The 144,179-nt window shown below is 37.9% G+C and overlaps 1 long non-coding RNA gene across 2 annotated transcripts; it reads right to left on the bottom strand.

Moving 5' to 3' along the window:
* Positions 1-44,580: 44,580 nt before the first annotated feature.
* Positions 44,581-103,204, bottom strand: LOC115341380. Of its 2 annotated transcripts, XR_003923378.1 has the most exons (6): positions 103,119-103,204; positions 67,551-67,665; positions 66,741-66,810; positions 56,704-56,813; positions 47,571-47,715; positions 44,581-46,551 (listed from the first exon to the last, which is right to left on the bottom strand). It is a non-coding gene; the product is annotated as an uncharacterized LOC115341380 (long non-coding RNA). The 2 variants fall into 2 exon arrangements; XR_003923377.1 differs by lacking the exons at positions 44,581-46,551; positions 47,571-47,715 and having other exon boundaries at positions 56,597-56,813.
* Positions 103,205-144,179: the final 40,975 nt, after the last annotated feature.

Raw genomic sequence — 144,179 nt, 5'->3', positions numbered from 1 at the left:
ATGCAGAGTCACATTTCCAAAAATTACCTGCGTTGTTCGTAACTGAGTGGTGCACTCATGAAGTAACTGATTTCCATGAAGGAACTAATTTCTTGAGTTTGATTGCAAGATTGCAAGGTCTTCCCTACTCAAGTAATTCTGGAAATCAGGTGTGGATCTTCAAAAAATAGGGTCTTAATGAAGTAACAGACTTAGCAGAACAAGCCAGATTAGTGTCATCAGCCTAAACTGCTCAAGCACAATCAGTCACCAATTTCAGTAGTATGGGTTAGTTTTATTTCAATTACTTTGCTTTTAAAGCAGAACAGTTAAAAGTCACAGAAAAGACTAACTGTGGAGTTCTCCACAACCTGAAATTCAACTTCCTTGTTCTTACAGGGAAGCAATTAAGATCCAATCATTTTTAATGCATCATAAATAATCTTCACACTTGCTGTTAAGTTAATTAATATAATCAGTAATGCCAAACGCATCAAAATGAAACTTATTTTGCAAACATGCAAAATGTTCTGCCTCATTGCCTCTCTATCAAAATTAAATGTCATTTTGCTAACAACTTTTGCAAAGTTTTAATTTCAATCCCTTTTGATCACAAATCTTACTAAAAAAAATGATACAACTAATGCAAAGTATAGTTGTTTTTTTCTGTCAGAGTCCAAGTGTCATGGGAACGCTACTTGAGCACTTACAGCCTGATTCTGCAAAAAGTTCTGGGGTCAAGTTACTTATGTCCATAAGTGTTTCATATCAAAGTATTGGGTATTATTCACTGACCTTCACTGAATTGCCAGAAATTGCTTTTATGTGAAATGAAAGTAGAGTAGACAGCTAAATTGTTCATTACTATCAATGCAAGTAAAAAAGAAAATAATTATCTATAAGAATTACAAGGAAAAAAACCCTATAACACACAAGAAGTGAAATCTCACTTTTGGAATAGAAAGTTCATAACTATTTTGATGACCATGGACCTGCACTCAGCTTTCTCATTCTGTGCACAGAGTTCACACATTCATATGATAATTGCTCAAAACCAAAAGATACAGAGAATAATTGTAGGGTTTATTTTGTGGTCCTGTGCACCCTGGGAAATCCAAGTGTGGAGAGGTTCACAGGCTGAGAGGCGCCACTGGGATGCTGTCAACTAAACACAGGGGTACAGTGAACTCTGTGTGCCTGATATGTTGCCCACATTTTGGGGTCTGGTCCAGCCTCTTCCAGACTCTCCACAAAAAGGGGTTACATTCTCTCCTCCTGTAAAGCTGTCTGGAAGTTTCTCTGCAGAGTTTTATGCCTACCAGCAGAGAGCCGAGTTCCTACAAATCTACATTATTCACTGGCTGTTTTCCTGCATTGCATCAATATCTAACACACATATGAAATTTCATTAAATGATATTCACGATCCTGCCAAAGTGATAAAATAAGAAGAATCACCTAACATTTCAGTGTTAGGATATTCTATGTGCGGTTACAACAATTGGGCTTGTAGGAAACTTCCACAGCCAGACCCTCATTTTATCCATAGAAGATAACTAGGAAATCAGGTATGGTAAGTGAAGAAAGTAAGAAAGTTGCAAGAGAGTGGCAACCCATGCTCCTCCACAGGCTAACAGCTGACACATTTTGGGTACTTCAAGACATTAAAGTAATTAGTAAAACTGTTATAAAGAACATATTGAGCACTGTTTCAGTTTCCCTTTTTGTGGAATATCTATGTATGTATCACAGGTTTTAACAATTTACTCTAATTACAGATCTTCAAATAAATTTGCTAGCTGATACACTACATTAGTTGTTCCTCATAGTGTCCACGGCAGGTAGTGAGCAATAAACAGTTCATAGCTGAACTGTGATATTTACTGTTAAGTCACAAGTCTTTGTTTCTCTGAATAGAAAACAAAATCTCCCTCCTTCAATTCAAATAAAGCTTTCTTTCAGAGTTTTTATACCGCTGTCTGCCACCAGTGCATCTAATATAAAACCAGCAACAAAATTTCTAGTGGCCTTCATGATTTCAAGCTTCTTCCGTGTTTCAAAAGGAAAAAAAAAAAAAAAACCCACAACAAAAAAACAAATCAAACCAACACCAAATTGCTCCTTTTACAATATTTTAAAATATATTAATTTACTCTTGCCCACAAATAAAAATCCAGGGTGAAACACAAAGGCAGAGCCCCAAGTGATTTTAATAGTTCTAAAGTTCTACATCATAAATTTATTCATCATCAATGAATTCTGCATCTTTCAAAAAGGCTTAAAAAAAAAAAAAAAAAAAAATTACTGCTCATGGCCATTTCTTTGAACTCCACTTATGCAAATGTTCAGGATCCAGGACCAAAGGGAAATGAACAGATCTAATCAAAACCTCAATTGCTTCTAATTTACAAGCGAGTTTTCCTCTATTTAGGCAAGACCCATGTCTCAATTCTTCAGTGACCTCCCCAGAACGACAAGGAAGAGATTCATCCAGGTTTGAGCTTGTAGGGAGATCAAGACCAACTCAATGCTGAAGCGAACAGTATTGTTGGGCTTGAATTAATTTGGGGGTTTTTATTAAACACCACAAAATCCCAGTTATCTGAGCAAAAACCAGCCAATTAAAATAAACCCAAATCATAATACTTTCTGGAAATAAATCATGTTTTTAAATTAAAGTTGCTTGCCCATTAGCTGCAAATCCTACAGCAGATGATCCTAATAGCAAGTTAACTCAAATAGCAGGCAGCAGACAGTACATCACATTGCTAGCACATCAGAGTTGTTTCCAGCAGCCTTTTCGTTATTGGGTGGGGTTTTGAGTTGGGTTTTGTTTTTTTGTTGGTTTTTTTTTTTTTCCTAAAGTCACTTCTTTCACATCAGAAACAATTTACCTCTAGCCAGATTTTAAATCAGTGATTTTCTGTCCGTGCACGTTTGCTTTCAAATAATTATTCTATTTTAAATACATGCAATTCAATATAAGTAAGTTGAAGGATATGAACTGAAGCTGAAGTTTTTAAGAGCAAACACAATCCATAGAACATATCTTCAGAGCACGCCAGCATGCTATGCACCTTTGCTGAAACCTTTTGTTTTTAATACAAAAAAAAAAAAGACTGAACTCACCCATTGTTCCAGAATCCAATACAAAGTCCTCCAATAATACCCTCCCTCCAGGAAGACCTGATTTCCACTTCTGTAACTAGGAAAGTACAGGCAGACCTGAACCTCATAATGCTATCCCACCTCTCTTTACAGGGAGGAAGTGTACTTTCCCCTTACTGCAGTTAATGCCAAGATGAGCACAGGTGTAGGCTGATCATCCTGGGCATTGCAAACACCTGCTAAAACCTGAGGTGAAGAGAGAGAAGGTGCAGAGCAAGTGCACTTAATGGTTAGTCTCTGCCACTTCATTCCGAGGTGCATCTATACTACCCATAACATGGGGAATGGACAGCCTTGTCGGATAAGCAGGGCTGGCGTAACAGGAAGAAAGGCCAAGAAAATTAGTTCGGGGAAACTACATCAGATGGTATGCCTTCCTTTATCTTTCCTCAGAAAGTCAATCTCCTGACATGAGCACAGATCCAGCAGGAGAGGTGACCCTGGCATTACTTCTCCTCTTGAGACTGCAACAGTCAGAACCAGTGTCAAGCCCACTATCTTGGCTTAACGAAAGGTAGATGTAGCCCATCTGCTTATGCCTTCTCAGAGAGGTATGTAGGCCTGACTGCAGGTTGGAATAAGAGCTATTTTGTAACATTGAATTTACTTTTCTGTCAGGGAATTAATTCATCCCAATAGGATAAACCCTGGATACCCAATCACTCAGACCGGAGACAAGGCTCATGAATTTCAGCCCTGGCAAATACAGACTCTCTCATGCTTCTTCAGTGAGTGCAAAAAAAGTTAACACTGCTTTAAATTCCAAATACACAGAGGCCAAGACACTCATTGACTTCTTGCAGGAGCAGAATCTGGCCCAGATACATGAAATGTTTCAAAAGAAGCCTTGACTTGCAACAAGGATCAGTCGAGACAAAAGTATTTGAGTCAGGGCATTGCTAGACAATCTTGCTGGTTGTCAGATCTGCAGTGTAATGACATGTCAATTTGATTCCTTTTGTGCGTGAGGTTGGAGCCTATCTTTGGGCCTGAATTCTTCTGTACTTTAGTTTTTCTTTTGTTCCAGTGGCACTTCTCCCAACATTACTTGACAATGAGTGATGCTCCACAACCCTGATCTTTCACACCCTGTTGGTGACCTATAACTTTTCATGCATAACCTTTGACCTGGGTCCTGACAGTTTGATTTATTGTCCAATGTTATGATTTATGAGTATCTTCTCAGAATAATTAACGGACAACAGGTGGCAGCATAATAATTTTGATTACCCAGCGGTTCATGAAACCACTACAAAGGTGACTTCATTTACTGAATAAGAAAAGGACAACAATTAAAAATTACACAAAGCAATCCTTTTATGCCTTTTTGTTTTTCACCCTTTGTCTGTCGAACAGAAGACTTTATTTAGGCTCACTGCCTCTCTTAAATACCCGGAACTCAAATTCTGTGCAGAAGACAATGCTTCCCAAATCATGGTGCTGGTAGAATTATTTTGCTGTTAGAAAACACTTCAATTTCATGTTGTCAGTTTCTATAAAACCAATGAGTATTTTAAAATCTGTTTGTGAAGCTGTACAGTGTGGGCCAAAGTTCATTCCAAAGTGTAGGTTTTTAACTTACTTAGATCCCCAGTCAAACAGAAAGTATTTCCACAATTCACCTCTTACGTGTGCAGAGCTTCTCTCTATAGGTTTTTCCCCCATCTCTAGTGATCATAGAATGAAAGGAAATTTTGCTCCTAAGTGTCTTAAATAATTGCTTAAATTTAGGTTAAAGGGCACGTGCTCATTACCCTGACTTCGGGCCTCATGCTTAGACCAATCTAGTTTAGCTAAACTGCAATACCTTCCAAATACCCAACTTCACCCTTTCATCGCAAACAGCTCTCCTGTAGTCATTTGGGCTACATACCGGAGCTGCAGTTAGAGTAAAGAATGCATTCTCCAGACTCTGCAGACTAATAGTAATGATGATGCATACCTACAATGCCACCAAAAAGCTATACAGTGGCACAGAGTTGTCTATTTCCAAAAAATAAGCTTAAGAAAATCTCTATTTAGAACATGTTCAAGTTTCCATATATTCTGTGTAATTCATGAAGTCCCAAGTAACTTTTTCTCCCAGAAACTTCTTACCACTATGATGTATTCTTTCTCATCACTATTCTACATGCTGCCCTCCCCCTTATTTCAGTTGATCACAATTCCTTAGCACTTCTGATAGACATATGTTGATATGGAAGAGGACATATTGATATCATCCATATGGACAGTGGGATCTACAGCCAGATTTTCAGAGCTAATCAATAAGACTTTCAGTGAAGTCAGTTGGAGTTGCAAGTGTTTAGAACTTCCAAAAAATGAACTGATGGTGAATAAAGAACAGAGCTGCTGCGTGTTTGCTCACAGGACATACATTACATTGCAGAACAGAGGCATACTTTAAGTGACATTACACATTCAGTTATTCCTAGATATGCTTTTAAATATTGATTAAAATAAGTGGGATAATGTGTGGTTTCTTAATCTTTATTAAAAGATAAAGAGTCTAATATCTAGCAGAATTCAGTGCACTAATGCCAACAGATCACTGCCAGCATGCACCAGCTTGGACACTGGAACAGAGCACTTCCTTCTCATCCGCCCTAAAAATAAACTAAATGCATTCTAGTGAGTTTCAACAGCAAAAATTGTTTGTCACAATTTGTCTGCATGCCCAAGACAGCATATGCAAAATGAATTTTTGTACTATCACAATGACAACATTATAGGCTTATCATTTTTAATTGACTTTGACTTCTAAAAATATTCCTACAATCCTGCTTTACATCAGTTTTGCAACAGTTTAACACACAGCTATGAAATACTCATTCCTGTTACATTCAAATTTTAAAATATCTGATGGAGACCCTGGCTAATAAATAAAGCAGAGTTCCCAGAATATTCAAAGCACTCAAGCTTCTGCAAGGATCCTTAGTGGAAAAATAAATAAATTACTGCTTTTGAGATCAGACTTGTTTTATTCCCCCTCCCTTCCCTTGAGAACTCAAAGACACCCCTACAACCAAACACTATTATAATGAAGCCAATTCTGTCCTTAGTAGTTTTATCAAACCTTTAATACCACATTAGCTGCTTAATATACAGTGAAAGTAGCAACAGAAAAGCACTAGCACCCAACTGCATTCTCAGTAGAGATGAAGGAAAAACTTGCAACAAATCATTTATCAGATTAATGCAGCTGCTTTTGCTACTCATGAAATAGCCACAAGCTTTCTACAAATGGAATAATAATAATAGTCACAAAAAATAGAGCGTGTATGCCACAGTTTATTCTAATTAACGTTTTAATTTGGGACAGTGTCTCGGTGGCGATGTGCCTGGTATATCACATGACACCATTTTTCTCTTTGATTGGGTGTTGCAAAGGTATTCGTGGTGCAAGGTTTACATGCAAATCTTAAAGGGACAATTGCAAATATAAACAAACACAACTGGGCTTTCCCACTAGAACTCAGTTATGTAAATGCTGACACACATTTAACTAGAGCAATTCATTTCAACATCAGAGTGTTTGAATATTTTCTAATTGTTTCCAACTTTTATTCCATATCAGCTATAAAGTAAAAATAATAAAATTTTAAGGAAATAAAAGCTCCTACAATGAAATTTCACCAGATTTACATAGATAAATCAAGGCACAAATATTCTGCATGTTCCATGTCATTGACTCCAGCTTTTCTGGTTTGATTCTCACATGGAAAGTGGCAAGCTTTAAAATGGTATATGCACTCAAATCATGATGTGATTTTTAGTACTTTGTTTCCCATCAATTTTTAAATTAATTATCTGGAAGCAAGCAGCGGTTCATTTTTGGTCATAGACTTTTTGATTAGAAGCTGTGACCCTTTATGCCTTTTTGGCATGCTCTATACAACACCAATGACATGCAGCATGACCTCTGACACCTGATTCAACAAAAAGTAACTCCCGGACAGACCTTTCATATTCAGCAATCTCTTTGTTACACCAGGACACTTACCCAATTCCATCCTTTAAAATCCACTATGTCTCCCCATTTTCTCCCCTACCCCCTCCTACTCAGAAACTTATTTGGTAGCAACATTTCTGTCCTTCCATTTGTCTCTCTCCTTCTGTTTTTACAAACTTTACACTATACCATCGTCCCATATGTTTGTGCTGCACACAAGGAGGTTTCTTTAGAAAGCGCTGATGCTAATTATAAATTTAATTTGCATTTTAATTAGAATGGTAGCAAATTAAAAGCGTGGCAGCTGGAGAATTTTGAACGCTTTGCAGAGATTTGGTGTCAGTATCTCCCTGCTTCTGACTTCGCTCTCTTTTCATTTTTCCCCTCACTATCTTTCATTCACACAAACATATTGGCAATTTTTCTCCTCTCTTGTTTCTTTTTTTGTCTATTTTTTATTTCTCCATTTTCCCCCCAAGGATCAAGTTATAAATTATTTCTCTTTTGTACTGATAAACAGTATACTCTTGTCTTGTGCCAGTACACCGTGTACTGTAGTGATAGTGCAGCTTTTAAGTGAGCTTTTGTGAGGCTCTGTCAGTGCTGCCCTATTTTGCTATTTATATCTGCAGTTTATTTACAGGTAGGAATCTGTTCTATACCCCCTCGACTATTTTCAAATTCCAGACCATAGCAGCAAACTCTAGTTTAGCCCTAGACATTTCATTTTTTACATGTTACAGTTTTGCAGGAAGTCTGTAGAACCTTAACAAAAGCCATTCAGAATGCATTGGGGACTGCTCAACTTTATTCTTTACTTAGCAAATGCAGCACTCAATGTGCTTTGGGACAAAAGGCTGAAGTAATCTGTCAGTCTTTCGGTCCATATAATGGCATATATTCCGGCCCTAGTGTCTCCCGGTGCTGTCTTTCATTTGCTATGGGAGCATGTCTGGTTTTAGTACTCACGTGAGCACATTTAGTCAGTTCTGTCATTTTCCCTATGTTGCATCTCCATGGTCATTTTCATTCCTTCTGTTCGCTTCCCCCACGGTGTCCTTGCTCAATAATTTTCATTAATTGATTGACAGCTCTGATAGACCCAACTAACCTCTATCTCACTCTCATGTCGGTTTTTAAATAAGTACTTGTACGTCCAATGACCTTGTCGCCTCATCAGATATAAGAAAATGAGCATGCAGATATGGAGGAAGCTGATTAGCAAAATAAGGAAGATCTCAGTTCTGGCGTAAGTCCATAATAAGCTCTGACAACTAACTTTAGAGTTAGGTATTTAAAACAAAAGGGACCTACAAATGTGGAATAAATAGACCTTAACCAGTTTCCTAAGCGCTGGCTATAATAAAAAGAAGATTTAGAACATCAGTAACATAACAGCCTTTCTAGAAAGCTGGAAAACAAGCTATATTTCCAACATGGGAAATATATGTTGGAAATACTCAGACTTATTTTACTGTTTATAATTCTATTTTCAATTGCTTGTACAGCATTGTTTAACTCCCAAAATCCATCCACGGAAAGGGAAGTGAATGTATAAATAAAATTACATTATATTTAATTTTATTTAGCATACAGCTAAATTATTTACAGCATACCAGTTATCCTTCCCTTTGTAAAATTAACTGAAACTCAAAAAATTCTGGGTTTGTTTTATACACGTGCATCTAAATCACCAGATTAACATATACTGGGTATTCCAAGTATTTTCATTAGAAATTGTCCCTGTAGAAAATATCAGGCTTTAAACTGACAAAACCACAAAAATTTTTATTTTTATTTTAAAAATGGGAAGCTGAGGCACAGTGACACACACAGAAAGATCTCTTGCAGATCAGATATTAATCCAGCTCAACTGAGTCCCAGTCTATTGCGTTTTGCCACAATGCCACCCTCTTTATCTATTTCAGATCACTGCAGCATTGTAAGTTTTCAATTTTTTTAATATAGATAGAGCTTTAGCTAGTGGTATTTCAGGTTTTTGGTATAACGCAATGATGCCAAATAACATTCTTGCTCAATGTGCTTAAATGAGCTAGATTAACAGAACAAGTTATTGTAAAACACCGTTCAGCAAATTGTAAGGTCTAACCAAAGTTTGGAGCAGCTATTTGAGCTGCAAATCCGTTACGACCACATGATATGATAGAATATTTTACTCCTTGAGAAGCTGGCATCTCGTGGTTTGGACAAGTGTACTCTTCGCTGGGTGAAAAACTGGCCAGACGGATGAGCCCAGAGGGTTGTGGTGAATGGGGTTAAATCCAGTTGGCGGCAGGTCACAAGTGGTGTTCCCCAGGGCTCAGTGTTGGAGCCGGTTCTGTTTAATATCTTTATCAATGATCTGGACAAGGGGATTGAGTGCGCCCTCAGCAAGTTTGCAGACGACACCAAGTTGGGGGGAAGGGTCGATGTGCTTGAGGGTAGGAAGGCTCTACAAAAGGATCTGGACAGGCTGGATCGATGGGCTGAGGCTAACTGTATGAAGTTCAACAAGACCAAGTGCCAGGTCCTGCACTTTGGTCACAGCAACCCCGTGCAGCGCTACAGGCTTGGGGAAGAGTGGCTGGAAAGCTGCCCAGCAGAGAAAGACCTGGGGGTGCTGGTTGACAGTCAGCTGAATATGAGCCAGCAGTGTGCCCAGGTGGCCAAGAAGGCCAACAGCATCCCGGCCTGTATCAGAAACAGTGTGGCCAGCAGGAGCAGGGAGGTGATTGTTCCCCTGTATTCGGCACTGGTGAGGCCACACCTCGAGTACTGTGTTCAGTTTTGGGCCCCTCACTACAAGAAAGACATTGAGTTGCTGGAGCGTGTCCAGAGAAGGGCAACCAAGTTGGTGAGGGGCCTGGAGCACAAGTCTTATAAGGAGCGGCTGAGGGAGCTGGGGCTGTTTAGTCTGGAGAAGAGGAGGCTGAGGGGAGACCTTATCGCCCTCTACAACTACCTGAAGGGGGCTTGTAGTGAGGTGGGTGCTGGTCTCTTCTGTCAGGTGGCTGGTGATAGGATGAGAGGAAATGGTCTCAAGTTGCGGCAAGGGAGATTTAGGTTGGATATTAGGAAAAAATTCTTTACTGAGAGGGTTGTCAGACATTGGAACAGGCTGCCCAGGGAAGTGGTTGAGTCACCATCCCTGGAGGTATTCAAAAAGCATGTAGACAAGGTACTCCAGAACATGGGTTTAGTGGGCATGGATGATGGTTTGACTCGATGATCTTGAAGGTCTTTTCCAACCTAAATGATTCTATGATTCTATAATATACTCCATTGGCAAAGGAGGAAGGAGTCCATTGGAATTTCATCTCTACTTTTTTTCCACACAGTCATCATTGATTTTGGATGAAATTCACCTGATTCTGGTGGCTACAAAAGCTACTGAACACCCAACTCTTCAGATCATAGGCCTTCCTATAGCATTCAAACCACAAGCACCAATGCACCATGTTCTAGGCTATATTCTGTAGCAACTCCTAAACTAATACAGCAACCATAGTATGGCATAGACGAGCTTGAACGCTGTTTCCATGGTTTTATAGAACTACTTACTCCAATCCTCTGGAAAAACTAGTCTTTGAGATTTGAAGGTTTTATTCATAACTATGGAAGTTGCATGATGCCATGTCGTTGGGGTATTTTATTTACTTCCTAATCTTACTCGAAAGCGTAAATGAAATTCTCTTTTAAGAACCAAAACTGGCAGACTCGAGGCATTTAGAATACAAGAGTTTGACCATGCTTAGCTCAAAGCCTAACTGGAGTTTCAGAATATAAGTAGAGACTTATTCTGATCATATGCCCCTTTTTCACATCAGCACAGCTCCAATTGTTTTTGTGGAGTTGTCCCTTATTCAGCTAGTAGGAGAAACAACAGTATGAGGCCTTGAAATAGAAATGGACTGAAATTGAGCCTAACATTATCCTCAAATACAGGAGCACCTTATTTCTCTCACTACTTTGGCTCTTGCATAGGTGAAAGACAACTGCTTTTCTGTATAACATGAAGTTATTCTGTTGGCTCCCAATGGACTGAAGGGCAAGGCAGGAAGATGGAAAGGTAAATAATTCAAAAAGTTCCCTAAAAAGGCCTAGCTGGAGGTCAAGAACTAAGGACAATGAGGAAAATAAGACCATTTCTAGTATTAGCATAAATAGTGTAGGCATGTTCTAGTATTTCTACTCCAGTATTTTATGGAATGATATTTAATGGCTTACTAAAATTACCACGCTTTTTGATGTGGCAATATATCCTGATTTTCAGAAAGCATGATGCCTGGGGTGGGTTAAGTCTGGATTTACATATAGCCAGACTGATAGAAAACAAGCTTACATTTTCATGTAAGCGCTCTACCTTGGCACATCACTAATAAGAACATCAAGAGCTAAAAGTGATAAATTACCTTCAAAAAACCATAAAAAGTATGTGACAGAAAATGCTAAAAATTATCTATAACTTGTAAGAGTTTAAAGCATAACAAAATCTTGCAATGAAGGTCAAGTGTCTTTCATGAAATGCTATGTTTTTACAGATGCAGTTTAAAAAAAAAAAAAAATCTTCCCTCCAATTTGCAATTTCCATCTGTACAGGAATCAAATCTCAATGCCTGGTTGAAAGTAGAAGCCTATTTCTGAAAGTTCCCTTACATGAAAAATTTTGCTTGGGTAAGCACTTCCATTAATTTCAAAGCCTTCTGGGCTACCAACAAAAATTCAGTGACCTCAGTGAAAGTAATCACATGGGTTTAGACTGACTATTTATACAAGTAAAGCTTTGCAGAATCTAAATCAACTAAATTATCTTCAAGATCTAACTTCTGTAAGTGGCAAGTAATATTAGGCAAAACATTGATATTTGGTTACCCTAATTAACCTTCTATTTTAATCATATTATTGCATAGTAAAGTTCTAATTTCTATTCCACTATTATATGCCCTGGAATACCCTTCTCCTCTGCAACATAAGCAAATCAAAACAAGCTCAACTCTTGGATAAGCTCTGGTCAACTGAGTTACTTTTAATAACTTTTTATTACAAAATTGTCCATAGAATAATTTGGAGAATGCTGTGTACAAGTCTTCCACCTTAGTACTTTGGAAAGGCTTGGATTTTATTCCATGTAAGTTTTTGCAGCTGTACAAAATACTTTCATTAACCCAAGAATGGATTATTTGGAGTGCTAATTAATTGATTCTTCAAAATGCCAATTGACATACTCCTAGGGAAAACCTGATCTAAGCAACTATGTTAATCAAGCTATTGTACTTATGGTTCTGTCTGAATATCAGACCATCTAAAATGAGAAGAACTTTGCCATTACTATCCTGGACCTCTTGTGGGCAGCTAATTAATATGAGTAGACTATGACAGTTGCACTTGTACATTCACTGTACTGCCTGACAATAACTCTATAAAATTACATTTCAGCTAAAGAATGGAAACAGTGTTAAATACCATTATTTGCCTTCCTTTGATGTCTGAGAGTCATTATGAAAGCAATTACAGCAGTTTCTCTGTCTGTATGTCTACAGGGTATTTATCTGTATCTGTCTGAGTCCTTTGCCAGGTGGAGAATATATGGCATATTGAAGACAAGGGAATTCAGCCTCAGTTATCAGACTATGAACAGAAGAAGAAACAAAATCAGAGTTTTGCAGATGATCCTGCCAGAAAAGAGTAATTTAATATTAAAGGCAGGTAATCTGGGGAAAACTTGCCCAGTGCAGAGTCTTTTTATTTTAATATTATTGAATTCTCCCCTCCTTCCATTGTCCTATTTTGTTTTCTATTCTTTTAGCTTCCATGTTTTCTAATACCTCTGCTCACTTTAAATAAGCTTATGCTAGGTTTGAGAGTCTCATGAACTTAAGACTTTTTTTCTGTAAACCCTACTTTTTGTTTCTTAATTACATGCAGATATTCTGCCATCTAAGAACCTCTCAGAGGAAACAACAGATTCTGAATGGAGTAAGGCCATATGAGGCAACATGCTGACAGTAAAGTTAGGAGCTTTGTACTACCTACAGAATACTACCGACTTCATTCTGCCTGTGCCTAATTATTATTTTACTGACCCCCCATGGTAGTATGACTAGGTCCGTAGGTTGGCAGATGGGTGAAGAGAGTACTCACTTTACACACAGAAGGGCCAATGCCAAATTTATCCTTTGTATTCCTTCAGCTGTCCTCCCACAGCAGACTACTAGAGAAATGAAGACAATCCTCCAACTGGCTTTTCTATGCCACTGAGTTTAGATCTGGCAAAATGATCTGCCAAAAACCTTTGAAAAATACTAATTTTTCAACCAAACATGTATACAGAAAGCATGAGCACCTTGCTTTTTCACCTGAAAAATGCATTAGTTCTAATTCTCTGTTTTCTGTATATTGAAGGTACATCCATTCATGAAGAGCTTCACAGTTCCTTCATAACTTGCAACATGGATATTTTACCATCTTGTCCTTCTAGTGTTCTATAATAACCCTAGTTCTGTACTAATGAACCTCACCACAAATCTCAAAACATCAGTTCCATCAAGAATTAGGACTTTTTGGTACTATCAGTAAACTCTTCTGATGAGATTTAGTAACTGTTGTCTGCACCTGAAAACATCATAGACTGCTATAATTTGGGCACATGAAAGACATGCCTTGGTAACTCCAAATGGATTACCCAGTTGTACCATACACACACAGGGAAGTAATATGGACCTGGATGAAAGCTAGTTTGCCCTGCTATTCAGGGCTGACAGGATGCTAATTTATCTTAGTTGCCTGCTATCCATCATCATTTCACAGTCTAGTGAATGTATCTATAAAAGCCAAAGATTCTCTTCTCTTGGTAACCTAAGTTTTCTGATGCTTTATGCTGTCTTTTGTTTTAAATAGAAAGGCAAGAACATTACCAAAATGTCACGCTGCTCATCAAGCATGATGCCTATTCTGAAACTTGGGTAGTATTTCTAGGAACAGCCTTTAGCATGTTATTAAAAAAGTCTCTTGATACTACCCCCAGATTTCCCGGGGGGGGGGGGGGGGGGGGGAGTAGTATTTTAAAAGATTCTAGAGGCAATTTAGAGAAAAGGTATAGTAGTGTTTGACTATGTAAGTTAGCATCAGATGAAGGCTGGCCTAGTCTTGGAGAAATATCTGGGACTGCATATCTCATTGCTGTGCCACTAGTATAGTCACCCATCTTGGGGAAAGGGTGTGCAAAGGGGGGATAAGATGCAACAGATACAAATATGCCACCTTTTTTTTTATTTTAGCATAATCACATGGAGGTCCTGGACAAAAGAAACCTAGGGCACTAGTTTGCCATAGGCATGTTAAACTCCGAAGTCCCTCCACCGACATTCTGTTCTATTGAATTAGCACCGTCACTCTCAAGCGCCTAATACAACACTTACCCATGCAAAACACAACTGTGCTTCATTTGCTTTAAGGCTTATGCTACCAAGGCCACAGAGATGATACACCAAGATGTCATCAGTAATGAGTCCAAATTATCCATTATACGCCAACGCTTATACTAGAGCTTTTAATGCATTTTGAGTATTAGATATCATGTGCATCTTCCTCAAAAATCCCTAGAATCTTTTCCAGCTGCACATTCTTTTTGTTTAACTTCTAAGGAAAGCAGTTATTAGACTACAGACATTTCCTCATACCCTTCTCAGACATTTAACTCGTGTTACAATACTGTTTCCATCCAATAAGGGCATATTCTGATATTGGTCATTGGAAATCTTGCCATTTAAGTCTTGCAAAATTAGAAAGTTTAGAAGAACTGTGTTTGTGTCTGTAAATACGCATATATATAAGCTACAAGAATTTTATTTAAAAAGATTAATGAATGACGTAAGTCTCATTAAGACATGAAGACCTTAATACCTACTCAGCGGAGATACTGTGTGGCAGAGAAGAAGGAAAGGATTTAATGATATATTACACATTTTACAGTATAAATATATTCTTGATTAATTAAATGTGTAGTCTATTACCTTACCCTGAGGAAACTATGATATTCAACAATGCTTTTTTTTTTATAAGAAAAAAAACCCAAACAACTTGCTTTTGATATTTAACCTAAGAGAAAAGACGTAGCGAAAAATATTTTATGAACTTGTATAAACCTAGTAATTTAATTCTTTCATTGAATTAAAAGGAAACAATACAACTTGCAAGAAACACACTTATTTTCTTCAAAAAGGAAGATTAATACAGGTTAAAAAGCCTTTCTAGTTTTACAAAATTAATACTGTGTTTAATTATATGAGATTAAAATTTCATTATACATTATACTTTAATTGGTATAGAAGGGGCCAGAGGTTAAAACCTTTGCATGAGTTACCTTTTGTGCTGTTCCAATATCTAATAACATAGCAGTTTTAAATTATAAACCCTGACAACATTTAACAAGTTTCTTACATGTTTTAATTTTACCCTAGTAATCTTTTATGTGGAGCAGTAGTGTTCCTGAGGTCATAATCCTGGATGATGAAACAAGCAGAGACAGAAATCATTACAAAACCAAAGTGGCTGGGCATTATTGGATTATGGTAAAGGTGCTACCTGGACTCCAACTATCAACTATAGGTTTAGACATAGCTACTTCACAACAGTTACATGCTGTGATTGTTAAAACACACTGTGTGGGGCAGCTTTCTGCTTCCTAATACCTTCAAAAACACTGCGAACTTCTCAGGAAAAGATCAAAAGAAATCTGGAGGGTCCTTCTAACAAATGAGTAAAGTGGCCTTGAACTGTTTAAACCATTGATGCTGTGTCCTACAAGTGGGATTTTCAGAGGACTCCAAGGGGTTTAGGCATACAAAGCCTATTGACCTTTAATGGAATTAGGACACCTATTCCAGAGGTGTTTGGAAAACCCAACACTACTTCGAACAATGTTTCTCAAATATAAACAAGAAGGGGCAACTGTTTCAAGGACAAATATGCCTCCATCTTAGAAAGGAAGCAAGCCATTTTATATGTATGAGTAACAGTTTGCTGGCAAGCTAATGCCATTCCCACCCTACCTTCCCCCTATAATGAACCTCTGATGAACAGGGTTGGTGAATCTAGGTGAGTCTGGAGAGTTGGGTCTTGGTCTAAAAATGCTGATGTGCAAGCACATGAATAGATAAGACTCTTAAAGTGATCACAAACAAGTAATTTATTCTTGCTACAACTGATCATTTGAACAGCCCTCATTCCTGAACAATTCAAGGGGGGGGGGGGGGGGGGGGGGGAATCTCCGTGGTATGAATCTGAGAAATTCTTGTCTGGCTCACTAACTTCTCTTCCCCAGCAAGAACAGAGAAGATAAAAAAGCTTCTTTTAGGGAGTCAGTATTAACTTCTGCCACTATGGGGACTCAAAAGGCTATCTATTACTATTGAATTCAGTGATTATTGATTACTCTTTAGTATTGACAAAGTCTGTGTGTATATGGATTACCTGCCATATAAATGCCAATCATGTGAATTTAATATTTGGACCAACAAGAAACTGCAAAACCAACTTTCTAAAACATATTTTGTTCTTTGTTCCCATCCTATACATCTGGCATGTGCCTTCTGAAAATTAAAAAAAACCTGCTGCTTTGTACAGCAAATCCAGGCAGCACAGTGTCAACATCATGCAAACTGCATACGCAAATAACAGTGTGGTGTTTAGCACTATCCCAAAGTGACCTGTAGAAAAGGGGTGTTTGCTCATGTTGTTGAGCTGAGGTGAGAACAGAGTTCTAATTACCCAATTTTTTCCTGCAGTAGTTTACAGTTGAATCTCTTTATTGGATAACTGTTTAATCAACTCTAAAAAATACAATATAATTGGCACTGCAGCAATATAGATACACCATGAGGCAAGCAGTTCGAAGAATGGCAGAAGTCTGTTCAATATTTTGTGAATATCTTATCTGAACCAAAATTCAGACACTGAAAAATACATGTTTATATGTTTTTAAAATACTTAAAAATCTTACACTACATCTTTAGACATTAAAATAGTTGTTCAGAGTCCCCTTTGATGTAAATTAACATAACTTCATTTAAATCAACAGAGATGTACTGATTTGCCCAGTATGAGACTTTGACCAACACTCTTTTTCAGTAGCATACCAACTCTGGGCCTGATAATGTTTTCAGTGAAAAAGAACACTTCAAAGGGATTCTTGTGTGCTTAATGAAATTCAGGATGAGGCCTTCTGCAAGTCACTATAGGGAGTAATTTTAAAATATCTTCTTCATTAAAAGGACAAACTTTCAGAGGCAGCAAATGAAATTCTGTAATTAAAACATGTTTGTTTAAAAAAAAAATCTGGAGAGGTCTCGGACAGTGAAATAATAATATCCTTTAGATTAGTGTTTAATTGAAAACAGTATTTACTACTCTAGTGCATTTGATAGAGCTCTTTACTGTGTTTCTTTATGTGTAATTGTATTTTGCAACCAATTTAAAATAACTAGATGAGTGCAGTCCTTATAGAAGGTGAAGATGAGTCCTTGCAAGGATATCAACGTCTACAGGGGTTTCTTTCTCACAGATATGAAAAAGTAATTTCCATTCTGCTACTTTTGTGTGATCCTTTCTGCATATAAAACACCTTTCACATACATACACACACACACGTAAGTCTCCTCACCCGAGAAGAGTATTTCCTAAAAACCAACATACCCTCCTCTTAATATTCTCTGCATCTCTGATTTAAGGAAAAGTTAGGTCATAATATTAGCAACTCTTTTTCCTTTGAAAACATAATTTGTTGCTTTTATACAATGTGAATGCTAAAATTATAACAAAGAAAAAATAAATAGGTACAATTCCAACTTTACTATGGTATGTGTAAATAGACTAAAAGATTTCCAAATTGCAAAGGGGAAGTTTAGGGTTAGTGACACTTCTCCCAAAGCTATTACCCACCTTAGAAGTATTACTGGTTTTACTAGATTTTAAATTGCAAAGCTGTTTGACCTGCTCTTGCAAAAAGCCTGAGAACTCAAAATTTGGCCATATCACTAGAAGTATTAATGAGCTCTGTTTTGGATGATTATCCAGCCTACTTCCTCATCCCACTGACAATTTGTCTTGTTGCATCTTTGACCAAGTTTAGTTTAGACATACTCAGATCAATGACCCTGTCTTTCTTCATGCTCATAAAAGATACGAGTTTAATATGCTGCTATTGAAACAGTAATAATAATGCCCTGCCACACTGGGACAAATTCTGCTACAAATGGGAGCATTTCTTGGTAAAGATACTACATTTTTAAAGGTGTTTTAAAGTGGGAAGAGGACCTCAGTACAACTTATTTGCATGTGAGTGACTCAAGCTCTTTGCATACACCCATAGCCTGACTGCATTTAGTGTGTTGGCCTATTGTTATAGACAAGAGAATGTCCAACTCTCTCAAGGTTAATTGACTGCTGTTGTTTGAAATATACATGAGAAACTTTATTGACTATCTCACATCCGACCTCACCTGTCATGCAGGAGAACAGTAACAGGGGAAAGGACTCCACAAAAGGATGAGAAGGACAAAGGTAAAGTGCAGGGGGCTACACTACATATTGCAAAAATCCCTTCTCTGTTGTTGTCCTGTGTATTTTCCAATCGAACTTTTTGTGATTAGAAAGAGTCTGTAATTTTAAGAAGAGATTTCTCCTAAAAATACACCAAATTAACTAGTTCCCCTAGTGCTACAGGGTCTCAAGGTAACTAAAACCAACGAACAGGAATATGCAGATGGCCCAGATTCATATGCAAAATTAACATTTGTAGATTTTAAGCCTAAGAACGGTAATTTCGTCACATACGGAAATACTTCCATAACATTTGAAAGTCTACACTGATACTGACTTTCATAAATAATTACTTTATCTCATACTACAATAGCAGGACCTGAATTACCTGAATCATGTAAGGATAAAATGACAAACCTATCATGTTGGCATGGATGCATGTCTGACAGAGTCCCATAAGAGAGTAAATTAGACCATCTCATCATCCCTGAAGTGATACGCATAACTTCCCTAACTCTTTTATATCAAATTTTGGCCTTGCAATATTAAACCAGAATATGCAACTGTATCTGCAAAAAACTGTATAAATTATCTGCAAAAGTTCTGTGAGGAAAATAGTGCTTCCTCTGTGACTATTACATGCAGTCTGCATACATGGATCTCAGAAGCGTAGCATCTCCTGTAGATATCTCATAGAAGAAATAATATCACATAGGAACTGTCACTCTAAATTGCAGTCTTTCCAGGCTCAAATATTCAAGGGATAGAATTAAATTTGCTTAAATATCATACAACTTCCTGTGTTTTGAATGTTCTGACATGAGGAGAACAGCTGTAATTATTAAACCTCAACCCACCTTGAAAATAATTCCATGTAAAACTGGAACAAAAGTTCTTTTCAGATAAAAGCAAGCATAATTTTGTACAACACACTTATATGCCACTTCACACAACAGCAATTATTGTTATGCTCAAATTGGAAAAAGGGTTTATGTTAGATTGCTGACACAGCCCTACCCACACAGCACATCCCCCTGAAGAGCGTATATAAGCCAAACACACGTCTAATTTTTAGCACATTCCATGACTTATATCTCCACAGTGACAAGCCTGCACAAGACACATTTTTGATGACAACAAGATAACCCCTTGTAATGCCTCCACCATGATAACTGGATTTTTGCTAAGCTTTCCATGACCAAATTACAGCCATAATGATGACACTCTGCACACCACTGCCAAGCAGCATAAAGTGACACCTGCTTACAACAGCTTGAAATGGAACTTGTCAATATGACCAGAAACATTACCAATAACTAAGGGACTGTTTTTTCTAAACCTTACTCATATTGGATAGTACCTGCTCAGCTTGGCAGCCTTACAGAACCAGAACCTAGCTTTACACCACCCAGAAACTCTGAGACCAAAGAAGCAATTTTTATGTTGTTGATGGAACAAAAAAATACTGTCCATATCATACGAAGGAGTACCAGTAAGACAGAGCCAATTAAATCCCTTTGGACTGCATTCAACCTCCATCTAGACTCCATACTACAGAAAATCCACACGCTCAATCTGTGCAAAAACCAGAGGTAGAATATTTTCATTACTCAGTTCAGCACTAGGAGGTTAAAAATGCCAACGTTCTATTCCCTTTAAAAATCTCTCATCTCCTACCCCCTACCTGCCAGCTGTATAGAGTATCTCCCTTGTCACTAATTCTGATAGCATGCCCTAATTAACTCATTTTATCTTTTGGTATAAATCAATTACAATTAAAATATAGTTTATCAAACCTCAGTGGAGTATTGTTTCATGTTAAAAACATTTTTACTCATGAGAGAAAGTGTGATTAACTTCAATAGAAAGCTTAAAGTTCAACTTACTATGAGCAGAGGGAATCAAGCACGATTCTTCCTTTGCAGAACACTTCAAGCTTCATCTCGGCGCAAGGAAATTAAACAAGTGGAGGGTTTTACACTGGTCATTCAGATCATTAGCATGTAGCAGGATCTAGGAAAAAAAAAAACAAAAAAGTTGTTTTGTTTTGAGTTTGTTTGCTTGCTTTTAAAAACATGTGGTGAATAAGATCACGAATGTCCAACACCTGAAAGGACAAAATAAAGCTTTTTAGGCATCATACTTTTTGAAACACATTTGAAATGTGAAGTACTGTATTTTAATTTCAGATTGTAGACAAAAATGCAACAAGTCCAACGTTTCCCTACAGATAGGGGATTCAGTTCCTTTGGCCATGAGTTAGTAGTAGCAGAAAAGTCTGTCAGAGCTACCTTGTTTTAACAGAACCAGAGGTCCATTGAAGGTGTCCTGTCCCAACTCTTAATCACCACAGAAACCATTTTAAACATTAAATATACAATAGAAGAACCTTCCACACACTATAACATTATATATAGAAAACATACTATATTCCAAATAAACACGATAGAGAGGGTTGAAACATAAAAATGTCCATACCTAGATAAATGCGACTAAGAGATTTCCACCACCCCACCCCCGGGCATTTTTGGTAACACATCCCCACTGTCACAGACTACAAAAGCACAAATCCTGGTCTAACGGAGTTCTGTGGCTGTGTTGGGTATAAACAGTGGGGTTTTGGTCACAGGCGCTGCAGGGTGTTGTGTGGGAGGACGCCACACACCACCCCGTGCCGGTCCCGGCCGGTTCTGACAGGGAGGACAGCCACCCGCCGCGCCGGCGCTGCGGCCAATCAGGGGAGCGCATGGTGCAGCTGCTGGGGCGCCGCCAAGTGGAGGGCGGGGGGGCAAAGGGACACACGGACTGAGGAGACGCATGAGGAGATAGAGGAGGAAGCACGTTTTGAAGAAAACAACGGAGAATCGGGGAAGGGGACACGGTTGGGGACACAGACAGAGGTACGCCATGCCCGATGGGGGACCTCTGAGAGGATGACCGCCCGTGGAGGACCCCACGCTGTAGCACACAGCCCTGAGGGACTGCAGCCCATGCTGGTGCGGAGACACCCCTGAGGAACAACACCATGGAATGTCAGCAGCCCACCCCACACTACTAATTTTCAAGGAAAATGACAACAAACATGTTTTATAAAGATTCTTCCACCTGGTTCAGACTACAAATAGATGCCACTATTATTGGCAGCCTGTGCATAATCTGTGAGACTGCACAATCTAGACTTACCTGTGTTGGAATAGTATTCTGAGGACAAAAATCCGTAACTGTACTAGAAAATACTTTTTATGGTTTAAAAGCTCATAGCAGGTATGATATAGAATACAAGAACGTAATGCATTTTTCTAAGAGCCTGAAGAAAACATCCTTACTGTTTCTGATTTATGCCAAGATCCCATGCTTTGTGCTTTACTGTACGGGTCTAATTCTATACAACACACAACTTTCTAAAACATCTACTACACACACACACACACACACAGAGTTACTCTCTTATACTTAACTGCTGCGTGCCTCTATGCAGCTGTGGCAGAACATTGCAGAGTTAGTTGAAAACACTGCCACTCCTGCGATGCAAAGTACTGAACTAGTACAAATCCCACCTGTCCATTAAAGTGTGTTCAAAAAACCCTCAAGTGCAGCTTTGTCTCAGCAGACTTTACACTAAATACAGTATTGTCTGTTCATACCTTTTCACTTTACGTTAGATCAAGTATCTACCTTTCTACAGGTGGTATAAATCTTCTTTTTACACTTAAAAAAACTGTTCTTTGCTATGCAGAACAGTGAAAATAAAGGATATGTATGCCATGTACATGTATGGGTACACAGATACAAACACATTCATACAACATTTTCCCCTGGTACGTGACACACTACCTCCCTCTTACTCCATGTAGCTATGATTTCACCCAGTAATTCTAGCACTGCTTAACAGTCCTCTTCAACACAATAATCTGCTGATTTTAAAATTCTTAGTCATCATAAAACTCAGGTGTTCAAAATGTAAGGTGACTTGGGGCATTGTCAGATATATTGTACGTGAGCACACAGTCTGCCCAGCCCACTCTGCCCCGAGTTTTCTGTTAGGTACAATGATACTCAGCATCCTCAAAAGCAGCACCTGAAATCCAGGTGGCTGTACTAAAAGTCAAAATTTTATTCCCACCAGTGAAACTGCAATGCAATAAAAGAGGGGCATCATTTGACAAATGGATTTCTGATGCACACTTGCATTGTAATGAATAAGATCACTGTATTTACCATTAGCTGGGAGGTTGTGATGATTGCTGCTATCAGAAGCTTGAAGTATTTCCTTTATATTTTTATCCTTTAAGATTCCATGGGTTTTTTACTGCACATTTGTAACGAGTACAGCTCTAGATTAGCAAACCACAGTTTTGTTTGACCCCAGCTACCATGTAAGCTTCTAGTTTTCTCTAGACTAAAGTACACTGAAGTATTTTTCTGCTTTCCTGCAGTTTTTAAGTAGATAATAAGTCCCAAACTTCACCAGCCTTTAGCTGAAAGAAGCTTGTCACGGTGGTTGGTAGCTAATGAAGATCCTTTTAGTTTATCTTCATCAATTGTCAAATATTTGAGTCCATGAAGTGGTGTGATGAGGTACAAAGACAGATATTTGAAGGGATTTTAACTCATTTGAGCAATTACATGCTTAACTGCCCTGCGATAATCTGTCAGTCTGAGTCTTTTCTACACAGCAGAAGTGGGGAGTATTAGAATAGCTGGATTTAGAACATAAAGGCCTGGCCTGAATGGAAGAAAGGCACCAGAGAAATTAATTGCCAGTAACAAACAGCAGGACTGCTTGCAAGTTATATATCACATAGTTACCTACCAGCAGTGGTAGAAGCCAGCTGTAAAATAACATACTGAATTGTGACAAAATAGTCACTGCTATGAAATCAGTGAATACCATGAAGAATTTAAACTACTGTTGGCTAATCAAGCACATTGTATTACATAAATTATATAGATACTGAGATAAAAATCTTGTATTATATAAAGATTTGCTGAATGTAAATTTCAATAAAACAAACATGGTTTTAATTACAGCTCTAGGAGTTTTAAGAGGTGATCTTATAATTTATATGCTCATGTTTATTTATGCACGTGTTTCTGCCATACTCAGAATATAACACTTGTGTAGACTCAGTAATGGAACAATGAGTAAAACAAAAAAGGGAAAAAAGATGATTCCTTGACATGTTATTCTTCAATTCTGAAATATTAAATTAGAGTCAGATTATTAGGAAGATCTAACTGATAATGTATATCACTTATAATGGTATAGTTAGGAGTTCCTTGGGTCCCATAAGTTCTAAGGGGAGCCAAGAGAAAGCTATTATAGAGGAGCTTACTTCAGTCCAGGCTCAGTGCTGCTGTGGGCCACTGTTTCCAGAAACCTGACTTACTGTCTTTTTTCTTTTCCTTCCTCTCCCTGTCAGGTCCCTGATGCCATCTCCTTGCTCCATCGGTTGTCTCGCTCCTTATACAGCCTCCCTATTCACCGCCGTATCGCATAGGAAGACCTCTTCAGGTAGGAGTCAGTGATCTTGACTGCCAGCAAGTATAGCCATTGCACAGCGATACTATCACCAGGAATCCTACTCCACAGCACCTTTTTCCTACACTCATAGAAACCTGTCTAACTCAGTAACACTCTGGGATTTCCTGCAGCAGGGAAATAACAGTCCCAGTTATAGTCTTTTTACACCACAAATTAAGCAGACCTCAACTTTTGCACGTTTGGGGTTTTGGGTCGTGTCCCCCCCCCCTTTGGAATTACACCATGAAACCAGCATGAGGAATATGGACTTGAGACTACAACCAATGCAAGAAATGTCAAAACACACATACTGAAGTCTCTCATTACCTCCCTGGTAACGCTGACCATAAATGGCAAAGTGTGTTTCTCTATGGAGAGGGCCATTTCATTCACATTACTCATGTTAGTTATGATGTTTATTTTAGATTTGCTGTCTCCCTAAGGTGCCAGCTCTGAGGGAGCTAGTTAGCATGGTAGTGTTAGGTACAAAGCAAAAGCCCTTCACCTCAGGGACTGTGCTTCAGTTCTGACCTAAGGTCAGAAAGGAAATAAGATAGGTAATCTCAGCTCTGTCCCTAATGACCAGTATTCCACATCACAATGCTACACAGGGCTGTCAGCTTCTGCTCAGGAGAGGCCCAGGACACAGCCAGCATGGAGAACTAATTACCCTCCATCCCAGGGAACAAACGGGCAGCCCAGCTCAGCAGGCTGAGATCACTGGTGAGGTACGGCAGCAGGCTAATAAAGTGGAGGAGTGTCACATGCATGGCTATGGCATACAGTTCATGAGGCACTTTATTTTTCCTTCATTAATGAGGATTTTATTTTAGACTCACTGTATCACATTAACATATTTGGGAAAAAAAAAAAAAGAATAGAGCTGATTTATTCAGTCAGCCTGGTATTGCAAACATCACCTGCCTTTTGTTTTTACAGGCCTAATTCACATGGGCCAAATTAAGTCCAGACTTTTATGAGTGGGGCATAAAGGGCACAAAGAGCTGCTTCCCCCATCAGTGGAAGAAGGAACCATAAATTGGCTGCTTACACTGGAGAATCCAGAGGTAGAAATTCATGCAGTGCCAGCAGCATTAGTTGGGTCAGACAGGCCATGTCTGAGCTGGATGGAGTAGGATGTGTTCTCATTCCCTCCCAACAATAGGGCCAGGGAACCAGTAAGGAAGCAAAGTCTTCAAAGAGCTGATGCTTAGCACTCCTCTTGCACCCCTGGAGCCACCACCACTCCTGAGAATCACTGTTCACAATGCACAGAAGGGTCTCTCCCTCCATGAGGCATCTGAGACTAATTAGCTCACAACCTAATATTTATTGGGATGCAACAGCTTACTGTAATTGCAGCATTCACTAACTGCCTAGACCAAGGGATAGAAATACCTGGCACCAGAAACACAGGTCACTGCCAGTACATACACACACAGGTGCTCACAACTCCATTACAACGAGCATCAACACTAGGAGAGCCAGCAGGACATTTCTTTTGTCTTACTATAGCACAAAACATACACAAAGCTTACAGCAAAACATGGAGCAGTGAGCACAAAGGAAAGAGATATCTTAAAAAGCTTATGCTTTTATGGCTGTTATAACAGCAAAAGCCTTAATTAAAAGAAAAGTAGATACTGAAGGAAGCAATTAGACAGTGGGAAAAACACACATAATGAGTGCCAGAAAGTTACCTTCACACAGAAGCACTTGAGCCACACATCTGCCTATGCACCAAAAAAACTCCAACACACTCCAACACCCCTCCCCTCAGGCACCCATGGTGTGAGCATTTATACCTGGCAGTAGGTTGTGCCCTCTGCTTCCGCCTATGTGGCATCCTGGGAAATGTAGTCGGTCAGGTGGCCCTTCTTTTGCATGGATTACTTTGACTACATTAAATAACATTAAATAACATAAATAACATTAAAGGATTTTAAGTATTTATATGAGTACGTGGGGTGCTGGGCTCTTTCTCAATTAAAAAGCAAATCTGAACCTTTTCAGGTGATAGGAATTATAACCACATCTTTAAAAAATATGCTGGTCTAAGCAGGGAGGAAGCAAAGCCACGTTTATCTTGGCCTGACTCAGACTCAGCAGTGTAAGCTTGAGATGTTTGTCTTTTTATTAGAGCACTGAATTTCAGAGTGCCAGTGTAGCACAAGTGAATGCCACAGGAGCCACATGCCTTTGTTCTCAAAAACAAATTTAGGAGTGAAGGAAGGGGACATTAAAACAACACCCATCCACTGGGAATATATCAATTTATTGTATATTCACCTCCTTCCACAAGAAAGGGGTTACTATATACATTGCAGGTGGATGTTCTTCTCCCCTATATGGACCAAGAACCTAATTTTTAAGAAACACAGGCTGAGATAACTCCCTATACTCTCAGTGAGAAAGGATGCACTGGGTCAAAATATGGCTTCCTAATGGCGTTTTCCCTTGTGTTGCTATGACACATGGAAGGAACACAGTATAGGAAACAAACCACTTCATGATAAGAGTAGGCTACCAACTTTGTCTCTGGATTTCATGTCTATCATATCCTAGCAGCAGCAGCATGAGAAAAACACCTGTAAGCTTCAGTGATAATCAAGGAAAATGAATCATACTGTTCCCACCCTTTCTGAAGAAGACAAACTATTTGCAACTTGTGCAGATTTTTCTTTCAAACTATATGTCACATAAAAATGTCAAATCAACTGGGGATTAGATCTAAAATCAGGTTGGAGTCTGTTTTACTGGAAAACAATCATCAGCAGCCTTTTTATAACTGTGAGCAAATCTGTACATACAGACTACTAGACCAAAGAAGACAGGCAATGCACTCTCATGGGGTTTTTTTGTGTTTTGGTAAGAGCATGTGCCTCTACCAGAACTATTCATCTAGTTCTTAGGTCTTGAATTAAGCTTAAACATTAATTTTACTTGCAGCAATGTCATTAAGCCACAAATAAATGCAGTAAGTTCCAAAACTGAATCACTCCTTGTTGAACCCTGTCCCGGCAGATGCTCATGTTTTTCTGGATGAGAAACAAAGCTGGCAGAATGAGGCACAGGCTGGACTTCGTGTCTCTACACCCAGTAGCAGAACTGAACTGGCATATTTAGAAATAAACAGTGATGAGACACAGATCCAACACAAGGATGCCCTGGTTCATAGTATCCCTGTCTGGACCATAACACAGAGCAATGATCCTTATGCAGGACAAATCTTAATTACATGGATTACCACATCGTGATCATAATTTGATAGGGAAATGGGATGCTGGAAGGTATGGCAGTAAAAACAGGTTTTAGGATTTAGTTTAGGGTTTTAGGATGTTTAAAAACAGTTCAGTTAGGATTTCACCCCATATCTTTTTAGTTTAACAGTCCTGTAAGCTAAATTTACTGACATGCTACAGAAAATAGAACTGACGTAGCAGGTGTACGCTCATCGCTTTAATTCATCTAGTGAGTCCTGGTGTAATAGAGATTTTATATTACAGCAAAGCCTTTCTGACAGAGGCAAAACAATCTTCCAGTAACACTAAAAATTATCACTTTCATTGTCATAGCACATGGGAGCCTTAGCTGATGACTAGAACCTATCACAGACAAATACGAAAGAGCAAGAAAGGAGTTTTCAGAATACAGCATCTTCTATTTCAAAAGTGACAAAGCTAGACCTCTAAAAATTAAAACTGCAAGAAACGTGAGAGACAGAAGTTTTGCCTGAGATCTGTTTCGTATTCTTATTAGCATCATTCCCCAGGGGCAAGTAATTTTGAGTGCAATACAAAGTTGGTAATACGCTGAGTATAATTATAATGAGGATTGATTAAGTTGGTAGCCAAAGTACAGTAGCTTTATATCTGAGAGAGCATCATAAAAGAAAATCACATGAAGAGTTTTGGAAAAAACTGTACACAGGGATTGACAACTAGCTCCCTAGTGAAATAACATCAAAGCCGATATATAGTATGCAAAATAACCCACAAACAGAGAAATTATTCTAATTCTTTTAAGGTTTCCGTGTCAAAAACCTAAAATCTGAATACATTAGATGCTGCAAAAGAGAATAAAGTATTGACAGCTGTAGCTATTCCATGTAATTAAGCTCAACGTGCCCCCTTTTTCAGTGGCTGTTGAACAACTAGTTTGCCTTTGGAATTTTCTTCTCAGTTTCACAGGAACATTTGGCAACAGAAACAATTTTTGAAGAAACCATTTCAGGAACTGATTCATCCCTGATTCTAGGGGAATTCCAAGAGCTAACTGGTATAAGGACTCATTAAGCCAGTCCACTGTTCTGAAGTATTTCCTCCTTTTGTCTTCTGTTTTTATTTCACATTTACCTGCAGTCCTGCTCTGGGTCTGACATTTGAATGTGTTTTGAATTTGTAACAGTGAATCAAGGTGGCTGAAGTCAGACAAAATCTGAACATTTCACATGCCTGAGTCCTGCTTCTCTGACAGGTAGAACTCATGGATACAACTTTTAATTATTATTTCTAGGTCATGCTCACTTAAACTACCAAAGAAACAAAAGATCATCTGTACCCAATGTTGTAAAGTGGAATAATCATAAAGACTTTTGAGCCTGATTCTCTGATGGGCTGAAATACTGGCCCCAAAACAGCAGTGAACTTTTTAAGTGCCTCCTTTGTAGGGAGTCATTCCAGTAAGTGGAATTGTGGATGCCAAAATTAATGGAAAGATTCAAATGCTGAATTTAAAGCATCTGCTTTGAACGAACAGCATTATCAGACCAGCATGCTCCAGGGCCAGTATCATTCTAGTCTAAAGTATGAAATATATTTGTTTTCTTTCCGTTTTAACTGTAGAGCAGGTATGGTACATGACTATGAATATATAGCACTTTTTAGGAATCTAGGACCTTCTAGTTCAGCAAAGTCATGTCCCAGTTACTGAAAGTAACTACATCATAAAAAACAATTTAAAAGTAGTCCACATCCCATCTTAACACTACCAAAGCATTTTACCCCTATTGCTTCATTACTCCACTACGGCGTTTGCTCTTCTGATTTTCAGCCTCAGTATATTTGTAGCTTATCATATCCACTCATCCAACTGTTCTTTCTCTGATCTAATAATATCCTGAGTTATGAATACCTGGGATAGTGTCTAAATTTTTTAAGAAATATGAAAGAATATATCTTCATGGGTTACCCAAAAATGCAGAGCCTTTAATGAACAGGATATAGCCATCTGAAAAAAATCCATGGGGCAGAAGGGGTGCTAAGTATCTCTGAACTGGATATTACAGTGTTGATGTATAAATGCAGCATTAAAAAGGGTAATACTGGCTCGTGCAGCAAAATGATATTGACACAATTAGTTCGATGCTGTTTTTAGAGTTTACGGAATATGACCTCTGGATTTTTCATCTTCAAAGGTTACTTCTAATTAGCATCCAGTGATAACATGTTAGAGATGCTTCTTTAAAAGATATCACAGCTCTAGCAATGAGTACTGACATGGTATCTATCAAAGTCTCATGGTGCCTGCAATTCTGACAAAAGGCACTCCAAAGGACTGGCACGTATCACCTTATTTGCATTTTTGCATTTCATTATGCTCATAATTGCATACCAACACAGCAATTCTTCCCCACTATCTCAGAAAACATTATCAGCAACGTCTGAAACAAATGCTTAAATGTCAACAATTGATGAGCAAGAAGAGCTGACCTTTGCAGGATCTCATTCTTTTGAGAATTGCCCTGGTATGACTCAGTCCTCAACTTACTGTTTGTGTTTGATAACACCAAAAGAACAGAGTTTCTGTATGGATTGTTTTTGTGTATTGGAAAGAGAGAGGAAGTCAAAGAGCTGTAAAAATACAATACATTTATACTAGCAGTCAGCTGGGATTGACGGAACATTTGCAATGACAATTCTTAAAGTCACCGAAACATTAAACTAAGTGGACATTAACATTAAGCTACAATGGAATTTCTATGGAATTATATGTTACATCCACATTAGAATTAAAGTGAATTTATCCATGATTAATGTTATGACAATGAACAAAACCTTTCTTCCACAAACATGCTATCTGTTTTACACATTGTGAGAGGTGTTTGACAATTGTAAATCGCTAATCTAAAACCAAGGAAAACTATTCACAGTCATCTTATATATACTGCAATATTGACTGGCACTAGACTGAGCTAACATTTTACTATAGTTTGTGTTTCTACCATCATTTCATGGCTCCATTTACCTTGATTTGCATAGCAATTTTGGTACACATTTTTCAAAAAAACACTAATCAATTTTAGCTTAAATAAATTACACCACCACAGAAATTGCTGCCACTGTCCAAAAATGCTAATCAATTTTGAAAATCTACATCATGGCTTGCATCCCAGATTTTTTCCATCCAATCCACATCAAAAAGAAATGATAGAAAATTATGTTAACATGTTCGACTGCTTGTTTGCTTGTTTTAGTTGAGGCATTGGTTATGCTTCAATGGCAAACTAATCGCCTGTTTGGAATCTCATCCAGTTTGTGTTACTTTTTTTAATGGCAATATGGAGATGCTGCAGAAGATTTCAACATGGTCCATAGCGAAAGTTTTAGATTCTCTAACAGGAGCATTTTTGTCACATCACTTTCAGAGGTATTAATAAAAAGAAAATTAAACTGTTTGTTTTGACTAGTATTACATTCTTCTGTGGAAGGATTTCCATTTCCCTGTATTAGAGTTTGTTCTAATAAGGCAAAGAATACAACAGATCAATCTGAAAAAAAACCCCTCTGAGGACTGTCATTTTTTCCAAGGCCTATAAAAGATCATTACCGGGGTTTTTTAATGTTTCAAATGAAACAATGATTTTAAGCTGGTATTTTCATCCACTTCAGCTCTTTGGTTCACTCATAGCTTTCAGTACAGAGTGGGTTCCTTTCCACACAGCTTTCACACAGGTTCACGCTTATTCCTAATTACAATCTGTTATGGTAACAAGGCTACCTGCACCTCAGTCCTCAGATTGTTTCTGTCTTGTGGCTACACCTTTTGTGAATATATAGGGACCTTTTTTTCCTTACAATGTAACTATATAGTTCAGTATCCTGTGGAAACAGCTGAGCTACTTCAAGATTAATTAACCTTAGTGAATATATGCTAACAGAGCTATTGCGCTTCGGGTACTGCAGCTAATCTCCATTTCATGGGTGCATTGCTTCTAAGTGAAACAGCGTACAGATAAAGTAAGGAGCGAAGGAAAGATGAGCTCAACAGTATCCATAAATCTAGAAAGAAAAAAATTCACCTCTTGTTCTCTGCAATTAAAAGCATCTTACAGAGATTCATTTTCACAGCCAGTACTATGGTTCAGTCTATTAACTGGTCAATCCCTGTTTTGAGAAGCATTAAACAACGTTAGCATGGTAGTGTTCATACATAGGTGTATGCTGACTTGACTTTAAGGGACCAGTATATCATCCAAGGTGACTAAGGACCTGAAAGGATTAGACTTGCAGGTAGATTACTTTCTGAGGTTTTCCTGCACATTACCTTGCAGACAAAAAGGCTTTTAGAAATAACTAGTAAAAGGCACATAGGAGAAAATCCAAGATAGCTAACAAAACTATGCATTAAAATTTCATTTAAAAGTCCTGTTTTGCACATTCTACAACACATGAAAGAGAATTATTCTTCCAAAACAAACCATTGTGTTGCATCAAGTCCTGAGGAGTTTCCTAATTCATTGATTCACCTTGTTTGAACCACACAACTTTGCTATTGTTGTAATAAATTACATAATGTCCAGATCTCTTTTAAGATGGCTTATGTGAAATAAGGATGCACAAGCACTATATATTGCATCGCCCTTTTCTTGTTTAAATAGGAAAAAAAAAATATTGGGAGGAAAATAGCAATAGATTTGGATCTACAAACTATATCCATCATTCTTATGCAGTATGAAATACTATAGATCTTGAGAAATTTCAGTGGTACTGACCAGCATTTTCTAAAAAAATATCTATTAGTTCTCCTAGTTTAGACATTTGAAACATCGCTTTTAAAAAGCACTTGAACATGATTTTCATTTTAAAATCTCCTAGACCTCATTAAGATCGCATTCTTTGTTTCTGGCTATTGAGAGAACTCCAATAAAGCTGATACTCCTCATTATAAAATATTATGCAACATGATTTAAAACAAGGCATGAAAATCTATCTATAAAAGTAACTTCCCACATGGATATGATTAACAACCAAGATGGAAGCATTTCTTTTTGTCAATAACAACTTCCAGTAATGATGAAGATGGGCCATTATAAATGGGAAAAAAAAAACATAAAGCATTCCCTACATAAAAAAAAAAATTAATCAATATTTTATATGAAAAATAGCACTGGAATTATTTAAAGCAATTCTTAGGTTTATGTCCTTTTTGTCCAAAGTTGGAAAATGAATCTTTTTTTTAGTTATGGTGTGTTTACTATAAAAACATTTGTCACTGTTCTTCATTGAGAGATAAAATGCTGGAAATACACAGTGCACTTATTGGACAATTTAACATGCTAGGGTCAGGCACTCTGAGACTTCACAGTAGCACAACAAGAACAGATATTGAAGATGCTTGAAATCCAGATTATGGCTTTCAGAAGACATGGTGTATTGTTCACCCAGGTTGAAAGCAGATGTATGTTTATATACTTTAATCTTAGCTCAGATGTGAGCTACCATGTTAACAATTTTGTTGCCCAGGCTGCCCTGGCTTGGGATTTAAATAAAAACAAATTACAGGTCTTAACAGTGATAGATGGACTTCTCTTACATTTGCGTGGAGTATTTTTGCCTTAAGATTAAAGGCTTACGCATTTATCTGCATAAACTAACCCCTGGAGTAGGGTACTGCTGACATTTTCCAAGAAAAATGAATATCCTAACTTATTCCAAAGAGAAGACTTGGTATTTGTATGGCCAGAGTGACCTTTGCAAGTGCCCTTTCAGATTAGGTGCACTACATGGAAAATTGTGCTCTTACAGTACTCCATAAATCATACCTACCAATTTTCTTTAAAGGGGTATGTAAATATCAGTGTACCAGGTGGGTAAACAACACTAACCTCGTACAAATGGCTTGAAAATTGAAGAAAAGCACCTTATTTTGCTGCTGAAATTGCTTTTGAAGCCCAGCATCGTGGCTTGGGTTGTAGAATGCATGAAATGATTTGTGCACTGGGAATAGAAAATGGGTTGATGATAACCACACTCGACACAGTTCCTATGTTTCTGAGTTCTTTCGATGATCAAAGATATCATTGCTGTATATTACTTTTCTTTGCAGATCCCAAATGCATGTGAATTTCAAGTGACATACACATTATCTGCATGTTTCCAAAATGGACAGACAGCTTTTTAGTTTGTATTTCTCATTTGAGCTAGTTAATGTTTCTGGTCCAGTTTCAGTCTGAGTCTCCTTGCAATAGTTATGTAGCATTTCCATTTAATAAAAAAAAAAAAGCAGAGAAGTTCATGTGCTGAAGAAGAAAAAAATATGAAGTTACAGCCTTTGAAACTGTCAAAAGTGTTATTTGAGTAAATACTGACTATGAAAGTGAGAAGATGTGTTAATTGTTGCTAAGCTATAACAGATAATAGAAAAGATTCTAAATCAAGAAAAAAGCCCTGGATTTAGACACATCAGTAGGGTAGCATATATGCCATGGATATCAAAGCACCTTGGTGAAACTCTAAGAACCAACTTCAGATGTGGTCCACACAGGATTATTTCAGTTTAACGTTTGACATTTGTAACTTTATTAATTCTGAAGGTCTCATTTCTACAAATGGGGTGTTGTCATTGTGTTGCTTTTCCCACAACATTCCAGTGCATTTAGCATAAATATCTACAGAAAACTGGTAACTCATTTTGTAATGGATATTGTAAAAGCAGAATTATAGTGTTCTCAGCCAAGGTCTATAACCCCAGCCTTACGTTTAAGTACCCTAAGAGACCAAATGCAACTATCCGATTTATTGAAGAATTGCCTTGTAGACTAGGAACCGGAGTTTATATAAAACTAAAGATGTGACACTTATTCCAAAAATTTCTATGTCCTAGGATCTAAGACTATAGTAAGACAAAGTATCAACCTGCTATCAGTCATCGTAAATACTTTTCTAATAAGTTTTTAGGCCCAATTCACCTGTGTTGATAAAATTATTTGGGATCCTTCTTTGGCATGGCAAATGGGAACAGCAGGAACGTACAAACTACATTACCAAAAATTTCCAGTCATTTTGGCTTTATTTTTACTATAGAAATGGAAAGACTTTTAGAAGTCCTGGGCTCACTTAGCTTCAGTTGCATTAATTGAAGCTCAAACACTCTGAGGACCAGGCTGCATGCGTCAACATGGGTACCAAAACCCAGACCAACTCCTGGCTAGTTCTGAAGTATGGACCTTAATGGTGTGATCACAATCATATTGTAAGTAGTAGAAGCTGGGAGCAGAAACAGGATGTACATTTCTTCTTCTTGCCCACTACATGATGTTGAAATAAACAGATGAAAACTGTAATCAGCCATTTGGAAAGATGAAGTGTGAGTACAGAATAAAAGCCATAATCCCTTTTTAGCATATGCTTAAGAAGGTGCCTTAGAGTTATATTGTATATCAACATATCCAGTGTCCTCCTTCAAAATCCTTAAATCAGCTCAGCTCAGGGTGCCTTTGGGGCATAAGACAGAAGACAGAATTGCTCGCAGGAAAGTATTTGAAGCGTTTTCTGAAAACAGATTTATTTTTCACAAGGGGAAATAAACCCAACAACAGAGGGATATCATCTAACTCCCAAAGAAAAACAACACTGGAGGGAGAAAAGAGCTGCAAATGCTATAAAACCAAGATTGAAGCATTTCTGGTAAAGTTGTTCTCACGGAGAAGGGAAAAGAAATCATGGAGGGGATGAGGGTAGTGTCTGAGGACATCCCTAGCCTACAGACCACTGAAAAAATCAGTATCTACCTCCCAGAGATGCCTCCCTGCCAGCAGCAGGTCACTCAGTCATTTTACTGTCCACCCAACAACTTCTTCAGTGGGACAAGTTAACAGAGGAGATCCAACAGCAAATCCAATGTGTTTTAAGGCAAGATTTAAAAGCAGCTTGAAACACTCGTAACATTTCAAGTCACAAAACGCCACACAAACACCCCAGAGATACAAACTGCCTTGTTGGGAACGTGCCACATGTTTATCAGCTGTTCTCATCTCCTCGTGGCCTCTGACTTGATGTGCTCAGCAGCACTCTGAACTTCCAAGAGCTTGCAGTTAGTTTGGAGAAATAATGATACTGAATTTCTGTTCCCTACGGCCAGTATCTAAAAGGCATTTGCTTCCTGCTGCTACTCTCTGTGGTTTTTTCTATTGCTCTTTATACTTTGCATTAGACAGGGTTAAAAATGCTCTGAGAAGAAGTTACAGTGTCACTAATGCACTGCATGGGAAAACTTTGGAAACAATTCCATTGTTTCAGGGTTAACAGACAGAGGAGCTGCCATAAGTTAGGTCCTCCACTGTATCTAGAATATAAGGACATAGAATTTCTTTCATTTAAGATTAAATCAGACAAGCATATTTCAACAAGGGACAGCACAGCCCTATTTTGTTATGATAAAAGTATGTGATACATTTAAAGAAACTGTTTAATCCTCAGAACCTTTTGTTAATGGAAGTCTTAGTTCTCATCTATGTTTTGCACTGATACTGATTTAAGACAAGACCAGGAATAATTAAATTCAATACAAAGACTCATATTAGTATCTGGAAACTTGCACCATTTCACCTAGCTCCAAAAGGCCTTGTTATAACAGAGAAGCGAACTACCCTTGACTTTAGAAGTCATGAGGAAACACCTGAGAAAAACTCCATATTGTAGGAAAAGGAATAATTTGCGGTTTTTTTCAGAACTGCCTATGTACATTAGGTAATATGAGGGCTTATTGAAAACCACTGATATTTGTATGCCTGAGCAACTGGGATGTTTTTGAAAATGCCCACCTTTTACAAACATGTTAAGGGAGTAATTTGCAAAGGAGCTTGTGGATTTTAGAGAGATGTGTTCAGTTATTGGTAGATTTAGATTTACTCACAAGGTGTTGAGAGTTCAATGTGGTTACTCAAAGGTATAAAAAGTAAGCAAGTACACACACCTTTATAGACTCAAGGCTGAAACCAACCCAGGACTTGGAGGCAGGCAGAATGAGAATATTTTCAAGGTGACTTTGTGTTAGAAGCATTTTTTGAAGGCAGCACAATGTTGCGTACAGCATAATGTTGGAGAGGCTATGGAATGCATGTTATTTTCTCCAGTGGGGACTGGAAATAAATATAATGTTAATATTAGTTATCCATTTAAAACATCTTTGAGCTTAGGAGGAGCTGCATCGTGCCAAGCTTTACAAACGTACTCTATCTCCAATCTCCCCAGCTCCCAATATTTAAGGTCTCATTATCCTAAGGCCCAATCCAGTTCCCAGAGAAGTCACTGATTTCACCATACCATAAGAATGCAACTGAAGCCTGCATCTAGCTTTCACAAAATCACCAATTAAACAAGAATGTCCACTGGCAAAAATACCATCTTAAAATGTCTATTCTGCAAATACCTTGGTAAGATATAACTCATTTTCTGTTTACTGAAACCTCAAAACATCACATGACCTTGCAACTACTTGCACAAGAAGGAAAAAAAAAAAAAAAGAATTGTATTTGACAGGCACTGCTAATAATGAAAATGTTTTTAAATGTAAGCTATAGCTGTGTACCAATCACTGCCTAATCAGGGTTATGCTTTTCAAATTACATTGTGTCTTCTTTCACCTCCTGCCTATTATGTGAAATGAAAAGAGAAGTGCTTAGGCAAATCCTTGATCTGTTCACATATATTTTTAATATTAATATGTCAGAGCAGTGGCAATAATGATATTAGGCAAATGACGGAATTCTCCCCCCAGCTGGACATGTTAATTGAGAAGCCAAATTTTAGAGGCAAAGTTCATGTCTGTGCAGATGGCAGGACAATGCCGGATGGCAGGCCTAGGTCAGTGTCAATCCCAAACCGTACTTTAATGGCTCACTTCTCTGCTTTTTCAACGTCAGCTGGTCCCTGTGGGGTGTATAAGTTGGGGAAGTCTGTCTCTGTGTTTTTTTCTGCCCTTGACTCTGGTGCACTAATTTCATGCAGAGAAGATGCCCCTATGTGTGATAACAAAAAAAGAGGAATTTGTGCTTAGAAGCTCAAATGAGAGAGACAGTTCCAATGTTTCCCTTAGAGCTGATGTAGCTGCATTAAAACCAATACCATACTCTTGCTCTGTCAGTGCTTCATCCAAAGTTTGCTAACATCAAGGGGAACATATTCCCCATTAAAATCCAATCACCTGACAGTTTCCTTAGTTTAATAATATTTTTTCGGGGGTGGTGGTGGGGTGGTGTTATTGTCTTTATTTGCATTTATACTGAGGCCACTTAATATTTTGGCCAGGTTCGTCAGATTTTAAGATGCTTTATTCTGCTGCAAGCACATAAAGGTATTTTGCCTTTTGTCAAAAGGCCCTGAATATTGTTCATGTTTATATAAGTATTATATTATCTCCTTTAATGTGATCTGTGAATCAAAAGCTGAATGTATATACTTATATATTTAGAGAGATATACAGCTATACAGAGTCGCAAAAAGACTTTAATAGTTTCAGTTTCCTAAGTGATATAATTATTTATTATCTCTAATTAAAATGCAGAGCTTGGCTTTCTGCATGAGACTAGATGAAAAGCCTTTTTAATGAAAAGAGCAACTACGGGCTCTAAATTTCTTTATGGAAGAGATAACTTATGTAATCACTGGTAACCTTTTTCAAGAATATTATCTCACTATTTATAAAACAATACCTTCTTTACTTTAGAAATTCCCATTTACATATGAAAAAGAGCTTTATTTATTGATGCCTTTGCCTGATGTGCATTCCTCTTTCAGGAATACCCTCTTTTTCCAGTCTTACATATGCCACAGCACCTACTTTCCTTTTGACGTTACCTGCAGTGATATTTTTAAACAATTCTCTGCTTGAATTATCACTAGGTACAAAATTAGTTCATTCTTCAAATAAAATCACATTATATTTCCTTGTTTTCTAATGTTATATTGAAAATGTTTTCTATTCTTATAGGTAAAAGAATGCAACTTTTAACCACTAGAAGCAGGTATGAACAAAGGCAAAAACATTCTTATTTTCCTTTCCTGTTGTAAGAAAACCTTTCTTTAACACATCCCCCAACACACACACACACATTTTCTGGGTTTATAAATTTAACTACTTTATGCATCAGGAGGATATAAGCAACGAAAAATATAAGCAACGAAGAACTGAAAGTACATGCCAGTAAAACTTGCCCACATCTACATTAAAAATGAGTAATAAACTCATATATTAACATGACTTCTTTAATTTTTATATTGACAAATTCTCCCTTTTATTTCTAAACAGAGGGGTTGCTATCATTTATGAAAAAAATATTAAAATATTTGAAAGATTTATGGACTAGTATTCTTCTCATATTTGTATAACTTCCAACATACCTACAATCCAAATCTGACCCATCTTAAGCACTGCTAACATCATTTTCTGCTAAACGTACAGCAAAAAAGTGAACTAGTTTTATATTAATAAAATATGAATATACAGTACAGATTGATGTGTGGCCAAATATCTTATGGGTATTTCACAACCATATAAGGTTTGATTCAAAGCTCACTGTAGTCAAAGGAAAGACTTCCACTGATTCTAACAGGCTTTCAATCAAGCTCTTGACTATGTGTATTTTTTCATGAAATGGAAAAATTCATCATCTGTGGAATTGCCTGGTCTGACCGAGGGCAGCAAATGAGTTCAGTGATGCTGCATTTGTGTAAATCTGGGCAAAATTTGACCTTGTGTACTGACAGATAGGAAAAGAAGTAGGCAATGTGTTTAACTAAACATCTCTGTTATGCTGTAATCATCTGGCCTTGTGTTTCACTAATTAATGGCTGTGTAAAGTGAGACCATTCAAATAAACATAATTTTAAAATCCATTTACTCTTTACAGTGCTTGCTTTTTAACTTTTTACTGAATATTGATTACCTTTTAACTTACCTCCTCTCTCAAACCAATACCTCACCATAAGTAATCCCATTTTTTTTCTCCAGAAAAGAAACCACCAACTTTGCTTAAGGACATAGTACCAGCCAGTGCAGATTTTATGCAACAGACTCCTAGTTATCTGACTAACATTTTTCTGGACCTCCCATAAAACTTCTGTAGGCCTCTCCGGGCATGAATACCTATATGTAAGCAAAGTACCTATGTTTCCAAGTATATATGTGCACATAGTCCATGACATTATCTAGCCAATCGTTCCAGGTTTAATCTTACAACTAATCTAGTCAGGGAATGGAAAATAATAATCTATGTAAATCAGTTTAAACTTGAACAGTCAATCTGAATAACACTGTACACAGGAAACAGTATGCATTGATCAAACAAATGTTTAATACTGTTTTACAGGCAGCAGATGAGTTTATATTAAGTTGCCTTTAATTTCATTCTCAAGATTGTTAGCTAGATTTTATTCTGCTAATGAAAATATAACTATATATCTTCAGGAAGGACAACCAATATCTTGGAAAACAGATCAAAAGAGCACAGAGTAATGTAGAAAGAGAGTGAAGAGAAAATAAATACAGTCACTATTTAATTTTGAAAGTATTATTTAGATCAGTGATATTTTTATTTCTTCTTCATATGGTTAAAAAACATGGAAGTGCATATTCAAAATTAACAGGGGGGGAATTTTTCAGTAGTCATTCTGCATACATGGGGAAAGACAGACCTGATACAATGCCCCAGCAGTCAATAAAAAGCCTCTAACTCTAGTGGGCTTTAGATCGGTACTAAAACTACTTGACTTTCAAAATGGGTAACATAACTGATTCACATATTTAGAGTTGTACATCCTTCAAAGGCTTTTATCAGATAGCATCCACTAACTCCAAGCAGCCTTGCTTCAATTGTTCTTGATATAATAACCAAACCTCATCCAATTCATCTCATTTTGCTCTCCTATTAGCAGCACTAAAGGTTAAATCCATCCCCCACAACAATAAACTATCTTCATAATTCTCTTTAAAGACAAGAGGTAAAAGATGGACTTTGCATAGGACCATTACACTTACATTTGCAAATGCTTAGCTTACCAATGCAGATTGCCTCCATGAACAGACATGAGGTTACTGCATGCATATATTGTTAGCTAGCATATAAAGTCAGCTATGAGTAAGCATGTGTTCATAATTGTGTTCACTTAAACTGAAAAATCTCTAGTAAATTACACTGGTCTGTTATGGGTCTGCTATTATTGTATAATAATTCAAATTCCACTACTTTTTGTGATTAAAGTCTTGAAAAAATTCACAGTCAATTTAGTTAGGAAGAATCCATATGCTAGAACTACTCAGGTTTGAGTTAATCTCAGAGGATGCAGATTTATAAAATCACACCACAAGAGCTGAAAAATGAACAGGCAATCCAAGAAAATCTGGGGAAATTCAGACTATTCTTTCCATTTGTAATTCAGATAACATTACGCAGGCTTAATATTTGACATCATCAGATATGTTTCAGCCTTTTTTTTCTGTTCCAGTTACTCTTAGCAACTGTGTTGAACACTAATGCAGTTTGTGCATTATTGCCAACGGGAAATCCCTGGCATCAAAGGATTAATTTTAGTCTTTGTCTTGCTTTAGTAATAGGAAATAAATTTTACCTAGTCATTGTCCTAGTCAAGTCAAATAAAGAAACTATATCTGCTGACGAGCCGTTATTCTCACAGTCAAATAGATTAGCATTGATTTACTGTAGGTAAGAGCTGTTGAAGGGTCCGTTCTGTATGTGCTCTGTAGCAGCATGATTATTTACTGTAAACCTACCCTCTGATTTTCTCCTTAGGCTAGTATTGTTATTATTAAAGCTAATTCACATGAAATTATGGTAGCTCTCCTGGTCTACAGTCTTTGGTCAGAGACCTAAGCAGGTGTTTGCTTAATAATTTGGTCAAAGATCAGTGAGTTAAAGGTTAGGCCATAGAGGGGAAGAATGGAGAGGTCAGAGCACTTGCAGGGTCTGAGACTTGATCTTCCTGAGTCTGGAACGGTCGAACCTCAAGGTCACCCATTAGTGATCTTGTTTTAACGGACTGTGAGATGTCGACCATAAATTCACCATGCCAGCACCTTTAACCCTATTAATACTTCAACTACTGGAAATAAAAGCAAGGACCCAGAAGGAACCAGCCCATGGAGAATTATTCACAAAATGTCTATGAGATTAAATTTATCTAATAAAGCTTACAACTCTCAATACAGCTCTCCAAGGAAAAATCTTTTCTTCATTTTACCCTCTTATAGAGATTTGTTACATTCTGTATCAAGATGGTAGATAAAGACCCTTCACACACAACATGCACATGCGATAGTGTCTAAATAAACACAAACATATTTTAAAATATAAGATTTTCTCAGATAATAGAAGTAGTAATTAATGAAAGTAGAAACAAAACTGAAACATCTCCTGTTCCCAGAAACTGTACCTGTCCATGTATGTGTAGTCAAAATTTTATAACGATCATCCAGAATTAGAGGCTAACACATAATGAGTAGTCACCTGCCTATCAGAAGCAGACATGTTTTCTCCTTCTTTGAGTCAATAACTATGTTTTGACGGTCAAGTATTTTTACATGTAGAAGTATGGGATCACCAAACTGTAACTGTCAATTGGGAAAAATGATACTGTCTACTTAGGAGTTTCTCCTTGAAAAGTACTTCTTTCCTTCCACTCTCCAACTCCACTTCAAGGTGGAGGAGTTTGTATTTGCTGATTCAATCCTGAGTTGCAGGGATTCAAATATTTTTAATATCTTAGAATAAAACAATTCAGCATAGTTCAGAATTTCAAACAATTTCAGATCAAAAATATGTGAAGCTGCTTAGTATCACCATACACCACAACTCCTTTTGGGGCATCCCGCATCTCCAGACCCTGGGAGAGTCATCTTTTGCTGTGTCTGGGATCTTCTGGACTGCATGTGAGCAGAATGAATTTATATTATTACTAGAAATTGTGCTATAGATGTGCATAGCGCTCTTCAGAACAAATAAAGGCCCTAGTTTATCTAGAAGAGATTACAATCTAGATTAGAGCCAGGACTGTATGCAGTGACTGTTCATATAGAGGAGATATAAAGGGATAGCTGATGGAGGGATTTCTCAGCCATTTGAGAAATCAAGGTATTTGGCCAGTAAAAGAAGTAACATCACAGGCCAGGTCAGGAAAACATTTACTGCTATTACAGTGAGGTTGTCCATGGGACAATGAGACAAAGACAATGAACTGTTTCCTCAGAGACTTCCCAGGGACTCCTGGCAAGCAGCTCCTTCCATTGCAGGGTGAGGACATAAGAACTTACAGGCATCAAAGTATCATGAAAGGGAGCAGAAAGGTAGGAAGGGTGAGACATAAAGGAACCATCCACTTGAGATAAATGAAGACATCACAGCAGAGTAAAAAGAGATAACAACAGACAGTTAGGTGCAGAGTGCTAATTGGGAGTCTGAACTGAATCAGTGGCCCCAGCCCAGCATTAATGAAATATTCATAGACAGCCACACAACACACTGTCAGTAAAGGACAGGTTGCTTTGCCTTTTAGTGAGAAGAATTTTACTGTATCACTATCCCCTTGTTTTCCCTACGCTCACAACTCTGAGACTGTAGGAAGGAAAGGCATGCAATTGCTGTAAAGTGTGTTTTCTCCATGAAAATTTCATACTGGCTACCTTGGCTATCCAGGAATAAAAAAATTAATTATATCATCCATAAAGGCCAACCACATAGGAAATTGAGACATCCTGAAACTTCACAGATATCTTTATTTAACTTCAAGTCATCTTTTCTTTGACTTTTAGCAGATCTTAGTTTCCATGTCTTCTTATCTTAAGAAACCTCTGCAAACATCTGAACAGAAAGAGTTTTTCACATGTGAGCAGGAGGGAGCATGGTGTTTCAACAGAAAAGTAGCTCTCCTATTGATAAAATTTCATAGGTATTTCAAACTGAGAAACTAATCGTGACAGAGGCTGTCATCTTTTATAGGATATAAAGTGCCCACAATTCCCACAAAGATCAACAGGTTCTGGGCTCCATCCAGAGCCCCTTAGAACTGAGCCCTTCATCCAGAATACTTGGCTTCAATTCATATCACTTGAACTCACATTGTTCAGATGAGCTTAAATCTTTACATAAACTGTTTGCTCAATTGCACTGCATACCGTGCATGCTGCTGTGTGCACCTGTTTGTTTTGATAGCAAGCACAATAGGATATTTTGTGGGTTGAAATCATCCATTGTAACAAAACAGTCTTTTTTTAATTAAAAACAATTCTGGAAATGAAGGCACAATAAGAATATGTACAAAAAATCCTTTTGTAACGATTGAAAAGTAAAATGTGTCAAAATATTTTTAGAACCTCACAAGTATTTTGGTGACAAAGTCAGTTTTCAGAGGAGTTCTGTTTTTATTGGGTATAAGCTTCTGTCTTTTAAATGATCTCTAAAAGATATTTTCGGTAAATCATTAAAGTATTCTGTTTTAAAAATAAAAAAATTATTAAAGGGAACTGTATACTTACTGTGTTTCATGTTCTGCTTGCTAATTAGGAAGGAAATGCACTTTTAAAAAAGCTGATCAGAAAACAAGATTTCCAGTCTACTTAAGCAGTATGGGTTGGAATCCATTCACAGAAAGCCATATCTCATAATACTTCTGCATATTGAGCTTTCATTAATTAAAAGAGTAATAACATACACAAAGCCTAAGCTGTAAGACAGACTGACCATGTTCATCTTTAACATGAAGTCTTGTACTTTGGGGGTTGCGTTTATAAATGCCTGCAAGCAAATAGTGTCTTTAGCCCCCAATCTTGCAGAGAACTCTACAATATATGAGGTCAAAATACAAAGAACTGTAAGGTAATGATAATAATGAATAATTATTTTCTAAGAATTTTTCTAAGAATTTAGAAATTTCTAGAAATTTCTAAGAATTTTCTAAGAACGCTTTGTAACACTGTACACTTAAACATGAATTAACATGGAAAACAGAGAAAATTATTCATGTAGCATGTTGTTGCAATAGGTCATCTCATCCTATTCAGTGACAGTAGAGTAGTCATTTGGACACTGCTGTGTATAGCGAGCTCTTGAAATGGAAAACACCTTTAAAGGTGTGAAGTTATAAGAAAGTATTATCATTTCCCCTCAAGATTATATGCTAGACAAGCATAGTGATCTCAGAAATCTTTAAAATGATGGGGATAAAATTTTCTAATTTTCTTAATGATCACCAAAAGGGTAAAATTAATCCAAGCTTGGAAAAGGACAGATGAAGATCTTTAACAGTGCAGGACAGCCACAGAGAGAAATTTCAATACCAGCTATGCGTCAATCGTTAGGTAGATTCCTGGCTCTGTAGGACAGAACTATTGGCACGATGTAACCTCTTGCTACATCAGGGAGGGTGGATTAGCCATAAACCAGGATAGATGATGTTCTATGAATTTGTTGCTTTTTTTAGACTAGAGGAGACCAGTGGTGTCTTCCAGAAATCAGTTCACTGCCCAGCACAAAAGCTTTGCCCTTCTGCCCCCTTTGCATGCGGGGAGAGGGGACGCTAACATGGTAAAATTCACTTCTGGGCAAGAGGCCAGAACACGGCCTATGTACTATTAAGCCTTCAAAATAGGGTTTAAGTGGGACTTAAGCGGTGCATGAGCCTTTTGTTGGCTTTCTGCCCAGAACTGAACTTTACCCACAGAGAATATTACATGTTGTCCATGCATTGTCTACCATATATGGGTGCAATGTAATTCCCCTTTGTCACCCTGACAAAATGCCCAGCATTGCTTAAACTGAGTTGTTCTAAATGGTCCGGAGTAAATTATGCCTGCTGCATGTAATACAACCAAGCAAAGTACTGCTAACACAGGAAGAAAGTGTGTCTTTATGGTGAAGGAAATTTAATTTTCTCAGGACTGCCATGCCAACATGGTAAACAGTATGGGCCCTTGTTATAGAAAGATGTGGTTTCTAGCAATTACTTGTACAAAGCAGCATACAGATTTTCTGCAGGTCTTGATTTTGAACTTACAAACTAAGAAGAATCACATACTATTATGCTTATGTAGCATTCTTCATATTAAAATGTAGCTTGAAGTATTGCCACATTCTTCAGTGTGCTTAATTTTATGCACATGAGTAGCCTTTCAGATTCAATAGAATTGCACATGCAGTAGAAATAAATTAAAACATAGTGTATGACTTTAAAGGAGCAAGGCCCAAGTTGTACTTGCATTCCTGAAGTGAAAGCTTTTCCCTTTTCTAATTTTATTTCTATTTCTATGGGGTTTTTTTGCTTTGGCACTAGGGCTGTCTCTTTCCTGATTGACTCATTTTCCTTTGAGAGTTGTTTAGATAGGTTACTAAGAAGGTTAGAAAAGACAAGAAACAAAGGTTTAATGACTTGCAAAAATATGCACAATACAAGAGAAATACACACATCCTGAACATTTCCCAGCCTCATACAGTCTTAGCTGGAAAAAGGATGATGATGAGGGAAGCAGGATTGGGAACAGAAACATCAGATATCCTGGAAGAAATAATAAATCATAATTTGCTATTGTAAATTCTACTGGCAGCTCTTAAAAGTGACCACAAGTAGTCTCTGATATATAGTGAATGGATCCAGAACTGCTGACAGGTCCGTGTATACCAAACTGATTAACACTTTATATTACATAGACGATTATTAGGGCCTTTGAATTGGAGTTCCTGCATTGCTCTTACTTTTAAGTAAGCAGTTGTTTTGGTTTTTTTTCTGATACTTTCTGTAAATGGCATGTGGAACCTGAAGATTATAATTCATTTTTATTTAGTTAGCAGATGGCTTCCAGCAGCAATTCCTGAAAAGTTTCCTCATTTATAAAATATGAAGTGGCTGACCTAAGTTAAACCAATTAGTAACTTTCCTTTATCATTTTCCCAGGTCCTTTCTTCATTAGGAGATATCAATCAACTGCAGGGCAGTAAACATGCTAGTTCTGGTATTTGTGGAATGCTCAGATCATCAATTGAAGTACACGCAGTTCAAGTCTGAAATATTAGCAGTTCAAAAATCCATTAAGATCAGTATCAGATGAGTTGTTATAATACCCATATTGAAATGTGTTGCAGAGAATCAGCTTGTGACACCTTGGAGCTGAAAGAAAATATTTCCTGTTACTACAATGTTTATACAAAAACTCTAGATTGCAAGGGCAAGATAAAATGTTTTTCACCTGGAAAATGTTCCCTTTTAGTAATATCATCTTCATTAAAAATGTTCTTATTAGTTTCTTCAGCTGTTCTGTACTTCCAGATACAGAAGGTAGAGAAAATGTTTCAGGATGGAAGTATTCTTATGCAATACAACTGAACAGTGATTCACCTATTTGTTAAAAACAGACAAACATTTTACCTTGTTTCTACAACCAGGACCTTTCAAGAAGATACCAGTTTTACTTTCAAAAAGCCAAAGCCACATCATTTGAAATAACATACATGACTCAGACTTTTACCCACTCTAAATTAATAACATGAGAGGTGATTCTATCAGTATCTCTGCATAACTGTATCACATACCGTTATAGTCTGAAAATTTCAACTATCTTTCCAATTACAGTGGAGTGGAGTGCAGTTGCTGGATTTTATATCAAGTAGAAAAGAAAGCAATCTGTGTATTTTCTGAATTGAGGAATATTAGAAAGGAACAAAATCCTGATTCTGTATACCTTTATAATCAGGTAAAGCTTCAACTCATATGAGTAGGAACCTGGCAGGATCAAACCAACCACTCACCAGAAATGTTGATGTAATAAATTTGTGGTTTGGAAAAAGGCAGGTTAAAATGATAAATGTCAAATATTAGTAGTTCTTTTTAAAAAGGCATCTCCCCTGACACTTCACCCTCATCCCTTGCTCTCCCCTCCACAGATGGCAACGAGGTGCACAGCAAAAGAAATTAAGATGATAGTGTGTTGACAGGAGCAAGGACACTCCGGTTTTCATCCCTGCAGACAACAGAAATGACATCACATCTCCTCAAACTGACACATTAATAAATTTAGTATCACCTGAACTTTTCTGGAAAAGAGAACCTTTTACACCAGCAAGTTATCTGGTGTCAGTAATAATAGGATTCTGTATCGTATTCTGCTCCATATATGATAGAAGAATTACCTTTTGGGCCCTAACAAGTTGACAGGGGTTCATTTTGCTTCCTCTTTTAATGACATCTTCTTTGCAGGTGAACTGCAGATGTAATGACTTCCTCTTTTGCTTCTGAATACTCCCGAAATGTCATCATGACCCAAGACATCTCAATCTGGCTTAATGCAAACGGGAAGCAAAGGGTTTTTAAAGGTGAAACTGATCTTGCTAATGAAGAAGTATCACTCTTCATCTGGACAGGGAGCACAAAGCTTGTTAGATCGAGCTAGGTGAATGTCACAGGTTAGAGTTCAAGCATAACACAGAATTGTGACTAAAGATGTTATCTTCTATTTGTGTAGAGATACACAATCAAAACAAAGTAATATAAGTCTAAATCTAAGTATTTTGGAACAACCAAGCAAGATATGAAATAAACCTCTGCTGGAGAGGTCAACATTTTGGGGACCTTAATCATGAAAAGTTCAAACATTTTAAAAAAGAAGACAATAAACATGTAAGAATATGTTTAAAAAGAAGAGCAGGAATAAACAGCAAAGGGAGAATATTGGATGCTAGTGTAGCCCATTCATTGCTCCAAGCTGGAGAATTAATGCAAAAGTATCTGATTTGTATGTTTAGCCACAGCATTTCAGATGGTAAAAATACTTTATATTTGCCACTAAGTTGGATTATTCCCAAAGTACAAACATATATATTTTTAATGCACAAGAGAGCCAATTAGGAGACTCAGGTAATGTGAGGGCTGTTTTTCAGTGCAAGTGGAAAGCAGCTTGCCATTCAAACATACAGAAAGTTCCCCGAAGCCATTGGAAGCTTCTGGGGCAAAAAAAAACCAAAACCAAAACCATATGCAAGTACCAAAAACATTCAGATTACCTTTGCTGACTGAAAGCAGGCCTGCCCGTGCTGCCTGCTCATCATAACTTTTGTGGGAGATGGCAGTCCTCTCGTTGAGAAGTCTGACTAGCTGTGGAAAGCATTAACTTTCAAAGCCTTTGCTGACTGCATAGAAATGGTAGTGGTAACAAAATTTAGCTCGCCTCTTTGCAGATGTTTCTTACATGTTTAATTCATTTAATAATGTTTTGTTTACAGTCCAGGTCCTGGTGATACTCTTCTATTTAAAGCAGCCCACTGTTTGCAGGATTGCAGGATGTCTCAGATGGACACATTGTGTGAATGGGCCCAGATTGAAGCTAATGCAGAAATTGTTCAATGATTCACCAAGAGAAAATAAAAAACAAAAGCCTACTGGATTCAAATGCTTCTCTGATTCAGGGAACATTTTAAAAAACACCACTTTAATATTTTAAATGCCAAATCTAAAATGGAGATTTGAAAATAAAGGCTCAGATTTTCAAAGGAATGTTTGCACCATTCAGGCAATCTTCCTTTCTGCTTGAAAAAAAACCTATTATTTTTAAGATAATGCTATATTTGAGATGGTCTGATTTAAGTTTTTGAGCAGTTTTTCATAGAAAAAGCAGAATGTGTTTGCAATATATTTTGGTTTTGACACACCGACTTGTAAGAGTTTTTCCTTATTTATTCTTGCTTTCCCTAAGATGCTTAGTGGTCTTTACTAATATGGAATATAAATGCCAATAGGAGGGGATCTAAAAAAGAGATTGATTGTTTTTAAAAACAATATCTATGACTAAATACGATGAGCCCAGTCCCTGACTGAAATCCATGAAGATCCATAGCAAGAAGAAACTACATATATTAAACTACATCATAGTAAATTTTACCCCAAATGATGAAGTCAGTGTTTACATTAAAAATAAAAAATTCATTGTGTATCAAATCTTAATACTAAAGGACTCAGATGAACAAAATGGAACAACTAGAGGTTATACTCCATAGCAGTGGGTCAACTTTGCAAAAACTATTCAGCAGAGTTCCCTAGAGCTCACCACAAAAAAATGACAGAGGTGAAAGAACAGTGAGTTCAAGAATCAAAATTCAGTTATGGGGCCCAGAAATCTGCTGGTTGGCTTCTCCATGCCATCTAGATAAGAAATTGTTCAAAATATATCAGAACCTCATACAAGCACTGTAGTTCCTTATTACACAACTGGAAACAAAGAACAGCTTTTATGCAACAGTGAAAACTTCCAGGCCATACATTATGCAGTGGATTGATGCTAAGATTGTTTGATGGAGAATAGCCTTTATTCACTCTAAATCAATGAGTGCTGTAGACTGGATGATAAACTTGCCTGTCAAACTCTAAAGTTGCTATTCAAGTTGCTCTATGAAACAAGGGTGGTCAAATACAAGTTTTGGTTATCTAATACCCAATACAGCACAGAAAATACACTACCTTCTTTCTCACCTGTCTGAGGTAGAAAAATTGGCTAATGAGTTTGATCCACTTACCTTGAAAGAAAACGTAAAGTATTTGCAAATAAGTTTAAATGAATTTTCAATTAAAAAATTTATGAGCCACAGCCGCTGTGTTATTTTAGGAAAAACAAGCAATTACACTTAGTCCTTACAGGTGGAATAATGACTTTTTCACCTGTCAACCAACAGCTTAAAATTCCCACACATGTAGACCATTTCTGTTTCATCTTTTCTTTGAATTTCAGCTGCTTTGCTTTTCAATGCCTGTGCTTTGCTGGTGTCTCCTTTGTGTCTGAAACTCTCACACTGAGTTCTGCCTCTTTGGTGCTGGGCTTTCTTTTCACAGTGACATTTCAACATAAACAGTCAATATTCATTACCTCAAAGGAGACTTCCCTCCTATTGCTGACCAATTAAATACCAGCTGAGTTAGGCAGACAAAGGTAAAGAAGCTGTAACGCAAGACTGGCTTAGAGTATACTTCTTCCTCAACGGAAAAAAAAATGTATTCAAAACAAAGAATTGATGATATTGGGAAAATCCAAAGCAGTGCAAAACCAGTTTCTTCAGAAGTTATGCTCCTCCTCTTTCTCTCACGTGGTCCTTTGCTAATGTTATTCAGTCTGTAGACAGGAATAGAAAAGATGCATATGTATCACAGGGACAAAGATATATTGCAGGTAGTCCCCTACAATCCCAACTTTGATGAAATAACAAGGATGTAACAAAAAATAACATCTAATGTTTGATGCCAAAAGAAAGAGCTTTCCCTTTTTCATTTCTGAGACGTGAATAAGATTCAGATGTGGTTTGAATGTTGTTGTATTACATACAGTTCAGCAAAGACTGCTTCATTTTGTATTATGTAAGGTTCACCTCCGAGAAGGAAAATGCCACCTAAATAGATCATGAGCAGGGGTGAAGGGGTACACTAAACTTACGGCTGATGAAAACAGGCTGCTGACAGACCACCTGGAGGCTGATAAACCTCCTTCTCTTCCACAGAGTGAGAGGGGATGGGCATCTGTATCATTCACTGTCTCCAAAACGTAGGCACATCCTTTCGGGGAGGGAACAGTTCCATCCACGGCAATGCAATTCAAGCATTCACATAGTTTCACCTGCAAAGTGCAGGAGCACTGAATCATAAAAATACCTAGCTGAAAAGGACTCAGAGAGATCATCTATACTGCATACCTGCCTCAAGGCAGGATCAGATACCTGAACTATTCCTGACGAGTTTGTTGGACCTCTTCTTTAAAACCTCCAGCAGCACAGACTCTACACCTCCCTTGGCAATCCAAGCCAGTGCTTAACTATGCCTACAAGTTATTAAGTTCTTACTGTCTAAACTAGATCCTTTTTGCTATGAATTAAGACTTCATAAACCAAAATTTGCACATACCCAAATGGAATCCGGAAAGAAGACCAGTTACGTTTTGGCCCATAATATTTTTCAAAGACTTTAAGCATACACAATAGATGTTGGGTGATGAGGATATTCAGAGAACAATTTAAAAAAATACAGTAATGATTTAAAATCTGAAACAATGCAAAAACTTAATTATTTGTCTTAAGAAATGTATTAGTAGAATAACCTAGCAAAGAGAATGGAACAGTATGGAATATGAGGGTACACAGATCAGCAGAAAATGTGATGCTAACAAAAATGAGTCTGAAATCGAAGGGCTTAATGATTGCTCAGTACAAGATCAGTCTGAATTGTCACAGTCTGAAATAGCATGTTTAATGATATGAAATATTTCTTGCATTTTTACATGAATGTATAAGGATTCTTTTTTCCTTCTTGTGAAATAGAGAGAGTTCTATAGCACAAAAGGGCCCAATCCCACAGCCTACCCTCACTGCGAGGTTTGCTTAACCAAGAAATGTAGTGTCAGGCTTTCTCAGAGGATAAAAACAATGTAAAGAATTGGTGTAGATGCTTTATGTAAAGGTAACAGCTTGAATCCCTGAAAGCATCCAAATGATTTTTACTTAAATGGATGTGACATTGCCAAGAAAGAAACTTTATCCTCATGAGAGATCTTTATTAGCCAGGGTACTTAACCCTAAAGATGAGGAGAATTTAATAATCACAGGGTTGTTTTCTCCTTCTTTCTTTCATTTGTGCAACCAGCAGCTAGAGGGCACAAAAGAATGCTTTTACCTTATGATCTATCATATAAAAGAGCTCTACAGACCGAATAAACAAAAAAGAAATCAGTGCTAATATCATAGTATATTACATATTTTGTTTAGAATCTTAATCTGTATTCTGTTTCGCAAGAAGCAGTAGCAATTCAGAGAGACAATAGCATGACAATGCAGGAGACTAATCAAAGACCTTTATCCCACTAAGAATATGTATTTAAACCCCAGAACATAGCAGGTGTTTCACACCGCATACGCTCTCTGTGAATATGGTCATCATTACTTGCCTTAACTGTTTTGCAAAGCTCTCTGTTTAAAACTAATATAAACACGTATTTAACCTCCTTCATTCTTACATCTTAAATATTAATGCTGGCTGTGATTCTGCATTAATAACAGCTATTATTTTTGCATTAATAAGGAGCTTACAAGAATAAACATTGAAGTCATAGTGCAGTCTTCCTGTCAATTAAAAAGAGAGTCAGTTGTAGTTGCAGAGTGCTTTATCTTATCATTTCACTCAGGACATTCCCAGGTTCATGGATCTGATCTGAACAGCTCCAGTGATAAAAAACATGTAAGTACACAAAAAACCATCATGGCAAGAAAACCACAAAGGAGGTTATCAGTGAGTTGCCAATTTTGGAACCCCTCACTTTGGAAAAAGCATTATCACCATAAACGAGGTCATTTATGTAGACAGTGTGAGCATAGAGCTTGACATTTTTCCACCAGAAATCCTAATAACCCCAGGAGGGGTCACATCTGTTGCTGTACTGGTAAAATGGGGTGGACCTTAATAGCAACGTGTGTATTTGTATGTGTGTACCTATATACATATAGTTAAAAAGCAAAGCAAAACAAAGACCCTTTCCCTTCACCCCTAATGAACTGCACCAACCCCTTAGGCTGAAATGACTTGGATCCGGATAGAGTGCCATTTGCCAAATTGTAAATTGCCTACATTTATTTTGGGAGCGCACTAAACAGAGTGCTAATTGCCTTGTTTAGCACTTTCCCTTCTTTCATTTGCACTGGTGTAAAATCTTAGTAAATTAACTCAGGATTTTATTATGTAGGTAGCATTTGAACAACTGAATCAGTGAGAAAGCAGCATCAAAGGACTGATAAAAGAGGAGTTGACTCTACCCAGAATGCCATTTATATGTCCCTTGAATTAAAAAGGATGAAATTAACTTTTAATCCTTTTGCTTTTCATACAGCTGATCTTAACAAAACATGTATTACTCAGTCGTTTTATTTGCATTTACTCATTTTAAAATGTTAATAACTGTGGTTGCACAAGCTTACTGTATGGGAATGTGCAATTGCTTGTATTCATATACATAAGTGTGTAGGATTCCTTAGTAATTTTTTTGAACTGCAGCCAAACACAGACTTGAGGCTTCTGTTTATTGTCAAAGAGAACGCCCTGAAGAGCAATTCCCATCTAACTGTTCAGTGGGCTATGCAAAATTAGCTGGTGGTCTCACACTTGTCCACAGCACCAATGGTATCTTATTTTTACATAAAGTCCAAAGAGAAAAAGGGGAAGGGGGAGGGGAAACGATCACCATATTCTCACCTCTACAATAATCATCTTTCCCACAGGGAAATGAGAAATATGTCATTTATTCTGGGAACAAATTCAGTGACATTATATATAAACAGGGGGGTTTAGATTGAAATCTTGCGCCAGCAAAATTTCCCCTTAAAAGCCATAGGTAGAGGATTTCAACATGGTAACGCTACTGCTTGTGAACACAACTTCATTACAAGAAGATGCAGACTGAAGACCACAGAGTCAGCACTTAGTAGCTCTGGGTTCTGTTCTGAACACACCTGCTAGACAACTGCTATCTCTAAGCGATGGATTTCAGCAGTGAGGAAGTTATTTGGGGTGTTCTACTGACAGAACTTTAATTTTCATAAGTTCAGAAAAGCTGGAACTTTTGTCTTCAAATGCAGCCAAAAGTCTCCTAGATACAGAAATAATAGATAAAAGCCCGTTTGTCGCTGTCAATAAAACACTGTGCTTGCCAAAATTTGATTTACTCTCTTCTCCTTTCAGTTTACTGTCCTTTCAAATCATGAATCTGCATACATAAGGCACTCAGAATCTTAAAAAATATAAAAATGGATTTATTAAAGTTAGAACGAATTTAAGAAACTATTAAAACCAGTAAGATATGTTTTCTTATTTTCTGATAATTTTTTAAAGGTTACTTTGCTGATTGTTTTCCCCTTACTACTCCTGATTGTAATGGGAACAGGAAACACGAAACAACTTAGTATGAAAAGTCAGCGAGTCCTGAATCCTTAGCTTCATATGTACCTTGGAGTAAATAACACATTATATAATTATTTGCAGGTACCCAAACCTCAATACCTTAAGGTACCTTACAAAATAGAAAAAAGGGATTGATCTACAAAGCAGCTTTTTTAGTGATATTTTTTTAGTTCAGTTTCCAGACCAGCACAGTTTGGGAGGGTTCCAGGTAAGTATGTGAACTTTTGGATGCTTCTCCCAACAGAACTGCCAAACCATTTGATGTAACTCTATTATTATTTAACACCTGGCTGCACTGCTGTTAAGTGCTGTGTGAATAAAATAAGATATGATTTAGTGTGTGCTAGCAACTATTTGCCAACGAAACAAAATAAATGTTTTCTAATAATTCTTTGTACATAAATTTATAATAAAGGTCCACAACCTACTCCTTACATTACAAAGGTAAAGGAAGCCATGCCATATGTTTCCATGACAGCACATACAGGCACACTATTTGGGACCACATCTTCTTTCTGCAAGACTTAGTGAGTAGGAAAGAAGTAGGTTATAGATTTATTTTTATCTGTGCAAGAACATCATGGTTATTTAGGATGCGATATCCCTATTACTGCTGGTTTTTTTACATTACAGGTAACGCATAGCACTCATTCAAGCACTAGAACTCCATGATGTTCCCTGCTGATAACATATATGTCATGAAAATTTAGACTCTACATCTGGAAGTTTTTCATTATAATCTGAAAGTGTTGGATTTAAAGTACTCCAGAACAGGCAAAATGGGCACCAGAGGGAAAGTAGCCACAGACCACATACAGCCCAATGGATATACGCACAGTCTTTCCTCAAGGTGCTGCATAAATGTGTCAAAGATTAAGTTGGTTCTGTCAATTCAGTGAAGAAGTGAGCTCCTGACCCCATAGAGAAGGTAAGTACATTTACTAGAGAAGGAAGATCTAGGACATGGGTTGAACAGTTCTGGAAAAGGAGTACTCAAGAGCCTAAGGAGAGGATTTTGTTTTTAACCGATCTCCAATGTTTGACCACTTTGGCCTTACAGATTCAGGAATATATTTTTAATGAATTAATCTAATACTGAAAAAGAAATGGAAGCAAACAGCTGCTTTCAAGTCCTTTGTACTTTGGTATTTAATCACAAAAAAACATTTAATGCAGCAGAAAAAATACACAAAGGGGAACTTCTCTATGGATAGAGTACAAATATTTTTAGGTTCCAATATAGTCCCTGATCTCAGGCAAAGTGAATATGCTTAAGAATCACCACCAAAAACTTTCATGCAGAGGAGTTGGCCACCGTTAATACATCAAGCAAATGCTGCCCAGCTCCAATTTGTAACAGAAGACAATTAATAAAAAATATATGTTATTACAGTTAGAAAATGCAAAGAACTTTACAAGTCTATTAATATAGTGGCTTCTCCACAATAATTTTTACTTCATATTACCAATAGGTAATGTCTTTTTCTTAAAAGACATAGCCTTCAAAATAGAAACAATCCAAGCATGATGGTTACACTAATAATGTAAAACTAACCCTGTCCAGATATCCTACAGGAACGAGTTTTGATATTCCCTCCTTGTTCAACAGGCACTTTTGTGTCGGTAAGTTAATTTTCAGAATCAGTTCTAGGATTAGTGCTTCCTCCGTTGCCATTCCTAAGCAAATGCTCTGCTGGAGTACAAAGTATTTCCTTTCATAAACAAATTTTAGAAGTTGATTTACAGAACAGAAGTGAATAAATAGGTATGAACTTGAGGATTTTCTCAGGATCTTTTAATAGTTATCTTTTATATTTACATCCTGCTTACAAGCATCTCTAGCAACTATCATGACATATCCCTATTTAGTATATATATACAAACATGCACATGCATGTATATGCAAAACAAACAATTAATGGAGTGGGATTTACATAGTGTCAGAATTGCGGGTAGCATTTCCCTATCTCACTCACGGTGAAATCTTCCACAATAATATGGCTAAAGGAGATTCCACATGTCAACAAAATGAAACTTTTGTCTTAGTCTCATTCTCTACGCACTATTTTATTTAAACTTTTAAACAAAATTAATGTAATCTGGATGTACAGGGAAATATTTTTTTGTTGTTAAATAGTTAAAGGTCTGATTAAGTCATGAACTAACAATGAAATGTTATAATGTAAAGTCTTAAGAACCTGAGGCACAAGCACAGCTGAGAGAAAAGCCTACAGTGAGAACAAAATAATAAACACACCTACTACTGCTGGATCAACCTTTTGACGATGGTGAAGGATACAGGAATAACTCAGTGAGAAGTCATTGTATAGTAGCTGTTCTGCTCACCTGGATTTTTAGGGACATTATTTTCTGCCTTGCCACAGCTTTCCTATTTGCCCCCCGTGCCCCCCAGTTCTTCATGCAGATACTTTAACTCATTCAAATCATCATGGTACCTGGAAAATAAAGCACCAGTTTTTAAACAGTCGTAGTACTTGTGATGCTGACTCAGCAGAGTTTTGAGGTGATTCTGCCTGCATCTTTTTCTTTAAAGGGAGCACACCAAGAACACAGTGTTATCATTGTAAATGCCAGAGAGTTTTTCTTAAACCAGACACAAGAACAATGAACTTCTTCAAATGAAAGAAACCTCAGAAAAATTAAGCAACACAGAGAACAGAATTAAAAACTTGGCAAAATTCTCTCCCTGCCTCCTGTGTCCTTACAAGGTGGGTCCTTTCCCTCAGGCTTGCTCTCAGATCAGCAGCTCAGTGACTTTCTAAATTTTGACAAGCTGCACGCAGTCCCCTGGCTCCCTATGAAGCACTGTGCTTTCGCTGCCTCTGAGTCCTGTCTACTCCCTGTCCTCAGCAGTATCTCGGCCTTAGCCCTTGCTGCAGGGTCCCTTTTCCCCTACCTCGTCTTCTGTGATCATGCTCAGATGCTCTTGGGGAAAGAGTAATCACTCCTTATTCGAGAGGGCTGACTCAGAGAACAGCAGTCAGGAGAAGTTAAACATCTCCCTAAGGGAGCTTCACAGGCTGTGAATGCATACTGGCTTACACATAATAAACTACAAATAAAACAGGTATAATATAATGCAGTACCTCTAGGCTATTATTTCCTAAATTATACCCTTTAGGAGATACCATTTCAGTTTTCCAAGTCTGCAGAAAAGCAGCTTTCCCCAACAGACCTGCTGGAAATCCTGCCTCGACCTGGAGCCCAAGGGAGGCTTGCAGGTGACTTTGGAGGAGCCTGGACTTCCCTCACTGCTCTTTTCAGTACAGAGTCTTGCACATCAAAACTATCTATGAGATCAAGTCACCACACTGCCTCCACACAACACTGTCACACAAAACAGGACTATTTTTCATCTACAAAGTGCTTCACTCAAGAAGTGCAATATATTGAGAGTATTGGTGAAAGTTCTTGGTATTATTTGCCATATTTCATGCCTGTACATGATGGCACAAATTTTAAATTATTTACCCAGTGCTAGAAACAGATTAGTGACAGAAAAAGTGGCGTTCATAGCTCCTTATACCCATTTCTGATCCCCCAGCAGCGACCAGCAGTCCCTCCTGGGTAAGCACTGGCAGCATTTGATGTCAGCCGCAAACGATGGCAGCACCAATAAGAAACAGTTAATGGAGGTTTGATATTTCATTTTGGTGGGCAGGAAAATTAAATCTGCAGTTTGTGACTTCTAGGAAATTAAGTGTCTATTAGGAAAGGGTTAAAGACAGATTATGTAAATAGGGATATTGTTATTTGTCCCATATGTAGCACTGTGGAGCGAAGACTGCTTTCTTTCCCTCCCTTTTTTTTTTTTTTTTTTTTTAGTTTTTCTTTTCCACAAATTGAGAGATTAACCTGGTCTCAATTGAAATGGCAGCCCATATCATACCTTCCCTTGATCTCACAGCATGGCTAATAACAGCTGGGGCCTACCAAGCAGGCTTCTTTATTTTTCCTTTATTGTTCCAGGCCACACAACCGTGAACCTTCAGCATGTTATGTACTTAAGCATGGTCAGGTTGATGTCATTATTTTCTTATTGTTGTGGAGCTCCCTGGGTGTTTGCCCATATTCATAGAGAGGGGCTTGTGTGCTCTTTGTAGGTTAACCTTTTAAAAAGGAGATGCTCGACCACTTGCAAATGTAGCCCAGGGCTGTGACATTGCACTAGGCCGATTGGTACGCTTCAAAACACATATTAGCACCACTAGTGCTATTTCATCTTTCTTTTTAATTTTAGCCCAGTCTTGTTAGATAAATCTTATCTGTGCCACAAATAAATGCTTGATAGAGCACATTTTTAAAGCCTTTAGAAGGAGGGGGAAAAGAGTGTGGTTTGTCTGGGTCACTGTGTGCTTTGTCTAAGTATAGGCATAGCTATTTGCCAGTTTATCTGTCCGCTGTCCCTCCGTCTAGCTCTCCAGCTACCCAACAGCAAACAAGCCATGAGCATTAGTGCTGAATTGTGAGAGCTACAGGGAAAAGTGCTTCTCTGCATGAACCATAGCCACATTTAGCTTTTACAATCCTATAAAAATTGGTCTACTTGCTATCAGTTCAGCCTGGAAAGCAAGCAGCGGCTCTCAATTGCCTCCAGCTTTGATGTAAGCACCCCACAATATTTCTGTTTAAACTACAGTGGATAGAAGACACCTATAAAAATATTAATTAGCTCCAGTTGACACCAGATGCAGTTAACATACTGTGCGCCAGCTCTGAAATACTAGAGTTTTTATTAGGTAAGCTAATGTTTATTGCAATCATTAAAGTCTGAGTCATAAAAGGCTGAGCATAAGAAAGATGTTTCAGGTATTATTCCTTTCACGTATCAAACGTAAGTTTGTTAAATCCTACTTCCAGGGTTAATTATTTTGGAATTCATATTGCAAATACAAGCTTTCAAAGAATTTGGCAAGATTTTTTCATGCACTCAGCAGGCCAAATGTAAACGAGTAAGGGGATGAATCTCCACTAGCTTCAGTGAATTTTGGCCTTGTAACTTTTAAATGAAGCAGATACAAACAGCAGCACAGATTCCAGGCTTAATGTCTGAATTACTTCAGTAGCGTCAATTATGATAATAATACTCCTGACACCAATGTATCCTTTGCTACAGTTTCTTTTGTAGACTGGTTGATCCTTTGCTTTTTTAAACTAAGAGGTCAGGAAGGTGAGCTGTACAGCTGGGCAGCAAGCAGCCTTATGTATCTGGGTCACTGTCAGTGCCCCAAAGGTGTATCTTAAGTTACTTGTGTAATGGGAAGCGGAAGGCTGCCTGTGCTCGTATGCATGAGGATTAGGTTTATGGTTACCACCAGTCTGGATGCACAACTTGCCCTCTCTGTAAAACCTGTGCCACACAGGCAGGAGGTGAAACAAAACGATGCAGAGAGCTTTATAGGATGGAGGTGGACTACACTGGGTTTCACATACATAATGACACCTTTGGAACCTCCTTATGTCTTTACTGGATACAGTCAGGATTGTCCCCTTAATGTTTCTTTCAATTATTGTAGAACAGGCAACCAACAATTAGACTTAATTTTTTATAATTTGGGGGGGTCCTTGTTTATAACAGAGTTCCGATTTCATAAGCTACCTCAGTACATATGTGCATATGTCTAAGCATAACGACAGGTTTGTTTGAATCCTTTGCAGATTACCGTGCAGTGTGTTTAGTTGCATGGATCATGGCTGTGCTGGCTTACTCTTCAGACTTGAGTTTATTGAGCCAGAGCCAACCAGTTCTCTCTCTTCTGTCTGTAAGGAAAGAGCTTGAATACGAGCCACTCCTATCACATGCACAAATTTCCCTGGACAATCTGGCTTACTCCAGAGTGGAGCTAGGACAGCCAACATAAAAAAAGTTTGAATGGGCAGGGAGTTTGAACTTGATGGCAGCCTCAAGGCCCAGGCTAACATGAAGGTGGAGACAGTACCGAACTGGCACTGTGGTTCCCCCTTTTCATCTTCAGACTTCATTTTTATTGTCAAAAGCCCTTGTTAGTCTACAAGACAATACTCAGTAATACACTGAATTCATTTTTTTCTGACATTTTACACCTTAGCAATTTATCCTTTGCAGTGCAAGTAAACTTAATGTTTAGGTAAATAGTTATTTTCTCTTGAAACTAAAGATGAATATTTCTTTCTATAATGAGACATTCTGAGTAACTGTTTTAATTCCCAAAAATGTGTGTGCACTTGTGTGTATACGTATATGTATATAATTATAGGTATACACACATACATATGCCTCACAGAAATGTTAATGTGTAAGGTGTATCCTTGCTTCAACTTTGTTTAAGCAAATTTATAATCAGAATCACAAGTGAATAAAAGTAAGCTCTCCCCCATATGTATTTTAGTGGTGTAGTTCTAGACAATGACACTGGGTTTGGTGTACAGCAATGAACAGCAAATTCATTAAAACCTCATCAGTCTAATCTTTGATTATCTTAAGCAAGGTGGTATCCCCTGAGTTGCTCTTTGTACACTTAAAATACTCCATTTACCTGAAGCTCAGTTTTTAAAACTACTTTAATATTTTCCCAGATAAGCATGGTTCAGCTATGTAAAGCAGCACATTGCATTAACATGGGTTTTGTTTTGACTGAAGCCCTTCAGTATGTTGTTATGCCAAAATCTAGAATCATATTGCCTGGTGTATAAAGCCCATAAAAATTAAATAAACCTGTAGAAAAATCAAGAGTTTAGTCCAAAACCTCTCCTCCTTATAAATATTCTTAATTTTTGTAATTTTTTGTGGACCAAAAAATATTTTGAATTTTACTGACAAATTTCCAGTGTCTCTTTTCAAACCTTTTGGTTACATCAAAAACCAAGAAACACAACAACATCAGCAGAAGACATTATTTTCAATGAACCATAGGCTACCATTTGGAAAATATGACTTGAACAGGATGTCCTTTCAGATAGCAGTGTGCTCTGTTTATGATTCCATAAGATCTTTACATATTTAAAATGATATTCAGAAATATGCTTATGCTTTTTTTTTTAAGATCTTATTTTCTTATGTGAACTCTTTTAACAAAGGTATTACTCTAAGTATAAAAGCTGTCCAATTTTTTTCCAACCTTTTGCTTCTCTCTAAACCACAGTCATTTTGTTAGACATTGAAAATGTCTTGATTTAGTTGTCTTGCTATTTTGGGCCTGTCCTGCCCCCTGCAGTGGTAATAAGGATGGGGCTTCCTGCTGGGTCCTGAAGAATACCATTTCACGGCCGCCACATAGCTGGCGGCTTTTATTTATGGAGCCAAGAAAATGAATGGGTATTAGTGTCCAAACATTTCAACATGCTCCTGTGGCCATGCACAAAAGGGACTGATTTGCAGCAAATTTCCACTTATTTTCCAAAAGTATTTACCTTGCAGAAGCTTGGCTGATCGCTATAATGGCATAGCAGAGGGGAAAAATGACCATTTCAGAACCCAATTTTTATATATGTTTCTGAACCTTAAAAGTGCTATACTTCTTCTGAATAAAGATAATACTCTTGGTTGCTAGGCTTTTATGGATATGTGGCTAATGCCAGCCCTTTTTTCGTGTGTGTCTTTACAACAGATGAAATAGGCATTACCTAAAAGCAGAAAGCTTATTCTGCAATGGGGACTGCATGGGTGAAGGCTCTTGTAAAAGACCAAAGTTAAGGTTCTTTTAAGCATTGTGAAGGGCACTCAGCATGGCACAGCCAAGAGGTGTTTCCAACACCTGTACTTTTACCTGCCTGCTGGGGGCAGCATAGGGTGTATTTTACACCTTTCCTAAACTACCGTAGGAAATTTGGGGAAGACTTTCAATCGGTGCTCTGCTGTGCAACTGCATGAAACCTGCACTGCACTACTATACCGACAAAAATTGGTGAGATCCGCACCACGATGCTATACCGACAAAAATTGGTGAGATCCGCACCACGATGCTATACCGACAAAAATTGGTGAGATTCCCACATGCTCTTTAAACCACTGAAATTTAATAACCACGAGAGGTTATTAAGATACAGTTGCTGAAAGTTCCGTCCAGACCCTGCAAAGTTCAGGAATGCAATTCAGTCTTGTGCTCATGTCTTCTTAAATAGTTCCAGACGAGCTTTATGGCAGCAAACTTCAACTGTAGTCAGCATATGGGTGTTAGATAATGTAAAGGCTTAGTTAGATAAAGTGAAGACTATTCTTAGTTCTGCAGGTGTTTGCAGGCACCAAAATTCAGGGGCAACTCCATGTATACTCACTCACAGGTGGAGATCATATGCCTGAAGATCCACACCATAATATTTATAGGAAAGCCACAACAAAAAGAAAAACTGGATTACTTGTACTGTAACATCATTTCTCGGAAGTTTCCAGCAGGTAAGATGTGAAGTCTAGATAACAGAATCACAGCACTACACTAGCTGCTCTACAAGTTTATACAGGTCACCAGATATTGCAGTCTGCAACCCTTGAGTGTAAGTTTCAAAAGAAACAATACAGGAAAGAAAGACTTGTCAATGACAATATCCTTGCAATATTTTTCCCATTTTATAATTTTTTTTATATAAGATATGATTCTAGATATAAACCACAGCACTACTGTTTATGGTTGCCTCACCTGCATTGAAATGGAAAACTATCACAAATTATTTCCAAGTTGATAGTTCCATGTCGTCCTCTGTATTTGTTGACTTTTATCTTGGAAAGTTATCTAGCAATTATAACAACACTCCTGATTTAGCTCCTGATCTTAAGTGTACCCTCTTTTTCCACTAAAATCAGTTTACATATATGACAAAAACAAAGTAAGTGTTTTGTTTCACCATAGTGTCTGAATACCTTACAGAGTAAATAGACCCATAAAGAAAAAAATCTGAAATCCTAGATGTGCAGCAGAACATCTGGAGCTGCTTCACAGTTACAGCAATTGCTTCTTATTCCTTTGCTCCCTATTCAGATTCATTCTATTCAGTCTCCATCTCCTAAATCTATTCTCTTTCAAGCAATCCCAAAGAAACAATACACAACATGGGTAAATCTTCTGCAATGAACAGCTTTACCTCCTGTTATCCTACCTTCAACTGCTGGTATCAGTTTCACTATATATATGAAAAAGAGATGGAGGAATGAAGTGGTGGAATAGAGAACAGATAAATAACCTCATCTGTTTCAACATCCTTCGAACTATGCATGAGGCATACCAAGGGAAAGAGCGATGGGTACATGAGAGATGCTCCTTCCTTTTCTTGCTCCCTAGAGTTTTACAGGATTTTGCTCCTCTTCACATTGCATGGCAGAATACACCACACACCAGAACAGTATGTTGCAAAAGGTGCAGCTGGAAGAGTATCTACAAGTCTCTAGGAAAGGAAAGACCCTTTCTGTATGCCTCAGTTTTTCCCACAGGGGAACAGATATAACAAGGTTCACAAGAGAGCGTTGTGAGGGTCTGCTATGAATTCTGGACACACTGCATATTTTTTAAAGTTTCCACTCAGTTTCTGGTCCCTCCTGTAGGCATGTATGATACTTAATGAAAACCTTAAAACACCTTTAGAAACTACAAATTACTTCACAGCTAATGTAACAATTTAATTTTCAGAAGCAATCAAGGCCAATCAAACACCAGACATAAGTGACCTTTTTATAACAAACTATAATTTTAAACATTTTAAAAATAAGGGTATACCATTAATCTCCCTAGCTCATAACAGTGCTATTAAGACTGTGAATTGGTGAATTACTGTATTTTAATCTGGTTAAGAATAAACTGTCCTGAAAACTCTTGTAGAAAGTAGTGTATATCAAAGCTTGTTCTTCCCACTAAGACTTGATTTCATTCCGTTGCAATGAAACAGGCAAACTTTAACAAAAATTAATACCTTGCACCCCCTTTTGTTCCCTTTTTTAATATATCTTGGTTTAGTCAATGACTGAGAAAGTCTATCAAACCCTGCTCAAGGTCCTTTTCTCAATCATTAGAAGTGAATCATCCTTAAACCCCCACTTATTAAAAAGGTTTAATCTTGTCAGGTTAGGAGAAAAAAAAAAAACAAAGAGAAAGAGAGAAAGAAAGAAATAAAGAAATTTTGCTTTTTTTCCTGGGGTTAGGAATTACTTTTATCTGACAATGCCTTTGCATGTTATGGCATTAATTTTGCAATAAATTATAGTGCAGGTAGGTGGAATTACTCACATTGCTTGACCAAAGTGTCTGACCTAGCCAGGCCTCTGATTGATGAGTAGAGTTTTTCATTTTGTTCTACTAGTCCTATCAGACAAAATCGAAAAACTTGGTGAAAAAGATCCTATTTCATGTAATAGCATTTTGTTATATATCATTAGCACCTAATTCTGTCACCACTGCCACGTCTGTGTTAACTAGGCCTTTCAACTTAATCCTTTCACACCTCAATGTGACATTCATCTTGGACAATCCATGCACCAAAACTTTTGGTCCCAAGGAGTGAAATAATTCATAGACTGCTGCTATGTAGTGACTCAGTCCACACCCTCCATGGGGAGGTCTCTAACAAAATTAAAAATGTGATTAGAGCATGATTAGACCTACCTTTGATCTAAGTTCCTTAAGTATCAGTACCAGTGTATTCTCAATAGACACTTTAGGAAAGACTGAATACAAGCCCATGCAACTTTGGCTATTCAGCTGAGTAGCTATTGCATACTGAAGTTCATGTGGCTGTTACTTCACTACTATTGTTATCCAAGGTACTCAGATTCAATTCAGTTCAGATACATCTACCTGTATTATTACACCCCTTTATGGCTGTAGACAGCATCAGAAGTTTAGGCTTGTTCAGAACCTCTTTTCAGCATGGCTACTAGATTTTGGTGAACTTTATGGTTACACATTGATTGTTTCTTCTATTTGGGCCAGAAGTCATGCTTAAGTCCAAGGTTGCCTTATAAGCACAATGATTAAACCAAAATTTTAAATCAGATGTGGGCCTGGAAGAAGGTCTAGAGTACTACAAGTTCAAACTCACCCTAGCCCCAACATGTCATGGCTCCTGTCATGCTGCTCCAACCAGCATTGTGGATAAGACAATCATACACATGGCTGTGGATGGTTGGCTTGAAACTTTCGACTTCTACCCCATAAAGCTTTGTGGCAATATCACAAGGTCTACACAGTCTGGTTTACAAACTGGGTAATCATGAGAACGAAACTCACTCTAATGCAAGTAGGTGTCATGTTAAGGGCATACCAGTGACTTACATGAAAACTTGCTCCTTCTGCAGGTGTTTATAATGGAGTTGAATTTTAGTCAAGACAGATGAAGGGCAAAATATTCAATGATCTGGCTTGGCTTTGCAGCTCCAGTTTTGTTATTGCCAATCTTACTGCTTGCAAGTGGAGAATGAGGCAGCAACTAATAACTAATAAGAGCACACTGTTCTGGTAGTGAGAATTTCAGTGGGTGGCAAAGCTGATCAAAAGATAGAAAACAGGTTTGTGAAACTTTAAATGTTCTATGTCAAAGGGCTCAAAACTTATCAATTTTTCATCTTTGTCAACATTTCCATGACTTTTAATCAGAATCACTAAGCACATGTAAGAAATACTTATGTTCTGCAGAGAAATATATTTCATGTATCATAGTTTTACACATGCATAGTACATAACAATTTCTTATAGGTTTAAACTAGTAGATCATGCTTGTATTGTGGTAGTGCTTGTTCAGATTACCCCTGGTGCATGGCATACTCTCTCACAGTTAATTTGTCAAATCATCCCAGAGACATCTCTCATTTTAATTTCCCTTCCGAAGCAGCTCCCTCAAGAAGTGAATTAACAAAACTGTTTTCTTCTTTGGAAGAAGTTTCGTTCTTCTCGAAACCAGTCAGAGTTCATGGAAGAGGCAAGGATCAATTCAAATGACCTAATTACAGGATCAGGGCCCTAATTTATGAGAAGTTTTTATTTTACATTTCATGCTACAACAGCATTTAACCATGTTTTGCACATGCTTTTGCTTTTCAACCAAGGACTATTGTGCTTTGATGCCAGCACACTAGGTCATGTGCTATTTGGACTGCAAGTTCTTTGAAGCATAAGCTGCATATTCCTTAACTAACCAATTATGTATTTAGTAAAAACAGGATATAGGTAGCAGGCAAAAACTAATGTCATAGAGACATGTTTTTTTCATCCTTCTCTCTGAAGAAGTAGCTACCGTTAATTTTGAAGATCCTTTTTCTGACTTTTATCCTAAGTATAATTTCTTTTTTGGTTGGGTTTTCATTTGTTGTTGGGTTGGTTTTGTTGTTATTGGGGTTTTTTTTTACACCTGGCATCTGTCTGCAATCTTTAGTCTGAATTAAAGTTACATTGCAAGTGCCCTACCTCAGTCACAGTGAATGTATATCCAGAGACATTCCATTGGTTCCATTGGCATCAGTCCATACGTGCACAACTGTAAATGACATGAAAAAAATCTGGCCTCTGATATGAAAAAGGCTATTTATGCACTTTCACAAAGGACAAAAGTCTTATAACTTTGGGTCTACACAGAAATGAGACACAAATATGTTAGTGAAAAGCCCCAAGTTTTCTAAATGTAGATGAGCACAGATTAAGAAAGCAGTAATTAATTTCCTTTGACCTCAAGCTGAAATTCCTTTCTAAAGCTGTCATAAAGAGAAAGAGGCCAGAGAGAAGAAGTGAAACTGTGTAACAATGCAATTAAACCCTTGTAATGAGGTCAGCCATTGGACTTGTTGCAACTGATATCATTATAGCAATGAGGAGGCATTATACGATGGCCTGATTTTTTACAGGATTCATTTTTTTCTTTAACTCTTTAACAGTCAGATATGTATTCTATAGCATTATAAAATAATTGTTGTTAGTGACAAGAAGAGTAGGCATAAGCTTTATTGTCTTACTAACACTATTTCGTAAGTTTTGGTAATGAATGCATGAAAAAAACTCGGTGACAGTGGAATACAGGACAACTTTGATACAGACAACCCTTCACTCAGACGCTACGTCGTATTTGCTGTGATGGCTTTCTCCCAGAAGGCAACTGCACTCCCTCCAACAATGGGACAGAGTAACTTTTAGCAATCCACTGATAATTGGTGATGGGTAATACTTGACTCATGTGGGAACTGTTGTGCTCAAGGAAAACACGAGCAGACCTGTAGGACTAACCTGAACCAGAAAGGATCCTAAATAGTCTCAATCTCACTTGAAATTTGTTTATCCATTGAGAGTGCTGGGAAAAGAATTTGCTCCACTGGAAGAGTATCCACTGGTTTCATGTGGTCTGCAAACATAAGTTTTGATTGTCAGGTTAGGCATTAAAAAGAAATAAAAAGTTGTGAAACTCAGATTTGGGCCTAGATTCAAGGAGATTTAGATAGGGCGTATTTTACATAAAGCTTTCATTAGATAAACAATCAGTTTTTCAAGTGGAAATGTAAGCTTAAGACATTTTCCCTTTCTGGAGGGAGTGTCCCAATGGCCTGCAGATGAGAACCACCTCTGTTATTACCTCTCTGACTCACTTGGATCCCCTACAATTGAACTCACATTATCCATTTCCTCAGCAGCTATTCACAGGTTGGTAAATAAGAAGTTGCAGTTCTTCCTTCAGCATGTTTATATGAGTGAATCCTTCCTAGTGCTTGTATTTAGGTTTAAGAGATGGTTCAGGGTCATGAATGCAAAGTGGCTGTAGGTATTCCTTCTCAGAATATTTCAACCATACCCATTTCTCTATTTCCATAGTTATTTGTTTAGGTGTTCCCTTGCTCAGTATGCTGGTTCCTAGCTTGAGATGCCTTGCAATAGCATAGAGAATATGCATACTGAACTCAGGGATGTGTATTCAACTATGGAAACAAGGGGACCTCCAACTTACATCTTGCAGCAACTAAATCCATTCATTTATCTTAGAATCACTTATTTCAGTTCACATACCAACAAATCTTTGAATCAGTCCAAATTTTATCCCAGTGCTCTACCCTTTCCCCATGAAGTTTTTATGAGATCAGCAAGCTGCATACACTGCTGAAGGAAGGTGCCCATATCAGAAGAGGTGTTATTTTAGCTTGTTGTGGATCTGCAACCTGCTGGGCAGAATTCAACTACCTTACATATGAGAAAGGCTCTTAAGAAAAGGAAAAGATAGCCCACTTTCATTACTGTTCTAGCTGCAGGAGTACGTTTGCAGGGTAAGGAGAAAAAAAGTTAATGGAGAAAAATGTTAGCTTATTGGGGCCTTAATTAGTCATACCCCATTTATTTCTTAAAAACAATTGGAGTAAACCCGAAAAGGAGTAAACTGGGGCATTTATGTAATGCCACAGAGAGGAGGAGATGATTGCTTGATGAAGAGTCTGTTCATTGACTTCAACGGGGAAAGGAGATTTCAAACTTAAGCTGCCTCTTTCTTAGGGCTTCAGTTCTTCTGGTCCTTGAAAATGTCAATGCATATGTGAAAGCATCAAAAAGAAATTCAAACTGATATCAAGTATTTCTAACTCTTCCCTCCACATTCCTCAAATTGTTCAGCTTAAACCATCTTGAAACAAAAGTTTCGAGTACCTTTACCTTTTCTGAATAAGTTCACCATCCCCTGTGTGCATATTATACTTTTAAAAGAACTATTAGAAGATGGCTTACTAGTTGGAAATAAAGAAAAGGCACCATTTTCTTGCACTTAGAGGACTGAGTCACCAGTTCAGATGCCTTTCCTTTTAATGGTGCACTGAGTCATCATATGCCTCAGTTTCCCCTCAGTGAGTATAATACTTACTGACCTCTGCAGAGAGCTGCAAGCTTTCTGTTAACCTCTGTGTTAAGTGCAAAGCCATAGCATTATTAAAGATATTTTAAACAGAGTCAGCTGAGTGATGTCCTATAAATTGTCATTTCTCTCCAAATGGACCACAATATAATATTTCCTCCAGAAATGCATTTATTATTTAACACTTTTCTGTGAAAGGTTTCTTTTACATTGCAAATGCTCAGAGTTCTTTCATAGGTCTTAGACTATTGACCCTTTACCTTAAAACATGCTATTAATGCTTAACGCTGTTATTAGTATTCAGGGAAGTAATGATTGGTACTAAAATGGAAATGTGCAGTAAAAACACCTTCTATTTTGTAAAATAATTATGTAGCCTAATAATTATTTCATACGATTCTTTTTGATTGATAGGGAAAGGGCACCAAGAAGTTTGGAATCATGATTCCTTAAGGTCTACATTCAAATCGCAGCCACCAACACCATTGTTTCCGACAGTTACATTTTATGAGAATGGCAACAGGATGATCTCTGATTCTGTTTGGATGAGGGTTACATCAGATAAGGTATACTTAATTAGCTTTTTTTTTTTTTTTTTGAATGGCAAGGAATTATCATTCTATAAAGGGCAATACAGCATTCTTGCAATTTCCCCGTAAGTCACTGGTACCCTGGAGGTCAAATATAGTTCAAGTCTGCAGTGAAGTGAGACTACCTCCTTCCACTCTGCTGTCATCGCACCTGACCCTAACCTGGTAAAAGCATCTCTCGTGGTGCCAGAGAGGCCTCTCCATTCTTGGTGTACTAGCTACACTGGTCTTTCACATTTAAGGCTGCCAGATAAATGTCAAATCGCAATGTTCTTATGATGTTTAATGGGAACCAGGCTGAGAGTGCTTGAACTTGTTTCACTTTGGAGAAGTTTTTGTCACTTTGGCTTAGATGGAAAAACAAGTTTTAGATCAATAATGTACATAAATGGAGTAAATTCACTGAGCTGGGCTTTCTTAGCTGATTTGCTGCTTGCAAAAAACTGGAAAACCTATATAGCTGCATGTGTCTGTGTGTAGTACAGAAATACCTACAAGATTATTGTTCCACATTTTACAAAGATGGCTAGTTCTAGCTCTATTCTTTTTTGAATGCATGAGATTAGAAACTTTTATAGTCATTTTCATCACAGATTTTCAGACTCTGAGACTGCTATAGCTGGGTGACTGTATGCATGTAGAACTACTTTAAACTATTTTTGCTGGGCCTGTTGCATTGCCAATTTTTCCTTCAAACACTGTATTAAAATTGAAAGTACTAAATTTAATCCAGGTTTACTACTCATGATACTACAGTAATGGATTGCAAATGAAAGGAAAATTACAGCTGCGAATAAGTAGTATACATGTACACAGATAAATTAATAATTTGTAAACAATTTTAAACAAATGTTAACGTGAATTTGGAAGTACTGAGAAGTATTTCCCATCATAATGCTGATGAAGACAAGGGCAGCTGACCTCTTTCCCTCTACCTTTACCAGCAGAGATTCCTAAGCAGGGAGAGAAAGGAGCTAACACCCACCACCACTAAGAATCCCGCTCGTCACTCAGTTAACCTGGGAGCTGTTCAGATATTGAAGTGATAACTGCCACAATAAAACTTCAAGGCTTATTTAGAAGCTGTGGAGAGGAAGAAAGGAGACCCTCCTGCCAATCCCACCTCACCTACTCAGCCGCGAATGCTCTGGGTGGAGCACAACTACTCTCCTGGATCCCTACTTCTGTTCCTACAGGACTACTGAAAGACATCAGCAGTGCCGATAAAAGCAGTAAAACACCAATGGGATCAGCAGTAGGAGCAACAACTGGCCAGATACAAGAAAGGAAATAAAATGTACCATCTGAAGGTAATCAAGGGATTAGTTACAACTCATGAGTCACAACTCCTTTCTGGACAGACTCCTGCTTTGATCTAGCTACATATGGCCCTTTGCTCTGGTTCTGTGCTAGAAAGAGCAAAAAGAGAAACACAGGAAGTATGCATTAAATGGAAGCAGTAGGCGTGAGATATTCGGAGCTATTTATACATTAACTACTTTGGGACAATTAGCTGGATTCAGAATTACATGTTTTACTACATAATTAAAATTCAGGTAAGTATTTACTTTTGTGGAAGAGGTTATGAAATTAATAGAGAAGAATGCCAATCATCCACCTAAGACATTACCAATGACACTAGTAAGAGAGATGGGAGACAGTGATAAAGGAAATTTCAAATGTTTTATGAATATTTTGTCACATTTCTCTTAATAGTGTTGCAGTAAGTAATGAAAAATTGAAAGAACTGCCTTATTTCAAGGCTGAATTTTTCTGGTTTAACTTCTATTAGCTTTAATCTACAGGAAAAACTTTTTGTTAGCTGTTAGAAATGTCTTGCAGACCGTGAGTAAGCAAGCTCCTAGGTTTCTATCAGGCAAGTTAAGCAAACTCTCTAAGTTTCTCAGTAGGAAAAGTATTTTCATGATCTCAAATCTTTTCTCTCTTATCAGAATCCTCTTAAATGGGTTTTTGTTGTGGTTTTTTTTAAGCGACTTTACTCTTTTTCAGTGTTCTCTTTCTTGTACATCCAAAAATTTCACTTACCCTCTTGTATTAACCCCTGTGTTCAATTATGATGACAACGACTATTAACCTTTTTCAGAGGTTCTCCTTTCTCCAAGCTTATAAATGTAATTTACATTCTTGTTCCTAGAAGCATGACTCTACATTAACGTTTAGCTCTGATAATGCAATGTAATCTCTATAAAACTATGTAAGTAACCCATTCCTATTCCTATTTACAAATAAGTATCTGCAAAATCTATGAGGAGGTTTATATTTTCTCCAAAATACTAACTTTGGGCTATATGCAGATCTGTGTGGAACCACATAAAAAAATACACCAATGAACGATCATTTCTCATTTAGGAGCAGATTTTGAGATCAGCTAACCAATTTTAAATCTGCTTGGTAGGGGCTACATTGATTTTTGTATTATGCCAATTTTTGTAAGGAAGCCATGCAGCGTCAAATGAGTCACAAAATTTTCATTCTTTCAGAGCAATTGCTTTTACCTGTTGGAATTGATAGTAATTCTAAAATGTTTAATGACATTATAAGCCTGCCCTGACAGTGTTAAGGTTTCAGTTGGACCTGAAACTAGTTAACAAATATGTAGGAGTCTTTTTTAGTGCCTCCACACACATTACAACTTCTCCTACAGATTATGCAATGATGCAAATGTACATTCTGATAATAACAGTATAGACGTGTGGTTTCATATATGCCGAATATATAGAAAGCCTATATATAGAGGGTATATATTTAGCCTCTACTTCCATCACCCTGTGAATGTAATGCCAGAGGGAATAATTAAGGGGCAAGAGTGGTTGACCTAGACATTGGTTGACCTGCCCGACAGGCTTTCAGACTGAATTCTCTGGTCTGCTAAAGAAGAAAGCCTCACAAAGTGTCTTTAAAGCAGCCATGGAAGACAAGAAGAGGGTTCCCTAGCGATTCTGTGATGATGTAAGTCTGTCAGAGATGGCTCAGCTATTTGCCATCACAAGGCATTTCCTGCCCCCAGCATAAGAGGACAGTCATAAAGTCATATACGGAAAGCAGAATGGGACCTGAATGTAGTGAACTTCACTACCTTAGATCCTTTGACAGCAAAAGTAGACTTTCCCCTTTGTAACCAGAACCATGTGAATCTGAATGTTCAGGCCCTTGTGGTTTCTCACTTTGTTCCGTGGCTTTGACATACTAGGAAAATGTGGCTTGATGGTCTTATTATCCAAACAATAAATCTGTCACAAGCAACAATCTATCAGACTTCTATTAAAACTAATTTGTATATCACTGACCTGTTTTCAGAATGGTTGTCTGCCACAACCCAGTCCAAACAAGAGGACTGGCACCAATGAAATTTGTTTGGTCTCTCCAATTCATTTGTTGCTGAGTCCCTATGCTGAATCTGCACCAAAAATCCTGTACAGAGGTGGCATTGGGATTTGACCATAAAGCTACTCATTTCACATGGGCTACTGACAAGTCATCAGATACTAAAAACTTCAGTTTGCTGATTGATACAGTCTGAATGGAATCTCCATTTCTACTGCAGAGATGAAAGTCGCTGTGTCAATTCATTAGTCACCTTCTCTTTATCATTAGGAAATGTAAAACGGTAAGTTTGCAGGAAAGATATTCATTACTAGACCCCAGCTGGAGCCTTTCAAGATCAGGGATTAAAAAGCACAAAACCTCACTGTTTCCAATTAGGCACAAATGTCTTTCTCTTCTCTCTTCCTCAACAATCACATGACTTGCTCTGGATGTGGCTAAAATGACACATTTTGGCAAACTACTTGACAACTTTTTTGACAGATAACTAATAGATTCAGCTTATTAATTTCTGTCATGAATTAACCCCAGTTATCATGCCCCTACAAAAAGGCTTCTACAATACCCCTTTTACAGAGCATGCCATACCCTTCACAGTGTAACCTTTTCCTGCACTCCCCAGCAATTCCCAGCTCAGGGACTGAATGTAGGGCATGGAGCAGAAGACAGTCAGATCTAAATAAAGAAAAAAACAGAACCTCCACAAGCCCAGCTGACTTGCAATGAAAATTCAGGTTTCCAAGATTTCCACAGCAGGCAATCTCCAAATGACATCCAAGACAATACATCAAATCTCAGGCATGAATAGTACAAGATCTTTTTCCCATCCTCACCACATTTTTATGACTCCTCTTACTATATCTTAAGTGTTTGGGTTTTTTTCCCAGTTCAAAGGCATGTGGCTTATACAGTCCAACTTTCTTTAGAGAAGGTTACCATATTTCAAAGGCACAGTTTTAAGGCTGCCTAGAAACCTTTCTTAAGTAAACTGTCCACCAAAGTCTGCCTTATGACTAAAGCTGAGTTCCAATAGATATTCACTCATGATCCCAGTAGAGTCAATGAGACTTCTGCAACTGATCATCAAGTTTCAGTCCTTTGTACACTGTAATTATTTTTTCCAACAGATTTTTTTAAAGCCTATTTTCAAATAAAGGATAAGGTTCAAAAGAAAATGTTAATGCTTTTCTTTCTTGAATGCCTGATCAGACTGGCTGGGAAGAAGGAATTGGTGTACAATTTTGTTCCTGTTAATTTTGTTAATAGTCTTGTGCTGCGACTTGTCTAGATGCCTTGTGACTAGTGCTGGTCTTTTCTCTTTTTTCCCCACTGACATGCTTTTGCCAAGGATATCATTATGACATTCTGTAGTAACAAGCATTCTTCTGTTCAAATTTATATCAATTAGTTTGGGACAGTAATTCAATCGGACGGCCCACTGGATTTTGAAAGACTTGCAACAATGTCAAAGTGGCGACCTTTTTCCTACACTCTCAGCCAAAAGCCATTTTTTAACAAGGAGCTCTTGAAAAGAAATGCCACTTTGATAATTAGTTATTGATCACGGACAATGCGGCAACGAATACCATCGGATTAGCCAGACGCCAGTGGGTCGCGACACGAGGGTTTCCTTATCGCAATAATCTATGAAAAGAAATATAGAATAAAGGACATTAAGGCTTCTGTTTTGGGAACATAACCCAGTTATAATTTAACTTTCTTATTAAAAATAAAAATACCAAAGCATTCTAGATGCACTTAGTTTTGTAATGATCCTGTAAAAAAAAATCTTGTGGGTAAAGAAAGTTTGGGAAGTTACACTCTTTAGGCAGCTACAGTTAAAATTATTTTGATAAATTAACCCTGCTTTGGCCAGCAGTCTTACCTCACTAAAACACCATTATCTTTCCTACACTAAAATGTCCATTAGAAACTATTTTGTATCTGTGCATAGAAACACCATAACAATTATAGATTTAAAAAATAATGGACTTTTTTTTCATCTAATTTAGGAAGAACTTCAAGGCCTGCCTCAAATTGTTTCATATAAGTTATTTAATGGAGAAAAAATGGCAAAGAACAATTTTATTGCACTTAAAAGAGCAGAAAAGAGGAAGGAATCCATTAGTTTTAGGGTTTCTTTCCAGAATATTAATGAAACATAGCTTTGCTAAAATGTGCAAGAATATACAAGTACCTGTGCTATAATTTTGGCTGATCTGAGAGACTATTAGGTAAGTACTGAAGTAATACAACTATTTTTGAGGTATAGGGGGGGATAATGTTAGAATGCCATTGTAACTGAACTCTTATAACATCGTAGGTAATGCCCAGACACGATTGGACTACCAAGTAGTTTACATTAATAAATATATTACTTATAGATCACCACTTCAAATTCAGCACAGGGCTTTATTACTTTATAGGCTTGCCTAGAATAGTTGTAATTTCAGTGTGCCAATGAGAGAGAGAAAAAAAATTACGGTCAGAGGAATAAAAGTCCAGAATGATTGACTTACATAATGTCGCATAGGATATCAGAAGTCTGCAAGTCTAAAAATCAAACCCAGATTACTTTGTTTCTCATCAGACAAAATGGTTTTCTTATAAACTGATGACTAATGGCACTTAAAGCAGTGTGGGTAGTTCGATGCTAGTCAACATTCCCAAAATTAAATTGGTATTATATCCACTTACTATTGCACAATTCCTGTCTGTTTCAGCACAGAAAATAATGATATAATGGACACCAAGACAAGATGAACCTCTCAAACCTGAAAGTTTTTTCACATAGGTTTGGAGTCATATGGATTGGGAAGCATATGTACCCATTTCATGGGTAATAAGCACCCATTCATTCCAGGGAAAAAGAACCTCATATTATTAGACTGATGAACCTGTCATGAACACAAGATTAATTTCTTCTTGTATTCAATATTATTTTGTAAAGTTCATTATTAATTCAGTGCCATTTTATTGTTATTATTAAATTACTATTATTTTAATTTATGACAAATTAGCTTTTTGAAGAGCTTCTAGAGATTCATTTTTATATTGCAGTGTGTATGAAAACATTCTAAAAATGTATGCAAGGTAACAATTAGAACAGTTGCTCATTAGCTTCATAAAGGTAATCTGTTCTGACTTCCATGATCTGAACATTATTTCATTTTATTGCTGTGACTGCATGAAATACAGTCTTAAGGAGGAAACTACAATTTCATCGAAGTTGAGGGGACTGTGTGCCCACAACAAAGGTAACATGATACAAAAGTTTTGCTGTTGGTGAATAAGGATAGTTCTGCTGGGTGGATATCTCATGACCCTTTTTTGCTGCTATCTTGTCATGGGGACTTTGGCAACATAGTTCACTTTTAGGTGGCTCATTTTTCCTTCTGTCTATTATGAACTGTTATTTTGGTTCAGATTAAGAACATTAAAAGAATAATTGTAATACTGTTCTGAGCTGCAAAGAGAGAAACCTGAAACACTCCCAGCTGAGACCATGTAGATGGTTTCTGGTCTTCCCAGTTTTCCTTTTGTAAGCAGGAAAGACCTGCTCTCACTGTCTTCAGTTAACCAGTAGCACCCCTTTTTCAGTATACTGATGAACACATTAGTACCTCTTTCTTAACCACTATGACTTATGCCTGAAAGCTTTCACTGCATACTATCAAAAATGTCCACAGAGTACATCTGCACATGCAGAATCTCATCTTGCGAGCACAGGATAAGGAGGACAAACTATTCCAGCACAGTGTTCCCCTCCAGTACACAATTCAGTTTATCGGTTCTTCTCTGTTTTTAATAGCTGGACCCTGGAAGCCTCTCCCTTTCCTGACATGCAGACGGGCCATTCAGGGACAGTGAAGCTGACCCTTTCAGTGAAGAAAGATCATGAATGCAGTGGAACATCTGCCCTTCCTGACCACTGGCCACAATCTCTAGAAATCTTCTGAACAGGATAATGGTATTAATATAGATATGATCATTGTTAAAATAAAGCATAAGATACAGCTCTTTAGCTGAGCTTACACCTTGCAATCTCACCTTGGTGCATCATAAGGCAATGGAAAGAATACTGTCCCTCAGACCAGTTGTTTGTGTAGATACCACGGTGAGGGGCGTGTGACAAGATACGGTTTATTTTCACAACAAGGCAATAATTCTTACTTACCTATTTCCCCAGGGTGTTCTGAGGACTAATCAGTTAGTGTTTGCTCAAATCTGCAAAAGGCTATATAAAGTACTAAGTATTATCATTATTACCTTATTATGATATTGACTTTACCACATTGAACTGCAGTACTTTCCTCTACTTAGGTGTAATATTACCATGAAGTGTTTATATTCCCATAATGTAAATGTTTCCTTTTGAAGGTGAGTTGAATAGCTTATTGTTACGTGACCCACAATATAATTTATTTACGTGAGACAGGAGACTCTAAAAATGTATTCTAGGGACCTTTCCAGTTAGACTTACGCTTTTACATTCTCAGTTTGTCCTGAACAGTGTTTGTTGACATGCATTTCCGAAAACCTGTTTGGCCAATCCATACAGCCCTCTAGGGCCCTGTGTTTTGCTGCACCAGTAGGCATGCTGTCATTACTTTGGCGCTGAAATATAGCTGACTGTAAAAGCTGGGCTGCTATTCTCTTGCTGAATTCACCTGATTGGGAAGTGCCTAGCCTTGTCCTGAGAGCAAAGACAACTGTACAAAGTCAAACCTGCCGTCCTGTGCAATGATTAGTACTTAAGCCAAGTGCCAACCTGCCCCCCACTCTCCCCCAAAAACCCCACAAAGCCACCTGACCTGTCAAATTTGCTCTTACTATCCGTATTCCAAGCTGACAGATATTTACTCTCCCCCCCCCCAGCCCTTACATCTGGATCAATGGGGACAGGCTTTCCACCCCTCAGAAGATTCACTTACATTAAGTGCCGAGGTGGAAGCAGTGAATGAACAATAGACGGCTGTCAGGCTCGACAGCAGGGCATGGATGTATGAGCGTGGAGCTGACAGCGAGGGCCTCAGAGGGTAAACTGCTTTGCTGGAACTAATTAAACAGATGAAATTATTACATGAATATGCAGATGTTGTTTACATTTTACCATATGGTATTATTTCAGGTAATAACTCGCAGGAGGATCCCTTCCTCTCATCAAGAGGAAATGAGTTGAAAAGGAGGCTCCACGTGTCACCTTTCAGTTGCTAGGCAGACATTGATATGTCAGGCTTCTCTCCGAGTCACAGGGAAACTCTTCTCCTTGTAGCTATACGACACCGGAGAGGATTTGCATTCTTCTTACTATGCAATGTTGGAAGAGATTATCTTTTATTAAGCGTAAATGTTAGGGTTGCAAAATTTTTCCCATTATGCACAGAAGGCATGCGCTTCTCCAAATGTTGATTCACAATGTGCGCTTTACAACTGAGATGCTGCCAATCCATAGTCCATAGGTAAGAACTGACAGATCTGTCCAAATATGTAGAGGCTGGAAGTATGACATTTCTGCAAAGTCTGACGTGTGGCTGTGCTGGTTAGCATTTACTGCTTTGCTAACCTGAAGTGTTGATAGCAGAGACATTCCTTTTTGATAAGTTTCCATTCATCATACTGAAAAGGTTGCTCTCTAGAATTACAGAGGCACAGGACTACCATATCCAACGGTATAAAAAATTACTAATTACATGATTTAGGATGGGTAGTCAGCTAGAATCTGACACAACAAAATTGCTGTACAACCTAGGCAAAGATACGTACTGAGAACAAGCAACATTGCAAACGTTTCTAAAACATGTTAACTATGGAAGCATGACAGTGACGGACCATAACCAACGCAGTGCTGGAACTGCCTGGTTTGGAAGCTACTCGTTACATGATAAATTCAGGAAGGATAACTGCAGAAATGTAGGCATACTCACGCTGTCTGCATCCAGCCTCTGATGAAAAACTGTCACAAATCTTGAACAAAAAAATATGGATGCAATTGCCAAACAAGTCTAACAACCCTACTCATGAACAGATCACTTTGCAGCAATGTCTACTTCTTAAAGATGAACATGCGACTGTCCTGTCATTTTACTACTAGATTATTCAAAACTCCCATCCTAAAACAATTCAGTATTAATGTAAGCAATACCTCTTTCAGGCTGATTCAGCATCTCATTTTTACAATGACCATTTTCATACCCTCTGAGGGATCAATTGCACCACCTTTTTGATTAGATGCACAAAATATCTTTGTATTACTCTCTTTATTGCTTCTTCTAAATGTTCCTAGCTGATATGTGGACTGACCATATTGATCTTTCCCCAAAGGCTCAAGTACCAGATATATTTCTGTAGCTCATTGATAGGGGATAATGCCAAGTTACATCACCACTGCACTGACAGATTGGTTGCACATTGCCACTGATACATTTGGCTTCCAAATATCTTTCTTAGGTACATCATTTTAATAGTTCATTGGGGTCACTGGTGACCTATATCATTTAAGATGCAAAGACATGATGTCAGTGGTGCAAAATGTGGTCTTGATTCAAGCTATCATACTGTATTTTTGAAATAAGAAAAATGCTTTCTCTGTACCACTATTTCCCCTGTAAAAATCCAACTGAATAGCCAGTATAACTGCCTCCGGCCATTCTGAGTGCATGAACAAGAAAAAAAAAAAAAAAAAAACATCCAGGTCTTCGTGACTTAGAGATAGATAGCTTTATAAGGAACCAGTGCTGTAAGTTCAGAAAGGATTTCTTTGACTTTGTCTGCTGACATAAACATTTAGCAGTATAACATATATATCAAAACAAACCAGAACAGTTCACTTTATATACATTCCCTTTGGAGAGGAGGTGAGAAAACAAACACAGAACAGATGTTAGTCATGCTTAATATACTACTGGAGGGTACTCGGATACTAAGGTGATGAATATGGTAAAAGAAATGAGTATTCTCTTCTGCAACTGCTGTTCCTAACTGACAAAAAAGCAATGAGAAGTGCTTCATTCCTCTGCTCATCAATGCACCACCTTACAACCAAACACTGAAGATAAACACTCTGGATTTTCCTCAGGCAACTAGCACACACAATAAATGTTGCTACTAATTACTGACTGATATCCACCTTTCCCTCCTCGTTTGGTATTGTTGAAAGTTGGCTTTGATCACGCAAAAAACCACATTCCTCTGCAATAAATTAAATCACTGCAGCAGTTAGGAAAAGTTTCTGTAAATTCCTACAGATTATCTTGTCAAAGTCTTTGTCTTTCTTGTTTTATTCATAATATTATATATTATAGCATACAAAGAAATCTTGTTTTAGAAAACTATTAATTTTTCACTAGAAACTAGTCCTCTGGGTTGCAGGGCAAGCCACAGGTTTTGTTGGGCACACAGGGGGTCCATTTATCTCATCCCTGCCCAAGACCTGTCACTGCACATTTTTTTATAAGCACAACCACCTCTTTCCTGCTGACAAAGACACCGAGTTGTAGAGTAGTTCTGATCTCTCGTTATGAAGCTTATTGTCTGCCCACAATGTATACTGTGTTTCCTGGTCCTACTGAAAAAGAGCCCAGGGGGAGAAAGGCAACAGCATGGAAATAAATTCAAGAACTTCAGTATCAGGATAAGAGAAGAACTTGCTGCGAGTGATCAGAGGTGTGGACAAGGGAACAAATGAAACAAGAAGTGCTACAACAGGAGCTGAGAACGTCCTGTTGTTGGCATCACGGGAGGTGGAGAGTGACTGCGCACACATCACTGAGCAGGCACTGCCTAAGGCTGTTACTGCTGAGCAGAAATCATGATACAGCTATTATTAATAATAGTATAATGGTACTCAGAGTGTCTTGATGGTGTTAGAAGCAGCAAATGAGACACCAGATGAGGCCTGGAGAATAAGGTCCTGCCTTATGCCTTTCCATCTTTTCCCATTTACCTCTATCAGATAGGCTTTCTACAAGTCAGTATTACTTCAAAGCCCTATATGTTGTATAATCTGAACACAGACAATGTAAGTGATGGTAAATGCAAGAACATATGTGTATATATATATATATCTATATAATGTCCCTAAAGTTCACCTTTTCTTTTCTTCTATTTACTACAACAATGAATCACCACCAGTCATTCATCAGACTTTTTTCCCCACTCACATGATATGTCTAAAATTCCCCACCTAAGTCTTCTGTCATGCTGTTCCTTTAGTATTATTGTACTGCTCTTCTTGTCTCACTGTCTGGGTATTGTGAATTCATGTGGACACAACTGTGCTTTCTTTATGTTTGGAAAATGTCCAGCACATTAGTGTCACTGAAAAAAATATAAAGTAGGTAAACTTTGTTTTCATTTGTTCTCACTCATCTTTTGTTCTTCTTCCAAGAAATCAAGTCCATTTGGCAGGCGCTAACTGTGTAAGATAACTTACTAACGCTGTAGGACATACAATTAAAAGTAGCATGATTATCAAACATGTATGTGATTTATCATGCAGAGTTGAACTAAACTGTGGCTTCTTACCTCCACTAGAAAGTCCCAGTGAGCAAAGGGCAGTAGAACGTCCATTTGTTTTCTTCATACCAGATTCTGTTTCAGGGTTTCATACTTTAGTATTTTGCCACCTGAGGTTTAAACTTTCCCCAGTGCATGCAAAATGAAGTAAATTGAGTCATAGCAAAGACAGATTTGGCCTGAAGTCTCTTGGATGAAGGCCCAAACCCAAGAGAAGAAATAATTTAGAAAACCTTGCATTCAAAATAAAGCAATATAAAGGAACTGATATGTGTTCTTGACATGGAAAAGCCACAACTACATAACGTTTCACTTGTCCAAACTTCATGATGATCTGTGTTAAAGAGGAAAAACTAATGCCAGATTTGGAGCTGTGTTGATTTCCATTAGAGTATTTCACTTTAATAGACGAGATATATCAACTAGGGTTTTATCTTGTTTTTTTTCTATGAACGTTATTGTGTTGATATCTAGAGGGGAAGACAGATACTTCAAACTTTATGTATTATGTAGAATTGTTTTCAGGTTTTGCTAAATTCACAAAGCAAAACAGAAATCTGCAAAACATTCCCATTGCCTTAAACACCATTCCCAAAATTTCAAAGTCTTTTCACAGTTGCATTTTGTCTTTCCATCAAGTGAAAGCATCTCAGATTCCTCAAAAACAGCAAAGAGATATTTCTTGCACTATATGGGGAGGAGAGAAGGTTTCAGATATGAAGCAACAAATAGTCCAAAAATTGCAGACAAATACAAGAAAAAAATAATTTACAAGTATTTTAGTTTAGAGAGAGGTTTGATGACCAGCCTCTGTTTGAAAGCCTATAAATTATGGCCCTTAGTATTTCAGCATCTCCATCCTGCAAAGAATTCAGGCACGTGTAGTCCTGCTGAAGCTCACCAAGGAACCTACCCACGCGCATCTCAGAGCAAGACCAGGGCTCTTGTTTTGTAAAGCTCGGTCCTGAAAGGAGCTAGGAGCCAGATGTTTGGGAAACTAACTCAGGTTTGTAGGCACCACCTGCTCATCTGCCCATGGACGTGGTCAGCTGCTCAATGAAGACTGCTTCCCAAAGATGCACCAGTGATACGGAGTCAGAGAAATGCCTCACGACTACTTAATGTTTTGTGTTTCCAAATAACATGAGTTAATACCTGTGCCCTACATTTCCTTTTGGGGCAGAATATTGTCGAAATAAACATGTAGGAGGGGAAGGGATCCACTCGTGGTATCTATTTTACTGGCCTCTGGCATCCTTCTTACTGTTCATACTCTAAACTAAAACTTTACTTGTAGAGGTTACCAAGAACTCTCTACTGAGAAAGTAATCCATATACAATCGTGTATGTCTGAAAAGTTGCTATGTCCATTTGACTCTGATAAATTTTACTTCAAGTTATTTTAGGAATAGTCTAGAGGGACTCAAGAACAGAAGACACAGTCCTAATCTGAACAAGGTAGGAAAAAAGAGGGGAAAGTCTGTCCTGCAGTCATAACTCCATGATATGCTCAAGGGGAGCATGCCATGCAGGCCAGCTATAATTCAGGAAGCAGGCACTAAAATTCTTAGTCCCAACCACAGTATCTCCATGTTTCACATCAAAAGGTTTTTCATCTGAGGTTTAGTTGTCTAGAAAAAAAAAAAAAAAAAAAAAAATCACATATTTATGAATACGTGATCAATGATTTCTTACATGCTAATCCTTTCTCCTTTCATTTTAGAAGATCCTCCTCCCATCAGTGGTCTATACAAGGCTCAGCTTCCCAGACCTGTGGCCTGGAAAACTCTGGATTTAATTTCCCATTCAAGTTACTGGTGGTGCTTTACCTCATCCAAGACAGTCATTTAACCAAGGTTAGTTTTTGCACCTATGCATTTCCTATTTTTCTATTGTACAACTATATAAACAAAAGCAGAACAAGACCTATGGGGTTTTGAAGACTGCAGCATACGCATGTGGCATATACTTTAAGACTGAATGACAAGTTCTGCAAACAGACACAGGCACTCTTCAGTAGAAGAGGTGCTACCAGGAGATCCCAGGTGTCTCACTGACACACTCTGGTGTTTGGCATAGCAGAGTTGCTATTGCGTTGACTCCTCATAGCAGATAACTAACTCTCAGCCCCTTTGGTGCTCAAAACTATGATAAACACAAGCCTTTGGAGATGCCATCACAACTACTTCCAGCTCTAAAATGTGAAGAAAGTCTTTGTGCTACTGCAAGATGTAAATCTGTAGAAAGACTTCTTTTCACGAGGGACTTGTAACTGCAAAACTCTTCAAACACAAACATGGTTCACTGAAGACAACCACATATTTGTTTTTCACTGGATACCACTCTGCTCTATACCAGTCTGAATACGTCTTTGAAATTACCTGAGTACTAATTGCATGTTCATACTGTAACTGTGGGACTGTTGCATAGGTCATGAGTCACCTACATTGAAGCCATCCTCCTTACTGGTATTTTTCAAAAAAGCTTCCAAAAGAGAAACTATAACTTTTTAATGGAATGAAAGAAGCAGCGGAGGTATTGTTATCTTTGTTAATATTCTATTCAACTACAGTCAGAAATACCAAAGAATATTTCTGGAAGCATTTTACATGGTGACTAATGCAAAATATTTCAGCTGTATCAGCATGTATCGAATCCTAGATTACATTTTGGCATTTCAGACAAAAGACATACTGGCAAAAATTAAACTGAGGAACAAGTAATATGATTATGACAATTTATATTTGTAACAGTTGTGAATGGTAACATCAGTGCTTGCTAGTCCTTTGATAAATTCTTGTTACCTTTCAGTTCCCAAACATATCTATGCAAGTATAAAGCATATTAGAGGCAGATGCTGCAGCAGATGAATGCGCTTGCCAAGTGGTGTTTTGTTTGTTGGGGTTTTTTTCATCTAGATATTCTTAACTGTTGTGTTATATGCACCAAATAGTTCTTACTTCTGGCACACTTCACGCAATGTTCTGGGACATTGATTAATACAGCTGGGTTTTTTTCCCCATTCTTCCCCCTATTCTCTTTCCAACATCTTCATGTTAGGCCTCATCTTGCAGCCTTTACTCAAATGAATAATATAATTTACTCCAGTGGCACTACTTACATGAGTAAAAGAAACAGCAATAAGCTTGAAGGAACTGCAAAGTCACTCTTATTTGAGCTGATCCAGTAAAGTTTGGGGTTTTTTTCCTTTCTTAACCTTGAAACATCATAATGGAATATAATAAAACAGAAGAAAAACTGATTTCAGGACAATTAAATTTAAAATTGGGTTTCCTTTACAACAACTCACATTAAGAGGAACACAGCGTCTGCTTGGGTTTTTTAAGTCTTATAGGCAAGAGCAAAAAAAACCCTGGAAATCTTTACTTTCACTTACCTGAATCTGGAGAAACTTTAGATATCAACAACGTTGTATCTTTTTGTAGTTTTACACTATCTCCCATCATTAAAAAATCAGAATGTTTTTTACCTTTATTTACTAGGAGGGGAACCTCATGTCATCTCTGGTATTCACCTGTTCTGCTCTTTAACTGTCTGTAGGGTCTCAAGTTTGTCTTTTTATAAGTTTTGGAATTCATTCACTTTTATTGTTAATAACTTCTGAAATGAAAGAGGGGTTGGTTGGCTGCATAGTGAACATAGAAGAGGGCATCAACCTCATGCATTACTTGGCAGACTGTTCCTGGTTTTGAAAGGAGTGAGTGTATACACATGCGCATGCAGGCGTGTATCTTTATAAGAGCATACATGTAAGCAAACAGTATTGTCATATAAAAAGGCTGGAAAGGTTTGGGAGCTCGAAAGCGGTATCTTTCCCCTCTAAACTGCTTTATTACTGGCATTCCCTCCCTCTTGGGCATGCATTCAGCTGAGACTAGGCCAAATTGGCAGTCATTTTCAAAGTGCTTGGCAGCCCCATGATCCCTGGGAGTTTTCAGCTGACATCTCTCTCTCAACCAGTCTATGCAAGGGTCAGTGGGAGACCTGACTCCCAGGCCCAGGCTTGCTCTGGCTGTGTCATGAGTCAGGACCAATATAAATTAAAACCTTAAAGCCATACTGTGAAGGCATTCTTTACCCCCTGAGGTATTTTTTTTTTCCCTTTGACAGATTGCCTTTCTACTAGTTTCCTATTTTTTTTATTCTTGGATAATACAGTAGCAACTATGTTCCTTTGAGTTGAAGAAATGGGAAACATCTGGTGAAGAGAGAGTTAAACTTCCACCAAATTTTTAATATTTTTGGTAGATTGTTGATGCTCAACAAGCAGGAGTGAAATAATAATAATACTAGGGGCTGCTTATCACTTACAAACAATAGTCCAATGACAATGTTCACACTGACGGAAAAAATGGGACTAGAAATTAATAGTGACAGTCCTGCAGGAAACAAGGGAGAAATTGGATACCAAGTTATAAAATACAGACTAACCCAATAGGCACATGCTGCTGTTATTATATTAATATTGTTAAAAATATCAAAGCACTTTAAAAATGGAATTGTACTGTAGGTAGATGGACAGTATTATTTCCACATTCTTTTAAATAGAAATTTTCACTCCTTGTTTGGCTTGGAGGCATGGATGTAATTTGTTGCTCAAAAACCAGTAGCTGAATGCTGTGAAAAAATAAGACTCAGGATTAAAGTCTCCCATCTGAAGGACAGAATCAGGCTACACGGAGAGCTCTCACTGTTATTAACAAAAGCATCTGAGTCACTACAGATATGGATTTCACTGGTGTTGTTCAAAAGTGGGGTGGGCTGTGTTTATTTAGTTAGAGAACAGGGAGAGATTGTTTTCCATCTGTGCAAAAATAAACAGGGAAAAAATGGACCAAGCTCATGTAAATAAAACAGTAAACATGAACCTTGACAAATCTCACTGTTGCTGACAAACCTAATCCCACAGCCCAGGCTCAGACAGGTACAATCCCTCTAAAAAAATCAGCGGACTACTCCACATAGATAAAGTTCATAATATGAGCTGTGCATCCTGAAGGAAAAGACCACGGTATCGGTATTAGCAATTCAAGGTGTTACTGCAGCTGCTGTGTTTTCCTGCTATGCTTGTGCAGTACCTAGCATGGTAAAGGCTGATCCCTGACATATGCATCAGAGCCTGGATAATAATGATGCCTCACAGTAGTGTAATTTCAGCTAAAATCAGGGGATTAGGGAATCGATGTGGCTTCAGATAACGCCTCGAGAGGGAAAGGGGCTCCTGAGAGAGTGCAAGATAACCCTACAAGAGGCTTCTCCTCCATGCAGTCCCCAGGTGGAGGTGAAGGATGGCTGTTGCCTTTGCTTTTCCCCCATCTGAAATGCTGAAAGGAGCCATGAGCAGCAGCTTCAGTACCCAAAGCTGGGTGATGGAGACAGCACAAACAGTGGCTCAGCGGCCGACTCTGCCAGGGACACGTCCCGTGTGGTCACGTGGCTCTGTTAGCACCCCAACGCTTGACGGCAATTAAAAGACCTGATCAAAACCCACAAAACAAATGCACTACGTAGCCCCAAAGCTTGTTCCCTTTTTCAGCTGATTGTGAACAAAAATATCTGTTCTCTCACATCGACTTCAAGCAAAGTCCACGACCCATTTTCTTTCAAAGAGGTTTCTCCATGCAAATAATTTCACTCCCTGTTTTTAGTAAGGATGCGTTTCCTCTCCTCTCAGTGCTCCATGAGACAGACCTTCATTTTCTACCAGACACCGAGACTTGACTTAATAAGCAACGGGGGTAAAATATCCACTCTTTACACGTAGGGTACTCTGAGGTACATACAAGCGTCGCTCTAAGATGTGATAAAGCAATCTAAAGCCAGGCCCAGCCTGCCAGTTCAGGCCTAAAGGGATTTGATTCAGTGTCAAAACCTTTGGCTCAGGAGGTCACTCTCTCTTCTTGCTTTTCTTATAACAAAGGCAGAGTGTTGGGGGGGGAGGGTTTCCTCCTCTTTCTTTTTTTTTTTTTTTTTTTTGTCTTGTGAATTCATCAACTGTTGTTTGTTGAGCAGCGGGCCTTTATTCAGCCTACTGAAACATTTTCATTAGATGGAGGCCTCTGAAGTACGCTGGCGGCTGGGACCGCACGAGGACAAAATCTTAGGCCTCTCCAGAAGCCGGCTGATTGAAATCAGCACTGTGTCAGGGGCTGTCATATCTCAGAAAAGACATAAAACACACGGAAACATCAATAAGCAACAAGCCTCTGACAGCTCTGAGACATTCCAGCTGACAAGAAGAGAAAAGGGGTAAGGTTAGGGCTCATGGGGGATATTTAAAATGCCTAACAGCCAGCCGAAGTGTTGGCAGGCTTCAGGGAGGCCCAGAAAAGACAAGATAAAGTCTATCAGGTTATCACCTGGTTCGAGACGGATCCCTCACAGCAAGGCCACAGGGATGAGACAATGACACAATGGCTTTTTTCTTTTTTTACTATTATTATTATTATTCTTTTATTATTTATTTTAAAATGTATCAGAGAAACAGACTGCATTTACACCGAGGTTACCCAGACAACGTTTGTGCTGGAGAAGATTAAAAAAAAAGAAAAAGGAGAAGAAATGTAAAAGAGGGAGGACAAAAAGAGAATCCTGCAAGTTAAAGAATTCTGCTTCCAGCTACCATGTACAGAAATCAAAAAGGATTAACAAGTTTTTTTTCATTTAATTTCCTGTACACCAGACGCTTTTGTTAAGAGATCAGAGATATTGCTATTTATTGAATTTTTAATATGATCTTTATTAAAAGGCAGCACACATGTTTGGTTTTCTATTTCTTTTTTTTTTTTTTTAACATGCATGGGTATAAAAATCAAAGCACAGGAATGAACCATAGTTGTTTGATTTTTGCCTCTTTATATTATGGTGATTCAGACTCTTATTTAAATTTTAAAATAATAGAAACCCAACCCATATTGAAATGGCCCCTCATCCTCCTTTTAACTCATGTCTATTCTGTTAAGTAATCAATGGGCCCAGAGTAGCACTTTGACCAATCTGATAATGAATTCTGCCTTTGGAGTCAGCGTAAGACCAAGAAATGAGGTGTGTAGCTGAGTAAAAAGGGCTACATGTAATTGTTTTACGTTTTCAGATTACCAATCACACATTCAAAATTTCACCATCAGCTTGCAAACCTGTAGTCGCTGTTGCATGTGCTCATTTGTTACACACAATATCCCCAGGTTAGTCTTCAGCATGGATCTTATCATCAATTAAGGAGTAAAAACAAAACTATATGACCTCCTTCCACCCCTTGGTTCTGGGTGCTAAGGAACAGGACCGATTTTGTCCTGGAAGAGCCAAGATTGCTGGAGCAGAACCTGTTTTGGTTTTCAAACCATCCTCTCCAGTGACAGTCAACTGCAACAGCAGTTCCAGGCTCTCCTTCCTTAAACATTTGGCCTGACAAAAGTATGATGATTTCTTAAGGTTAGTCTTGTGCCAAAATCTAAGCAAACAAAAACATACCCTGACCAAAACACTGCAGCTCTATAGTTTTTCCTTAGAACCTGTAACTATATTCTGCAACCATTTAAAAAGTAGATTAGACTCAGACTTCATAGAATATCCTACCTGTTTCTTTGTTGCCCTGCTCATATTGGAGTAAATCCATAGGATTCAACCAAGTTTTACTGGGTATAAATATTATTATGCTCATCTGAAACTTGGGAGACTGAGGTTCAAATGCTTCTACCAGCCTTCAGTTCTGTGAATCACTTAGTCTCTTTGACAAAAATTTCTGTAACCTGAGCTGATGGACCTCAAGAGTGAAGGTGGACATGAGCTCTACCACCTCGTGTTTAGTTTCTTTTTCTGGCAAGGTTTTCCCTTTCTGACATGTCAGCAGGATTTCATAGTGCCTGTAATCCCATATATCTTCGTGGTAGACCATGTCAGGAAATTTCACGATAGCAGCCTTGCGCGTTTTGTTGACCATAACATCATAGCAGGGCAAGCAAACTAGAGGGAAACTGCTGGTGCAGCCACAAAGAGCCAGAAACTGTCCCATAGATAGCTGTAAGGAAACTCCAAGAACTAACCATTAGAGACAGACTTTTCTTTCCCTTATCTACAGGTTGCTGCTGCACAGCAGTGTAAATACAGTCTCTGGGCTTCACCTTCCAAAACATGAACTGGGAGTAACAGTTCTCCCCTATGGCACTCACTTGCGAAAAAAAAAATAATTGTAAAGTTTGAAATCTCTGGACAGCATGGGTCACATACTTTAGATGGATATAACGCCTGGAGTCCTCTGTAGTGTCTCACACGATAAAGCAAGAGCTCAGCATTGGCTTAAAGACCTACTCCAGTACACAGCAAGAGGCATAGTCAGCGTTATACATAATCAAGGGAAAACAGTAAAATGTATTTACATAAAACATTTCTACACAACCATCAGGTTTATGAAAGAAAATTAATAGGAAGTCAGCAATTTCTACTTAGGAAAGACAAAGATATGATTTTTTCCTCATTTGTTGGAAGGGTATATTCTGCTGACTAGCATGGCACAAAGTTACGAACAACATAGGATGCGTATCGCTCAGGTTCTTTTCATTAGCCTTTTAGATCAAAAGCACTCTTAGAAAAGGTGTCCTGAGCCTGAAGTAAGGACAAGGCTCTTGACTGAATACAGCATGTGTCAACCTGGACACCCTTTGACCCACCAGGTTATTTCTACTTCTGGCACTAAGAATTCCAGAGAGGATACCTCATCTGTGTCTTTTCTTTTTAATGGAAAGTTGGAGCTATATCTAACATCAGAAGTAATTACTCACTGTATCAATAATTGTGAAGGGTGGTATGCAGATCACAGATGGCCTGTGGGGAACAGCAGGCATAGACAGAATGGTCCAGGTGCTATTTGATGTTGGTAGAAGTTAGAGCCATCTTCCAGCTTGGCACAAGAGACTTTTTTAAGATTACAGGAGTGCAAAGGTGAGCTTTCATATGCTCCTGCACATGACCCGTGCTTTTTAAAACCCACCTGTATCTCAGGCTCTAGCCAAAAATCTGAAGTGATATGGGCTGTTGCCTTTTTTTTTCCCCCCCTACAGACTTTTCTGACAAGTATTTTTCCAAAGGTAAATGCATTTAACAACTTTCAGTGGAAACTAATTTTTCTATAGCTCAAAATAAAAGTAAATGTCTGGTTTTTTTCCAGTGTTTTGAGTGGGAACTTTGTTTCAGGTGCAGTGGTCAAAACAGGATTCTCTTCTTTCACTGAAGAATGCCAGATTATTATTTTTTTCCTCTTTTGTCCTTCCCTATTCTTCTTTTGAACATGGTTTTTGAAGGAAAAAAAAAAGATCAGACAAAAGACATTTTTTCCCCCCTGAGATAAAAAAAAGGTACCAGAACTCCTTACTTCTTAAAAGAAGTCCACAAGATGAACTTAAATACATGAGGTTTTTGTTCCTCTGTGTAAAGACTCAGTCTATGGAAGTTGCACTGAAAACCTGCCAAAGAACCTTCTAAGACTGAAAAAATCAGGTTCACTGATCACTTCCTTTTAAGTGTATCTGGCAACCAGTACTATTTTTATGACTTGGACAGAAAACTGATTTCTATGTAGCCAACAGCTATTAGGCATTTAAAATCCTCTACTATGAGATTGCCTGCTATGAGATAGAGCTGCTTCTGACCACAGTAATGAAAATCTCTTTTGAGCCACTAGATTCTTAGAACCTCAAGTAGCTCAACTTGAGACTGCAGCATCAATGAGCTCCAACTTGTTTCGACTGAGGAATTTTACATGGAAGTTTACAAAATGATGTACGGAAAACTTAAGTGGGTAATTAACAAGCTCACAAATAACAACAATAGGCTAATAGCTTACTTGTGTGTCAGTGGGATTTAAACATAATAAAGAACTGTGCTGAAATTTTATACTCTCATGGGAAGCCAGACTGAACCATGACTACAGGTACCACAAATGGGATATGTAGCAGAGTGGAAGTGGCCCGATTCCTTTTGCAGTAATGAAGAAGTGATTTCATTAGAGGGCAACATGGTTCATTAACATCTATCATTATGTATTAATACAGACTAATATAGTCAGAAGGTTTTTTTCTTCCTCTTTCCCTCAATGCGTGGAAAAGTATGTTCTGAACTGTGGTAACCATCTTGGTGCTCAGTGCTTGGTCTGAACGCCAATATATAGTCAATCCCAGAAGTGAAAACGCTGTGGGCATATCCAAATTACTGCCTCTATCCTTGCACTGACTTTCCATGCATGTCAGCAGAACTTCTGGGGGCTGCTTAGAGCTACGGTAAGTCTCTAGGGTCTTTTCCCCAAGAGATCTGTAGAAGAATTCTGCCTTTCTAGGCACAGGGAAAATCATGGGAAGGTAGTGGAAGTCTATTCACAATTCCAGTGACGTAGCCCGTTTCTCCATCACTCAAAGAGAATCAGAACTGGATTTCTTATTTATAGCCAGTCCAGCTTGTCAAGCCCCTTAGACTAGACAAAAAACTCCCATAAACTGTGGTGAGAATAAGGGGTGAGGAAGTTACAGGTAAGAGTATTAATAACTCCAGCAAAGACAACTATGTAAGCTGCTGCAGCAAGAATACCTAGGCAGGGATTAGGAAAGAATTAAAAACATAGTTTCCATAGGTGAGTTCAGGAGGATTTATGTGGTCATCTAGTCTACACCATCTAGTAAAGACCCAAACTGGAATTGATCTAGGATAAGTGCCTCCTCCTGCAAAATGCTTTGCCCAGGACTTTGCAGCTTGTTGCAATGTTCTCTTGGCTTCTGTCTGCAAATACAGTAGCTCTTGGAGTGCCATCACTAGTAAGGTGAGCAGGATTTACTATGCCTTAAAGTAATTACATGCAGCTCCAAATTCAATGAGTTCAGCAGCAATGAAACTCCAACAAAGTATCGTATTTACAGGAACACGTGTTCATGCAGTGCAATGTTGCAGTCAGAACTGTGAAAATACATTTTCTAATGTGTGCTGGGAATTAATTTTCGTGAAAAGGGAGTGTAGTCCCACTGAATTTCCCCACACAATCTGAGTATATGCCATCAAGTACCACTTCTTGAAGAAACCTGTTAGGTTAGTTAGTGCCAAAAAAAGCCATTCAGCAAGTAGTGTGACTGTTGCAATTTGTGAGCTGTGCTCACTGTCCTCTAGACTTTGATTTAAGAGCATTATGAAACTATGTAATTTTGGTGTAGTCTTTTTATTCCCATGGTAATTTATGTCTGTGTGTAAGCATTTTATTTTATCTGAGCCATGGTGCCAGAGTTATTTTCTGAAGCTTTGATGCCATTGAAATTAAAACCAGAGCTGCAGATAGTACCCATGCTGTTTGTCACAGAGTCAGAGGTTAGAATGCATTTGCTGCTATTTATTGTGGCTCAACAACTGCAATAGTTACTGCTGCTCTTCTCATCACTGATACAAAAATATTAATAACAGACAACTCGAGTGGCATATAACTGACTTTGTCAGTCACCATCAGCATTATAAAAAACACATTGCACAAGTATCAGCAAATCTCTCCATGCTGCAGTAATCTTACTTGCCTTGGGAAAATTTTAATTAAAAAGATGAATTCTGACCTTAAATATTTTATTATTTAGACAAACAATTTGCATCTTTATTAATTAAACACTAAAAGATGTCTCTGGATTTGCTATATATAGATGGTGTAAAATGTTAAAAAGTACATTGTCCAGTATCAATTTATTTCTAAAATATACCAAAATTTCCTATCTGTGCATAAACAGCTAATCATGTAAAAAGCTAGACTACATATTCTTAACTTAAAAATTATATCTAACTTTTCTTCCTGTCTACTTGGTGTATCCTTACACTAACCTAGGTCTGAAATGGGCATGAGGGCGTGATGGCATTTTCTGAGATTTTTTTATCAGGAAAACATTTGGCAACGCTTACATTGATAGATTAATAACACCACTCACATGAACTCCTCCAAGGGCAGGTCTGCAACATAGTTCAAGGTGGAGTAGCTATGAGTGATGGTAGTTACCAACAGGTGTGTGATATCATGGCCTTCATCACTCAGACTGCGTGCAGACCTTGCACAGACCTCTATGAAGCATCTTAGCTTGTACTAGCTTGAGGGTACACAGCAGAGCAAAACTACTTCAGCAGTCTGCTATGCTCCTTATGGCACAGGAGACTTTGCAGTCATCTATAGGTGCAGAAGACCCTGCAGAATTTTAGTTTGGGATTTTAGTTTATTTTCACTGTTTTATTTGAAAGCAAACAGAAGATCATCATGTTTGATTCTATACTGTGTTTCCATGTTTTTGCCCAGTCCTCAACATTTCTTGGAGTATTCCGTGCAGGTTTTGGCAAAAGCAGGACTTTTCCTAATCTACAGGATGTCTTTTGTGCCCTGGGTCCTCTACCTGGAGAGAGGCACTAGTGCTTTCACCCAGTGAGATCACATTATGCCTGGGGACCTGTAAAAGTTGTGCAACAACTGCATAGCATGGCCCCACAGATGGATAAAGGTCCACAAATCAGAGCTAGGAAACATAGCTCTGGGATATAGCTATGAACAGTTGCCAAGAAAGGAAATAAAATGCAGAGAGAGGCAAGTCAAAAATTTATGGAAGTAGTTTTATAATCCCCATTCTCAGATGCTGCCACCATCTAGCCCCAGTCTTTTACCCTGCAAAGGTCAGAGCAGAGAGTTTATGCAATAAACTGCAGACAGAAAAAGCACACATCAGAAAATTAATTTGAAAATTAAGAAAAAATGTGCACTTTAAAATAATATAGAATTAACCCTTTTTAATCACCACTTCACTACCATTTAGAAAAAGGTGATGGAAGTTCAAAAAAATGAGATGCTTTTATTCAACACTAGTCAAATTAATTCACATATGCAAATTCTCTTTAATAATTCCCTGATACAGTAGGTATCCAAATTTTAGAATATATCTATGTAATAGTTATCTCAGACTGCAAGTACTGTTGCAAAATTCTGATAAATTCTGGAACAGAATATTATTAGAGGAAGAAAAGTCATTTCATTACTTGCTATGAGTCTGATTATGCATCCTACAATGCAGTTAGAAAATAGAAGTGCTCTTTCCTTTTAAAAAAGAAAATAAAAAGGGCCATCAGACCACTATACTAGATATCCCATTTCTCTAGCAAGAATATACTATCTGCAGCAAATCTGCTTCCAACATAATCTTTTGTTGCTCTTAATTATCTAAAACATCCAAGCCCAAAGCTTCTGCCTTCTCTCCATCATCACAGAGGCATGAGGTATTGAAAATATTCATACGCTTTAACTCCGCTAATATGCAATATCAGACCTGTCTGTTCCATCTGAGAATACCCTATCACATCTTTTGATGGCGAGTACCACAGATGCTATTTACCTATTCTGTGCTCTGTTGTCTTTACACCTAATCTTGACTGAGGTTTCAATAGCAGGATCTTGTAATAAATCTCCCTTCCTGAAGGAAAAAAAGCTGCACCTACAAGCATTCAAGTGAATGACTCTTGATACCAGTCATGAACTTAGATATGTTGCACTGCAACAGAAAGAGCTGCTTCTAAGCCTAATAATTTGCCTGTGATGAGCGTTAATGAAAATTTCACTTCAGCTCAATGTACAAATATACATTTACCATACAGCTATCTATGCATGATAATGTAATATTAATGCACCAGGTCAGAGCACAGAATAAATGTTATATCTAAAAGAATTCAGATAAGATTTTTCTTGCAGTTTTTCTAGGCTGCTCAGTCTTTAGTGCTTCTAAGTAAAGATTCTGGGGAAAAGTCAATTGTCTGCACTGACTGCTACCTTTCAATTTCTCATTAGGGCTGTCTACTACATTAAAACTAGTAGATGTCAGTAGACCAGCATGATTACAAAAAAACTTGAATATTTTTTTTCCAGGAACTCCTAAGTTTCACATCTTGCTGATCCATCTTAATAGTTCCTATTTTGCTGATGACTCACATACAGCTGTGATTCAAATAGAGCTAAAATGGAAAATATCATTAAAAGCTTTGTATTTTTTTTAATTTGCATTTAGTTTCTGAACTGTTTCTGACCCATGATATTTTCATAAATAGACTGAGACTGATAACTGTAACAATCTGCACATTCCTAAGGATAGATCACAAAGAATTTCTTCATTTGGAAAATGCCTAAAACCAATAAGGCTAATTTTGCCTGTATTCTGTCCAACAGCATATGCCCAACCTAACAATACCATGCCATTATACTAACATAGTTTCATTATGCTACCAAATTTGCCACAAACACTAGTATCCAACTTTTCCAAGGTTTTTGTATAGACTTAATGTAATATTTCCACATGCACAACGTGTATGGTTACCAACTGATAACAAAACTAGTAGCATTCATTAAGTATTGCTATAAATCTCTCCACTGAAACAGCAATAATATTGCCTTCCAGCAACCACAATAAATGTAATGCTTAATCTCTCTCTGTGATATTGTATAACTCTAGCCTGCAGCTAGACTTCCACTGTAGGTGGTACTGTAGAGGATAAGTCTGCAGTGACAGCACATGATGTGTTCCTCTTTCCCAGTATGCACAAGTTCATGAGTTTGAAAGACTTTTTTTTCCCCCTTTCCAGAGAGAAGCCAGGATTTAGAGAGGAATAAGAAAGGAAAGAGAATGAAAAGGTTTTAAGTGGTACAATACCACTCTTAGTAGGAACCCTATGCATTTTTTTAGATTGTATTTCTTTCCCCTCTAAGGATGCATATTTGATCTATGTCCCTTGAAACTTCACCTTATCCTCATCATTGTGCTCCTTTATAGCTCACTCTTTGCTTTACCCTTCTCCAGCAGAATGAATGATATAACTACCAAAGCACATTTTGTGGGAATTCACAATTTTTTTAAGCACATCTCTGCAGTGGCTGGTTTTGACCAAGGAAATAACAGACACCCCCCCCCCCCCCCCAAAAAAAAAAAAAAAAATCTTTTTTTTTCATTAAAGTTTTCAGTGCCAGCTTCCAGATCACAGCAGTCTAGGCAGCGTCAGAACAATATTCAATACTTCTGGGAACACTCATCCACAGAAAACACCTTCCTTTTTTTTAAATGTCTGCCCCTCGTCCATCAGTACAGTTCCTGTTTCCCAAATGTTTCCATTTCTCACCATTAGCCATCTAAGCACAACCTTTGCTGCAAGCAGACATGAAAGCAGCTCAGTTTGGTGCATCCCTGTGGCAGGTGGGACTGTCCCATGGGCAGGGATCCACACAGAGCACCTTCCAGCACCAACACCTAAACTGCAGATCCAAATTTTGCACAAGGCTATGCAAGATGTCCCCAGTGCTTATCCCTGAAGGAAAGGCCAACTCCTGTAGCGTTTCCCTCCCAGGGTATAACGTGAGGAGGAAAATGGAGGAGACAGAGCAGGACTGAGCATCCTTGCAGGACAAGGGCCATGCCACTGGGGCAAGCCATGCGGCCACACCACCCAGCACCCGTATAAACTCTGCTCTTTGAAAAGCAGCAGCTCTCGCCACAGGCTCCTGCTTGCTGCAGACTGAAGCGTGTGTGACAGCCAGCTGAGGACCTGGCTGAGGCCTCTGGCTGGCAGACTGTGCCCTCCCAGAGCAGGGGCTGTCACAGTCGCTTGCTCCCCCTCCCCAGCGCTCCCCTGAATGTCAGGCTGTAATCCTGCCCTGCTGTTTCGAGCCTCTGAAAGCAAAGCTTCCTACCTTCTGCTTTGCTATTACCATAGGTATGTAGCACAGGGCTGGATTTGACCTAAATTTGATTTATTCATTTTTCCAATGCTTTACAGGGTACTTAAGCCCTAGGTCAGAAAAGCACTTAATCACATGCTTAACCTTAAGCACATGCTTAAGTGCTTAATCAGGGCCTTGTTGCTATATAAAGCACAAAGCTATGAAGCAACCGAGTTGAAAAATTGACACCCCCCCATTCTCATTTGCTTACCTTGATATATATTTATAAGCCAAATTATTCACATTAAATGTGTTTCAATATATTCTGGTTTGAAGCCTAATTTAGGAGTTTACAATACAACCTAGACCAATCTGAATATTGGGGTCCCTGTATGATTTGTGGCTATTAAGAGAATTATACTCCCAGATGCAGAAAGTGATACCCTTTCATAATGTAACTGTTGCCATATATTAATATTCTCTTAATTCTAATGATTGATCTAATAAGAAAAAAGGATTATCTTTAAAGGTAAACTCAAAATGAGCAATTCACATGTAATACAAAGATACTACTTACAGCAAGATGCACCCATATGCACTCTACAGCTACATATGCAGTTTCAAGATTACTATTTTAAAATGTGTACTGCATCCTTATCTAACTTGTCCAGTAGGTGCAATTATTTGTAGAATTTGTTCTACGGTTCTGCAGGAAATTTCCCTTTTGCTCGAACGGTTCAGATTTGCCTCTGCTGTGATTTTCTTCTGACTAAACATCCTCTGAAACATTTTTTGATGCTTCCCAGAATTACTGGCACTCTGATTACAATATCCTGTTGGATGGATACCATGAAAGCTGCTAGCTTTGGTAACTATATCTAAAATATACAGAATGTCATATAAAGCAGTTTATTGAGGGGAGGGGGCCTGGACTTTAAACCAATAATAATTTTATTTGAACTGGGAATGCTTATCAACACATTTGCTTTTTCATATTACCTTCTTCACTTCTGTTTAACAGGAACATTATACTACGCACATTTAATCCATTATTAATTAGGAATGATTGTGTTCCAAAAGTTTCAGATAGAACTGGTAGGAAACTTTCATATTTATTTTTATTTATAAATTAAATAAAATGCATTTAGAAAAAAGCTTCAGCCACACCAAGACACAGTTAATGTAACTACGTCTCAGTTTCTCTGATGAAATCATCAATTCAGCATGAATACGGTGAACCACCTATAAAATATTTCCCACTAATCCAAAGGAACATATACTTGGCATCCTCCAGAAAATGTGCAGTATCATTTCTCTAAGCTATTTCTATATGACGTAACTATACTTGCTCTTCTTCCCCTGGAACGTAAGGGAATAACATAGCAGTATCCTAAATAGTCATTCACACTAGAAGTTTTCCTCTCCTGACCACCTTACACCAGTTTAACCAGTTGTTCCAGGCTGCAATTAGCCTCTCCTAAATTTTGGCAAAATCCATTCCACTGCAATCAAATAATTACTTTGTCTCTCTAATCACACATCAGGGAACTATATGAGAAACAGGCATGAAAATGGCCATGTCCTGCCTGTTACAGAGATAAAATCACATGGTCATCACCCAGCCCAGGACCTTATTTCCTTTCTTTGGCTTCTTGCTACACCCATTAACTGGGGCTTCCCAGAAAGGACCACCACTCTTAGCTGTCCTTGAATCAGTACATCTCAGCAGCTTTGGGGCTTCCTATGACAAATAGTTTATTATCTAGACATGGTCAGAAGAATCATATTCAAATGGAGCAGAAACATGAAGACTGACATGGGAGCACTCTCTTCTGACATGAACCGCTGCTGGGAAGTGGCCAAGGGATGAGGGAGCTTCCAAGGGATAGCCATTAGGCCCTTTTTCAGGATCCAGCCCAGAGTAAAGCCCTCAGGTTTCTAGTAGGGGATGAAGTTGGAGGGCTTTTGTTGTCTACCCTGACATTTTCGATACACGCATTTTTATTTTAAAAACAACCCTGAAAATGATTCGAAGCAAATTTGCATTAGTTTCACTCTTACCTTGCCACATCCAGCGCTGTGGAATTACTTCTGATGTGTAATAGTGTTAAATAAAATCATGCTCTATTCAGGGGCTGGTGAAATCAATGTTTTCTGTTACAGGATTGGTGCATGGTTTATTTCCATCCATTATATTCTCTGCACAGCAATAGCAGGCTCTCAGTTAGGAGATGAACCCCAACCACTTATTAGTTCATGGCTGGAAGCCATCAGCTCCACATTATACAAAATCCCCGATTCATCACTGCCTCTTTCCATCCTCACACCTTTCAACTCACGCATCTGAGGTAAATACAAAGTAAAGCAGTGGGAAATCAGAACCAAAGTTTCTATAGTGAGTTTTACTGCATTTTACTGCCTTCTTTTCATTCTTTCAAATCCTTAAAAAAAGACCTATTTTCTTGTGGGTTTTTTTTCCTTCAAAGATAATAGTACAGACTTCAACAATATCTCTGCCAAAAAGGAAAACTCCTTGAACCTTGACTTTCCGTCCTACTACACATAATGAGACAACTACTTAAACTGCATTTAAAAAGTGCTGAGTAGATGAACTCAATGCCTAATGATGTTACTCAGCTTGTCAGCAGCTGATTGACACTAAAAGTAATAAATTAGAACAGAAAATGATTTTACAAGATCCCTGGGATGACAGACGGGCTAAGTGTAATATCCTCCATTACAGTTGTCACTAGATTTTATACAGTTCAGATCTGAACAGCCTCGGCAGGAAAGTGGAACAATTTCATGAGATAGATCTTCAGATGATGTAGAGTAGCATAAATCCTCTGAAGTTAAAGAAGCTACCCTAATTTATGCAGACAGGGATCTGGCTCTATATCTTTATACATGTTTCTACTCAAGTATTGGAATGAAATAATTTGTTTTCCAATGCAAATCTGGGCAGAGAAAAGCAGAAACCCTGTAAAAGAGGAACGCTGAAGGCTGATGTCTTGGCTGTGTTTGTTTCTATTCCCCCCAGCCTACACACACACACACACACACCCCTTTTAAAAGGACAGAAAACAGTATTTAGAGCATGGCATCACTGATTTTGTTGGCTGCCTTCATTTCAGGGAATCCCACTGTAAATCCACAGCTCTGCAGAAGCACCTTTTGAATCATTAGCATTCACTGTCAGAATCCTTTGTAATGTGTTAGGATGTGTAAAAGCAAGACAAAAGGCAAGCATGTGGATACTCCACCAAGCTCAAAAAGCCATTATGCCATTATTGTTTGGGGTTAATGAAAAGAGAGAATAAAAATATGTATTTGAGCCCTAGCTACCTGTAAAGTCTAAATGATTGGTCTGATTTCATTTGGTGTTTTGGTTTTTTTGGGTTTTTTTGGTTTTTTTGCTGTTTTTGTAAACTTCCATTCATAAAACTTTTCTTTAGAAGAAAACATAGTCTCTCCATGTACAGTTTATTCCAAGCTCAAGGATGACTGTGGATGATTTTAATTCTGCTTCATTTAATGAGCTCTTCTAATGCAATGATTTTCTCCATGGAAGACCTTAACCACAGTGGCCATTTGCAGCTGATGAATTTTTTTTTTTTTAATAAATAATTTATAAAGCCATTGCAGACTTATACTTTTACACTGAGAGAGAGGAAAAAGCAGGGGGAGAGGATTGCATCTTAAACTCTATTTACAAATTTACCTTGGCAGGCCCTCTTGCTGCCAATAGGAAGCCATGTTGCATATTTAATTTGCTCTTTTGTTACGACGGGGCTTAGGTTAGTTAATTTCAATTTTCGATTTCAAAAGCTATCAAATATGGCTCAGATGAGAAATCAATTTTTCTCAGCTGCCTCTGTTTTTGTGATGGGGAGGTTTCCTATTGGCGAGAGGACAGCCACGTGACACGGCAAGAGATTAGTTCACTAGACCCCGTGTTTCAGCCACCTCAATTACTGGCTGCCTCTTGTAATTTAGCCTTATAACACCTAATTTCAAGATAGAACTCATATTTAATTCATGAAAGCTTCCACAAGAGTAATTGTGAAATAAATTGCCATAGAAAATATCCATTTGTGACTCGTTTTAATTTTGTATGCTACTAGCACGCTATTTGTTCTACTTGTTTAACACTTTAGCACAAACATATTTTATATTGAACTTTATGGACTGCTAATAGGTTATTATTTTTCACTGTTTCCCCTTCACAGACACACCACTGAATGTCCCTCTCCTTCATGCAGCTCTGGGTCTAGTAACATTGGAATAGATACACTAAAACACAGAAACTTGTAATCTCCTAATTACTGAATGGATTGTTATGATCTGTTCATAACTTTAAAAGTAGCAGATAAAATCACAAGTGATGGTTTGTAACTGGTAGTTAGATGACAAGGATCATTTAAAGGGCCAAGGAATAAATACAGTTTAATTTCTGTAATGTTTTAAACAAACCCATTCATTACACATATTGATGTTTCATGATAACAGTGGTATATGTGTTTTTAATTCTTTAACCAAAATAAATGTTTCCACTGTATACACACCATTTTGTCCTTTTCCTCCCTGTTGCTATGACAACAAGGTGGGTGAGGCCTCCTCAACTGCCAAACTCAGCTGTCATCCCTTCACCCTAAAAGCCTTATAATTGCTTTTATTTGCATACGACAATTAGGCAGGATGGCTCACAGCAAGAAAACCAACCTTTCTCTCCCCCAGTGCACACAACGCCAGCCTGTAATTTATAAAAGATACACGCCATGTGGTGGAGCACTAAAATAGAGTGATGAGTCCTTTCATCTGATTGTAAGCTATTAACAAAAGAAAACATCCCCTTTCAGGCTGTAAAAAATGCCTATCTGGTGTGAACCTGGAGAAAAAAAAAGGGGGGGGGAGGAAAAAGTTTTACCTCCTCCATGCAAACCCTTCACATTCATTATTATCACACTGAACTCAGCAAGAGTTTGAAAGCAAGAGTTACATTTTGGTGCTTTATGAACAATGGAGCGCCAGCAAAATTGATGACACGGTAAAACTGGATCTAGATTTTTGTTCTTGGATTACATCACACCCAAAGATGCCAACATGAGATGATAGTTCCTAGCCAGCTTGCTGAAAGTGCTGCAAGAAAAGCATGAGATGGGTCACGATGTCAGACAAGGACAGTTGCATGAGAACCTAGAAGTTCAATACTTTTAATAGCTCTGTCTTCAACAAAGCGCTTAAGCCCATGCTTAAAGTAAAGCACACTTGCTTATATGTTGAGCTGATGTTGGGGCCTAAACGCCTGCACAGCTTGCTTATATGAAGAATCAGCATCCACATAAATGTTTTTATGCAAGTTGTTTAACAACATGCTGCTGATTTTTTAACTTTCATAATTACAAAAGTATCTTTCTTTAAGGAAACCAGTTAAGCAACTCCTCTACAACAGCCTCTCCTCCTCCTTTCTACTCTCTTCTGGAAGCTCCTCATGCAATATTTGTAATACCTGAGCTGATTAAATACCTCCAACCCTCAAAAATCCCACAAAAGACCCACCTTCTCTCTGACAGATTTTATATTTACAATCTCACTGGTAAAAGCACAGCATGTTAAATTTAGAATTCAAAAAACAAATTGGATTTAGAGAAAAATATGGGATTTGATACTGGGAAAATGAGGAAAATGTAACAATACAAAAAAGCAATACATTCTCTTGCTGCTGTACAGCTAGCTTGATCTAAAAATAAACCAGCTAATACATTACAATGGCATTACAGCACACACATTTTTAAGCCTCTCTGACTTACCTTCCTCAGAAGGGCATCCCTGTTGAAACTGGGGAGACTACATAAAGCAGTAAAGCAGAACAGATCTAGGCTGGCTCAAACACGGGACTGATCTGTTGTCTCACTGCGGCTACCTCTGTGACCTGATATTAATGAAGAGGACGAGTCGGGAGCACAGCTTCCAGGTATCTCCTTCAACTTTGCCCACCTTATTGCTCCAAACTCTGCTTTAGCACATGAGATTTACCCAAACCAGTTTCAATGAGCGTGTGGAAGAGGGGGGAGGAAGTTTGGTGGGGAGAGTGGAAAAGAGAACAGGGGGGATGTTTAGGCATGGGACATGCACTGTCAAGTCCTCTCATGCCCTCCCTTCCTCATTAGCTCAGGCAAGTACTTGCAAAACACAGCACGCAACTTCCAGCAGCACTTCCCAGCTTTTATCGATACAGGGAGCAAGAAAAAGTCAACAAACCACAAGTTTCTCGGTACAAAGCTTGAACAACCAGGAGTTTTTGCCAGTGCCCTGGACTGGCAGCAAGTTCAACTCACAGGTCTGCCACTGACTCATAGGCTGAATCCCAACAAATCACAACTCAGGCTTTAGTTTACGTGGCTGCTCATACATGACATTGGTACTTTTTTTTTTTGGTCGTCTTTTTTTTTTTTTTTTTTTTAAGTTCTGCAAAGGACAGGAAAGTCAGAATTCATTTGGCATAGGATTTTTTTCCTAGTGCAATTTACTAATATTTTGTCCACTTTGGCTTTACAAGGTCCAAATACCACGTTTATCCATTAAGCATACATACTCCACCCTAACTGGACTTGATCTGTTTGTCTTACATTTCAGTATAGTATATTCCTCTTCTAATTCTGTGTTTCTCTAAGTATTCACCTTACTGTTCTTAGCATCCTGTTCCTATTCCCAATGCTTGAGAAGTATGTTGGAGTCTCAAATTAGATTCTCAAAAACTGCAATGTAAAATTTTACTTTTTAGGTAATTTTTGAAATAAGCCCTCTCTCAACCCCATTTCCTACTACTGTTACAAAGTCAGTTGAATTCACCTATTGATTTCAATAGGATAAATTTGTGCCTCTATGTTGGAACAATTTTTCATTGCATATTTAATCTCAAAACCATGCTATTGCTGAATTGATCCTTTTAAGTGTCTGGAGCCAAATTCTTTCCTGGGATAAATAAGTACAGAGGCTGCTGTGCCTTTTGACTTCAGACCTGAAATTGGCCCATGATCTTCAAAACAAGATACAAAAACTTTACTATAAAAGTACATTATGAAAGTAGTATAATGCAGGACTTCACTAGGATCAGAGGCACGTAGTATTTCCTGCTCTGTAAGAGATGGGTACTTTTTACACACCGAGGCTTGTTTTAAGCAAAGTGAGTTTTTTGCTCTGTTCAATAATCCATAGAACCTAAAAATAGTAAGATTTCTTAATATGTAGAAGTAGAACAAGATGTAAATGAAGCTTCAGGAGGCTTTTCAGTTTTAGTGTCTTCACTCTCCGTTTCCAAATGCATGCACTTCTTTAAAGAAAAGCAAACCATGAACAATTAGCGAAAGTTTACAAGATGAAGCTTCCTTGGGATGGTCCTAACATGCACTCTGACCACTTACATGGATTTTATGTCACTATTGGCTGTTGCATTCAATAGAAACACTTATGGTACAACCACAGTAATGCAGCGCTGTTCATCACATTCACATAAGAATTAAAGCTTAATATACTTCTCTCTTACAGCATTCAAATCTCCTTTTCTACCTACATGGTAAAGCCTGTAGCTCTGCTGAAGTTACTACAGCTTTCCATCAATATAAACTAGAGTAGAATTTGTTCCAAAGTTAATATAATACATAAAACACAATTTATAGTCATATTTAACTGTTCCAAAAGTGCACAGAGTTGTCTGTGTTTAACTACCTTATGGGAATATGCTGGGGTTTTTTTCAAACTTCTACTTTTTTTTTTTTCTTTTTGAAAATTTTCCATATATAGGATAGGAAAAGGACTTGAATGTCAAAAACAGATTTGTGGTATGGAATAGTATCTTGTTTTGTGACAGTTACTGACAGAGTGACATCATAAGGTACAGGAATAAGGTATAAGCATAAATGTTACTTTGAAGATTTGTATTTTCAGACCTAATTTTCTAATATTCATCTTAAAAGTTAGGTTCACTTTTTTTCTGTCCCTCTATTTGTGATGGCTCCTAAAAGCAAACTGAACCAGTTGGATTTTGTACTCACACTAAAGAACGTATTAATATGTACAAGAAAAAAAGGAGGAAAAGAAAGATAATTGATAAAAGCTGTGAATACCAATAACTAATACCTGGAAAATGAAATAAACTTTTAGGAAAAAACTTTGCTAACATCCCTGCACATATCCAATCAACCTTTAGTAATGGAACAAGTAGGAAGTGAATGAATTTTACTTCCCTTGTATGAACAGGTTAAGGTGCTTCTCTGGTTCCACTTGCCTGTATGGCAGGGACAGGCTTGCAAGTTTTCACCATTTTTTCTTCTGAGATAAACAATAAAAAGTTGCTCATTTAGGATATCATGAAGTATACACAAAGACACTTTCTGAACTTTAAAACTAAACTGAGAACACCTTCAGGTATTTTCTTATCCACATTTATTTTGTGGGCAGAAAGACCTAGTTCAATTTATAAGAAATTTGCTCCTATTCCCAGAGACTACGGAGGAAGTAGGATCAGGCTCTCACTGATGTTTTGATTATCACAACAACAGAAAAATGCCACCAAGTAATCTTTCATGCAGACATTATACAGCAGTTCACTGTACTTTAATCCATCTCCTACTTTTTTTTTTTATTTCCAATAAAAGGAACAATGTACACTCGACATGAACTCTAAGATTTAAATGAAGCTTCATGCGTGCTAATATTAGAGAGACATTAATAATAAATTGGGAAGCAGGCAAGTCTAAGATGATTTCTGACTTGGTTTTGTACCTCAGACACTAGAACTTGAACTGCAGAGTTTGACACTGACACTTTTTAGGGAACAAAGTCTCTCTCCTACTACCTCCTCCACCCCCCAATTCAAATCTCATCTGAGAAGTGCTGAAATGAAGCTGTCACTCAGGCCTGCTCAGGGACCTGTCAGCAAAACATTGAGCCTTTTCATTTTGATGGGTCAGCCTGCAATCCCCTTGAAAGAGAAGTCCGTGCCACTGTGGTTTTTCTTTCTGCAGGAATTCTGAATTCTAATGAAACTCCAAATCGCTCAATAAAGGCAGGGGCATGGGGAAGTAATCCAGCCCAGATCGGAGTGAAATTTGTATTTTATCTTTTTTTTCCCCCAGACCATTATTCTAATAGCATTCACAAAGGGTTGTGGGTTTTTTCTTCTCTCTCTCCTCCCCCCCCCCTTTTTTTTTTTTTTGCAGGGCAGGCGCAAACAGAATGAGGTGTCCTTTGTCTTGATGCTACACTGAGATTAGGTAGCGGCTCTCTGAAAATGAAAGGGCATGGCTCAAATTTTCTTGGGTAAATATCCATCCACCTATTGCAGTCTGCATCTCCACTGCTACAAATATCTCTAATGTATGACTGTGCTAAGAGAAAGAGAAAATTTCACATTAGCATTTCTTCCCCAGAAGAAACAGTCTTTCATTAACACTGTACAAAGCTTTTTCAAGCCAAGAAGGAAAACTGTACCTTTCTCTTTCCCTCTGTTCTCAACTTTTCCTTCCAGATTAGTTACTACCTATGACTGATAACAGGATGGAGGGGAGAGGATGCAGAGAGTGAGAAAATAATTTATATAATATGTTGATGTATTCTCTTTAAAGCAGCTTTATTAACACACATGTTTTATGCTTTTAAAATATGTATGAATTCAGTAGCCCTTTTATGTTTCCTCCCATTGAAGGCTGTTTATTTTAACAAGGAGATAATTGTATTTTGCTAACTGTTTAAAATTTGGAATCATTAGAGAAGATACAGGCAGCCTGAACAGACGTAGAATTTATGACATGGTCAGTGCTATAGCCTAGCGCTTTTTTTATATTTTAGGAGTTAAGGGTGATCCTACTCATTTTTTTTATATAGACTTCTCTGTACAGTGCACAATAATTTAAAGAGCAATTAAGGCAATTAAACACAATCAGATTTAAAAGCCAAATAACTTTGAAATAAAAAAAATTTCCAGCTGAGTATCATGCACAAAAGCATTATGTGAAAAATACGAAGCATAGTCTCTTTGAGTAATATTTTATGGAACTAGAAAATAGAAATACAGATGGAAAACTAGCTAAAAATTTTGAATTTAAAGCACAATCTAATGCAATGATGTAAAGGTATCAATTAGATGGTGTAACACTGCTAATAGCATGACATTGTCTGGTTAACCTGCAAGTATGCCCATCAGTACTGTTTCAACAATGCTACAGCAACCCTCCCACCCTATAGTTATGTTTGTGTTATTCAATCTTGCAGAATCACCATCTTCAGGCTCTCACCCTCTCTCTGCAAGACATGACCCAAACATCTCATCTTCCTCTGCTCTGCCTGTCCAAAGAGAATCTATTACAACCCCAGGTATTGAAAAACCCAGATATATTTATGTGGTACACAGCAAACCAATGCATATATGTGTATGTGCTTGTGCACAGTACATATATCTTTCTACTATTTTCTTGAGCATTGTGATCAAACTTGGATGCCAGAAAAAGTATAGCATGTAATTTTCCTTGGTGATGACCTTCAGAGGTTCTTTTTTCCCCCATGATTGGCACACGTCTCCACGGGAAATCATTATAATAGACCCCTATTTCTCTACCTACTCTGTCAGGGGCTGCTAAAACTATACTTCATTTACCCAGCTATACCTCACTATTGCACCATAGGTAGCATGTATGATCACCCAGAGTTCTGATGCTGCGTTACACCTGGACACCTAGAAAGCAGTTAAAACAGTGACAGACACTGCTACCTTCCTTTTTTCAGGACATGAATGGCACTTTCTCTTTGCTGTATGAAATCCATACCATTTTCCTTCACTCTCTTGCATGGCAAGTAAAGGCAGGGACTTGGATAAAGCAAAAGGTACTACTTTTGTCTTGGTTCCAAAGGATACATTTTATTTTAAAGATTATGTTTAATGTGTGCAGTAAACACTCTCACATGCAGTTCAAGATTGGTATGTCTGTGTTTATATAAATCTACCTGCCCCATTAGAGAGAGAGAGATTTGTGTATGTGTATGTAAAGGACACACATATAATATTTTTTAAATGGCTAAATGCTTGCAAATCTCCAATTCAGTAGGTGCTGTGCTTCTTAAAACATGTGCCACAAAGATAGCCTTTGATTTTATCATGGCTATTTTGTCATATACTTTAAACAAGAGATGCATGCACTTAATAATGGGGAAGGTGGCATAATCATTTACCTTTTCAGTATGTTCGAAGTCACACAAAGCAAATGTTGGTTTTCATTCATTGTCAAGTGCCTGATGATTGCTGATTGCAAAAACTTTATAATGGAAATTTTCCTTCCAGTGCATCACCAGTTTGCACTTGCATAACAAATAATTTAAGACTCTGCCTTGAAAACTTAACATTGGCTAAAATGTTTAGTGTAGAACAGAGCATTGCTTTCATATTATCTGTTTGGTAGTGCTCAACCTTGAACCTTCTAAAAACAGAAGAAAAACTTATCCGTATCTCATTTGACAGTATGATCCAATACCAAAGACAAACTGAACACTGCACCTCTACAAAGACAAGCAAATGTTCTGGATGAGATTGAGCTGAATTAAGTTACTTTACTCAAAAATCAACCTAATTGTCATCTTTCTTTCACTGATCCAAGTCCAATTCATACCTTATGTAGTTTCATCTACTTCAGCCAAATTCCCCCTGCTTGGAGGCAAATGTGTGGAGAAATCACGGACCGGAGCAATGCTGCATCCTCTGGTAAGGGTGATAACCCATCCTGTCTTAATGGGAGTCCTGGTTTGGGGAGGTGAGGCTGCCAATGTACAGACCCACAAATCTAGATCTTCCCATATTCTTTGTTCCAGCTCAACAGAAGTTGTCACAGTCCAGCTTTTACTTAAAAGCTTGCAACCAGTCTCACAGTTCTGTATGCATTAACTCTTCCTTAGTAAAACAAGCAGCCTGAACTCAGTTATTGGCAGTCACAGAGCTTCTGTGAAGCATTTTACCCTGAATCAGAAGATGGAAGTGCTTGTGATCAGAAACATCAGGGTCTTCTCCCTCTGGCCCCTGAAGGTATGGGATGTGGAAAGATTACAGATTCAGACTAATGGGAGGTACCAGAAATTTTAAAAGTGTTACCTACTCATGTACCAAAAACCCACTTAGCAAATTTAGCACCTTTATCTTTTCTTCTTTCTCACCTTTCTCATGCAAATGACAAAATAAATAACTTGACTTCACAAAGTAGTCCAACTTACAAATCAAAGATCTGGTCAAATGCATTCAAAAAAACCCCCACTGGGTACACTGGCAAAATGTGACCAGCTACTAACCAACATGACTATTTCTCTAACCTTTACTCATGTTGAATAACACTTACCCAAATGGGACCCCATGGAAGAGTCAATCTCCACGTGAGATTTGAAGGATCAGAGTCCAAGTAGCAAAACATATAGTTAAATGGGCTAAGTTAATCTTCAGGTTAATTAATGGCATTCTAGGTTTATTCTAGCAATATGTCATTCTAGTTCATCCTAGTACTATTCTATTTCCCATAAGAATCTCAATATTTTGGGGTATTTTTATTACAAAATTTCAGTCTCCCAGTGGCCTGGTCTTAATTACTTTGATAGAGTTAAGGCTTGATTTACACCAGTGGATACTTTTTGTGAACATAAACACTAGGACATTTTGATAAAATTAAAAATGTTGTTGCCTTGTGAGCTGGTAAGGTTTAACAAGCACAGACATTACTGCCAAGATAATTAAAGCTTTTTTTCTATTTCATTCAACAAAGTGGTATCTTTATCTGTAGGTTTTTACTTCATTTTTTTATTTTTATTTTTGTATTTTTGGTGTATTCTTATTTTATTTGGTGTATTCTTATGCAGACCCTCCCAAATGTTAAAAACCACAATGATAAACCCAGGAAGCACTCCAGATACATCTACAGTAGCGTAAGACCTGTTCCTCCCGCCCCAATCCCCTTATAATTGGTTATGATGTTCAATATAAGGGATAAATGAGTGCCCCTCTCCTGCTTGCTCACAGTATGCCACAAAACCCTGAAAGGGTTAATTGGCATTTTAAGAAAAGGTAATTGTAAAGCATATCTGCTGGGGTTATCCCCAGAATTGGGGGGGTGGTACATAGGTCTCCCACCCACTGGAGCATCTCACATCTTGAAGAGCATGCTGAAGACAAAAGCAGTACTACTGCTGTTTCTTGATTTTCACTTTCAGCTCTAACTGCTAACCCCCAATGTGCTCTTTTGAGTTTTCTGTATCAAGCTAGCACTTACGGCAGAGTATATGTACTGTGTCTTGACTGTAAAATTATACTGACATTGTAAGCATAAATATAAATCTCTGTGTATTTAAATCATACATAATTTACTGCTGGATTTATTGGTTGCAGAGGAGCACACTGACTGGAGTGGGTGCTCTAAAAAACAAAAATTGGATGGAGAGATTGGCTACACTTGTAATTTTAAATAAACCAAACATTTCACTGAGTAAAATATATAACCTAGCACATAAAAAGAAATGTTGTTTTAAGTAAGTGAAAAGTCAAACTGAATCTGAGTGAGGTCATAGGTGGCCATTTTCTTACCATATCAAACCCTCTGCCAGTTGTTTGTAGATGCTCATAACATTTTTATCCTCTGAAAAATATATATTTCATGTTCACTTTTGCCAACTGCAACTTTTTCCATGATGATGTTCTAACGCATTCTGGTGAGCAAAGAAAAGTCATATACACTGGAACACAAAGGAGACACTTTTATTCTAGCTTTGGGCTGACAAATATTCAGGAGCTAATGCCAATCCGGGCATTTTATTCAAGCAAAATTTTTCTGGGCAGATGAGTTGATTCCCATATAACTTTTCTTTGGAGCTTGGCTTTAGGTATTCAGTTTGCAAGAGACAGCACTCCTGCATTTTTTTTTTTTTATAATGTCATCCATCACAGTGTACAAAAAAGGGGTGTCTTTACCCTTTTAGTCCTAGATTCATCAACCTCTACAACCAGAGATTCCTCCCTTCATGCCCTGTCCCCACTGAGATCATGTCCATAAAGTGCAAACTATAGAAAAGCTTACTGTGAGGAGGATGACAGAATCTGATCCCATACATTTTCTACTCACATTTAGGATTAAATTCACCACCTTGAAGAAAACTATCTCTTTTGATGAAATCAATGTAACTATTTGTACAAGCCTATGGCAGTAAAGGAAGGCTGCATACCTATTCATTAATAAGTATCTTAACTCTTTAGCATGAGTTTCATAAAAAAAAACCACCAAACCCTATTCCACCCCTCTGTTCTAACCACTCATGTACCTATATCTCCCCACTTCCTGTAACTAACCCACCCCTCGGCAATACTCTTTCCTAAATTAAAGAAAGCATCACAGCTGGTTTTGAGCAGAATATTTCTTTTAAAAACAATCAGCTGTGCTCTTAATTACATTGTATTACATTCTGCAACACCTTTACAGCTGGACAACTGATTTTTAGTACTGGTATTTTTCACTGTGAATTTAATGCAGGAGGTTGGTCTTGCTCATCCCACATCATCACATGAACATACAGCAAAAAGCACGGTTGTATATTAATGTCTACATTAGATAACAAAAACCGTAAAATTCAATTGCTAGGACTCTTAGAGGGCATCAGAGGTTTAACTATATGCAGCTGAAAGTTATTTCATATTTGCTGGCCAGTGAAGTTTTTATCTGTACATGTTGGGAGCAAAACACCTCGCACAAGTAGGAAACTCCAGGAAATGCTGAGCCTCGCAACTCTTAGACAGCATGAGCATTTGTTTTGTCCCATATTAAAGGCTAGTGACACAATCAAGGTCCCTGTAATATTTTTCAGAATATTGGCCTTTCTCTTTCTAGGCTGCCATTAATATTTAAGAGTAAGTTCTTGCTGCTGTAGTTTGGGGTGTTCAAGTACAAATTAGCTGCCTGCACCTTCAGTAGATGTTTCTTCCAATATATCTCTCTCTAATGGGGTATTCACTCAAATGAGTTCCTGTGAAATTCTTGTCATTGTTGAGGACATCTCCTAGATCCTTTCCTCTTTGCTTTCTGCATTTTCACTTTGTGAAGATGCTTAATGCAGTATAATTGAAACAATTTTATTGTCTCCAGCCATCCATTCTACTGTTTCAGTGGCAGAAAATACTGGTCAATTTGACAAGTTAATATGACTTTAGTGGTCATTTGAACTCCTTTAAGCCACTGGGTGCTAAAATCACTTATCTTCCTCCACCTGCAAACTGAATATAACTGGTCCGTGAGAAAAGGAGGAGAAAATTCTTTTCCACCAAAAACATTTACTGGAAGAGATAATTCCAAGTTTTACTGACTGATAGGGAATTGACTCTTCCTACAACAGTTCTGAACCACTTGAGAGCAAAACTTGGTACTCTCACCTGGAGCTCCGCTGATACCTTCAAACGTTAGCTTTTCTTCTTCCCACAGGGCTGGATCATTAAAGACAGAATGGGTTACACAGCCATTTCAACTCTTCCTTTTGGATAGATCATTTTTTGTAATCTAATTTATCTATTAATTGGATGCCTAGTGTTCAGCAAATGCAGTTCAAGTGTAAACTTGAGCTTAGTGCTTTGACTGTATAACTAAGTAGATATGTACAGTAGATATGGAGCAACGGCCAAAGAGAAGAAGAAAACATTTCTTTCTCCTACCTTCCCACCCCCCTTCAAGCATACCTAATTTGCCTGTGGAACTCAATATCAGTAGATACAGTTAAGCCAAAAGCTCAATTTTTTTCCAACAAGTTCTGTTTCTGTGTATATTAACAACACACCAGAAGCATAGGTTATAATTTTTCAAGATCTCTCAAACTTCCTTCTCAAACTGCCATGCGAACAAAGTATCACATACATATAAGAATTATATGAAGGACTTGATCCTGTTCCCCTTGAAGTCAATGGCATTCCAATTAAATCAACTGGACCCTACCATATTTTTACTTTAGATCTATTTTTTTAGATTGTATGTTAGCCTATATAGATTATACCATACACTCACATAACATCCATAATGGTTCCATTGAATTATAGCCACAACTACCAGAGAGGTACTGCGGTTAACTCCTGCCAAGAGGTCACCCTGGGAAGTTTCTGATAAATCAATGGGAGCTTTATGGACTGGTTTTCTTCTTCCTTCCAGGAATAAATGCAAACAGTGTCACTGTCTGGACACTTGTCTTCTGCACCAAGACTAATTCATCGGTGTGCTGAGAAATGCCATTCTGGTCTCTCCTACTGCACCCTTTCCCTTCGATACCTTGCATTTTGGTTCCTATTCTTTAAAAACTGTTCAATAGGAGAACACAGGTAGCGTTAAACTAACACAGGTTTCTTTGTATCATTCATACTCCAGTAGAGTCGCTTTTCAAATCACATGAACTTGCTCATTTTAATGAGATCCACATAATGAAACACCCCACTTCAGAAACCTACCACCTTTGTGTCTTTAAATATAAACTTTGAGGACACATTTAGTAACATTATAATCTTGTTATAGGGATACTTTTTTTTAAACACCAATTAGCAGCCCCTCAATAACAGCATCAGTTTTTCCTTACAAAGCCAACACAATTACTGCTCTGAAAAAAGGCTATATGTCAGAAAACATAAGCTAGCTGCTCTTCCTAAAAAAACACACATCTAAATTCTTGCGCTAGCCCAGTTTCCTACAGATTTCTGTCCTTTAGCCCTTGCTCCTCATCTATATCCTCATCATACACTCTGTTCAGGAAGTACGAGGAGATGCTGCAGCCCACCAGCTGTTCCCAACGTGAGCACGGAAGGGTTGAGTCCTGCCCACCTTCCCCTCCGTGGGGGCACTCCTTTGGGTTTCTCTTCTCTACCGATTTTCACCAAACTTACAAGAACTTAATTATCAGCGACATTTCTGCCCTTCTGTCAAATTCAGTTGAAAAAAAAGCAACAATACTAGGAGGCAACTGACAGGTAAAGCAAATGCTCATGTAAGCCTCATTTTTGTAGGTGCGCAGCCTAAGGGATGCCATAAAAATCTACAGAAAGTCTAAAGCCCTGCATTAGAAATACTGCTAGCTGCATGATCTGAGTTAATGCTTCATTTGTATATGGGTGTGTATTTAGAGATAATTAATATTAGCTGTGACTTTTGGGGCTGGTATCAACACAGTCTTCCTTTGTAGTGCCTACAGTTTTGTAAATGCAAATAATTTTGAGTTCAGTTTTGCATTTTTAATTATTAGGAGGCAGAGTTCCTTTGGTATTTAACTGTCTAACCATGACTCAGGGTAGACACACACATCCATGGCATTAATTGTGACTAGGACTTTCAGATGTAAAGAAATCAAAGTGGATTTTTTTTAAGATTACCCCCCAAGTGAATCTTGAACAGAAGGATTTAAGATGCATGGGCTCGGATTTATTTTTTAAATCTTTGGTCAAAGACATTTCTGTTAGTTGAACTATGGTAGTGTATGTAACATTAATATGAACTCACACTGTTGTGAACACTTACAGTATAGTATTGGGGGGAGGAGATATACTGTGATATTAAAAAAAACATTATTTCGAGGTAGGCATGCCAAAAGCAGTTCTCTGGAACAGAAGGTGGCCTAATTATTAAAAGAAATGGCTTCCATCTCTATGATGGTCTCACTGTTTGTGGATAAAATCCTACAACTGTGAAGGGCCTCATGCACTGCAAAAAAAAAAAAAAAAAAAAAAAAAGAGGAAAAAATATCAAAGTGTTCAGCAGCCATACATCAGAGAGACTATACAAGAAGGGTATCGTATTTTTAGAGACCCCAGAATTCCTGAGCAAAGTAGTAGTTAGTACTAGGTCTACATCAAAAGAAAACAACATTCTGTGTCATCGCTGGCCTCCTCTGTGATGTTTTGCCCTCAGCTTCATAATACTCAAAAAGTCATGGTTAAAAAAGACAGACTGTCCCTTTAAAATTAGATCATCCCTTTTATTAATATGCAGAATGAGTTGTCAATTGACCAAGCAACAAATGTACATCCTCATATCCTCATTTTCACTTCTATCTATGAATATTTTAAAACCCTAATGTGTGCTTGGCCATTTGGGTTTTAAGCAAAGACTTATCACAGTGTAAAACCCCTCATTTTTATCCCTTAGCTGAGGGCTTCTTTTTCCCTTTTCCAGGGTGTCATTAAAAATCTGATGCCAAGAGCTGGGACTTGGCAGGGCTTGCGATATAATTTGCAATCTGCAGTGTTTGCTGGCTAGCCCCCACCTGCCCCCCTCTTTTTTTTTTTTTTTTTTTTTTAAACCAGCTTGCCTGCTAGAGTCAATAGGGGGCATCCCTCATCTGTCTAAAAGAAAAATAGCAGCATACTAATTAGAATTCTATTTGCCAGAAGCCTTGGAGTTGCTGTGCTTATAGATTTCAAGCTTCTTTTGTTTGAATTAAATTGCCAACTTTTCCCCCCCTCCTCCCTTTCCTTCTTTGCACTAGGCATGAGAGAGCGGGTGCCTTATTTGATTGAAAGAGGGGGTAGGGGGATGGGGAGGAGGAAAGCCTTAGCTATGGAAATGCTGAGGAAATGTCAGGGTTGTGTTTAAAAATGCCTGGTATGCTTTTCAGTGCCTGACTCCTGTCTTTCTAGCAGGGTTGTGGAGGGGAGGAAAGGGGGCCTGGCATTAAGCTCAGGCACTCTGCCCCTTCTCCCTGACACTGAAATTCTGGGGGAGAGCTGACATGCTTTTCCCCCAGCTCAAAGCCAGATGGTTCAAGCTTGGATAAAACCTTGGGATGAGATCACAAAGCTTGTTCATAACAGAACACACAACATCTCTGTTTTTCTGTTAATACCTCCTTTTGTATGCGTCGTGTGGGGTGAGGGAGGGGCCAGGGGATATGTCATAAATCCAAAGGAAAATGTCACATTTAACATTAACTTGTTTTCATAACCCTGTGAAAGAATTCAAGCTTTCCCCATTAAAATGTCATAATTAACCGTTGAGAAGTTTTATTACAAATAATTTTTTAATTTCACGAATAACTGAGCAAAATGAACATCCAAAAGTTTTTCACTGCCCTTAAGTGTCTGAATATATACATACGTAATTTATTTTTACATGCAAAGAAGAGTTTCACAGAGCAAGCTTCAAGCACTGCCACATTTATGCAACTTCCTAAGTTTAGGTGACCAAATAATATTAAGACTGAGCTTACTTTCCATCACCACCACAATACAACCATTGACTCCAGCCACTCACAGTCAAGTCTCATGCACTGATTCACAACCAGGGATAAGCGAATCATGGGGACAGAATAATGCATTCTATGATCTTCATATTCCTCATAATGATGGAATGCTTGCAAAGGAATAAGAATTCTTTTCAAACGCATTAATCAGTCAAATTTACTTGACATTTTCATGGATTTGCTTTCTCCTTACAAATTCTTAACAGAGCTCACCTATAGCTGTGATGGGAGCTCTCAGATGGCACTGCTGTTCCCTACCCAAATAAGATTATATCCCTTATTTGACTTCTGGCATAAATACTACATAAATACTTACTATACAGCATGTTTAGAATTCTTGTATGCATCAGCTTAAAGTTTTCTTTCCATACTGTTCATTCATCCTAGTGCAATTTGTTTCATAAATGTCCACAAAAGGGCAACATATTTTGGACAGTATGAACATGGGAAAAGGAAATTAAGGCCAATTCCAAGTTTGCCTTTTTTGTCTGGCGGTACTTAAAAATAGTAATTGGTAAAGCCAAGTTCTATTCCTGAAAAATCTGTCCCTTAAATTTAGCGTAAAATAATAATGAAATATGCCATCATGTTTGACATAAATATTGTTGTAATTTCATCTTTTAAACCGTGAAACCTTGAAAAATTCGTGATATTCTAATTTTTTGACAGAATTCAGGCTCATGCCTGAAATACTACCTTTTCCTTTAAAAAAATTACATAGGCTTTATCATAGCATATTTGATTTTGGCTTAGTAGATGCTGTGATTATTTTTGCACAGTCCTTCAAAATAAATTTCCCCGAAAAACACAGCTAACCATTGCATTTTTATGTATTCATTAAAGATAAGATCTTAAAGGAAAGAGGGAAAATAGGGACATTAGTAACTCTTACATATACTCCTCGGTGCTATTATATTTTAATTAGCACAGTTTGCAGGCTGTAACCTTTCCTAGGCCTACATGATGCATGAATATTTTATTTGCATTACTATAAAGTAAAAATAATTTGATTATCATTCATACTATTTATGATTACATGTTTCTAGACACGCACATAGTCTCTATTTATAGCAGACTTTAACGTTCTTAAATAGCATAGAGTGCTGACAAGCAAAGTATTGATGTTTACAGTATCATGCAAACCCCGAAGCCAACCATGTTCACATCCCTTTGAATTACTTTTCCAATTCAAAGCCTCTAAGAACCCAGACCTCCTTTATCTCTTCTCGTTATAAAAAGTGGCAGGAGGCAGAGTGGCAGAATGACCCACAAGATGGCACCTGTCACCAGTGGGATTTCTTCTGCCTTCTGCAGGCCAAATTTTGTTTGAACTCACTATGGCCTCTGTCATATCCTCATTTTCCCTTCCACTCTTGCCTCTCCTTCTTAATCCCTCGTGCAGGCTCAGGCTCTGTTTACCCAGCTTCCGAAACCTTTTTTCTGCAAGAAGCCAAAGTAAAACTTTATTGAAAGAGGGGCTCAGGATTAAGAGGCAAACCCCATACAGGAAGAAGCCAGCTACACCACCTGTCACCTTTGCCTGGCTTCACTTAAAGACAGTTTCTCCTACACGCGATTACCAGGCTCATTCTTATAGATGTGCATCTGAAATACATGATTACTTTAGGTCTCAAAGGTGAGGGAGTTGATTAGCGCTCTAATGAAGCCTTTTGTTATTACTTACAGACAAAGTACATCACACAGATAGAACATACCATAAGACTGCTTCCTTACACCAGGCCAGACATATTTTAACTGGTAAGATCATCTAGAGCAATGAGGTGAAACAGTTTCTATAAATACAGAATCAGTGGAATTTTTAAAAAACAGATTAAAGGCAGTGACAGAAAACAACAAACAAGCACCATAAGACCATTAGGCCTAATGTTCCAAAGATGAAACTGATAATTCATCTGCTACACAAGTCATTTTCTACTTTGCCCAAAAATTACATAGAGGAACATTTACTAGTTGCCTAGTACAGAGTTATAGTAAGTCTATAAAGATGATGTTGATGAAAAACCCTCTTATCTTTGACTACACAAAGGGCCAAACCCAAACGCTCTTACAGAGACACAGCATCCACAGAAAAAGCTTCAAGCTGCAGGTCACTCCGTCACTTAATTTCACCAACTGCAAAGAGAATTGTTCTTCCACACAAAAGGATTCAGCAGATCATTGGGACCTACACAGAGCCTGGAGAACCAAGCAGCTCTTCTCTTGGGCCATGCACCCATTCTGGCCGTTGTTGCTACTCTACCTCCACCTCCAGCTTTGAAGACGTGCATGCCCCCAGGTTTTCCTGTACCTTGTTGTGCCTGAGCACATCACAACGGACTGTTGGTTTCTTCCATTAATGTCTTTGCAGCTTGAAAAGGGAAAATGTCTTACACCCTATTCCTAATTGTCCTCATTCTTCCTTCTATCAACTTCAAAAATGCACCTAATTACCCCAAAGCATAAATAGGGTCTTTAAGTAGCCACCAGTAAGGACAGGAGGGAAGAATGGTTCCAAGTTTCCCTTTTTCCTAATGAAAGAGGGCACAAGCCTTGAGTCTTAGCTAGGGAAACATCTTAAGTCATTAAGAATCTCATAGTTGCACCAAACCTAGCTAAGAAACTCTTGTTTATGTATTATTTTATACCAAGTCAAAATTATTAAAACCAATGCAGTTACATTTAGACAGAGGTTAATCATAGTGTTAAAACCAGCCATTACTATTCTGAAAACTTTAAAATATTAACATCACCCCAATGGTTAAGGATATCCTTTCAATAACTGTCCATGATTAACACAAACAGCAGACTGCATTTCTGTAGCCCATATAAGTTGCTTTTGCTCCAAACATCAGAAGTAATTCTCACCTCTCATGCAAAACAATCAGGCCGTAAACATGTATTTTACTGAAATTCATCAAATCCTGGAAATCAGTACAGATCCCAAGAAGCCAGCTTCATTTTGGTGTTCCCTTCATAAGCAACTGAGGAATAATCTAGGGGTGTTTGTAAAGAAACCAACAATAGCCTCCCTTTGAATTAGAAAATGTGGATTCATAAAACTAAAGTGGGTTTATGAATCATGCCAATTTGCCCTAAGTTTTGGGGGCGGGGCGATTTGTTTTGACCTTTTTGATTTTTCATTTTGAAATTACTCTTATTTCAGTTTTTTTTCTGGTAGATTATGAAATCAAGCAAGTCCAACCCAGAATGCACCATTTTGATCAATCTGAAAGGCAGCTTTTTTGAGAATTTTCCTCTGCCAAGAATTTGAAAATGTCACATTTCATTCCAGTATGAACAGAAGCCAGATTTTGAACTCTACAAATCCTTTGTGAAACAAAATTTCTGTCTTTTCACAACTCCAAAATTAATTTTCCTCAAAGACTGCAGGGTGGCTTAAGATAGTGGTCAGCAATTACAGATAACACATGGGTGGATTTTAATAGCATTAGCGTGGTAGAGGCAAGGCCAGGATCGCGGAGTCGGAGCATCTTGAGGGAAGACCGTGAGAAGCACCAGCTCTCCCAGCTCCTGGCTCTCAGTGAATCCCAAGCTCAGGCAAGCTGGGCTCCAGTGCCTCACTTCAAAGCAAGATACAGACACTGAAGTGAACGCCAGCATTTCCTAGCTCCCACTGAGTTTCTATCAATACTCTTAAACTTTAAAAAAGAAAAATACAATCTGGCATAACAGGCTTAGAATACTGCTGACTACTGCTACAAGAAACTCTCTACAACTGGAACCTATATAGGGATATAAATCCAAGAAGTGACCTGTAGCTTTCCACCCAGCCAAGGAAGCTATTAAATTCTTGCTGATACAAGTTACTCTCCAGGAACATGGCGCTATTTCCTGAACAAAAAAAAACCAAAAAAAAAAACCAACAAAACAAACAAACAAAAAAATCAATCTCCCAATGTCCCTATAAAGTGCAATTTCCTAAGGATTGTGATTTTGCCACAGAACTATTTAAGAAAACTTGGAAGTCACGAGGCCAGATCTGCATCGAATCACAACTCTGTGGCATCAAGGCATCACACTTTCTCTTGTGGCACTGCACAGAAGTATCTCACCCTGCCATAGACCTTCTCTGGAATGATTCTGGCACAGGCAAGAGCAACGCTCAGGTAGAAGCAACCTCATGAAGGCCACACAACCACTAAAAGTCAGGCATGTAGAAACCACGGCATCCCTTTTTTACTGGATGTATTTCACAGCCATCCAACCAGACCCAAACACCACTCACTCCTCAATGGGCCAAAGCCGTCCCACCATCTCCCACTGCACGCAGGACAGTCTCCTTCCTTTGCTCATCATGGGCGATGGGTCTGGCAGAGGGCTAGGCACAGAGCACACTGCCTGGGCTTTGCAAAACTTGCCTGTACTTCACAAAAGCGCTCCAAAAGGAGTTTTAGTTTTGAAGCATTGTAATTAAACTCATCTACAGCTGGTGCAATAAAACAAGTAAGAGAAATTCTCTGTGTGTCAAGGACAGCTATCATTTGTGCTTTTTTATCACTACTGGTTCACAGCATTTGCTGTGTGAGCTCCACTGCTTCTGCTGCTTTTAACTACCATCCTGCTCACTTGGGAGTCATATTTAAGGTCAGCCAGCATGCATTAGTCCTACCCAGAGTAAAAATTTACTCCTTACACTGGAAATGACAGGCCTGTAAAACAACACATGAAGAAAAAAACCCATTCATTATTTATAAAAAAGCAAAACTACAGGGCTGTCTTTTCTTGCATTACACAAATCCAGTATGAAAACTCTAACCTGTATATTATTATAAAAGCTCTGTCCCCTGTAACATCTCTTTGTTTTTGTAATTATTTTAGGCTTTCCACTCAGGAGCAATAAAAAGAGCTTATATTTTCCCAGCAGTCAGATGAAATAACTTTGAAATCGTGCCTTGTAGTTTTCTTTAGTATAATTAATCTCAAGATGTCACTCCCCCCACCCGATATTATAGTCTCATTGGAGTGGATGGGGCGGGGGGAAGAAACGGTGAGGAGAAGAATATTTTGGTTTTCATCCTAGTTAACCAGTCTTTCTCCAAAACAAGACCATAAAAATCAAACAAAACCAGCAAGAGATAATCCTCCACCAACAAATTTATCAAGAGCCAATTTTCTGCAGGCTTGCTAAACTGTCATAAAGGGGAGGAGGTAGAGATCAAATATACTGTTGAGTAAGGAAACAGAGAGCACAAACTTTGTCCTCAGCTCGGGGACAATGATGCTCAAAGATTAACCCACCCTCTCAATTAACACCTCACATGAAAATCCCAGCAAGGTCATGGGATCTGTGCTGCAACTCGGTCAATCAGCATTGCCTGCCTCCATACAAACCAAGATCGAATGCAGAATTAACACTGGTCCCCCAAGCCCTCGCTCACAGACTCACGTCAGATTAAGCCCTTGCATGGAGGAGATATGAAAAGCATTTCTAATTAGGGTCTGAGGTTACTGGTTAAAATGCAGTCGAGCAGTCTACCAACCATTCTTCTCCCCCCTTTTTTTTTATAATTTTAATTAAACTCAGATACTATTTAATTCCTACCTGCATATATTTAGTACTACTTGAATGCAAACCTGATAAAGAATACTCCTGATCCCCACTTAGCTGCCACAAGCACTTATTAAAAGGAGGGTGACTGTCTTCAAGATCTTCCATGGGTCCCTTTGCAATAATTACTTTTTCTATCAAATGAAAAGCATAATATTTTTCTGTAAATAGATTTTTTTTTTTCCCTTGTGAAACCTTGACTTCTCTACTCTTGTGACGCAATTATAATTATAACTTCAGTGTAGTGGTTAGTTACTGTCATTCCAGTCCATGAGGAGGCTTTTTTCCATCTATGCTCTGCTCCTCTTATTCCATTGCTTATAGGATTCTTGAGACATACACTTGAGGACATTTTGCACCCCTTTATTCTTACAGAAGCATTGCTGTACATCCTGTGTTTTAGGGAAGAGGAGGGAGGGGACTTAGCACTGGTCAGATCCTGTTAAATTATTTGTAATTCTAGGGCACTACACAACATTTCTGCCATTGTGTGATTAGCAATCTAGATCTCTCCATAACAATTTTTAATATCTACCATGACCCTGGAAGCCTAATGCTACATCTACAGCATACTAAAGCCTTGTGACTCCAAATTATAGCTCTGAATAATTCAGGAATTGTAGCAGTAGCTCAGTACTTATTAAAGCATTGGGAAAACTTTGGGATTCTCATATCTACAGGCTCTGCATTATTATTCTGATTATAAAGATGTTTTAATATATGCTGTTGCTATTCTTACACATTACCACAATACCATTTGTGAGGAATCAATAAATGATCCAAGTAAACTCCTGTATTAAGCAGCTATACCTCAGAGTATCAAGGGATGCAGTTTCCTTTTTTTCAGGGAAGATGGGAATTATGTAATAATCTTTAAATTAAATTTTAAAATCCCAAATTATGCCTTAAACATCATAACAAAAATCTGCTACCAAACTTATTTAAGCAAAACAAAGTCATGTACATATAGAACATCTCAGGTTTTTCCACGAAACACTAACACAAATAGGGACAAAATTAATGTAAGTCCAACTAGTTTAATAACATATTAAACACATTCTGTCTGTGCTAATCCCGAGTAAGCGGCTACAATAAGCCTTAGTGACAAGGAGGATCTAATGAAGAGCTGAATTTTTCATAGAGGTTTTATTAGGTTCATCAGCCTCCTCCAAAGTCCAGGCCTTCAGTCATGCCAGCTCTGAAATCTGGAAACGATTATCTTCAAGTTACTGAGAATGAACACCTCATTTCTATAAGGAAAATTCCATTTGATGACAAAACTTGTTCATGTCCTAAACTTTGAAACCCTGCCACTGGATGTCATACCTGAGTAGCTTTGGGTAAATGTAAAAATTATTTTTAAAGTCTCAATAATAATACTGAAAAAATTCCATGAAGCATTTTTTGTCCAAGAGTAATCTATAGCACAGAAAGCATCCAAAATAGCATTTTGGCAAAGTTTATTAATCAGCTGCTTTCCCAATCTGTTGAAAGAGTGTCGTTACTTTCTGGATAGTCAGGCACTTACACTTTTATTGACCGTCCTCATTTGACTACCCTACATTGACTGTGTTGACTATGACTCTGTTAATGGTTTACCAGAGGAGATATCCCACACTATTAAAAGGAGTGCTCTAGATTCATTTACAATTCAAAGCATGCTCTCCCCCAAACCTTGTAAAATATCAGATGTGTTGAGGGGGAATGTAGCCATAGCCTGTCTCACTAAATAAAGCCAGTAAAGTGGGTCAAACCAAAAAGAAATCCTAGTGCGGCCACTGCTTATGCTATCAGGTTTAAAGCAGGTGATAAGGTTTTATTTACAACCACACTCATAATATCTGGTGTGAAGCAGATGATAAGGTTTTATTATTGCTGCCTACTTCTGAAAGAAATTACTTTCCATGTGTGCAAAGCTGTACATTAGAGGAGATCCAGGTTGAGTAGGGAACGTGACTATTCAGGAGGAGGACGACAAAAAGTTCCACCATATTACACCTTTACAGATGTTAATGGGTAGGTGGTGAAAGCTGGCTGCCTGAATGCCATCTTCATGGAAAAACAGACACTGGGCTTTGATGTGTGGGTGCCTCAGTGCTCTGCAGCACAGCGAGAATGGGATCACATCTCCCCAAATTTTGTTCAGTCACCAGGATATGAGAAGTTTAACCTGGAATCAATGCTAGGGTGGCACGCATGCACACACAGGGTTGAAGGTAAGCCTGGGGTCTCTGTTTTTCCCTTAATTCCAATTTATGAATTAAGCAAGTGAAAATGCCTGATTTGTACAGCCACCAACTGCTCCCAGACAAATGATACGTTCACTCCTTTCATACCACATTGGTGGAACAAGCTTCTCAACATTGACAGGAATTGTAGAGAACTCTTTTGTCCATCCAACCCAGTTTTATATTTAGAAAACATCTTCCCCCATGCCCCACAGATATAACCAGGTTCAGTGGTTGGGGGGGCAGGGGGCAGTGTTTTTATTTCTTTTTTAAACTGAAGTTTAATAACTTCATTACTTAATTATCCTTTAAGCTTCAGAAGGTGTGGAGGTGTTCTGGGATAAATGTACATCAAAGGTTCTTTAAGAAAAATACTTTAAAAAAAACTGACTGGAAGCCTTTTTTTATCTACTACTGTTGATTCTGGAAACTATTTCTTTTGATACTGTTTTAATGCAACAGTAAAAAAAAAATACTGAAAATTTTGCAAAAACACTTTTAAAAAATAGGAAAAATGCATTCTCGTCCTTTCCCATAGTGAAAAGGAGGCAATGACTATCCTCAGCTCCAGAGATTTTCTGTTCCTGAAAGATACCAAGAAATCCACTGAATGTTACAAAGGAAGGCAACAGGAACAGACAGCATAACCAGCATCTTGAAGAACTCCTCAAAATCCTTCAGGATTAAGGATACAGACACCATACTGGGGTCTGTGTTTTACTTCTAAAGCATTTACTTTTAGAGTAACTATGTCCTGATCTGAAACAACCTGAAACAGCTTATTACAGAAAAATTATGACACAATTTTCAAATAATGGCAACAATCCTGCAACTCTGTTACAGACAAGTAAGGAATAAATGGACAATTGACCACCATGGAAACAAGAAGATAAACTCCTGACAGAAGATTTCAATCTTAAATGCACCATCATTTTTAACAAAATGTGCTGTGTCACTATTATTTATCTTCAAATTACACCTGCCCCTTGCTTATACTAATTCAGTTTAGCATGCAAAAGCACTACTTGCCCCTATGTACATTAGAAGACCTCCTGTTTATGTTAACAGAAAAAACTTGTGCCTAAAAGAAAAAAAAAAACAAAACTTTAGAATACATTGTTTTCTAAAGCTCATCTCTCCCATTCGGCTAACTAGTGTTCTTGTCATTTAATCTACTCAGGTAAAAATAACCATTAAATATCACCTAAGTATCACTTAAATTCTATTTTGGGGATTTATGACTAGGATTAGCTTTGTGTCAGCTTTGTGTCACCTCTTAGTACAGGGTTGAATGACAGAAATTCATTTAACCACAGTTTGAATCCCATTTCTTCCCTACCTCTGGATTCATATACATTTTTCTTTGTAACATATATTGATCTTGGAAACCCAAAGCCACTTTTTAACACTTTATTAAACACAATATATACAAGGTAACATAGTGAAAGTATAATAATGAGGCCAATGGTAATATAATAATGATAGTCGAAGCTCTATCAAATATGTAATTAATATTTTAATTATATATCTCATATCTGCACCCCACTGCGAAAAATAACCTGGTCTAGTAATTTTCATGGACGATGACAAGATTACTATTACTAATGGTCTGAGGTACAAGTGTTTATTTTTAACATTATTAACGGTACTAATTATGATGAATATGATTATTTAGAGTCATTATGTGGTAGAAGAGTTTGATGATCCACTCAGGTGCCTAGAATTTAACATTCTCCATCTACCATCTATGGAAATTAATGACATAGCTTAACTCTATTGTTATTGTATGCACTGACATGAAAATTACTTTTAAAGAAGAAAAAAGCAGAAGAGACTATTGAAGTGTGTTGCCCATTTCTTTATTAACCTACAAATGTTCATGTTTGCAAATCAGTAAGAAAGCCTGATAATAAGACGTTATACACTGGAAAAAATGAGACAGGGACTTTTACAGACAGAGGGACAGGTCTCACAAGCACTTCTCCGCATAGAAGCATTATTTTCATTATTGTAGGTCTTGGTCAGAGCCCTTGGGCTAGGTACTAGGTATATACAGGTATCCAAAAATGCTTACACAGGCATGACAGGCAAAGGAATATTTTGTAATGCCCATTTTACAGATGGGAGGCTTACACCGCAAAAATCTAAGGGGCCCAAGACCATATAGTTTATACCACTCAGAGCTACTTCTGGCATAGCTGCGAGCATGGCATGCCTTACCTCCCTTCCCAGTCTGTCCACCTAAGCATCTTCACAGGTATTTCATACGTGGTGACATGACCGTTTGTCATGGTTTAATCCCAGCCAGCAACTAAGCACCACGCAGTCGCTCACTCACTCCCCCCACACACCCAGTGGGATGGGCGAGAAAATCGGGAAAAGAAGCAAAACTCGTGGGTTGAGATAAGAACGGTTTAACAGAACAGAAAAGAAGAAACTAATAATGATAATACTAATAAAATGACAACAGTAATAATAAAAGGATTGGAATGTACAAATGATGCTCAGTGCAATTGCTCACCACCCGCCGATCAACACCCAGCTAGTCCCTGAGCAGCAATCCCCCGCCCCCACTCCCCCCAGTTTATACACTAGATGGGACGTCACACGGTATGGAATACCCCGTTGGCCAGTTTGGGTCAGCTGCCCTGGCTGTGTCCTGTGCCAACTTCTTGTGCCCCTCCAGCTTTCTCGCTAGCTGGGCATGAGAAGCTGAAAAATCCTTGACTTTAGACTAAACACTACTTAGCAACAACTGAAAACATCAGTGTTATCAACATTCTTCACATACTGAACTCAAAACATAGCACCATACCAGCTACTAGGAAGACAATTAACTCTATCCCAGCTGAAACCAGGACACTGTTGTATGTGGGCAGACAAGGTGCCACATGAGCTCAAAGACATGCTGCAACTGTGCTTGCAGACTCACAGGTAGGGAAGCCTTGTTTGGTGGGCAAACTTAGGCTTGTTATCAGCAGAAATTGCTGACAGACACAAAGACTGCTGTAGGGATAGGCACAGAACACACATTTCCTAAAACTAGAGCCACAGCCTCAGCACGAGGCCACCACAACGGTTGCTTTCACTAGAATCAATATGCTATCCACATATCCTTGGCTTGGCCTCACAGGTCTCAACCAAATACTGTCTCTATGAGGAAAAAGTATGTATAATTTCACTATCGATTTTGAAGCAAGTCGATGCTTAACCCTTTGCAGGACTCTTAGCCCTGCAAAACAGCTCCTACAGATCCCATGGGTTGCTTACACTTTAACTGCCCATTGACCATAAACAATTGTCACCTCTGCAGCGAGATTCCTCGTGGCACACAGAAGAGAGAGGGCAGAGTCATTAACTAGTTAAATCTGATAAATACAGACTCTCAAAAAAGGAAAGAAGAAAATGGACCATTCTCACTTTGTAATGCATTTCCATCAATGACTGGCACACTATTAGGATTGGGATCAAAGGGGGTGGGATGCTGGTGTCTGGATTTGGGCCTTTCACGTTGTCTGATTGATGGAACTGAAAGGCTTCTGCTTGTAAAGCAGTCACCCTAAACAGCTGTCTCTTGCTCCTGTCCTCCTCTCCATTGCAGCATATGCAGTTCAGATTTCATTTATCAGCCCCTTTGAATAGCAACACTCTTACAGTGGAAGTAAAGCCTTGCATTAAAGAGGATGCTTAGCAATTTGCATGCATGCACTGTATTGCTAAGCGTTGTATGGCGTTAGTTGCCAAAGGACATACAGCAATGTGTATCTCCTATCTCCCCCACTTTTCTGGTTTCTTAAATTATCAGTGTTTTACTTCCCTTTCATGTTCAAAGCATAGCAAATTTATTTGATATATTCTGAATGCTGAAGCATGCCAATGACATCAATCAAACTACAGAACACTGGGAAAGCTGCTATAGAGTAATCAGAATTGGCCATAAGCTATAAATATCTACTGTCTCATGATTCTCTTGGCTGCTACACAAACTTTGATCATTAGCACTGATCAAAGATCATGAGGGATAAAATGGTATTATGATATAATGGCATGTATGCTACAGCTGATACTAAGGGCTATAGATGACCTATGCTTGACTATATCATCTTTCTCTACACACCAGAAACATTCATTAAAATAGCAGGCTTCTTTTTGCTGTACCTTAGAGGATATGTAACAGAAAACTGTACTACAATCAGAATTGGCATAACTATTCATGACCAGCCTGAGTGTTTTGTATTTGTATTCTCTGCCACATACCTCCTTATAACACTGCACAGGTGACTCACACAGTATCTAATTATGCCTGAGAGGTCACAAAACACAACTAATGACTTACTGTTTTCTTGCTTTTAGATGGATCGGATGTTTCCTCTCTAATAGCAGGACATACCAAGCACTTCACAGGTAGATCTTGCATAGTAGATTTATGCAAGTTAGGCTTCACATTTTAATCTAAACATTATTTGTAGGAGGATGGTGTCTTAGTGAACATAATTTTTACACTTTTTCAAAACACACCCCATGCTCAAAGTAAAATAATAAAGACTATGAGCTCGCTTCCCTTCCCTTGCCAACTCCCCATTCCATACTCTAAATTAAGTATTTAAATACCTTACCAGAGCTCCAAAGCTTTCAGATAACCAAAGTAGTATCCAACCTCACAGTTGACAAATAAAATGACATAGAATTGCTTTGTACAAAAGAAATTAAATGAATACAGCCTTACTCATTAACTTATGAGTAATTTTCCTAGGAAATACACACAGGAAAAAAAAAGAACTGTTTAAAGTTCCCTTAATCTTTTACTTCTTCCAGGAAAATTAGAACATCTTTCTTTTTATTTAAGAGTTAACTCACCCAGTCAGGGACAAGAATGTCATATGACTTGTATGGCCGTAAGGATTTCAGAGCTCTTATTAATACAATCTACATAGGTAATTTGTACAGTTAAAATGAAAAGTAATGGATACACACACATAGGCAAAATTACACCTGAACAACAAATCAAAGTGCATCTTTCAAACAGAAGAAAGGCTACAGTTTTCTCAAATGTGTTATTCAGCATGATGTTCTCATTCTGCTTTGTTAAATATTGCACACTTTCTTAAGCCTGTAGCTCCAATACTTTCAAAAAGTAACTTACTAATAGGCAGATGATTACAGTTATCCCCATTTTATACATCAGGAAAAAAAGACAGAAAAGAGGTCATCTGTCCAAAGTCTTATAGAAAGGCTGAAAAACATCCACAAGAATCAATCCCACCTCTCTTGGGTCCTAACCATGTAATTTAAACATAAGATATTTCTTCAGCTGAGTTGGGAAGGGAAATCAACAAGCAGGTGAACCCATATTCTCATCAACTGGTTCTGTGTAACCATGTTCTCCCACCTGTCCGGAGTTGCTTGAATTAGAGAAAATAATTCATATCAGTTCTTTTGGTGACATATTTAAAACAGCTGTTTCATATACAGGCTTCCCACTCCAGGTCAGAACAAATTGTCCTCAAAAGCAACACAGTTAAATTGAGTGGAACAAGCATCCACCAACTTCCAAGGTACATAATATATATTACATACTTTTCTTACTTGGCACCAATTTGACAACCTCAGTTTAAGAGGACAGAGAGTGAAAATGTGTTTTAAGCATTCAGCAACAAAGAGGGACAACATTCATTATGTACAGTCCTTTAACAGATTGCCCAGATTGTGGAGGCCTTTAAGCAGACTTGAAATTTAGTCTCCCTGCCGCAGTTTTAGTTACCACATGTACCATTACGATGTAGCTACTATTACAATATAGACTACTATATAGTCCAGAGTTTCCCACGTAGAGCTTTTACATATTCCATGTTGCTTATCACATAAAACTTGCTCTAGTCCTTTGTGGATCTACAAGGCAAGAAGCCAAATTCCACTCCACATGTGTGAATCCAAAGAAGGAAAGGGCTAAAGATCAGTATTTATCTCAATATTGCCAGACTGTGGGGGTATCAGCCACTTTGAACCTATCATGGACTCTCACACGAGGTCTCACTAGCACCTATCAGTTCTGCCTTGGTGAAAAATTCTGTGAAAAAATGTGTTCAAAAAAGCGATGGAGAATCATGTGGCCTTCATGCAATGCAAAGGTGAATTCCGCACTATTACATCATTCCTACAGGTATGACCCAAAATGGTTCAACATGCCATTTCTGATTTACATCTGTGTAAAGGAGAACAGATTCTGGCTCCTGGGGAAACATCTTACTTTATTGTGCCTTTGATTCTTAAAAGTGTTCTTTCTTTGCCCATTTTGAGAGGGGGAGACTATTTTGTGCTGTTTCTTCTCCCCCCACTGATTACTGATTTGTGAGTTAAGCCTTCAGATTTCCTTATCTCACCTAAAAACAAAATAAGAGAAAAGTCAGAAGTGTAATTTGACTTTTACTTTAGGTCATTCTCAGGGTCACTCTGGCAGCAGTCTGATAAAATAAACAGCACAAACCAACAGGAAAAACCTGAATTACAGAGCCCATTCCAGTGCCTACCAATGTCAATAGATGTCTGCACTGGTTACAGTGGGCATTTGATCAGGCTCAGGAGGAGATAATTTGGCACTCAAAACCACTTTACCTTTTTTTTTTTTTTTTCTAATTGCCATTATCTCAATCTCACTAGCATAGTCCAATTTTGGGCTTACATTACCCATCGTGTTGTCAAAGACAATAATCATGATGCTGTTATAGTGCCTTGATTATATCCCTGTGTTTTTACCTAGTGGACTGGCTCCTGCGTTGGAAGAGATTAGCATTTCCCACTGACTTGCTGGTATGACTTTCTTTTAAAGCCTTTCCTCCCACCACTATTGTAAGCCTAACAGTACATTCATTAAAAAAAAACCAAAACAACAGTCCTTCTGTTTGAATGACAGGTAATTCCAATATTTGCTTATATATATTTCAAGTATACTTAACTTTGCAAAATAAGTTTCAGTTTCCCAACCCAGATTCACATGTGCCGAAGTGCAGGTGCATAGGTCCATAGGATGAATATATCCTTTTGAAACATACTTTTTATCCAGTGATACACTGAGACCGTGCGTGTAATTACACACGTACACCTATATCTACCTAAACCCAGAGACAGAAACATGTCAAAGACACTTGTGTCAGTTTGGGGCTAGCGGATGCCAGCTAGTCAGTCCCAGAGAAAAGTACACATATACAAACAAATATCACATCAACTTCTTCCCAAGATTTTGTCACTTTGCCCTTAGTCAGAGGAAGGGATTATCCACAAGGATTAGAAAAATCACTACTTCCTAAAGATGCCATCTAACTCTTTACTGGATGCACAAATAGAGAAGAGAACCAAGTGATATCAGCTGTGATAAAAAGATTCCTACATTTGAAGCTTAAGAGGAAAGCTGTGTCAATTCGTTTTTCTAAGCAAAAGGTCTATGGTAAACCTGGAAGTATACTGTGAGCCTAATTACATTAACTTTTCTTAGGCAATCATTTTAAATTACTCTGAAGAGAAACACCTATAAATGCAAACCTTCAGGAGTCATCTAACTTTGAAAATTGTCTTCTCATCGGCCAAACAGGAAAAATGACTGATTACATTTTCACAAATTTGGTCCCTCATTTTTTAAACCAAACACAGGACTTGTAAAAGTGTTTGTAAGGTAAAGCACAGTTTCATTATTTTGTTTCATTTCCATATATATATATATATATATATATATATGCAATGAACATTCTGACTGCTTCACTTACCTCTTTTGTAGGCCACTTTATGGGATAGTCTTTTCCAAATGCTTATCTTTTTCTTTTCTCCAAATTAATTCAATATAATCTTAGAATTTTACCCTCTGCAGAGCAAACACCATTCCACAATGGATGTTGTGGTCTACTGATATCTTTGTACCTCTCCATAGATTTTCATGAGTTATATGCTAACAGCCTTCTGCCCCTCCCTTTGCTAACTAGGGATTAAAAACATTACTCCAGTTACCCTCACCAGTCTAAATCCCCAAACAGCCCAGAAATTATCTGCATTCACCCCTTGATTACATTACATTCTCAACATCTGCCTAAGTATTAAAACCACACTCAGCATCATATGTGGTTTTCCAACCACCTTTTGTAATAACACTAGCCCTTGATACCCAAGTACATTAAAACTGCCTTTCTTCTCTCCTGTCCTAATAATTAGCCTATACACGAACTACTTAGAATGATCTCTTGCAATCAGGCTCACACTGCTCACCTATGCAGAAAGTTTCAAATATTGAGACAGTATTATTTTACTGAAAATAAACTATAATGACCATAGCAGCAAAGAAGAGATTTGTTCTTCTTTCATTCTTTTCCCTCAAAGAAAAAATATCTTGGCAGTAGGATTTTGAAAATAAACACTACAGTCAGCTTTTTTCCATTTTCAACAGTTAGGGGCAAAGTTAAATAGCACTAATGGATTCCATTTATTTCAGATAGATCAAAGAAAGAAAGAAAATGTATCATCAAGCAAAGTTTTCAAAGCACATGCTCACACACACTCCTGTTTTTCTAGGGGGCTTTTTAATGGAAATTACTGTCATTTAGTTCATAGATTATCTTGATTGAACAGGAGAGCAAGCATCATTTGGTGCAGTGCAACACAGGTCATGCATGACCTTGGGTTTTCTGAACATGCTTAGTCCATGAACATGCTTAGTTTCAAGTTCATAGTATAAAGGTATTGACAGCTCTAGTGGATCCAGCTCTGGTGGTTCAGGAAGCAGCTGCCTCTGCCAGAGCTGCCCCAAGAGAAAGGCAGAAAACAAGTCCACATCTGCACTAATGGTGATGAAGGTGGCTTTCAAGCAAGCAGGAGATTTTGTGCTAAATCAGTTAATTATCAGGTATTCACTGCAGTCCTCCAACTTTACTACACAGTCAGTAACTTCTGGTAGAGGAACTAGGTGGACAGTAGCTCCTTACACCACTGCAGCAAGCCTCGCCAGAAGTTACTTATCAGCACCTAAGTCACTGCTCTGCATTAGAGTCTTAGAGTAATAACTCATGAGGGATAATGGAAAGACAACTAAGCATCTGTTTGAATGCTTATTGAAACCTTGGTATTTACCTCGACTATGAAGCACAGCAAAATATGTTCCTACTACTTTTCTACCAGCCAATATTATCAGTTATTGTCACTTTTAAATATTTTTCCAGCCCTTAAAACACCTCCCTCAGGGCAAGGATGCTGGCCTTAGGCTAGCCAGTGAACATACTGAAAATAAGCCTTGGCAAACAGTTTTGACACATATTTTGGGCTGCACATTTTGTTGATAATGCGCAGACACAATTAGTATTACATGATATTTTTATTAAAACCAATTGTGCATATGTTAAAGGGATTAAAAACCGGGTGATGGCTCTCAATATGTTGTTAATAGGAAATCAGTCAAAAAAACAGCATTTCTGTGAAGATATGCCTTACACAGTCTGTCTTGATCCACTGCTGCAGAATGTACACATCAACAAACTAGAAGGAAATAGAACAGGGCTATATTCAGAAATTTTCAAGAGCAGGTAAGAGTCATGGTAGATCACCAGCTGTGACTAAAATTTGCTCGTAATTCTTGGGGTATAAAAACAGGTATAGAAAGAAAGGTAAGGAGGGAGAACTAGCAATATATGTAACAGTGGTATTTAGTCATTACCAAAATACTTGATATGGAAAATCAAGATAGTTTCCCAAACAGATTTAAAAGAAATAATCAACGTTCTAAAAACCTGCTGTGTGGCAAGAGATCTAAAAAGCCCTTAATCTAAAGAGATTGTCCAGAAAATTTAAAAGTTAACCTGACCTTGATGAAGAAACACTGATGTGGGAAGAAGATACCAGACTGGACTTTCAAGACATACTGAGTTGCTACCTGAATCTAAACAGAAGAGTCAGCTATTGGGTGGCAACAGGGCATGTCTCACGTACCCAGCAGAAACAGGAGGCTACAGCAGAAACTTCAAACCACACTGTTTCACACCCCAGGTCTAGACCCTGTGTGGCAAGTCGAGCCAGTGGAACCACTATTGCTTGTTCAACTCTGCAGTAGCCATGCTAAGGGGTTAGCATGTAAGTGTCTCTACAGCCTAATGAAACATTAAATCTGATTTCATGCTCTGCCCTCATTCCAGCCTCCTAGGCTTTCAGTTTCAGAAACAATTGGGTTTTTTGAGTCCACCATGCCTGCAGGCTCCTTCCTTCTGTACCCCGCCTTTAAGAGCTCCAGCCTGAGATTTGAGCTGGCTTGTAGCCATGCCCAAGTGGATGCAATACCTAATAGTTTCCATCTGATGAGCAAGATGCTTTTCTGTTCTCTGAACAGAGTCATGAGCCTGGTAGATACATCGCATCCTACTGAATGAACATGTCTATGGCCTTCAAAGGAGATAGCATGAGCCACAAGCTGGGACAGGAGATAGGATGAACCCTCACTCTGAATCTTCTCCCACAGGTTTACCATGGGTTCCAAGTGGTAGACAAACCTAATGTCCAGATTTAGTTGCACACTTGACAAAATTTAATATATATGTCTGAATACAGAGTTCTATCTGAAGAAGTAATGCTGTGGATAAAATTCACTTTACTGAATTTAGCTTCCCAAATGAGTTACTGAATAGTCACTCACATTTGCCTCAATGATAGTTTTAAGGGAAATTGTTTGTCATGCAAATGTATCTTTCCTTCACACAAAAGCAGATATACATACAGTTTTGTACGGGATACTAACAATCTATATATATAAAACTGATGTTATTACCAGAGTCACTATGTATATGTTGGCAATTACATATGTTTTTCTTCTTTCACTATATAAATTTCCTCTCCCTAATAAAGTGTGGAAGGTTTCCCAAAGAGTTTAATAACCCAGAATCACTGAAGTGTAGCTGTTAAAACAAGCTAAACTGGTTTAACTTCTGAGCTGTCAGACTTAATTTGAAATGACGAGATCTGACCACTGTTTTCATGTGAATTTCTAAAATTAGGTCATTTCCAAAGATATGCAATAAATACAAGAAAGAATGTCAAAGTTCAGGGGGGTTTGTCCTGATTTGCTTTCTTACATGAAATTAAGTGGCAAAACCATTAACTTATTAAAATAATATAAAAAATAGTTAAAACAGTTAAACATACTAATAACCCATGAAAAGTAGTGTTCCTGTAATTAAAAAAAGATACTTTTCAAAAGGTATTTTAACATTAATTTTTTTAAAAATATCTAGTTCAATCTTCTTTTTTTTTTCTTCAGGCAGTTAAAGCAAATGCATATGGCATGAAAATCTGTTAAAACATAGTACTTTACACCTTTGTTTGTACCTGCTCCAAATATATTTGTCTATAAATTAACTGCACATGGTGGTTTTCACATTGGCTTATTTTATCCGTGTGTTCAAGAAATTTAATACATAATTTCTGTTCCATCAATTACAGTTCTATTCAGCGGACAAAAAGAGGAGGGGTATAAACATACCTACGTATTTTTGCATTTTTATATGCAATTTATGCCCAAGACATCAACTGTATATAAAAAAGGCAAAAAAGTAACCCTGTACTTGTACTACATCTCTGAAGAGCTGAATTCCCTTAAAATACCAATGTTTTAAGCATCAAGAAGTGATGTCATAGTTATGTACGGTTAGTCTCATTGTACAGACAGAAGAACCGAGCTATGGCTTTAGTGGTCTACAGGGTAGGTAGTCTTCTAGAAAGATCCACACAATAATTTCATGGTCTTCGTCTCAACATCAACCATTATCTCTTGGCCTGTACAGTAAGGTTGTGTTATACCCACATGCTCTCCAGTAGCAGCTAGTACTCATGTCAGCAGCTAAACGATATTACTGGGAGTTTTTCCTCAAGGAAATCACAAGTCTCAGAACAGAGCCCAGATATTCCTGATACAGAATATGCTCTAAAGACATCACAAGCCTCCCTCCTGTGAGCCAGGGTCCCTATTTAAGAACGGCTGTATCACAGAACACCCCAGGTTCTCCACCACCTCCCTCAACACACACTTCCATCCAAAGTGGGATGGATGTTTATTACATGTGGGTTGGGTCACCTCACCCCTCTCTTTTAATTTTAGTGCATGTGAAATTTGCCATATGGACAGCTCTGAAGACTGAAGTCCTTCACTTACTTGCAAGAGTAGTAGAGCACAATCATTTCCATTACTGTTACTTTAATGCATGTCATCCCTTGACGTAATTTTTTAGGAAGACAGGAAAACTGAGCTAGATCACCAGGTCTAGTTCCCAGCTCCTGCAGACCACACATTCATTTTCACGGGCTAATCAAACCACAGCTAAAACTACCTGGCTTAGGGGGAAATCTCTCCGTTTCCACCACTGCTCCTATTTCCAGGTTGCTTTGAGACTCACTCTTTGAACAGTTAGAAGATTTGTTCTCACTTCCACTCTTAATTTAGCCTCGTGTTATTGCACCAGTAACATCCTTGGTATTACAGACAGGCAAGAGAATTCAGATACTTCTTTCCATTTACTCTTTGCACTGGAAGCTTCATCTTTCTTGGTAGTTAGACTATGAGCAGAAATCTTATTTCATATCACCCTTGCTATTATATCATCCTGCTCTGGATTCAGACAGAAAGTTGAGATTAAACTCTGCATCTCTTCGCCTGATACAATGCTAGATGGTACACTTATTTTAAAAAGGTTACATATGGAAAATGTTAATGCCACAATACTGCAAAAAACTTGCCTAAACGCTTAATTTTAGGCATATAAATAATTCCATTAAATTCCAATCACTCAAGCCCATTGAATTCAGTGTGCCTATGCCCATGACTAAATTATAAGGCACAGGATTGTGGATGTAGAGCTCATTATACGTGACACAATTTGGTGGGTCCTCACATAAATCAGATAAGCAAATCCCTTCTGCTCATGTTTGCAGAGTGCAGAATGCTTGCAACCTGGATCTCTTGAGATGAAAACAGGGAAAAGCAGCCAAGTATCTCAGGCACTATGGCAAATTTGTAACCATGGTCTCAACTATTCAGTCTGGTCACTTTTTAAGAAAAAAATATGCTATAAACAAAACTCAGTTCAGCTTCTTGGTACTACTTATAGGACAAGATCCATGTTCCAAATTTTAACTCAGTAAGCCCTGCCTAGAGAGTGGAAATAATGTCTTTAGGAGCTTCCTTTAATTTTCTCTTCAAAGCTTAATTATATTACAGGAAATATTTGGCTAAGGTGTGGCTATTCATCATGATATCTATATTAATAGCATGATCAGAGAGATTTCTGTCAATTTTTCATTTTAACCTGGCTTTTACTTTCATAATATAATTATATCCCCTCATTCCATTTATGATATAAGAAGAAATTACACCTTTTAATTTTCTTTTACTAAAATAAAAGCTTTTTCTTTAAAAACCTATGTTGTAGTGGGCAACATATTTAGAGCTTACGATCAGCAATTTCTCTAAAGAGGAAGATTTAAGGAAAAAAGTGGCTCTAAAAGTAATTTCAGCAGCAAAGTAGATTAAATATCCACCATATTAGTCACAGAGTATTAGATGGAATTGGATTGACTGGGAAGAGGTCAAAGAGTTGCTGAAGGTTTTAGCCCACCAGAGGAGCAATAAAATTCAACCATACTTAAAATCATTAGCTTTAAACCCTTTGATATTAGATCGGAACCTCCAGTGCTCACAGAAGGAACCTCCAAGCACCATGCCAAGCCAAAAGGAAACCCTTTAAGAAGTCTACATTTCACGGAAACCTTTAAGTGAAGTAGAGAAGTGAAGATAGAAAGAACCTGCACACACGAGAAAGACCAGGACACAAATAGAGGGGAAAGAAAAATGCAGCCTTTAAAGAACGTTAATTCATAAAATCGCAGTATGGTTGCTTTAACAAGTTCTAGTGGGGCCTGTGGTCCATTTTTTAGCTAGCAAATAACCCACCCACCAATTCCTGCACGCTTCCTCCAGTTTGCTTCCTTGCTCCCAGTACCACTGCTCGCTTCTCCCTTTCGTTTCTCACAATGACAAGGCGCGTTTCCCCTCACAAAGGGCTGCATTTGCTGAGCCAGTATGGCACCAAAACAAGACAGACATCTGAATTGTATGACATGATAAAGGAAAGATGCTACATGCTGACAGCAAGGCAAGGAGGAAATTTAAAAACACAGAAGTCATCTAACACAGAGACAATCCAAAAGAAAGAGAAAAAGGCAGAGGAGTAATTAAAAACCCTTAAGACAGTGATGGGTCTCAAGTTTTTGAACTGGCTCCCTATTTAATAGAAAGGAAGGTTTCCACCCAAGCGAAGAGAAATAAAAGAGAGACTTTGCTGTAACTAATAACCAACTGACATATTTCTGTTGGTTTTGTACATTTTTTACTCATTTTGAAAATGACAGGTATAATTAAAGTTGTTAAATACATCGAGAGACTTGTCAGTCAACTAAAATATCAACTCTTATAAATTCTCCACAATAAGTACTGCACACAGCACAATGCAAAAGAAATTAATCTCTCACTAGAAAGATTTAGTCATTTGATGATCCTTTAAAAAAAAAAAATCCCAGATTTTCTATTTCCTGGGGCAAAATGAACTTTTCTTCATGTGTTTGTGAATATAAAATATGTGTATTTAACTTCTGTAGTATACCAAAATGAAAATCTCAAGAAGAACTTTGGTGCCTATTCTGAAATATTTGGGGGGTTAATTTTAATGCATGTCCTTCATCAGTGTTTTTGCACAGGTATTTCTTTTGTTTTACCCTTCATGAAAAATAAAGGGGATGCTCCAGAAAGTTGCCTTTTAGGGGCAAGTTCCAGTGGACAAAATTTGGCTCTACCATAAATCTCAAACTAAATTAAACAGGACCTAAGTGATACTTAAGCCTTGTGTTAGCTATGTACGCAGGATAATTTTAACCCCAACATATAAAAACCTCTTATTTGTGTTGAGCTATAGCTTTTCAAGCCATTCAAAGAAAGCCAAGCCCTCAAAATGTGATTTCGGCACTCAGCTAATCCATGTGTGGTAATGGGTATAACGTGATCCAAAGGGCTAAAAGCCTGTTAGTGGAGAAGAGCCCATGCAAATACCTGAACTACTTCAGAAACAGTGCTGTAGGAAATAACCTATCCACAAAAACATGAAAACGTGCTTTTTCAGTATTTGATAAGAAACAGTGTCTCAAAGAAGCCATCATCACTCTCCATCACCAAAGCGTGCATTTCTGATAAAACAATGAATTAAGTTCACCTAAATTAGCAAGCAACCTGTGCATATGCTGAAATACTCTGCTTCAGCCTCCTTCCTCTGCAGAAGGTGGACGTCTGCAAATGGTATAGACTCTGCTCATCACATCTGGGGGAAAATTTCTACTGTTCTGCTTCTGACACCCCCAAGGGAAATGAGAGCTGGGACACTGCTCAGGGCCTGGCAGCACTTAGCTCTAGGTGGCAGTGCAAGGCCACGAGGGGCAGCAGGTCCTTCCCCTGTCCTCAATGCCCTCAGTGGACAACAAATCCTGAAAGAGATGGGGGAAAGAGAGGTTCCTGGAACATAGTAAAACTCTTCAGGGAAGCAAAACCCGAAGGAAAATTTAGCTTATTTCATATGATTCATGACAAAGTGTTCAAACCTCATTTCAGTATACTGCAGTCACTCCTGTAGTTGCTGTATAAATATAATCAGAGAGGAGCAAAAAAAAACCAAAACATATGAGGCTTTGGCTCAGCCACTAACACACATGTTCAAGAGCAAAGGCAGTATGAAGGGAGAATAACTTCCAGCTTGTCAAAGGCTTCAATAAGTGATTCCCTTCCAGGTTGAATTCCTCTGACTCCTTCTGGGGCAATATAACTATGAGCTTATTCAAGAGATTAGAATCCATGCTGTCTAAATCAGCACAACTGGTGCTACGGGATGTCAGTTGGGTTCTCATGGTAAAAATTAAGAAGCCATGATGATACAAGGGGTTCTAATTCTTGTTTGGAACTAAAAAAAAAAAAATTTTTTTAAAGGCTGGTTTACACTCTGGCATTTTAGCATCCCCAGTAGTTTTAGCAGAATTTTTGTTGTTACATTTCATAGATGATCAGATGGGAACCAGACCAGCTTCTCACCTCCTGCTAGTGGAAGGTCAATCCTCAAAGCAGCTCAGTCTTTGTTGTTGTTTAAACCTTGACAACACCGCTGGGATTGGCAGAAATAAGTGAAGGTTTATATACAGAGAATACCTGACCACTTCAAGCTGGACTCGGATCTCCTGTACAAGACAGATTATGGATGAAGCTTACAAAATACACTTCATAAAGCAAAACAGTTTCTTTTACACTTCATAAAAGTAAACCTAGAGACCTTATGAAATTTATTTTCCCTGATGGAACTTACAGCTTTAAGCTGTTTCGATAAGTAGGTACTCATGTGGTAGTAGAATAAAATATGCACACACAAATATTAGTATCTGAGGACACTCTTAAAAGAGTATCTCCAAGGATGTTGTTATACGCAAGGCAGAATACACTATTGTATCAAAGCAATTCCTGTGTTTCATAATTTAAATCAGAACTGGAAGAATGAGGCTTGAGTGATCAATTTCTTTTCACGGATAGTGACTGAAAGAATAGTTGACATTTCATAGGTTTTTTTAGTGCTTAAAATAGTCTGTTTTCAATCTCTGAAGGCTTATTTTTCTTTCTAAAGATGGCATGGGGCCTGCGGGACCCACTTAAAGTTTCTTGCCATACTTGGCCAAGAAACACAAAGTGTTGGTGAAGTATAAACACAGAGCCCTTTTTCTTTGACCCATTCTGCAGTGTGATGGGATAGTGTTGTTAGTTTATGTGAGAGAAAATAGCATAGGCTTTCTGAAAAAAAAAAAAAGTGGAATTGGATTAAGGCCTTTGTGCAAGCCTCAATGCTGAGGGGAATTAGCAATAGTTGTAGGCACTTAAAGGAGCTCTCATGCTGAAGCTTATCCCAGATTTTACACAATAAACATTTGAATATCAACAGTGTTTCGCAACTTGCAGCACTAATGTATAAACTTCTTCCTTTTGAAACTCCCAAATCCCTCCAAATGTTCGCAATACCCTCTACATAAACATGTAGGGCCTATAGTGGAAAACACCCAGTCAGGGATGTAAGTGATTTTTTTTATTTTTCTTTTTCATCCCTAGAATCTAAAATGATCTAGTACCATTAGCTGTTTAAGCACTTCAGAAGTTCTGTATTTTAACCAACTTTTTCCACTCCAGCCTTACTTTCCATTTAAAAGACAAAGATGTCAATGAGACATGAGTTTGACTTGAGTATCCTAATCTTACATATTCCATGCTACAATAAAAAGGCACTACAAATGAATTTTAATGAAGTGATTCATTAAAATACTGATCTATCCCTCTTATCAGTATGTTCATAGCATATTTTTCTGGAGCTCAGCTAGTGAGCTTAAACCATGCTACGTCATGAACACTTGGGACAAGCATTCAACTCCCTTCACTTAAACTCATCTGCAGGTGAGCAGGACTCAGAATAGGCCAACTAGGGAAAGCTGGACTCCTTGCTGCTAGAGCTGTACTAACATCCATGGAGTTGGTGTCATTAGCTTTAAGTCAAGCCTAGAAGTTAATGACAGATTGGGAGTTTTGTAACATTAGGTGTATCAAATTCACACTGACATAGTTGGGAAAAAGATCCATCTTTTCCAAATAGTGATCAGCTAAATTTGCAGTTGACATGACATTTCTACTAGCTTTTCTGGATGCGTCTTAATTTTGGTATCCTGTTTAAAGGATGATAGCCAATTCAGGAACAAATTACTTCCACGCTCTTAGTATGAGCCCAAAGTAAATCTTCTCAATACAGTTTGTAATTATAAATGATCCCCCCCAGTTTCCTACCTCATGTTAGGTAGGGATGTATGTAATCAATTTTACAGCTTTGTATCTGTAGCTGTCCACTAAATGATTGAACAAAGAAATAAGCCCATGGTGAAATAGCAGGGTGGGAAAAACTTGGAGATCATTTTTTGTTACAGTGTTTGTTTTGTGCTTGAAAGGACTGTGATAAGAAACTCATTGCATTAAGAAAAAATGAAGACATTACTGCCCTGTCCAGTTCTGAAGCATGTTGAAGCAGTTTGCCTATTGAATTTGATACAATGATGTATAGATGAATAAAGTTATCTGTAGTATTGAATGGGACGGTGTCAGTGGGAGGGTAAAAAGGGAGGAACTTGGAATCTGAAAAGAATACTTTCCCCCCCCTCCTCTTTTTAAGAACTTGAAGGTCAGGGTCCAGCTGCCGTAAAAGGCTAGAGGACAAACAAAATGCTGCACAGGCCCAAATAAAGACAACTATAGACACATTGCAGAGGTTTCCTGCTTCAAGTAGCTATTATATTAACCTACACTTTAGGCAAAGAGCATTTTAGGTTTCACACTGATGAAAACATAGGATGAGCAGAAGCATCAGTAAAAGTTGCATCTTTAATGAAACAGATGAAACAGGCCAGCAAAGGTAGGAAACATTTTTTTAAAAGAAGAAATTATATTGATCCTAGTTTACTTGAAAGTCTAATTATTTTGATTGAGATGAGCCAGTAACCTTGTTTTTCTCTTCTTTACAACCAGCTAGGAACTATTCTAATAGATCTGTTGCCTAGCTCTTTGACAGGCCTATATCATATATAGCAAGAAATACACTCTTGAAATTTGAGTTAGTATATGAAAAATATATACTTGAACTCATTGTTCATTCATCCATGTTTATAAACTGTTAACATTCTGATAATCTATCATTCACATCATGGTCTGGGAAATAAGGGGAAGAATCTTCAGTGAAGTAGTCAGAAGGGTTAATATCACTGATGAGAGGGGAAAAACTGCATTAAAACATCAAATTGAACTGCATTTTCTCATTCATGCTTAGTGCTGCTTATTGTTGTCTTGTAATTATTCTAAATTTAAATGTCTCCCCGTAAGATGAAAGAATGGCTAGGTTTTTTGGTTTTTTTGGGTTTTTTTTTTTTTAAGAATAAAAACTACTAGCCTGCCCTGTTCAGCAGGGGGGGAAAGGAAGCTTTGTCTGAGTTTGCTTGGCTTTTTTAAAACAAAAAAGAAACAGCAGAGTTTTTCCAACACTGGTTGTTTTTAATTATTTTTATCAGTGGCATAAAATCCTAAAAAAAAAAATTATTCAAAGGAATTTAACAGCTTGATATAGCATATACATTTTGCAATAAAGAGATCTTGTGGTAAATAAATCTAGGTTCTACTGATACCACATAGTCAGATAAGCTCTTTACAAGTTAACTTTTAGACTAAAGTAGATATTTAATCATGTAAGTTGGTGGAAAGGGAAAGGCAGAAACTAGAACAATCTTCTGTTAAAAAAAAGAATATTTTCACCTTCCAACAAAAGTGTTTTGAGAAAAAAAACCTGGAAATGAAGGTCAAAGTATAACATGAAAAGAAAAAAGATGCAACAGTTAAGTTTTTAAAACACTGTTTTCAGGCTAATGTAAGTTGCAGATCATTAACTGAATGCATTGTCTGATGGGCATAAATGATAGCCTTCATTTTGAAGTTTCTCTTTTGTCTGCAGTCAAACTTTGAGTTTGATCCAATCTATACAGATAAATCTAGGGATTAATCTGGAGGTTTAAATGGTTTAGCCAAAGGTTGGTCCAGCTTTATAATAATGACAGCTGATTTGTGTTACTTTCCACTGAGATTTCTTTTTTGGATGACCCCCCTACATATTGCATCTTGCAATTAG

The sequence above is a fragment of the Aquila chrysaetos genome, chromosome 5, assembly GCF_900496995.4.
Source record: "Aquila chrysaetos chrysaetos chromosome 5, bAquChr1.4, whole genome shotgun sequence".
Lineage (NCBI taxonomy): Eukaryota > Metazoa > Chordata > Aves > Accipitriformes > Accipitridae > Aquila > Aquila chrysaetos.
Note: the sequence above shows the minus strand (reverse complement) of the source record. Positions and strands in the feature narration are given on the sequence as shown.